At 39.4% G+C, this 144179-nt stretch overlaps 5 protein-coding genes and 1 long non-coding RNA gene across 6 annotated transcripts in view; 4 read left to right on the forward strand and 2 right to left on the reverse strand.

Moving 5' to 3' along the window:
• LOC116247495 (uncharacterized) overlaps positions 1-2437 on the forward strand; it is a 5940-nt gene extending 3503 nt beyond the window's left edge. The window contains exon 3 of the long non-coding RNA XR_007572550.1: positions 1-2437. This exon is cut by the window's left edge and continues 2702 nt beyond it. This is a non-coding gene — a long non-coding RNA (uncharacterized LOC116247495).
• Positions 2438-16713: 14276 nt separating this feature from the next.
• On the reverse strand, positions 16714-18220 carry LOC126409801 (uncharacterized). The gene is made up of 2 exons (XM_050076193.1): positions 17118-18220; positions 16714-16824 (listed from the first exon to the last, which is right to left on the reverse strand). The coding sequence occupies exons 1-2, from the start codon at positions 18124-18126 to the stop codon at positions 16781-16783; spliced, it is 1053 nt and encodes a 350-aa protein (XP_049932150.1). The 5' UTR covers positions 18127-18220; the 3' UTR covers positions 16714-16780.
• Positions 18221-41380: 23160 nt separating this feature from the next.
• On the forward strand, positions 41381-42541 carry LOC126409802 (uncharacterized). The gene is made up of 2 exons (XM_050076194.1): positions 41381-42077; positions 42190-42541. Exons 1-2 carry the CDS (start codon positions 41425-41427, stop codon positions 42338-42340), a joined length of 804 nt encoding a protein of 267 aa, XP_049932151.1. The 5' UTR covers positions 41381-41424; the 3' UTR covers positions 42341-42541.
• Positions 42542-56269: 13728 nt separating this feature from the next.
• LOC116248552 (uncharacterized) lies at positions 56270-97905 on the forward strand. The gene is made up of 18 exons (XM_031621412.2): positions 56270-56615; positions 56719-56871; positions 57612-57771; positions 70171-70489; positions 70615-70749; positions 70903-71095; positions 71207-71337; positions 72359-72568; positions 73310-73479; positions 89712-89790; positions 90806-90974; positions 92931-93193; positions 93273-93637; positions 93732-93854; positions 94866-94934; positions 95019-95243; positions 96419-96535; positions 97502-97905. Exons 1-18 carry the CDS (start codon positions 56531-56533, stop codon positions 97821-97823), a joined length of 3288 nt encoding a protein of 1095 aa, XP_031477272.1. The 5' UTR covers positions 56270-56530; the 3' UTR covers positions 97824-97905.
• Positions 97906-98477: 572 nt separating this feature from the next.
• LOC116248556 (aluminum-activated malate transporter 9-like) lies at positions 98478-104619 on the reverse strand. Its single transcript, XM_031621417.2, has 6 exons — positions 103962-104619; positions 102722-102862; positions 102056-102325; positions 101819-101958; positions 100199-100345; positions 98478-99222 (listed from the first exon to the last, which is right to left on the reverse strand). The coding sequence occupies exons 1-6, from the start codon at positions 104260-104262 to the stop codon at positions 98671-98673; spliced, it is 1551 nt and encodes a 516-aa protein (XP_031477277.1). The 5' UTR covers positions 104263-104619; the 3' UTR covers positions 98478-98670.
• A 28694-nt stretch (positions 104620-133313) lies between these two features.
• On the forward strand, positions 133314-136078 carry LOC116248829 (equilibrative nucleotide transporter 1). Its single transcript, XM_031621819.2, has 2 exons — positions 133314-134261; positions 134997-136078. The coding sequence occupies exons 1-2, from the start codon at positions 133697-133699 to the stop codon at positions 135737-135739; spliced, it is 1308 nt and encodes a 435-aa protein (XP_031477679.1). The 5' UTR covers positions 133314-133696; the 3' UTR covers positions 135740-136078.
• The last annotated feature ends 8101 nt before the right edge of the window (positions 136079-144179 follow it).

The raw sequence follows: 144179 nt of genomic DNA on the forward strand, positions 1-144179 counted from the left end.
AACCACGACCATATCTAAATTCAGCAACTTATGCATCAGATAAGACCACTGATGCAATTTCACTGCCAGTACCAAATCCAACAATTTTGGATCAGATAAGACCACTGATCTACACCAACAACTAGATCTAAATCTAATGATTGTCAGATCAGATAAGACCACTGAATCAAGCTCACAAATAGATCCAAATGCAACAATTTTCGGATCAGATACGACCATTGATGTAGAACGACAACCAGATCCAAATCCAATATTTCCTGGATTAGATATGACCACTGATCCAGATCTACAACTAGATACAAATCCAACAATCTATGAATCAAATATCACCATTAATGCAGACCTACATAGATCAAATAAGACCACTCGTGCAAACCCATAAACAAACCCAAATCCGACAATTTCTAGATTAGATATGCCTGCTGATGTTGACTAACAACCATATCTAAATCTAGTAATTTTTTTATTAGATAAGATGACTGATCCAAAACCATGACCATATCTAAATTCAACAAGCTATGCATCAGATAAGACCACTAATGCAACCCCACAACTAATACCAAATCCAACAATTTTCGATCAGATAAGACCATTGATCAACACTAACAACTAAATCTAAATCTGATGATTGTCAGATCAAATAAGGCCACTGATCCAAGCTCACAAACAGATCCAAATGCAACAATTTTCGGATCAGATACGACCATTGATGTTGAACGACAACTAGATCCCAATCCAATATTGTCTGCATTAGAAATGACCACTGATCCAGATCCACAACTAGATACAAATCCAACAATCTATGAATCAAGTGCAGACCTACAAGCAGTACCAAATCCAACAATTTTTGGATCATGTAAAACCACTGATCCATATCCAAAATTATATCCAAATATGCTGATTTTCGGATTAGATAAAACAACTGATTCAAACTCACAAGCATATTCACATCCAACAATTTATGGATCATAAGACCACTGTTATGAACCCATAGATAGAACCAAATCCAACTATTTCCATATCCAAATACATTCATGTACGGTACAATGGGTACATGAAGGTCATATTATTTGCACAACACGAATTCAAGCTTGAATTGGTTATCTTTTGACTATTTCAAAATTCAAAGTAAAATCTTGACTACTTGTGCATGTCTCTCATCATTTTTTCTGCTAATTCATCATTTTCTGTACAACCAATACCGTTTCTCTAAGTCCAACACAGATCCATTTTCTTGTTCTTCTGAAATTTCTTTTGCTTGTGAAGAGCACATCTAAAATTGAATTTTCTTGACACTTTGATCTAGTTTGAGATGTGTGGAAGTTTGGTTTTAAACTGAATTTTCTTCTTATTTGTCTTCTTTAGGTGTCATCAGATTTTATTTGTAGTGTAGCATAGTAGGGACGTGATTCATAGCCATGAGCACTACTTTGATGCCATGCTTGTTTGAGTCTTAGCTAAAGTAGTTGTAGTTTGACTGTTAATTGTTGTGTTCTCTTCATTGAGCTTGTGATTCTATTTAAAAGCATGTATGTTAGTTGCACGTGTCATCGCTATACCTAGGTATTTCAGGATGCATGTGAATACTGGTATTGTTGTGTGAGTTTGTGGCTCTTCATGTGAATATTGGAGTTATAGAGTCATCTATATCTGTTTCTATATCGGTGTCTTCACCTTCTTTTGTTTCTCACAAGTCTCTTCCTTCTTTATTGAAAAGACTAACCCCTTTCTCTCTTGAGTCTCATTGGAGCTCAAGCCGCTGCCTAGCACACTTGAATATGCTTTTCCGAGAGGGGGAGACTTTGTTTGTCTTCATAACTTTTGATGGTGCAGTAGAACAAGGATGTGAGGTTCTCCACAAGTTTGATGCAAGCAACTCGCATCAAAACACTCTTGTTCCTCCCCATGAACCAAGTATGAACCCACACACCCAGCCTTCATATTCGTTAGAGATAGAGCAGATAAAGAACAGTGAATAAAGCAGAATCATCAAAGACAGAACGAATAAAAGTAGATCGCACTAAGAAAAAGAAGACATCTCAGCCACAGCGAATAAAGAACAGTGCAGAGACAGAACGAATAAAAGCAGATCGCACTAAGAAAAGAAGACATCTCAGCCACACATCTAGATGCTAACGAAAAAAAACTTGAGCCGCAGATCTCCGCCTCAGAGGTCTATATAATGAAAGCAGCATGAATCAGGACATCATCTTTCCTTATGTTCTCTAGATCTTGAGTGTCGTCTGTTCATCTGTGTATTTTGGTATCAGAGCTTGAGAGCTTGAGTGTGTTGTAACTATATAGTCTAGTAAGTAGTCTCATGGAGTTTGTTCCGGAGACAAGCAGTAGTAAGGTATCATCAACCTCGTCAGGGATTGATGAAATAACTGTAAGTATGTTTGCTTTAATTATGAAATAAAAGTGTTAGTTTTCCTTACGAGTATGTGTTAACATTTTGATCTTCATGCATGTGTAGAGTAGTCTTGATTTCTATTAATTGTTTAAGTTGAAGTTCACCTGAGTTCGCTTATATGACTGAATGGTAAAAGAGGAATCTGAATGTGTAACCCAAGAAGGAAAGACCCCAGACGAGTACCCACAAAGGCAGAAGCCGATCGGGGAAAGTGAGATGGTCATGTCATGAGGGAAACACACTAAGGATGAGTCTTGAGCCTATCAGATCATATAAAGGATGAAGGTTATTTCAGTTATTGCAATTCGATAGATCATAGGACACAAAGCACATACATGAGAATGGAAATGTTTGCACTTCTCGAACAGGAAAACCCTTCACAAAATATGGATAAAACAGAATTTGAAAAAATATTGTATGACTTAAAAATAATTTTGGAAAATCAAAAACGTATAAGTAATCAACTCACTGATATCCTAAGAAACATAGACCAAAAGAAACCCGAAATCCAAAAGGTAGAACGAGAACCAGAAAAACTGTATATTTCAGACTAGATAGTTGAAAGAGAGATAAAATATCTAACAGCTATGTATAAGCAAGACCTAATTATTGGAAGAGTCATAACAGAGTCGTTTATATGAACAAATCAGAATATGAAATAGATTCCAAGAAATTTTTTGTATTCGGACAGAAATGCCGAGTAATTGAAACAAACTTAGAACGAAAATTTTTAGAGTTAAATCAGGATGATATGTACCTAATAATAGATGAGGAAGAATGAATACCGAAACAGTACTAGATAGGATAAGAAGACTTAACGAGGAAAATAAGCCTAAGCCTAAATTGAAGACGTAGCAATATGAAGGTTACCCTGCCGATCAAGAACAGTCGGTGCAAGGTTGCCCAGCGCGTCTGGAAGAAAAAATGGATAAAGTTATAGAACTGTTAGAAAAATTAATAGATAAAATAGACCAAAAGTTTGAACAAACAAATAAAAAATTAGATTAAATGTTAGATAATTTGCAAAAACACAGAGAGATAAATATGGTAGAAACAAATAGTATACGAGACTTAGAAACAGAAGACGAGATTGAAACAGAAAACTACGAACCAAGTGTAACTTATACAAAACTGATTAACCAAGGAGAAAATGAATCAATAACAGACATGAAAATAAATATGAACACAACGCCTAAAGAAGAGATAAAAATTAAAGAAGAATATCCAGCAGGTCCAAGAACACATAAAGGAAATCCGAGTAGAAATAGACACTATGATGATTATAGTAAAAATGAAAGATAGAAAAGAATTTGGAAATCTAGGCTAAAAACAAAAATCGAAGAAAAAGAATGGAAACAAAGAATATTAAATTTAGATAACACAAACAACATACTAGTTTTATTACAAATATGGAAAGCAGAAATGAGTAAACGCATTACAGAAAGTAAAATAGAAATTAAACATGTACCAGCGTATATAGAAAATTCATTAGTAGGAAATATATATTTATGGTTCGACCAGTTACCTAATTCTTCAAAAGAATCTCTAAGAGCAGACACAGATAGTAAAGGAGCGATTACTACAAACCCGTTAGACATTTTAGAAAAATACTTAGGATCTATTAAAGCAGAATTCTCGCATTCGAATATTGAAAAAATATATGAAGACCAAATTAAAATAAATGCAAGACAAAATATTTTAAATTTAACGATATGTGACATGTGCTACTTAGAAGAGTATGTAGAACTGTTCAGTAAATATTATTACCAAGCAAATATAACTTTAGAAGAAAAACCTAGATATTTAGATTTGTTCTTTTCAAAATTACCACCGATAGTTTATGGACAAGTAATAAAAGTGTTCCAAGAAAATAAACCTAAAGAAGATATATTAGGATCAAGAATAAAATTTCTAAGAACATGGTTTGTAAAGTCTAAAAAACTAAAACTAATAATAAAATTACCATATAAGTGTTGTGAAGAACATATTACACCTCAATTAGGATGTAAAACTTATTATAAATCAAGAAAATACAATAAAAAATATAGGAAGCTCAAACATTACTATAAAAAATATAAAAACAAGTACCTAAAGAAAAGGTACTATATTAAAAATAAAAATAAATATACCAAAAACCCAACAAGTTGTAAATGTTATAACTATGGAAAAATAGGACATATAGCAAAAAACTGTAGACAACCGATAAAACAAAAATTAGTAAATACAATAGAAGACGATTACATTAATATTGAAGAACTTAGTGAAATAAAAATATCCGATAATGAGGCAATATACGAAACAAATAGTAGTGAAAATGAGTGAAAAAATAAAAAAGCCACAAGATATTAGATACCAAGAGGAGTTGACAGAAGATTACACACTACAACGAGTCATTTTTGATGAAAAAATATTCAAGCAAATAGAGAACCAAGAATTGGACATTAGCACGGAAAAAATATTTGACTTTCCGTTAATAAAGAAAATACCAGTAATAAAAACATTGCATAAGAAAAAAGAAGAAGAATACTATATTATCAACCAACGAGAACACGTAATAGACATAGAACATGCAGGATTATCTGAAGGGACAACTAGAGTACCACTTATTAGTAGACAAGGAATCCAAGAATAACTAAAACAACTAAAAATAAAAAATGCTATAAAATATATATATTTTGGAGGAATAGAAATCTTAGTAAAAGCTTGTTTCAAAGAAGGTATAGATACTCTATTGGAAACCTTATTTATCAGACGATAGAATAATCTACCCAGTAGAGAAAGCTATAATAGCAAAAGTTAAAGGAAACCTAATTTATCAAAAACTAAAGTTTATTGTAAAACCTAACTATACTATAAGTCTAACAGACAAACACATAGATAGAAGTCTAGTATTATACTGGAAACTATCAAGAATAAAACTCGAGAAAGGTTGTAAAGTGATGACTATCAAAGGGAAAAATATGTACATAGTAACAAATAAACATAAAATATCAACAAAACGAAAAACAAATGGCACAGTACAAATTGACAATCCATTCAAACAATTAATAACAATAATAAACGATGATGAATCATATTACGTAGAAGATGGACAAAATGAATTACAAATTATCAAACAAAGACTAAGTGTCAGTACGTCAGGAGAAACTAGTCACCAAAAACAATTCCATGTTAAAGGAACTATAGAAAATATGATAAAGAAAATATTGATAGATACAGGATCAGAAGAAAATTATATCACACCAGACATGATAAATAATGATATAGTATCACCAAGTGAGCATAGATACAAGGATATCCAGGGAAACATCATAAGAAGCATGGGGAAAGTGAGCAAGGAAATTAAGATAGCCGATTATATGTTTGAAGTAGAATTCGAAATACAAGCATTGAGAAATGACAGTTTAACAGGAATCATATTAGGCAACAAGTGGCTAAATAAATACGAAAACTTTAGGATTGAAAAATATACACTAGAAATTGAACATCTAGGAAAACGCATAATAATATTAAGAAGTTTTGGTGATTAGCCAAATAAATACTAAAAATTTCGAACAGGATATGAAAAAGGCATTAGACAGAGCATTAGAGGAAAAGAAAATTAGGAAAGAGAAATTAGCTAACATATTAAAGCTATACATATTAGTAAAACGATTCATTAACAACCTAAAAGACATGGTAGAAGAAGAAGAACAAAGGTTGACCATACTATCAGGCTATGATAATGAGGATTATCATACAGAGGACTATACAGATTACGAAAATGACTACTACGACTATGACGATGACATAATGTGGAGAAATATAATCAATAGAATGGAAGGATAAAATGATTAAATTAGAACCAGGACTAACATATATTGTACCAATCAATGTAAATGATAGACGAAAAGTTATTGCTACCCGAAACAAATGGGTATTACTGTTAAAAAAGATGGTAATAGTTAGACAATTTATTGATCCACTAATACATAAAAAACATGATAGATGGATTAGAGAGATTAGAAACATAGACTCAGATGAATCAATGTCAGATATATCATATGATGAAACATAATGTTTTCAACTACAAGTGTACAAGCATATAATAGAAACACTAAGAACTTTGTACGAAATAGGATAGGAAGATTATTTAGAATTTACATATGGGTACTCAGATTTATAGGAAAATTGGGAAAAATGGTGATTAGAAAGAAATTTAAAGACTACAGGAGGCATTTCTTTACCTATTTACGAGCAAGAGCAGTTGCAAAATGGAAGTTTATGGAATACTGGGAAGAAAAAGAAAAAAGAGTAGAATATCTTACCTATAGAGCATTTGAGAGAAGATACTATGGTGATAAAGAGTCAAGTGACACCGAATGAATATTAGTAAAAACAAGTTTATATATATATATATTAATAAAAGTTATACCTCGAGGATATCATAATATATATTATACAGCATATATAGACACGGGAGCCCAAATAAACTTATGTAAAAAGAATTGCTTACCAGATAATGAATGGGAAAAATTAGATAACCCTTTGGAAGTTAGAGGATTTAATGGAGCCAAAACACTAATAAATTACAAAGCCGAAAATGTAAATATACAAATCTGAAAAAAGGTAATAAAAATTAATAGAATTTATGCTTTTGAATTACATTACAAAGATATCATATTGGGTATGCCTTTCTTAAACAATTACCTACCTATAAACATCATAGAAAAATACTTAATACTAACTACACCTTGTAAAGAAAAAATCAATGCATTTATAGTAAAAAACAATGAGAGAAAACAAACACCCTGGATAAAAGGAGATAGTAAAATAACCCAAAAATATATACCATCACCATAAACGTTTATGAAATAAATGAACTAGCCAATATAGAAAAAAGGTTAGAACAATTGTACTCGGAAAATCCATTACAATATTGGGACAAGCATAAAACAACAGTAAAAATAGAATTGATAAAAGAAGATAGTATAATAACACAACCACCTTTAAAATACATACCTGATGATATAAAAGAATTCGATTTACACATAAATGAACTATTAAAAGAAGGATATATACAAAAGTCAAACTCAAAACATAACAACCCAACATTCATTGTTAATAAGCACAGTGAACAAAAGAGAGGAAAAACTAGAATGGTTATAGATTATAGAAATTTAAACGCAAAAGTTAAAACTTATAATTACCAAATTCCAAATAAAATACTAAAACTTAAACAAATATCAGGATACCAATATTTTAGTAAATTTGATTGCAAAAGTGGATTTTACCATTTAAAACTCGAAGAAGAAAGTAAAAAACTAACAACATTCATAGTTCCAAACGGATTTTATGAATGGAATGTACTACCATTTGGATACAAAAATGCTCATAGAAGATTCCAAAGTTTCATGGACGAACAATTTAAAGGGTTAAGAAATTCTGTAATATATATAGACGATATACTACTTTTCAGTCACACACAGGAAGACCATTATGAGTTGCTAAATGAATTCATAAAATATGCGAACAAGGCAGGAATAGCTTTAAGTAAAAACAAAGCAGTCATTTGGAAAAAACAGATTGACTTCCTAAGAATAGAAATAGACAAAGCAGACATTAAAATGCAAACCCATATTGTTCAAAAAATAGCACAAACAGAAGAACTTGATACTAAAAAGAAGTTACAATCATTCTTAGGACTAGTAAACCAAGTCAGAGAATATATACCACACCTAGCAAAACATTGTAAACCTCTCCAAGAAAAACTGAAAAAAGACAAAGAATATTATTGGACAGAAGAAGACAAACAACATATCAACCAAATCAAGACAGTGTGTAAAAACTTACCTAAACTAGAATTTCCAAATGAACAGAAACCATTTATATGGATTATAGAATCCGATGCTTCAGAATATACTTATGGATCGGTATTAAAATACATGTATGAAAATAATAAGAATGAATATCTATGTAGATATCACTCAGGAAGCTTTAAAGAAAACAAAGCAAAATGGGAAATAAACCGAAAAGAACTTTTAGGATTATACCAGTCACTTAGACATTTTGAAATATATGTAGTCTATACTAAGTTCAAAGTCAGAACTGATAATACACAAGTAAGACATTGGTTAGGTGCAAAGTTAGAAAACTCGATTGTAAAGAAAGAAATAAGAAGGCTGGTCAACAACATAAAATTATTTGATTTTGTCATTGAAGTGATCAGGACTAATGAAAACTGCTATGCAGATTGTCTGTCCAGGAACATGAGATTGTAACTAGGAAGAAAGTACTATTTACATGAACAAATTAAACACAAAAAGCACACACTACTGGATACCAGTTATACTATAACTGCAGAAAGCAGTAACAACGGTAATCGTATTTACCGAAAACCTTATTTGGTTAAGAAAAATACGACTAGTCCAGAGCAAACGGCTACTGGTAAAGACTAATCAAATCCATTTATGGATAGTCACTATCCAAAAGTGATGAATTGCGATACAGATCGCAAAAACAACTGAACCATATATAAGAACCAATTAGCACACTACACACACTACAAACTGAGTTGTGGTCACCATACTGAGCCTCTCAGAAAAATTAATCTCAATAACGCAACTTTTTACTTGTGCAGATAATCAGAATGGAATTAGAAGAACATCAAACCCAGATAGCCCAGTTACAAACCCAAATCAGAGAACTCTTGAAATGGAAAACCGAAATAGAAAATCCCCAGAAAGTCCCAGAAATCATGATGTAGACACCAAAACTAGAAACTAAAATAGAAATCCTAGAACCAAAGCCATTACAAGAAATAACCGAGTCAAAAATCATATTCAAACCAAGGTTCAAAGATACAAACCTAAACCAAAGATTCCAGATACCTATTGTACAAATTAAACCGAGTCTGTTCACACCACCCCAAACCCAAACTTATCTGGAAACTATCCAGAAGGAGAAAACAACACGCCAATCTATGATAATTAATAACTACATAAGAAACTTGAAAAAAGTTTGTGACTACCTAAACAAAAACCCTAGAGAAAAGAATACCTCACCAGGAAAAGGCTATATTACCATACCATACCCATGGAGAAAGAAAATGATAGTCTATCCAAACACAGACCCAAACCTAGTAAAGATGATGCACAGTTATGGATTACTTCACACTGTTTACACCAGCAATGCTAAAGAACTAGAAGAAATTCCAGAATTGTGCAAAGCAGCAAAATGGTACCTAGAAGTGACAAAAGCACCTCTTATCTTTCTAAGAATATATGCTGCCAAGCAGAAATATTGAGAACAGGATACTTCATGCCATATATGCCGTCAAGATAGGACTAACAAAAGAGCTTGTGCAACCAGATTACCAACCACAGGAAGAGATACTATCGCCATAAATGAAAGACTTCTTTATTAGGAAAAGGCCCAGAGATTTACAAGTAATTTTTGAAGAATTGCTACAGCAGTACCAAAAACCCAATGTATGGATGTACGAAGCAAGAAATGGACAAATCACCTATTCATTGTCATTAAAAACGAAAGAAGGAAGTAAAAAGGAGATTTTAAGGTGGCTAGAAACACTGATAATGCCAGATAGACCACCACAGACTAGAGCAATAAAAGGACCATTGATGAGAACGAGAAATCTCAAGGAATATTGCCAGTTCATGCAAAAATACCCAGAGCATAAGTGTGCAGAATGCAGAAAGGGTAAAGAATTGTGCGAAGTAAATCTTTAGGATAATAATTCCAGTGAATACTTCAATCACTACCATTATCATGGAAAAGCTGTGATTGATTGGAATATATTATAAAGAAATACCACGTACAAAAGCAGATTCGTCAGAGACAGAGTGAATAAAGAACAACGAATAAAGCGACGCAGTGGGGAAAATGTAGGACTACGCAGACCGTTGAAAATGGACTTTCCTAAATTTCAGGCGAAGATCCCCTCAGCTGGATTTTTAGGGCAGAACAATACTTTGATTGCCAAGGAATTGCCTTGGAGCAGCGTGTTGGGCATGCCGCAATCCACCTTGAGGGCCTAGCCATACGTTGGTACCGTTGGATCGTCACTCAGCGGGAAAAACCGCACTAGAACCAATTCGTGGAAGCCATTACCGTTTGATTTGGACCTTCTACATATCACGTTCCTCCTCATTTCCAGTTGAGCAACCATCATCCTTGTTGTGCTCTAAAAGGTCTATAAACTGAATCTCTTCTTTTTTGTACTCCAGAAAATCTATAAACAGAATCTCTTGATTTGGAGAATACTCTTCTCTTGTTGTGGACCTCTCTCTTTGAAGAGAATTCTCACCAAAATAAGAAATATGTTCTAGGAAGGTCACATCTTTGGTAACATAAACACGACCAAGGGTCTAGGCACTTATGTCCTTTTTGAGTACAAGATTAACTTAGAAACACACCATTAATCGACCTCAGATCAACTTTTTTAATATTAGGACTGTGATTGTGAATAAAACAGACACAACTAAAGACCTGAGGTGGAAGAGAAAAAGGTTGATGACTCCCTGCTAACATAGAATGAGGCGTTCGCCCATTCAACACATGACTAGGCATACGATTAATCAAATGCGCACTCGTGAACACAACATCCCCTTAATACTTTTTTGAAAGATGCCATTGGAACAAGAGGGCCCTGGGGACATTTAGCAACTGATGATTCTTTCGTTCAACAACCTCATTTTGAGGAGGGGTATAACTATAAGATGTCTCATGAACAATCCCCCTTTGCCGAAAGAAACTATCGACAAACACATATACTCACGTGCATTGCCAGAGTGGAAGGTCTTAACAGATGTTTTAAACTGAGTTTCCACAAGAATGATGAAAGTCTTTATAACATTAGACACTTCACTACGGTCCTTCAGCAAGTACACAAAGGTGTTACAAGAGCAATCATCTATAAAAGTTATACAGTACTGAAAACCATCGCAAGAAGGAATTCCCGAAGACCCCCACACATTTGAATGGATCAAAGCAAAAACTTCATTAAAATGACTTGTAGATATAGGGTACGAAGCCCTAACGTGTCCAGCCAAATGACACACATCACAAGATAACATAGTCATATCGAGACTAAAATATAAATCAGGAAACAACTGTCTAAGTATTCCAAAAGGAAGATGCCCAAGGCGCTCATGCCATCGCAAAACCAGCTGAAGGAAGTCCTCTCTACTCTTCTTTGTTTTGCTAACCGCTGTCATGAAAGTTGTGGCAACACACATGGGTAATCGATATAACCCCTCAGGAACCAAACCAATCTCATTCCTCTTCCTTGTCACCAAGTCCTACAAGACACAATGATTAGCAGAAAAAATAAGTTCGCAATTCGTAATCTTGCTAACTGACAAGAGGTTTAAGGGAAAGTGAGGAACATGTAAGGCATTGTGAACTAGTTTAAAAGTGAAAGACTCCCTTTCCTGGCTGCAAAAATAGAGGAACCATCGGCAAGAGAAACTTGTTCCTTCCCAGATGAGAACTTATATTTATGAAAAAACTTAGGATTGCCGGTCATATAGTGGGTAACACCACTGTCAACAATCCACTCTCCTATACAAGAATTACCTTTTTCGTCAGAGATAACAAAAGCACGATCGACTTTCACATCATCTGATGACTCAGCCTAACTAATTTCAATTCGACTCAGGTATGCACGAAGTTCACGAATCTGATCGGCAGAGATTGTTGTTTTTTCCCCATTTGGATTAGTAACTTCAGAAATAGACTTCTTCCCACTAGAGGCTTTTCCACAACTATTCTTCTTCTCAGGATACAAATCCCAACAGAACTCAATGGGGTGACCGGTTTTCTTGCAGTGAATACATTTTCGAGAGGGTCGGGTAGCCCCCATAGGAGATCGGCTAACAAAGGCAGACCTCTCACTACATGTGGAATGAGCCCCTATTTTCCCTATTATAACATGATGTTGCTGCTCTTCAGTCTCAATGCGAGAATAGACATCTTTAATACTGACCATATCTTTTGAATTAAGAATTTGACCTTTAATGCCTTCAAATTCATCATTCAGTCCAGCCAAGAACAAAACCACTTTGTTCTTCCATTCATTGGCCCAATTACGCAGCTAGTCTTGGGGACAATTCCAAGTATTATCGAAGTAGTAGTCAAGTTTCCTCCCATTTTGATTTCAACGCCACATAAAAGTCTGCCCCAGAAAGTTCTTCTTGTCGTAGGGCATAGACATCTTTCATCAGCTGATACACACGAACATACTTCTTCTTGTGACCCTACATCTGTCCTAAATTAACCCACATATTCCTGGCAGTCTTCTTACGAAGAATGAGGGGTTGAATATCAGAAGACATAGAGTTGACAATCCAGGTTTTGACTTAGTTGTCCTCAAGAAACCACATATCCCATGCTGGGCTAGCCTCAAGTGGTTCAGTCTTCTTCCCATTGACATAAGGAAGTTGCCTCTGATCAACAATCCCCATAGATTGCGGTGGACCATTGAAGATAATTATCCTTGGTGAGACAAATAGTGGTGACCTGAACGGGAATATTTTCAGTTTTGGAGACCCCAATATCTGCCCGGTCAGTACTAACAGTCGATGAATCTTATTCAGCCATCATAGTGCAATGACCTTTTTTTTTAAAAAAAAGAGAAAAAAGTCAAACGGGCACCAAGGATCAAGTCCAAGCACGACGAAGCAGCAATGGCAGCTGCGGCAAAAGCAGTGATAGTAGCTACAGATAGAAGCAGCAACTGTAACTGCACAGGCAGCGACGGTAGAAGTAGGCACATGCGGCAGCAGCGACAAAAGTAAGCGCAGGTGGCAGCGGCAAGTAAGAGAGGCAGCTGCACGCAGGTGATAGCGGCTGAAGCAACAACGGTTCTGTTGCAGACAGAAGCAGCGACGACAGCTGCGTAAGAGAGTAGAACCCTCAGGCGGGATGCAACAGTAGATGATTGGCAGTGGCAATTGTTACACGATGGAGGAAGGAAGGAAAGAGAGAGAGAGAGAGAGAGAAAGGAGATTGTTCTTCATATCGTGCCCTAATCTCTACTTAAAGAGAGATTAGGGCACGGCTGTGGCTGTTACATAAGTAAGACATCTAAAATTGTAAAATGACGAAAGGGGACTCTAACTTTTAAATAGTCATTGTAGAAACAAAATGTGCACGAGAGAAGAAGAAAGCACACGGATGTAACGTGGAAAACCCTCGACTCGAGGGAAGAAAAACCACGGGTGAGGAGGTCTGGTGCCCACTAGCCTCCAGACACTCTCTCTCTTCAACACTTCATTAACTCAAAGATTAGGGTTTACAGAAGTATAAGTAGTCCTAATTAGGACAAACCGGATCGGGTACGGATCCGGACCCGAACAACAAAACCCGTCAACACTCCCCCTCAAGTTGGGCATACATATCAAACATGCCCAACTTGGATACATTTCTCTCAAATGGAGTTACACTTAAGGCCTTGGTTAGGACATCAGCAGTTTGGTCTTCAGACTTCATGTAAGGTAGCGTTAATTCCTTAGCATCAATTCTTTCTCTGATGAAGTGACGGTCGATCTCCACATGCTTTGTTCGATCATGAAGAACCGGGTTGTTAGCCAAGTTAATTGCAGACTTATTATCACAATACATCCTCATAGGCCCTTCAATCTCTATTCCAATATCTGTCAGTAAGATCTTCAGCCATAACAATTCTGATACCCCAGTAGCCACAGCCCTATATTCAGCCTCTGCACTCGAGCGGGAACACACATCTTGTCTCTTGCTTCTCCAAACAACCAAATTTCCCCCCAAGTAGACGCAGTATCCTGAAGTAGATCTTCTGGTGTCAACACAGCCTGCCCAGTCTGCATCAGAATACCCTTCAACTTCAATAGATCTTTGTTGCACATATAGAAGTCCCTTTCCGGGATTCTTCTTCAAGTAGCACAAAATTCTATCTACAGCCTTCAAGTGCATATCTGTAGGTGCATGCATGAACTGGCTCATCACATTTACAGCAAATGTGATATCAGGTCTAGTCAGAGTGAGATAAATCAGTTTGCCAACTAGACGTTGATATCTCCCTTTAGCTTCTTCACCCAACAGTTCTCCATCTTTGCTACCAAGTTTATGCCCAGCATCTATAGGAGTAGAGGCTGGTCTGCATCCCAGTTTTCCTGTCTCCTTTAGTAGATCCAGGGTATACTTCCTTTGACTAAGTACAAGAGTTGTACCTGATCTAGCAATTTCAATACCCAGAAAATACTTCAGCTTACCAAGATCTTTTAGATCGAATTCAGTAGATAGTAAACCCTTTAATCTTGCTATCTCTTCCTTATCATCACCTGTAACAATCATATCATCAACATAAACCAATAGTAGAGTAACTTTACTCTCTCTTCTCTTTACAAACAGGGTATGATCTCCATTTCCTTGTTTGTAGCCATGTTTCTTCATAACAAGTCTGAGCCGTTCAAACCATGCTCGGGGAGACTGTTTCAGCCCATACAAAGCTTTCTTCAATTTACAACATTTTCCAGGCTTCTCAAAACCTGGTGGCATGCACATGTACACTTCCTCTTCGAGATCTCCATTGAGAAAGGCATTTTTTACATCAAGTTGGCACATCTCCCAACCCTTCAGCACCGCCAATGAAATAATAACTCTAACAGTCTTCATCTTTGCAACAGGAGCAAACGTCTCTAAGTAGTCGATCCCATATTTCTGACTGAACCCCTTGGCCACCAATCGTGCTTTGTACCTTTCAATGCTACCATCTGGTTTGTACTTAACAGTGTAGACCCACTTCGACCCAACCAAGTGGGCTGCTTCAGGAATATCAACCACCTCCCATGTCTGATTTCTGTCTAAAGCTTCCATCTCTTCTTTCATTGCATGAGACCACTTAGTGTCACCCTGAGCCTCTGTAGCATTCCTGGGAATCACAACCACAGCCAAGGAGGATACAAAACATTTATAGTCAGTGCTCAATCTAGAGTAAGATACGAAGTTACCAATAGGGTGCTGGGTACATGACCTGACCCCCTTTCTCAAGGCAATAGGAAGATCCTCCTTTTCTTTTCCAACATCTTGCTTCTGAACACGACTTGGATCATCCAAGGAAGAAGTAGGATTGGGATTCGGTGTAACCTCCTCATCATCAATCACCTTGTCAGTACAAGCTCTTCTCCTGGAATACACCTGTCCAAACATACGATTACCCTCTTGTTCTGTCACCAAAGGATGCTCTCCCTCCTTCTCCTGTTCATGTACATCAGTAGTCGTCCCCTCTTCATCTTTGCCATCTTCATCTTTGCCAAGCACCTTGGCAACAGGATTCTCTTCACGCCTGTAATCCATAAAGTCTGTAAACTGAATTTCCTGTGTGGGAGAATACTCTTCCTTAGACATTAATTTCTCCCCCTGAAGAGAATTCTCACCAAAATAGGAGACATGTTCCAAGAATGTGACATCTTTGGTAATGTGAAGACGACCAGTGGTAGGATCTAGACATTTATAACCTTTTTGAGTGGAAGAATACCCAAGAAAGACGCCCTTAATAGATTTGGGATCAAGTTTTTTTACATTGGGGCTGTGGTTATGTATGAAACACACACATCCAAAGACTCGAGGAGGAAGATGAAAAGGTTGACTACTCCCTGGAAGCATAGAGTATGGAGTACGACCCTTTAGCACACGAGTGGGCATGCGATTAATCAAGTAGACACTAGTAAGGATTGCATCACCCCAATAGTATTTTGGGAGATGTCTTTGGAACAGTATGGCTCGGGTGACATTGAGCAACTGACGATTTTTCCTCTCAGCAACCCCATTTTGAGGGGGGTATAACTACAGGATGTCTCATGAACAATCCCCCTCTTTCGAAAGAATTCTTCAACAGTGAGACACAGATATTCACGAGCATTATCAGACCGAAAAGTCTTGACAGAATTTCCATATTGGTTTTCCACTAGGAGGATGAAAGTTTCAATAATGTGAGGCACCTCACTACGATCTTTCAACAAATACACAAAGGTACATCTTGAATAATCATCTATAAAGGTTATAAAGTATTGAAAACCACCACGAGAATGAATGTCCGAAGGCCCCCACACATCAGAATGAACCAAGGAGAAAGCTTTATTAGAACGACTATTTGAAATTGGATAAGAAGCTCTAACATGCTTCGCAAACTGACACACATCACATGATAACATGGAAATGTTTAAACTAGAACATAGTTCAGGGAACAAATGTTTCAAAATCCCAAATGGGAGATGACCAAGGCGTTCATGCCAAAACAAAAATAACTGACGACACTCTTCCTCCTTCTCTGTTCTGCTGACTGCTGACATAAGAGCTGTGACAACGCGTATAGGAAGCCGATACAGCCCATCAGACACCAAACCAATCCCAATCCTCTTCCCTGTCACCAAGTCCTGCAAAACACAACGTTTTTCAGAAAATATAAGCTCACACTTCAGTTCCTTGGTAATCTTACTAACAGATAACAAATTTAAGGGAAGATGAGGAACATGTAAGGCATCATGAACTAAAAAATTATTTAACAAGGAAAGACTCCCTTTCCCTGCCACTGAAGTAAAGGAACCATCGGCAAGGGACACACGTTCCTTTCCCGAGGATAGCTTGTAGTCATGGAAAAGCTTGGGGTTGCCAGTCATGTGATGAGTGGCACCGCTGTCAACAATCCATTCACCCATAGAAGAAGTACCTTCTCCCCCTGAAACAGCCAATGCCTGATTGATCTTCACCTCATCTGGTGTATCTGCCTGACCAACATCAATCTTGCTCAAATATGCTCGTAGCTCACGAATCTGCTCTGCAGAAATAGAACCTTTCCCATCACTCAGACTTGTTGCAGACGATACAGGCTTCTTTCCACTCGAAGACCTCCCCCTACTATCCTTCTTCTCTGGATACAGGTCCCAACAAAAATCCCTAGTATGACCAAGTTTTTTGCAATGAGTACATTTTCGGGAAGAACGAGGAGTTCCAACAGGGGCACGGCTAACATAGGCAGACTGTTCTTCCCCCTTTCGTCCACTAGAGAGCAGCCTTCTCTGTTCTTCAGCTTCAACACGGGAATAGACATCTTCAATACTAAATGATTCGTCAGAGTTAAGAATCTGACCCCTTATATTTTCAAAGTCATCATTCAGTCCGGATAAGAAAAGGAATACCCTGTTTTCCCATTTATCAGTCATGTACTGCATCTGGTCGTGAGGACACCTCCATGGAATATCAGAGTGATAGTCAAGGTCCTCCCACTTAGATTTTAATGCTGCATAAAAGTCTGCAACCGAGAGAGCACCTTGTCGCAGGGAATACACATCCTTCATAAGTTGATACACACGAACTTTCCTTTTCTTTTGGCCATACATCTGCTCCAAAATAATCCACATATCCCTTGCAGTCTTCTTACGAAGAATGAGGGGTTGGATATCCGGGGACACTGAATTGACAATCCAGGTTTTGACCTGGTTGTCTTCAAGAAACCATGTATCCCAAGCCAGACTATCTGCAGCAGGTTCAACCTTTCTCCCATTCACATAGGCAATGCGTCCTCGCCCAGCAATCCCCATGGTAATCGCAGCAGACCATCGGGAATAGTTCTCCTTGGTAAGTTGAATGGTGGTAACCTGAACCGGTACATGATCAGTCCGCGCAGACACAACATCAGGCAGAGTAGTGTTGACTGAAGAAGAAGACGAGTCAGCCATGATCACGAGGTAGAAGTGGCTGCCAAAGAACACACACAGCAGCAGTAACCGAGAGAAGAGGTGAGATGACGCAGTCGGGGATCAACGGCGGAAGTGGCGGGAGCTGCGGAAGCAGCAGGAAGCGGCGGAAGCAGAGGGCCGCGCTTGGCAGCGCGCGCCGAGAAGAGGCGACGGCGTCGGACGTCGGCGTCGGTGGTCGGACGTCGGCGTCGGCAGAGGCGTCAGCAGAGACGTTGGCGTCGGCAGTCACGACACCAGCGACGCAGCAGCGGTCACAGCCACGGCGGGGCAGCGACGGAGGCAGTCACGCGGCCACGGTGCGGCGACAGCGGCGGTGGTCACGGTCACGGCCAGGACAGCGGCGGCGCAGCAAGGGCAGCGGCGGCGGTGGTGGTAGCGACGGCGACGGTGGTAGCGGCGGCGGCAGTCAGGGTTGGAACTTCACAACCATAGAACAAAAAACAGATTTTGTTTTCTCCAAGTCCGACGGCTCTGATACCATGTAGAAACAAAATGTGCACGAGAGAAGAAGAAAGCACACGGATGTAACGTGGAAAACCCTCGACTCGAGGGAAGAAAAACCACGGGTGAGGAGGTCTGGTGCCCACTAGCCTCCAGACACTCTCTCTCTTCAACACTTCATTAACTCAAAGATTAGGGTTTACAGAAGTATAAGTAGTCCTAATTAGGACAAACCGGATCGGGTACGGATCCGGACCCGAACAACAAAACCCGTCAACAGTCATAAAACTACCATACTTAAAAATAAACTTTCTGATTTCAACGCTCCCCCTCAAGCTGGAGCATAGATATCAACCATGCTCAGCTTGTCACAACATCTAGAGAAATCACCAATTGGAAGAGCCTTAGTAAACATATCTGTTGTCTGATCTTCAGAAGCTACATGAACCGTAGACACCACACCTTCTTTTATAAGATCCTGAACATAATGACAATCCACCTCAATGTGCTTAGTTCTTTCATGAAATACTGGTTTGTTTGCAATATAAGTGGCAGCCTTGTTATCACAATACATTTTCATAGGAAGAGGAATATGAATACTCATATTTGTTAGCATAGATTTAACTCACGTCATCTCAGTCGCTGTTTGAGCCATTGCTCTATATTCAGGTTCTGCACTTGATCTTGAGACTACATTTTTGTTTTTTGCTTCTCCATGATATGAGATTGCCCCCAACAAAGATACAGAAGCCAGTTGTGGATTTTCTGTTAAGATGTGTTTATATTCAGTTTTAGGTTTAAGAGGGTACTTTTGTAATAACTTTTCCTTTAGATGGTTCTCTTGTAACTTCTCTCTCTCCTCTAGTCTATATAAAGAGGAGTTAGGGCAGATTTCGAGGTTAATCAAATATTATTCTTTCTAATCTTATCATGGTATCAGAGCAGCAGCCGTCTCCTCCTCGGCGCGCCGATTGAGCGGCGCAACCCGCCGCCTGACCGCGCCCATCGCTGCGCTTCCTCTGCCCGCTCGTGTCCGCCCGACGCCTCCGCCAGCCATTGCTGTCATCTTCGCCGCTGCACGCTGCATCGCCTCTGCTGTCTCCACTCCACCCGTCGCCGCCGCTTGCATCGCTGCCCTCTCCGTCCGTCGCCGCCTGACCACGACCGTCATCGCCCTAGCGTCATCGCCCGCCGCCGCCTGCTCGCGTCTCGCAGCATCTCCGCCCGTCGCTGCTATCTCCGCCCATCTTCGCTCCTAGTTTCTGCCTGCTCTCGCAGCATCTCTGCACCGCCGCTGCTTCGCTGCTGCCCTGCACCGTCGCTGCTCCGCCGCTACCTGCCACCGCTGCTTCGTTGTCGTCTCTGGTATCTCTCTTCATTCTTCTTCGTCGGCTTGTGTCTGATCAGCATTGTCAGTTTCGTTCCAGCCGATCAGACTTATGGATTACTTCGTGTGTTTGACTGCTATTGCTCGATGATCAGCATGCTGTCTTTACATATGTGATTATATTCCTTGTTGCCTGCACTTCTTATTCCGTGGCTCGGTGTCCTCCTTTGTGTTGAAAGATGTCTGAAATTAGCAGTGGAGCTAATACCTCTTCCTTTGCATCGTCGGGAGAGATGAAGTGTTCCCCATTTTCTAGCATTATCACCAAAATGGATGGGGGAAATTACGAGATGTGGGCCATGCAAGTAAAAAGAACCTTGATCGCTCATGAGAAGGAACATCTCATATTGGAGCCCGAGCCCGTACAGAAGGTAGGAAAATATACTACTTGGTTTAAAGATAATTCGTTGGTTATGGTATGGATTGTTGGTACTCTTTCTCAAGACATTGCAAATGAAGTCTTGCATAAGGAAAGTGCAAAGGATATGTGGGATTCCCTTGCAGCCACCTATTCACAAGCAAGGAATGAAACAAGAATTATGCAGCTTCATCATGATATTCATCAGATGCGACAAGATGGTCGACCTCTTCATACTTATTATTCTAGTCTCAAGTCCATGTTTGAGAGACTAAATAGCTACTTTCCTGCATGTAAGTGTGAACAACAAAAGGCATATAGAGATATGCTTATGGTAGGGGTATTTCTCTCTGGATTAGACTCTGTTTATGAATCAGCAAAGAATCAGATGCTCACTAGTCCCTCGATTCCTCCTATTGATGAGGCTTATAGTAGGCTAAGCAGAATTCCAATCCCTGCGTCGACTGTTCTTGATACCACTTCTGCTATGCTTGCTACTCGTGGCAGAGGTGGGTCCCTCTTTGCCAGAGGACGAGGATACCGTGGTCGTGGCAATACCACTTCGCGCCCAGTATGTCAGTTTTGTCATCGCATTGGTCACACTGTGGATAAGTGTTGGCAGAAACATGGTTGTCCAGCTGTTGCAAATCAGACTGTATTTACTGATTCTCCAGAGCAGCCTAAGCCTCAGCATACTGTTTCCTCCAGTGAGTTACGTGCAGATGATATTATCTCTCAGTTGAGAAACTTGATTGGTGATAGAACTCAACAAGCTCCTGATCCGACCACCTCTACTATCACTACTGCTGCCAGTGCGTCTTCATCTGGTATGTATTCTGACTCTGCTACTGACACTACAGATTGGCTCATTGATTCGGGTGCATCGACCCATCTCTGTGGAGACAAGGCCCAGTTTACTTCTTATGTCCCTACTCCACCTGGTCGCTCGGTTATTCTAGCAGATGGCAAATATTCTCCAGTTGTTGGACATGGAGAGGTCCAACTTACTTCATCATTGCCGTTGCAACATGTTCTTCATGCACCAGAATTCCCACATAGCCTACTGTCTATCAGTCAGATTACCAGAGATTTAAACTGTCGTGCGATATTTGACTCCTCTTCTCTTGTGTTTCAGGATATACTGACGGGCAGGGTGATTGGCAGTGGCCGTGAACAGGGAGGTCTTTACAGGCTAGTGCATCCCTTTCCCTTTGCTGGGTCTACCTCTGCCGGGTCGTCCTCATCCTCGGCTTATACTTGGCATTTACGTTTTGGACATCTACCGTTTCAGAAACTGCTGCATGTTCTTCCTCAGCTGTCTCCTAAGTCCTCTTTTCAATGCGAGTCTTGTCAGTTGGGCAAACACCATCGGTCATCCTTTCCTCCGCGGCCCAGTAGAAGTAGCCATTCTGTGTTTGAGTTACTTCATTTTGATGTTTGGGGTCCGAGTCGTACACCTGATCTTCAAGGTCATCGATATTATCTTGTTGCTGTCGATGACCATAGTCGTGTTAGTTGGGTTTTTCTTATGAAGCATAAATCTGAAGTGGGTCATGTAATCAAAAATTTTATCAATGAAATTCTGACTCAGTTTGATACTTGTGTCAAAATTGTGCGCTCTGACAATGCTCTTGAGTTCTGTGCTTCCTCTTTAGAACAATTTTTCAGGGATAAGGGTATCATCCACCAAACCTCTTGTGCCTATACCTCCCAACAAAATGGGGTTGCTGAACGGAAACACCGTCATATTCTTGATGTTGCCAGAACCATTATCATACATAGCCATGTTCCCCATTCTTACTGGGGAGATGCTGTTCTCACAGCATGCTATCTTATTAATCGTATGCCGTCATCTGTGTTGGGAGACCTTATTCCTATCTCTGTCCTCTTTCCTAACAGAGACTTGTTTTCTGTTCCACCTCGTGTTTTTGGATGTGTTGCCTTTGTTCAGTTGCTTGGTCCTGGGCGAGATAAGTTGTCTCCTCGGGCCATCAAAACGATCTTTGTTGGTTATTCCCGCACTCAAAAGGGATATCGATGTTATGATCCTTCTACTCGTCGGTATTATGTGAGTGCTGATGTTACATTTTTTGAATCAACCTCTTTCTTCTCCCCCAATGGAACTCAATTAAGGGCGCCTGAATTGAATGATGAAGTCCATTTTCCTCTACCTCTCATGAGTTGTCCAAAACCAGTAGATCCACGTTTTGGGGCTGTCTACCAACGTCGTACTAAACCTGTTGCGCCTGTTCAATGTGCACCTGTGCCTTCACCCAGCACGCCCAAGGTAATTCCTGACACAAACTCAACTGACGAGTTTTTATGTAATGATGACATAGGAGAATGTCACGAGCATGTTCATGCTCCTAATGAACTTGATATGCCCATTGTTCAAAGGAAAGGCAAACGCAGTTGCACTTTGCATCCTATCTCTGGTCATTTATCCATGGATAGACTCACCCCTATGTACCGACAGTTTGTAAAGGGGCTGTCGGCTATTGCTCTTCCACAGAATCCCATGGATGCTCTCTCTGATCCCAAATGGGCCGCAGCTATGCAAGAAGAGATGGATGCTCTTCAGTCTAGAGGCACCTGGACACTTGTTACTCCTTCAGCTGATGCAGCCATTGTTGGTTGCAGATGGGTCTTTACTATCAAATACAGAGCGGATGGCAGCATTGACAGATATAAGGCTCGTCTGGTTGCAAAAGGCTATACCCAAACTTATGGGGTTGATTATTATGATACCTTCTCTCCTGTGGCACGACATGCTTCTTTACGGATTCTCCTTGCTGTGGCTGTCAGCAAGAATTGGTCCCTATCACAGCTTGATGTCAAAAATGCCTTTCTCTATGGTGACTTACATGAAGAAGTGTATATGCAGCAACCACCAGGGTTTGTTGCTGAGGGGGAGTGTCAGAAAGTGTGCAGATTGCGAAAGGCGATTTATGGTCTGAAACAGAGTCCTCGAGCTTGGTTTCAGAAATTGTCAGAGAATATTGAGAATGAGGGCTTCAGACGCTCTTCGGCCGACCATTCCCTCTTTGTCAAGAAGACTTCTACAGGTACGGTGATAGTTCTTGTCTATGTTGATGATATCATTGTTACAGGGGATGATGATCAGGGGATTTCCAACATCAAGGATGTCCTTGGACAACACTTTGTCACCAAGGACCTTGGTGAACTACGTTATTTCCTCGGTATTGAGTTTGCCAGAAATCAAAAGGGCCTTATCATGTGCCAGAGGAAATACGTTACTGATGTTTTGCAAGAGACAGGGATGCTGGGGTGTCGACCTGCATCCACGCCTATGGATATCAATACCTGCTTGTATGATGATGATACTGAAGATGTTGATGCGAGACAGTATAGAGGGATTGTTGGGAAGCTCCTATACATCACTGTTACTCGACCTGACATTGCCTATGCTGTTAGCAGAGTGAGTCAATTTATGGATAAGCCCAAGAAAGTTCATTGGGATGCTGCTATGATGATTCTTAGGTATCTAAAGAATTCACCAGGAACGGGACTCTTCTTTCAGAATGGTACCTCACTCACTATATCTGTGTATGTTGATGCCAACTATGCAGGATGCCCCTCGGACAGAAAATCCACTACTGGATTTTGTGTGTTTATTGGATCCAACTTGGTTACATGGAAGAGTAAGAAGCAAACTGTGGTTGCCAGATCAAGTGCAGAATCTGAGTATAGAGCTATGGCTCAGGGTACTGCTGAAGTTATGTGGGTTAGATCCCTGATGTTGGATCTTACTGTCGAAGTGCCTCTTCCTATGCATCTGTTATGTGATAACAAAGCTGCACTGTTTATTGCTAATAATCCGGCTTTTCATGAAAGAACCAAGCATGTTGAAGTAGATTGTCACTATACCAGAGACATGATTCAAAAGGGGTTTGTAAGTACCTCACACATTTCAACTACAGGGCAAACGGCTGATATCTTTACTAAGGCTCTTGCAAGGGGACCATTCCAAAGCTGCTGTTCCAAGTTGAGCCTATTTGACATATACGCTCCAACTTGAGGGGGAGTGTTAAGATGTGTTTATATTCAGTTTTAGGTTTAAGAGGGTACTTTTGTAATAACTTTTCCTTTAGATGGTTCTCTTGTAACTTCTCTCTCTCCTCTAGTCTATATAAAGAGGAGTTAGGGCAGATTTCGAGGTTAATCAAATATTATTCTTTCTAATCTTATCATTTTCTATCATCAACAGATCCTGCATAGTCAACGTCACTGTAAGCAACAACTTAGCATGGGGATGACTTTAGGTATTTCAACACCATCAACGCAAAATCCCAGTGGACTTTTCTAGGCTTTTCCATAAACTGGCTTAATTTCCCAACAACAAAGCTAATGTTTGGTCTTGTTATAGTAACATAAAGAAGTTTTCCAATGAGAGACCTGTAAGATCGTGAATCTACTAGTTCTGATTGATTATCATGAAGATGAATACATGGATTCATAGAGAGATTAGCTGGCTTGGTCCCTAGCATTCTTGTATCCTGCAGTAGGTCAAGGACATACTTTCTTTGAGACATTACTATACCTTCTTTGTTCTGCACAACTTCAATCCCAAGGAAATATCTTAAGTGACCAAGATCCTTCGTGACAAAATGCTTTTGAAGGAAAGCCTTTGCAGCAGAGATTTCTTGATGACAATCTCCTGTCAAGATAATGTCATCAACATATACTATGATGACAACTAGACCTTTGGAGGTCTTCTTGATGAATAGAGAATGATCCAAAGGAGATCTTTCAAATCCACATTGTGAAACCACCTCTAGTGGAACCACGCCTTGGGACTTTGTTTGAGTCCATACATAGCCTTCTTCAGTCGACACACTTTACTACACTCCCCCTATCGCTGGAACCCTGGGGGTTGCTGCATATATACAGTCTCCTCAAGATCACCATAAAGGCATTCTTCACATCAAGCTGATACATAGGCCAATCAGAGTGTACCGCAACAAAAATAATGAGGCGAATAGTGCCCAACCTGGCCACAGGAGAGAACGTCTCAAAAAAGTCAACTCCATATGTTTGAGTGTAACCTTTAGCCACTAATCGAGCTTTATATCGCTCTAATGATCCATCTGAATGATACTTGACTGTAAATACCGATTTGGAGCCAACAATGCCATAATTTCAGGTGGATCAACCAATTTCCAGTTACCACGCTGTACAAGAGCATCTATCTCATCTTCCATAGCTTTCCGCCATTCACAGTCTAGTAATGCCTATTGATGACAAGTTGGTACAGTATGAACTGACAAAGCCTTAAGAAACTGTTGTAAATTGTCATCAAGAAGGTCAGTGGAAATAAAGTGAGAGATGGGTTGCATGGTACACTATCTCTTGCCTTTGCGCAAGGCTATAGGCAAGTCCTGTGAAGGATCAACATCAGGTATACTTACTTCAGTGGAGCTCACGTCCTGAGAAGAGTCTGATGGTCGACCATGAGAGGGGTCCAGTCGCCGAGTGTAGACCAACGGATGGTCCTGGAACCTATTCATAGTCGGAGTAGGAGAAGGAAAAGATTGCAATGGGACAGGAGGAATAGGTAGAGGAATAGGACATGGCATCTCAGATGACACAGAAGTAGTACTAAAGTAAGACTGAGACTCGAAAAAAGTGACATCCGCACTAATATACTCTTTTTGAGGTACCGGGTCAAAGCACTTGTACCCTTTTTGGTTTCTAGGATAACCAACAAACATACACTTAATGGCTTGAGCAGAAAGTTTATCATGTTTAGGCTCAAGAATGTGAACAAAACAGGTACACCCAAACACTTTAGGTGCAACAAGAAATAAGCTTCGATTGGGATACACAAGTTTAATAGGTACTTTGTTCTCAATAGAGGATGAAGGTAAACGATTTGTCAGGTAACAAGCCATGAGTATGGCATCACCCCACAAGTATGCAGGTACATGATTATGAAGCATTAGGGTACGAGCAACTGTTAGAAGTTGCCTATGTTTTCGTTTGGCGACTCCATTCTGTTGTGAGGTATGAGGGCATGTAAATTGAGGAGAGATACCATTTTCAGCATAAAAGGACATTAAGATAGATGATTTGAACTCGAGAGCATTATCAGTGCGAATACACTTAACCACAGAACCAAACTGAGTTTTTATTTCAATAATCAAGTTTTTGAGAATACAAATTACTTCAGACCTTTCCTTCAAAAGGAATACCCAACTGACTCGAGAGTAATCATCAACAACGACCAGAAAATACCTAAACTTAGCTCGGCTAGCAATCCTGCTAGGCCCCCACACATCAACATGGAGAAGATCAAATAACCCTTGACTTGAAGGACTAAGACTCGAAGGAAAACTACTACGAGTGTGCTTGCCAAATTGACAAGCTTCACACTGAAAAGACTCTGGGACTGAAAGATTAGGTAGGATAGAACGGAGCTTGGGCGCTAAAGGATGACCAAGCCTGAGATGCCACTGGAAGAATGTAGACTCTGATGTAGAGGAGGTAGCAGCAAGACCCATAGGAGCCGACAGGATGTAGACGCCCCCTTTCTCATAGCCGCCACCAATCGTCTTCCCAGTTTGCAAGTCCTAAAAAGAGTATGAACCAGGGTAAAAAATAATGCGACAATGTAAATCAGTAGTCAACTGTTTGACAGAGAGCAAATGAGATGGAAATTCAGGGGCATATAAAACATGTGGAATAGTGATAGACTGAGAAAGCTTCACATATCCATAACCCAGTATGGGTGACATTCTACCATCTGCAATTTTGACATGACGTGGTTGAGGAAATCTATATAACGTAATGAAAGACCCAGGCCTACTGCAAAAATGTCTCGATGCTCCTGAATCAATAATCCAAGAAATACCTGAATCAAACGTGGATGTACTTGCTAAGAAGGCTCGATCAGTCAAAGCTGTGGAAGCTGAAGCTTGTGAGGCTTTGTGTGCTAAAAATTACTCATACTTGTAGAAACACGAACACAGAGAAAACAAAACGAGGAACATGATGTAACGTGGAAAAAACCCTCAACAAGAGGAAAAAAACCACGGATGAGGAGCTGGTGCCCACTAGCAGCCAGACACTCTCTCTCTTAAGATTTCATTCACACAGAAGATTAGGGTTACAATGGTATAAATATGCCCTAATTAGGACATACTGGATCGGGTCCAGACCTAGACCCGTACACCAATATCCGTCAACACTCCCCCTCAAGTTGAGCATACATATCAAACATGCCCAACTTGAATACATTTCTCTCGAACGAAGTCAAGGATAGAGCCTTCGTCAGAACATCAACGGTTTGGTCTTCAGACTTCATGTAAGGAAGGATCAACTCTTTGACATCAATTCTTTCACGAATAAAGTGACGATCAATCTCAACATGCTTGGTTCTGTCGTGTAGAACAGGGTTGTTGGCTAGATTGATTGCAAACTTGTTATCACAGTACATCTTCATAGGTCCTTCAATCTCTATGCCAATATCAGTCAGCAATATTTTTAACCATAGTAACTCTGACACTCCCATCGCAACGGCTCTATATTCTGCCTCTGCACTAGATCGTGAACATACATCCTGTCTCTTGCTCCTCCATACTACAAGGTTTCCTCCCAGGTAGACACAGTACCCTGTAGTAGATCGTCTGGTGTCAGCACATCCTGCCCAGTCTGCATCAGAATACCCCTCGAACTCTACAGTCTCTTGTTTTACATACAAGAATCTCTTATCAGGATTTCTCTTCAAGTAACATAATACTCTGTCCACAGCCTTCAGATGTGCATCAGTAGGAGCATGCATGAATTGACTCTATACATTTACCGCGAAAGTGATATCAGGTCTCGTGAGGGTAAGGTAAATCAACTTCCCAACCAGACGTTGATATCTTCCCTTAGCTTATTCACAGAGCAGCTCTCCATCCCTAAGACTCAATTTGTGCCCGATGTCAAGTGGGGTAGAAGCAGGCCTACACCCCAACTTACCAGTCTCTTCCAACAGATCTAATGTGTATTTCCTTTGGTTTAGCACAAGACCAGTACTCGATCTAGCAATCTCAATACCAAGAAAATACCTCAGCTTGCCAAGATCCTTGAGATCAAATTCCGTAGCCAGTAACCCTTTTAACTTGATGATCTCCTCCTCATCATTGCCTGTGACAATCATGTCATCCACATAGACAAGTAAAAGAGTGACTCTGCCCTCCTTTTTCTTCACGAATAGAGTGTGGTCTCCATTCCCTTGTTTGTACCCATGATGTTGCATTACTCGTCTCAGTCGTTCGAACCATGCTCTAGGCGACTGCTTGAGGCCATATAAGGCCTTTTTCAGCTTACAATATTTCTCTGGTTCTTCATATCCTGGAGGCATATGCATATATACTTCTTCTTCGAGGTCACCATTGAGGAAGGCATTCCTAACATCTAGTTAGTACATCTTCCACTCCTTCATCACAGCTAGGGATATAACAACTCTGACTGTCTTCATTTTCGCGACAGGTGCAAATGTCTCCAAGTAATCAATCCCATATTTTTGGCTAAACCCCTTGGCCACAAGACGAGCTTTATATCTTTCAACCTCTGTCACACGGGTACTCCTCCTAAGGAGGAGTACCCGTATGGTACGGGTACTCCTCCTACGGGTACGGTACGACACGGGTATGGGTACGGGTACGGCCCTGGGTACGGCAGGGTACTGCATTGACCGTACCGGGTGCAGTCAACGCACCCAATGTCATTTTTGACCTTTTTTAGACTCGGTCAAAGTTGACTGAGCCCAAATTTGTCTGATTTTAATGTTAATGATTTTTACATTTTCACTTTTTAAACCATTTTAACGTTAAAATTTTCGAAACCCTCATTTTAATGTCCCACTTCCCTCTTTTTTCTTCATTCTTGCTTAGTAGTGTTGGGATTTGTTTTTTGCTTCGCTAGCTCCTTTATCTTGTTATGTAAAAGTTTATGTTGTTCCTTTGTTTGTACTTATGCTTCTGTACACGCGTGATTTTCTTCGGCCTCAGTTGAGCAGTAAATTTGCGACTGAGGAGAATGAGAATAAAAAATGGTAAGTTTTGGATTATGATTTATGAATATGTTATTTTGTTTGTACTTTTTTGATATATATGTGCGAATAGGTTATTCTGTTTGAAATTTTTTGACATATATATGTATGTGCATGTGTGTGTACGGCCGTACCCCCGTACCCAAGTTTTTTAAAAATGGTTCGTACCCGTACCCGCACCGGCACCCGTACCCGCACTCGTACCCGTACCTATGTGACATAGCTTTCAACACTCCCAGCTGGTTTGTACTTGATGGTATACACCCATTTGGATCCAACCAAGTGAGCCGCCAGGAATCTTCACAACCTCCCATGTCATGTTTCTTCTCAAGGCTTCCATTTCTTCTTTCATAGCATCATCCCACTTGGAATCACTTTGAGCTTCAGCAACGGTCCTGGGAATCACAGCCAAAGAAAGAGAAGAAACAAAACACTTGTAATCCTTGCCAAGTCTGGAATAAGATACAAAATTACCAATAGGGTGTTGAGTACATGACCTGACACCCTTTCTCAGGACAATGGAAAGATCTTCATTTTCCTTTTCAACCTCATCTTCAGTCTTCAAGGTCGGACTTGGTTCATCCAGGGAAGGAGTGGCATTGGGATTGGAATAAGATTTCGCACCACAAGTCACCTCCTCTATCCGAGCACCTCGTCTAGAATAGACCTGTCCAAACAAACGATGGCCTTCCTTCTCAGTGTCACACCCTTCCTCCTTTTCAGGCACATCAACAACAGTGAGAGATTCTGCTTTCCTGTAGTCCAAGAAATCTGTAAATTGAAGCTCCTGACTCTGAGAATACTCTTCCCTAACCACAGACTTCTCCCCCTGAAGAGGATTCTTACCAAAGTAAGAGGCATGTTCCAAGAAGGTAACATCCCTCATAACATAGACTCGGTCAGTGGTGGGGTCAATACATCTGTATCCTTTCTGAGTAGGAGAATACCCAACAAACACACCTTTGATAGACCTGGGATCAAGTTTCTTAATATTGGGATTGTGATTATGTATAAAACACACACAGCCAAAAACACGAGGGGGGAGTAGAAATGGTTGACGACTGCCGGGAAGTAACGAATGGGGAGTCCGACCATTCAGAACACGACTGGGCATGCGATTGATGAGATACGCACTAGTAAGAACTGCATCACCCCAATAGTGTTTAGGAAGTTTTCTCTGAAACAAAAGAGCCCTGGTGACATTAAGAAGCTGGTGATTTTTCCTTTCAGTCACCCCATTTTGTGGGGGAGTATAACTACAGGATGTCTCATGAACAATCCCTCTTTTTTGAAGAAAATCCTCAACCGACTGACACATATACTCACGGGCATTATCGGACCGAAAGGTTTTAATAGTCCCACCATATTGAGTATACACAAGAGAAATGAAGGTCTCTATGATATGAGGAACCTCACTGCGATCCCTTAACAAGTACACAAAAGTAGCCCGAGAGAAGTCATCAATAAAAGTGATAAAGTATTGAAAACCTTGACGGGTATGAATTCCCGAAGGCCCCCACACATCTGAGTGAACCAAGGAAAAAACTTCATTAACACAGCTAGTAGAAATAGGGTACGAAGCCCTCACATGTTTGGCAAACTGACACACATCACAGGAAATTAAAGACATTCAAGAAGAACACAAATCGGGGAACAACTGTTTCAAAATCCCAAAAGGTAAATGCCCAAAACGTTCATGCCAGTACAAGAAGGACTGAAGACAATATTCTCTTCGTTTCTCTGTCTTGCTGATCGCTGTCACAAGAGCTGTAGCCACATGTATGGGAAGACAATCTAGGCCATAAGAAGACAATCTAGGCCTTCAGACGCCAAACCAATCTCAATCCTCTTTCCTGTCACCAAGTCCTGCAAAACACAACGGTTGGCAGAAAAAATGAGTTCACAGTTCAGCTCTTTAGTAAGTTTACTAACTGACAAGAGATTTAAGGGAAACTGGGGAACATGTAATGCTCCCCGCACATGAAATTTGTCCAACAAGGACAGAGTCCCTTCGCCTGCCAAAACAGTAGAGGACCCATCTGCGAGAGAAACTCGTTCTCTTCCCGAAGATAACTTATATTCCTGAAATAATTTTGGGTTACCTGTCATGTGGTGAGTGGCACCACTATCCACAATCCATTCCCCCATAGAAGAGTTACCTGTATCGCCAATAACTGCAAGAGCATGATTAGCCTTTGTCTCATCTGGTGTCTCGGCCTGGTTGACATCAATCCGACCCAAGTAGTGTAAGAATCTTCACAAAGTACTCGTCCCTCCGTATGCAAAACAGATATATTGAGAGGAGAGGATGAAAGAAGACGATGGAGGAAAGGGAGCAGCCGGCTTAACACAGCCCTGCGTTCCTTAATCTTTAATTAAAAGAATAACCCTAATAGGTTACAACAGATTTGTACATAAAATTATAAAATATTACAAGAGAGCCACCGCCTAGTAACTTTAGGCGTGTGGATATAAGGAGAATGGATCGGGTCTGAACAGACCCGATCCCCATACGCTAACAGCTCCCCTCAAGTTGTGCATGAGATTTGATCATGCACAACTTGTTCTTCAAATCCCAAAAATGCTGCCCTGTGAGACCTTTGGTAAAAAGATCAGCTATCTGTTCATTGGTGGATATATAAGTAGGCAAGATCTCGGCTTCTTCAACCTTCTGACGAATGAAATGTTGATCAATCTCTATATGTTTGGTGCGATTATGCAAAATGGGATTGAAAGCAATTTTTATCGCACTTTGATTGTCACATAGTAATGATGACCGAACAATAGGAAGATTGAGCTCCCCAAGTAAATGACGTAACCATGACGCTTCAGCCGTCCCTGCAGTCATTGCTCTATACTCTGCCTCAGTGCTAGATCGTGCAACAGCACGCTGCTTTTTACTGCTCCAACAAATGAGATTAGAATCAAGAAAGAGACAGAAACCTGAAACTGATCGTCGGTCATCGGGATCGCCTGCCCAGTCGGCATCAGTATATGTATATATGCTATGTCCAAAAGAAACATTGAAACATTTGGTGTAGACTAGTCCATCTCCAAGAGTAGCTTTGAGATACCGTAGGATCCGCTTAGCAGCATCCATATGTCCTTCAGTGGGTGCATGCATGAACTGAGAAATCTGATTTACAGCATATACTATGTCTGGGCGAGTAAAGGTAAGATATTGTAACATACCAACAATGCTGCGATAGAATGTGGGATTGGAATATGCAGCAGTTCCATCAGATGCAGTCAATTTAGTATTCAGAACACTGGGGGTAGTGATGGGTTTGCAATTAGTCATACCTGCCCTGTCCAAAACATCAAGGGTATACTTGTGCTGTGTAAGAGTCAAACTATCATTTGTCCTGTCAAGTTCAACACCCAAAAAATATCGTAATTCTCCCAGATCCTTCATCTTGAATTCTTGCTTCAACATACCTTTAACATAAGATATATGTGAAGAAGAATTCCCAGTTATAACAATATCATCAACATAGATAAGTAACCAGGTGGTAGCTTCTCCAGTGCGATAGATAAACAAAGAGTGATCGAGAGAGCTTCGGAGAAAACCAACTTGTTGTATGTGATGAGAAAAACGATCAAACCATGACCTAGAAGCTTGCTTCAACCCATATAGAGACTTGTGTAATTTGCAAACCCATTTTTGAGAATCATGAGTAGTGTAGCCGGGAGGTTGCTCCATGTATACCTCTTCCTTAAGAATTCCATGAAGAAAAGCATTTTTGACATCTAACTGATAGAGAGGCCATCCATACGAGACTGCAAGAGAAATAATCACACGGATTGTTCCCATCTTGATGACTGGACTGAATGTTTCATCATAATCTTCCCCATATTGCTGAGTGAAACAGCGCGCCACAAGTCATGCTTTATACCGATCAATGCTACCATTTGGTTTATATTTCAGTTTATAAACCCATTTGGATCCCACAACATTCTTATCAACTGGACGAGGGACAATCTGCCAAGTCTGACATTCATGCAAGGTTGCCATTTCCTCATTCATAGCTTCAACCCAACATTTTTCCTTACTCGCATTGTGATAAGATGTTGGTTCCACCTTTTTGCTGACTTCTGTCATAAACAGCTGAAAATCCAAAGAAAAACTGTTATAGCTCACCCATTTATCAATAGGATGTCGCACGCGTTGTGATTGGCGTGGAACTGCAGTAGGAACTGATCGCCTAGAATACACCAGGCCTGAGAACCGATTATGCATAGGTGGCTAGTTGGGCTGAGAAGATGAAGGCATGCTGTCCAAGGAAGTAGTGCTGCTCAAGGAACTACTTACAGATGTCTCGGGCTCATTAACAACTTGCTCATTGTGTTCAGTCAACATTGCTGCCCCTTGTCTTAAGATTTCAGCATGAAGCCAAGTATCATAAACTTCATTTTTGTCCTTGAGTGTCACAGAAGTAGCCTTGGGATCCTGTAACCTGTTCTCATCAAAGACAACATGCCGTGAAATATGTACACGCCCAGTTTTAGGGTTGTAACACCTATAACCCTTGTAATTTTCTGCATATCCTATAAATCTACATAAAACAGCACGATCTTGAAATTTGTTTCGCAAGGAAACATCAACATGCACATAGCACACACATCCAAAAACACGCAACTCCTCATAACGTGGCTGCTCTTGGTGTAAAAGAAAAAATGGTGATTTTCCATCAAGCAAAGCCAATGGCAATCGATTTATAACATGTACAGCCGTATGGAAAGCCTCGGTCCACAATGTCATAGGTAAGTCTGTTTCATGCATCATGCTAAGTGCACTTTCAACAATATGCCTATGTTTCCTTTCAGCAATTCCGTTTTGCTGAGGTGTATGCGGACATGAAATTTGTCTAGTGATCCCATTATCTAGTAAGTACTCAGTAAATTCATTAGAAATAAATTCACCACCACCATCACATTGAAAATGCACAATATTACTGAAGTATTTATTTTGAACCAAGGCATGAAATTGAGTAAATAAGCGAAAAACTTCTGATTTGTGTTTCATGAAATAGATCCAAGTATATCGGGAATATGAATCAACAAAAATGACATAGTATCTACTCCCAGAAGAAGAAGGAACTGGAGCAGGCCCCCAAACATCAGAATATATGGTGTCAAAAACCTTTGGAGCTCTTTTATTTATTAATTGAAAAGGAAGGGCATGGCTCTTACAGATATGACAACTCGAGCACATGCTGGACTTACTGACAGAACTCAGACTGGACTTATCTAAGAGCCCGTCTGCAACAAGATTTCGAACAAAAGATTGACTACAATGAGCTAACCGACCATGCCAAATGGATGGTTTATTATACTCTGTGACATTGACTTCACTAAGACTTGGAAAACATGATTCGGAAAGGTGAGATTTTGACATCTGTGTAGCTCCTTCAAGGACATACATATCTCCTTTGCGAGTGCCCTCAGCGAATGTCTTCTTGGTTCGAGCATCCTTGACATAAATAGAAGAGGGTGTGAATTCAACAGAGGATTGAGTATCATCAATAAGCTTGGACACTGAAATAATATTTTTCTTGACACTTGGAACAACAAGAACATTCTTTAATGGAATCGAAGAAGAGCCCATAGAAATTTGTACATTTCCAATGTGTGATATTGTGTGATGGGAACCATCTCCCGTGACAACTGAGCCTTTATCTAAATAAGGGAGAGCACTAGAGAGATTACCTGCGTCACCAGTAACATGAGCTGCTGCTCCAGAGTCCACATACCATTCTTCTTGCTCGTTTTGTTTCAAATGGAGCTTAGACAGGGCTGTCATGAGGAGTTGCTGTACGTCTGCTGAAATATTAGATCCAGATGATGATGAAGCTGACCCTGCTGCTGCCTTGTTCTCACGTCTAATCTGATTATTTTTGTTCTGCGGGTTGTGCCAACATTCTGACTTTACATGCCCCCTCTTGTTGCAATAGAAACAAGTCGGAACCCTTCTAGATGTGGCAGAAGTAGTGTTCATGCCCTGTGGTGTTGGAAGAATCCCTCTTCCCATTCCTGCCTGAGGAATCCAAGTACGAGTGCGATTCCCTTGCAATGCATGTGTCCCTGTGATCAGTACATTGTGACTGTTGGAAGGAATCAAATTCTGTCGCTGAACACGACTAGCTTCGTGTTAGAATAACTTAGCCTTGAGATCTTCGAAAGATGGAAGAATAGGTAGGACTTCCAAGGCTGTGCAAAAAATATCAAAATCTGTTCCCAGTCCACTCAAGGCTTGTTGCACTTTGTCCTTGTCGCTGACGGGATGTCCAATGGCAGCAAGTTGATCACTTACACTTTTAATTTCATTCAAATATTCCAAAACAGTACGCGTCCCACGCTTGATGTCCTGAAATTGCCTTCTTAACTGCAGAAAACGTGCTTCGGATACTTGAGAATACGTGGTGGCAAGGGTAGACCACAACTCTAGGGCTGTTAAATCATCATCAATACCTCCTAATACTTCCTCTGGCAAAGTAGAAGTAATATAGGCAACAAGGGACTGGTCGTGAGCCAGCCAAGCTTCATACTCAGGATTATTTTCAGTAATGGTTTCATATTCAAATCTGATTTCACTCATAGCCGCAGCCCCAGCAGCTTGATCTCCCACTACGGTCTTCTTCACTTCACGGTCAATATACATAGGAGGTGCTGGAGTGGTCCCATCGATATGCCCGTAGAGTCTATGACTTTTAATAAAAGGGACTATTTGACGTTTCCAAGTCAAATAGTTACCATGGTTCAGCTTTTGAGAAATAAGTTGGGAGAGAAAGCTAGAAGATAGAAGAGAGGGAGTCGGCTGATCCATAATTGATTTAGGGCAACGACAGAAATTAGGGCAAAACGATGAGAAAATTAGGGCACAACGATTAGGGCAAATCAATTAGGGCAAATCACGCAAGATTTAGGGCAGAAACTGAAAAGAGGGATGACCACGCCAGAAAAGAAAGAATTTAGGGCAGATTAGGGCTAATCACATCAAACTGAAATCACTCACCGGAGGACGATGCAACCTGGCTCTGATACCATGTAAGAATCTTCACAAAGTACTCGTCCCTCCGTATGCAAAACAGATATATTGAGAGGAGAGGATGAAAGAAGACGATGGAGGAAAGGGAGCAGCCGGCTTAACACAGCCCTGCGTTCCTTAATCTTTAATTAAAAGAATAACCCTAATAGGTTACAACAGATTTGTACATAAAATTATAAAATATTACAAGAGAGCCACCGCCTAGTAACTTTAGGCGTGTGGATATAAGGAGAATGGATCGGGTCTGAACAGACCCGATCCCCATACGCTAACAAGTAGGCCCTCAGTTCACGAATCTGGTCAGCAGAAATGGAGACTTTTTCTCCACTGGATTTGGGCACCTCAGACACAGGCATCTTCCCAATAGAAGGCCTCCATTTGTTTCCCTTCTTCTCTGGATGAAGATCCCAACAATAATCCATGGTATGACCAGTTTTCTTGCAGTGAGTGCATCTGCGAAGAGATCTAGTCAGGCCTCCAGTACCACGACTCACAAGAGCGGATCTCTCATGATAGGGTACGAGATCCCTCTTGCCCTTATTTGTAACCAGCCTTCTTTGTTCTTCTGCTTCAACACAGGAGTACACATCTTCAATACTGGGCACCTCTCCTGAATTCAGAATCTGACTTCTAACACCTTCAAACTCATCATTTAAACCAGCTAAAAAGAGGAACACCTTGTTTTCCCATACTTGAGCTACATAAAGTGCCTGATCTTGGGGACAATGCCAAGGAATATCAGAATGATAGTCAAGCTCTTTCCATTTGGCTTTCAAAGCCCCATAGTATTCTGCAACAGAAGAGTTCCCTTGTCGAAGGCCATACACAGTCTTCACTATTTGGTAAGTACGAATTGTTGTTTTCTTTTGGCCATACATTTGCTCTAAGACTACCCACATGTCTCTTGCAGTCTTTTTCCGAAGGATAAGGGGCTGAATATCGGCGGAGACGGAGTTGACAATCCAAGTTTTCACTTGATTATCCTCAAGAAACCAAGTGTCCCATACACCACTTGTCTTTGCCGGTTCAGGGTTCCGTCCGTCGATATAGGCAATCCGACCGCGGGCAGCAATGCCCATAGTCATAGCAGCCGACCACGGGAAATAGTTCTCTTTTGTGAGGCGAAGAGTAATGACCTGAGCGGGAACATTCTCAGTTTTGAACACCCCGATTTCAGATTGATTGGTGTTAACGGTAGACGAAGAAGAGGCTGCCATAATCTCAGGCCAGTCCAGCAAAGGGCACGACCGGTGGTAAAACACGGGAGGTACCGGCGACAACAGGAAGCACCAGCGAAAGCAAGGAACAAGGGCGACGTCAGCGGCGGCAGCAAGAGCAACGTCAGGGAGCAAGTCGAGGCAGCAAGGACGACGTCTGGAGGAAGGACGACGGCGGCGGAGCAGAGGCGACGTCGGCAGCAAGGGCGACGTTAGGAAGAAGGACGACGGCGGCAGAGCAGGGGCGACGTCAGGAAGAAGGACGACGGCAGCGGAGCAGGGGCGACGTTGGGGAGCAGGGGCAGCGGGCGACGTCAGGGAGCAAGGAAGACGGCGCACAGGGTGACACAGCCGGTTGGAAACGGCGGCGGCGGTGATGACGACGGCAACAGCAGCAACGGCGGGTGGAGAAAACACCACTATCTACAAAAAAGTCCCAACCTCGCTGGCTCTGATACCATGTAGAAACACGAACACAGAGAAAAGAAAACGAGGAACACGATGTAACGTGGGAAAACCCTCAACAAGAGGAAAAAAACCACGGATGAGGAGGAGCTGGTGCCCACTAGCAGCCAGACACTCTCTCTCTTAAGATTTCATTCACACAGAAGATTAGGGTTACAATAGTACAAGTATGCCCTAATTAGGACATACTGGATCGGGTCCAGACCTGGACCCGTACACCAATATCCGTCAACAATACTCAACTCTGTCAATGCTAACTGTAACTGTCTTTGGTATTATGTTAGACGAAGAACCCTCCACTGTAGGAGTGGCAACTTGTGCAAAGCGCATACGAAGATGAGTAAGGCTCTTGCCTGTTTGGTGACCATACCTCTTCCCTATGACAAAGAGGATGGACGACCATGTTTATCCCAACTGCAATCTTCCAAGTGCCCCATCTTTCCACAATAGGTGCATTGGAACCTCCAACGACCACCAGTTCCCCGACCTATACCTCTTCCTCTGGCACTATAGGTGGTACCCTGACCACGACCACCCCCCACAGCAAGAGCAGAAGCTGGCGTCACACCAGCTGGTTGGGACAAGCTAATAGCCAGACGACTAAGTCTGTTGTATGCATCAGAGATCAAGAATTTCACTTCCAGTGAGCATCTGACCCTTAACAACGGCATATTCAGGAGAGAGACCAGCAAGAAACTTTGCAACCATGGTAGGTTCAAAGTGTGACTTATAACAAGATTTGCACAGAGGGCGCAGGAATTTCAGACGTTCATAGGTAGCTTTAACTGTTGCAAAGTATTGTGATAAATCCTGATTTCCCTGTCGGAGGTTGTGCAATTCTTCTTTAACTTGAAGGATTTTACTTACATTTTTATCTTATGAATATGTCTGCCTAAGGAATTCCCACATCTCCTTCGCAGTAGTATAGTAAGTAATAGTAGAAGCTATGATACACAGGTACGCCTGTGAAGGCGAAGTACCCGTCCGGTACCGGTACGACACCGGTACGGGTACGGGTACGGGTACGGGCTTGGGTAAGCGGAAGTCGTATCTGTCCATTTTTTGACACGATCAACTTTGACCGAGTCTAAATCCATCCTTTTTTATTTTTAACGATTATTTGATTTTAACTTTTAAAACCATTCTAACGTTAAACAAAAATAAACGAAACCCTTAATCCGTCCTTCGTTCGTCTGTTCTTACCTTACCTCTCACTGACCGACGGCAGCGGCGACAGCAGCAGCAGCGGCGACTAGCGATGGCAGTGGCGACTGCGACCGGCGACGGCAGCGGCGACCGCCGATAGCAGACCGCCGATAGCAGACAAAGGCGACTGTGACGGTAATTTTTTTCCTTTTTTCCTTTTTCTTTTTGTTTTCATCGGCTCCACCCCTGCCTTCGCTGTCGGCCGACAGCGACGACGGCCACCCCTTTTCCAAAACCAGCCAGTCTTCCTCTCCTACTGCTCGAAACCCTCACAGTAGTCGCCTCTCTCACCTTTCGATCGACCTTGTCTGTCTCTGTGTCTCCCTGTTTGCTTATGCAATACGTGTCATCAGTCATGCCTCTTTTGTTTTCTCCTGCCAATTTTAGAACTGTAAAGCTCAACCAGAGCCTACTCTTTCGTCTCTGTCATTGCGTGCTTCCTTCTTTTATTATCTTTGTTGTCACTTTTATTATCTCTGTCATTTTTGTGTCTGATGTTCTTCTCTTAACTTGAAGATGACATTATGCAAAATACAACAGAATAATGCTAGTTCTTTAAATTTAATGTTTTCATACAATTTTTGTGTGTGGATTTCTTGTATGCTCTTGAAGGCATAATCTTCAAAGTATGGCAATTGGCAGCATATATGCTCATTCTTTATGTTTGGTTGCTTCTATTGGTTACGTGTTGCAGGCTTGCAGGGCTTGCAGCTCTTTTGCTAGGTTCTTTTCAGACGTAAGTTGTAACTTGTAATGGCTGATAAAGGGAAAGAAATGATGCCTACTGCAAGTGGGAATGTAGAAAGCAGCAGTAGTAGTGTTAATACCGCTGCAGTAGAGAAGGATAATCCATCTCAGCCAATTTGGCGCTATGTGAAGAAAGTAGGAAAAGGACCAGGTGGTGGTGGGAATGAAATGTGTTCTTGCAAATTTTGTGATATGATGTTCACGGGCTCTTATACACGTTGCAAGGCACATTTGTTGCATATTTCAGGCGTAGGAATTAGACCATGCCCAAAAGTTACCAACGAGGAGATTAAGATATTCAAAAAAGAACAGGATGCAGCTGAGACGAAGAAATCTTCATCCAAGTCAAGTGTGTCTGTTCCTCTTTATGCTACTGAAGAAGTTGAAGATGCTTCAAAGAAAAGAAAAACATTAGCACAAGCATTCAATAATATGGGAAGGGCAAAGATGGATAGAAGGATTGGAAGGTTCTTTTTTGCAAGTTCACTTCCTTTTAATGTAGCCAGAAGTTCTTATTGGAAAGATGTTGTTACAGGTTTGGCTAATTGCAGTTTGAGTGGTTATGTACCCCCAAGTTCAGAGAAGTTGAAAACAATAATTCTTGCAGAAGAGAAGGCAAACATTGAAAAATTATTAGAGAAGAAGAAATTTTCATGGAAACAATATGAAGTATCCATTGTTTCTGATGGGTGGACTGATATACAAAGGCGGCCCCTGATAAATTTTATTGCTTATTCGCTTGATGAACCAATCTTCTTGAAATGTGTTGATGCATCTGGGGAGTGTAAAGATGTTGAGTATTTGAAAGGGTTATTTATAGAAGTCATCAAAGAAGTGGGTGAAGATAACGTTGTGCAAATTATTACTGATAATGCTCCAGTTTGCCAACGAGCAGGAATGAATTTGGCAAGTGATCCCGAGTACAGTCACATATTCTGGACTTCTTGTGTGGCACACAGTATAAATCTAGCACTTAAAAGTATTTGCAACCCATCAAAAGATGATCCAAATGTCGGTTTCTTGTGTTCATGGATTGAGGAGCTTGAGCATGATGTCAGAAACATCAGAAATTTTGTTGTAAACCACAACAATGTTCTTTCTATATTTAATAGACATTCTGATTTGAAATTGTTGAAGGCAGCAGAGACTCGTTTTGCATCCATTATTGTAATGATAAAAAGAATAAAGCAGGTGAAACATGCATTAACACTTATAGTGACTGACAATGATTGGGAGTTTTCTCGGAATGATGACATTGTGAAGGCTCAAGAAATTAAAAAATGCATTTTAGAAGATGAATGGTGGGATAAAGTTACATATTTTCTGCAGTTTACAGAGCTTATTTGGAAGATGCTGAGAGAAGTTGATAAAGAAGGACCCATACTTCATAAAGTTTATGATATGTGGGATAACATGATTGAAAAAATTCAAAACATCATTTTTAGACATGAGAAGAAGAATGTTGCACTTGATGATTCTGAGTTTTTCGATCATGTGCATAGAATTTTAGTAAGAAGATGGAACAGAAGCAATAACCCTTTGCATTGTATGGCACACTCCTTAAATCCCAAATATTATGGACAAACATGGTTGGCAGGAGGTACTGGTCGTGTTCCTCCTAATCGAGTTCCAAAAATATCAAAAAATAGGGAGATATGTTTGGGAAGACTATATTCTGATTCTCATCGGTTGAAGATAATAAATAATGAGTTTGCGAGCTTCTCTGGTGGAAGAAATGATTCAATACAAGCTGCAATGGCAAGAGATGAAGAAGATCCTGTTAATTGGTGGTTATGTTTTGGAGCATCAACACCAAATCTCCAACATCTTGCATTGAAGTTATTATCTCAACCTGCAACCTCTTCATGTTGTGAAAGAAATTGGAGCACTTATTCTCAAATTCACAACATCAAGAGAAACAAACTAACTAGTAAGCGAGTAGAAGATTTAGTTTATGTCCACTCCAACCTACGCTTACTTTCACGTACTTCAAATGATTACAGGTATTTCTTTCTTTTTTTTATCTTTGATATATATACATACGTATATTATGTTGGTTGTTTAATTAAAGTTAATATTAACTTAAATCATATTTGATTTTGTTGCAACTTGCAGTTCAGAATCATCCAAGTATTGGGATGTTAATCCAGAGGACATTGACGTAGAACTTGAAGGAGAACATGAATTGCATGCTCTTAATATGGATCTTACAGAACCTGTTGTTCCTTCTAATCTTGATGATGCATCTGAGGAGTGTGGAGAATGAAAATCAACAAAGCTGATGTATTTTGAATGTTAATTTTGAGACTGAGGATAATGAGAATCAAGAGTCAAGACTGATAAATTTTGGATTATGATTTATGAATATGACAATATGTTATTCTGTTTGTGATTTTTGATATATATATGTGCGAATATGTTATTCTTTTTGAAATTTTTTGACATATATATGTGTGTGTACGGCCGTATCCCCGTACCCAAGTTTTTTAAAAATGGTCTGTACCGGTACCCGTACCAGTACCCATGTGACATAGAGTAGAAGCAATTTGTGGTTGAACAATGTTCATAATCCAAGACATAACCATGTTGTCATCCTCTTCCCATGTCATGTACTTCCCTGACTTTCCCATGTCATGTACTTCTCTGACTTGTCAATAGGTTCATCCTCTTCAATTATGTGCCACTTTCGATGTCCTTTGACTGACAGCATAAAGGACCTGGACCACAGTTCATACTTGTGTCCATCTATTTAACAGTAGATCCTTAGGAGAAGGGATTTCCAGCTCCTTTATGGTCATTGCCACCCTCTGATTTGTTGCTCTCAGCTATAATGAACCACAACAGGAATTAAGAACAAGAATACCACGATAAAATTGTGCAGCAACTAGGGCACACAAAAAAAATCATTCTTATTTAAAATCAGTCAGTCATGCAGACGAAGTAGAATCAGCCATATCACGTGCACAACAATAATCCATAGAAAATAACTATGCTTTCCTTCACGCAGACTTCAAGAAACAAAACAGCAGACGTGCACAATCCTCCTTCACGTAGATTTCAACAAACTCAGTTACAGAACAGCAAACATGCACAGACTTCCTTCATGCAGACTACATACCTTCAACTTTATCACCACCACGACATGCCTTCAACTTCATAATTATACCACAGAAATAATTACCAGAGATAGAGAACATCAAACCCTAGTGTCCACAGCATAAGTTTCTAAAGAAGTCACAAGATCAGAGAAAAAAGAAGTCTGCCTTTGGTTGCAACCATCACGAGATCAGGAAAAGAAGTCTGCCTTTGACTGCAACCATCACTCCAACTTTGAAAAATGTGTCTTCATATCTCCAACGATCTTCAGACCTTGCAACGACCAGATCTAGGGCATCTAATCACCACTAATCATGTCATGGCAGTGATTAGATCCCTGATCTCCCATACGATACAGCCCCTTAGGGCAAACTGCTACCCACGGCAGATCAGGGCAGAATAAAGAGATGATGAGGAAGAGGAAGAGGAAGAGAGGAGGGCAGGAGAGGGGAAGGCAACCTGCAGCTGGAGTCAGACAGGTCCAGGGGGAATTCGCTCTGATACCATGTTACACGATGGAGGGAGGAAGGAACGAGAGAGAGAGAGACGAAAAAAGGAGATTGTTCTTCATATCGTGCCTTAATCTCTACTTAAAGAGAGATTAGGGCACGACTTTGGCTGTTACATAAGTAAGACATCTAAAATTGTAAAATGACAAAAGGGGCTCTAACTTTTAAATAGTCATAAAACTACCATACTTAAAAATAAACTTTCTGATTTCAACAGCAACTACATAGGAAATTCAAGCGACAGAGGAAACAGAGACTACAGTGGCAACAAAGGAAGCAGACTGCTCGGGCGACTAAAAACAGGCAACGACAACGGCAGCTGCGCAGTAGGCTCGGGCAAGAGGCTACACAGTTGTGCAAAAGAGGTCTAAGCAGAAAGGTCGGGCCACAGAAGGCTGGGGCTGAGCAGAGGTCGTGACGCTTCGGGTTGTGTCGCAAGCGATGGCAGCAACTGCTGTCCAAACAACGGTGTTCTTAGGTGCTTGCAGGAGGCACCCCAGTCGCTCGAGCGGCTAATGTTCAGACCAGGCAACGACAATGGCAGCTGCGCAGTAGGCACGGGCAAGAGGCTGCACAGTTGCGCAGAAGAGGTCGGGCTACAGAAGGCTGGGGCTGAGCCGAGGTCGCGACGCTTCGGGTTGTGTCGCAAGCGATGGCAGCAACTGCTGTCCAAACGGCGGTGCTCTCAGGTGCTTGCAGGCGACACCCTAGTCGCTCGAGTGGCTAATGTCAGACTAGTGTTGTAGGTATGTATGATACGGGGCCCTATCGTATGAAACGTATTGTCGCGTTTCAAAAATGCGATACGATACACCACCTGTATCGTATAGTTACGATACAGACATCGTATCGTATAATACATTTACGATATGTTACGATACAGTTATGATACGTTACGATACAGTTACGATACGTTAATTTTTACTAATTTTTTATGATTTTTTTCAGAATTTTTTTACTTTTATTTATTTATTTATTTTTAAATACAATACAGTTACAATACATTACGACATTTTATGACACAACGTATCTCAAAGTCAGACCGATATGGCTTACAATACGCTTTTTACAACATTGGTTCAGACAACAACTCAGGTGGAGTCACAGCAGCAGCGGCAAGCACCTCAGGCGATGGTAGCTCAGTCGACAGTTGCGTCAGACAGCTCAAATGCAGAAGTTACAGCGGCAGCGATGGCAGCTGCTCAAACGTAGATCAACGGTGAAGGAGTAGACAAAAGTTGTGCAGCAGACGGCTTTGACGATGGAGGAGCAAACGGTGAAAGGAGGCTACGATGGACGATGCAAGCTGCGACTACAACAGCGACTGCAACCGTATAGAGGGTAACGAACTCAACGCGAAACTTCACGCCATGGAAGTAATAGCAGAAACGAGCGGTGTCGGTAGAGTCGGGCGACTGAAGCAGGCAGCGATCTCAAGAAGCACCCACCTGAGAAGGCAGAGATGGCAAAGTAAGGTGAAGAAGCCGGCTGCACGACGCCAGGAGATGGCAGAGGAACTTTGACGACAACAAGATTCTTCGTCCAAAACAAACAGAAAACTCAGAACCTCATCAGCTCTGATACCATGTTGAAACAATTGAATCGTGAAGAGCAGTAGAATACGAAGACAAATGTAACGTGGAAAAACCCTCGACTCGAAGGAAAAAACCACAATGGAGATCTCGAGTGCCCACTAGCAGCCGGTCTATTTCTCTCTCTTAATTTTCATTCACTAATTGAAATAAAGGTTACAAAGACTTAAATAGAGCTCAACATGAACAACGGGTCGGATAGGGTCCAGACCGGGACCCAAACATACAAACACGTCAACAATCTGTATAAACTTCAAATTGTCTGAGACAAGCCAATGATGCTGATCCAAATTCTGCCCATATCCATGCTTCAGTTTGCACTTTGCACTCTAGGAGTACTACTAGTGTGAACAAAGCAGATTTCCTACTAATGTGAAGAAGAGGATACGTAAGTTCCTGAAATTTTGAAAAAGTCTTCAATGTAGGACTATTTACAAGTCCTATCACACACATGAGGTGATAAAAGCTTCTTAAAGCACATAAGTTCATGCAAATGGGACCCCAAGGACGAGTGTTGATCTAAGTTCAACACTCATACTTGGGGTCTCCATTTGACAGCAATTGTAACAACCTAGCTCAAAACAGATATGACCACCTACTTTATCCCTGGTTCATGACTTTTTTACTCCAAACCAAGGATGAAATAGGTGATTACATCAGTTTTGGGCTAGTTCATTACAATCTAAGTTTAATATTTTTTTTTTCAGGTTTGTTTTATTTTGCTAACTATTTGCATATCATGGATCCTTTGGGAAAATGACTGATTGTTGACTAACACTTCCACTTTTTATTTATGGATATGTTATGTGTGTGTGTGCATTTAAGTTAGACAATCTTCTTTGTCAGTCCTTTTCTTGCATCAAGTATAGGTATTAAGATTCACATCAACTATAGGACCCTGTAAGCACTGTGAATAGTTGTTCTGTTCTTTGAGTTAGTAGATGTGAATCCTAATACCCATAGTTGAGGTTTCATGTTTAGCGTGTAAATTTGCCTACATTAGTTAATAAAGGCCTTCACATATGGATGCAAATTGAAAAACTGCATACAATACATATTGTAAGATTTTTGCATATTGTGAACCATGTTTTGAAAGATATGAAGGATTTGAACAGTGAAACCATACAGAAACCACATGCTCAAGTAAAATGCCAAACTTCTGTTGACTTGATAAACAGGTGTCTGTAGGTAAAGCGGTTTGTGCTAAATTCTGTCATGTGCTCATATAGAACCAAAAAGAGGGTAGACTCTCGTCTTGATTCACATCAAAAGATATGCTTGTGTTTTTTCACTTCCCATATTCAATTTTGTGGAAAACACTTTAAATTGTTGGTGCTGAACTATAGGAAATGTATATATGGGAAATGTATGTGTAGTAAATATATATTGGTTCTTATATTACAAAGAAGTTAAAGGCATTTCAGAAAAGATTGTTCGGACATAATCGCCTCTTCTACCACTTTGCAGATGTGCCATAAGCTCAAAAAGATGAATGAGAAGAAAAAGAATTTCTTGTCTGTGCTGAAGTTGAAGAAGAAGATATCCTTGAAGAATTCTATTTACAATTTTTAGATAGCCATCTACAAACATATTCTGGTCTCACAGATTTCAATATAATCTTACTTTTATGGCGACCAAATGAATCATCCATTCAGTTCAGAGCTTGGAGTCCAGCTTGTTGACAAAATTCTAGTCTAACCTTCCGTCCTGTGTTGCCACAGAAAGGTTGATCTTATATCTTGATGAGGTAACACATGCATTAGAAAATTATGGAGTACTGTTGATAAGATCCGAGGCATGTAATTTCTGTAAAGCTTATCAAATGCCCCGAAAGTGGGTTCCTAATTATCAAATGAAGGAGACTACTACACTTCCAGTTCAGTTCTATGTTCTTGTCAAGGAGGAAAAAGGTATGAACGATAAAAATGTCCACTTTTTTCTCCTTATTTTTCTCTCCATGCGTTATGAGTGAACTGGATGACTCTAGATAACCTTCACCAGTAGTTCCAACCATGACTGGGATTGGTTGGGCGTGTATTATTGGGTGGTCGACAACACATGGCATTAAGTTTATAGGATCTTTGATAGAGTGATTGCAGCTCTTGCCGTTACCCTTGATCACTCTTGCTCTTAGACATTGAAAATTCAGACATGGCTGCAAAATCACACTAGAAGGAAGTTTTCCAAAAGGGCTTTTGGACCAAGAGATATAATTTGGCAATCTATTTATTAAATACATGGTAATGGAGAAAGCATTGGTCCAAAACATAGGTGGTTCTACTGCCATGTCATTTTGTTGTGTGTGTGTGGACTAGAAATTCTGTGAACAATACCACCATTGTTTAAAGCAGACTTGGGAGCCATAAACTCACCTCCACAGTCCGATTGGAAGTACTTAATCTTTCTTCCAAAAAGATTTTTAGCTTTGTTTTTGAAATCTCTGCAAGCACTAATAACATCATATTTATACACTAAGAAATATATCCAAGTAAACTTAGAGAAAGCATCAATGAAATTAACATAATATTTAAATCTATCAATGCTCAAAACAGGTGCAGGCCAGCAAACATTAGAATGAACCAACTCTAAAGGTTATAAACTGAAGTGCAATGATTGAGAAAAAAAAAGTGCATGCGACTTGCCTTATTGACAATGATTGCACACTTTATTTTCTAACTAACTAGAATATGGTAAACCAAGACACTGGATAGCATGCTAGACAATGTGGTAGGTTGTGTGACTTAACCAATTGTGCCACTCATCCATTTATGTCTTCTCTCCAAAGAAAACATCTTTATTCTTGACTTGTCTACTTCCATCATCAAAGGTGAACCAATAGGGTCCATTATGCGTTGGTCCTCGCATGAGTTTCTTCCTTGACACAAGATCCTTCACAACACAATGTCAGGCCAAAATTCCATGAAAACATTATTATCATTAGTAAACTTATGGGCATATATCAAGTCTTTCTAATCTTGAGAACATGTAAGACTTCTTGAAGAGCAAACTTGGGACCGTTATATGTAAAATAAGAATAATTGGAGTTAATAAGAATAATTGGAGTTAAGAATGTGCAAATCTTACTCATTGCCAACACGAATGCTTTCTTTCTCTCATCCAGAATTGTGCACTCTGATAGAGCTGAGATTATCAGGACAACCTCTCCTGGACCGACATCCTAATCAACAAGTTCAAACATATGCCTGGTGAGTACTAGAGAGGTAATAAAACTTTAAAAGAGGAATCATCAGTCAGTGCTTCAGAGAGAGGAACAGAAGAGAAATAAGGGGTAAACTATCAATGAAAGGGATGAATTGGTAATAAACTGACATCAATACCCGAATACCTACCCTTATCATTGAAGTAGACCCTCGAAGTGGAGGTGTGAATCAAGTTTGAAATCTATTTTAAATCCTTCAAGTACACATCCCCTTTTATCAAATTGCTGAAAGAAACACACGGACTATAACATCAAAAAATTTGGGGTGTTATAGTTAGTATTTGACAACTTTTGATCAAATATTGAACCATCTATCTGATACGTTGTTGGAAATCATGTCATAATCAGATTTTTCTAGTGTTCTCTCTCTTTCCTAAAATGAAGAATTGATGAATGGACATACGAACTCATTCGTTGAATTTTATTTTGATGAAATTAAATTTGAAGGTGTCAACACCTGCATCGGCCGAATCATTCGAATCAGCCAAATCATGGTCAAATTGGCCACATTGATCTCCAGTTCGGTTGGAACAGGCCCCAAATCAGTGTCTGAATCAATTGTATCGGCCTCTGATTGGTAGAATAAGTCCCAGAATCGGTCGAACTACTCAGATCAGCTGAATTGGCAGCCAAACTGATTGTTTCGATCTTGAATCGCTCGAATTGGGTATAGAACTGGATGACCACATCTTGATTTCAGTCCATCACATCCGACTTGTGAATCTCGTGTCGGATCTGGGACTCACGTTGAACTCATTGTGTCAGCGACTGATTCAAGATTTGAACCCGACTTGTCGAAGCTCAGTTGACTAGGGCTTGTGCCAAACTCGTCAAATTGTGTCTTGATAGCTGGACTTGTGGCGGACTCGCTAAATCGTGTCTTTTTAGCAAGACTCATGTCAAACTCATTGGATGTTGCGTCTTGCATATCCCATGTTGGACGCAACACAACTCGAGTCTAGTCGAGGCATACGACTTGTTCAGTTCGATTGAACCAATCAATTCAATCCAAATGGAACTTAAGTAGCTAGTTTGGTTGAATTCATACGAAACTGAGTTTGGTTCAGCCCAAGGCTACCTTCGAACCATAGGCTCGATTCTGACTCTGATCTCAAAACACCTTATTTGCCATCCAATTCCCAGGTTCATTCCCAAACCTAGCTGCGTGGAGTTGTCCTATGATGAGGACTAGATTCTCGCTAGTAGCCTATGTAAGGAGCACTTCCAGAAATGCTTGTTCTTGGAAGTCCATTATTTGAATACCTGAGCCCCTATGCCACCCACTCGACCTTAAGTCCATTCACAGAATATGCCGACTACAGGCCATTGTCCATGCCATTTTTCATGTTCAAGTCAAACACTGACGTACCAAATAGTCAAATATCAATCACATCATGCAGATCAATACAACATAAGTTAATAGAATGTAACCATTCATGGCATACATTGTAACCTAGTTCATTATATGATATATATTACAGCCCGACAAATACCTTTGCTATCAGATAAACATGTCTATCATATGCTAAAAAGTAAGCAACAATTTGTCATACATTAGAAGTCCTAATCATACAGAAACCGTCACGCTTTCAAGTCTCTGTTAGGCCCAATGCTAGGTAACAAACATTATTCCCATCAAAGACCATGATTTGACTTTCTCGATTATTCCATGCGTTCCATACCTATAATAAGGAGCCGGTGTGGTCACATTATAAAATACCAAGCATGAGTGAAGTAATGTAGGTTATTACAGTGCAAATGACCCATGTGCAAGGTGGCGCTGATGTTCATAGTGTAGTGCAACCTGAATTTGTTATTCAATTGTCTATTGGCCTACGACCTCATGGTATAGAGGACCATGAATTTCTTCCCACTCACAGTCACAGGTCAGACAACCATGATTTCATAAGTTAACTGCACTTGCCTTCGTGATCAGCAATATTCGTTTCATCTTCTCTATAGATGGCCGCTTCCCTTCCCTTCCCTTTTATCAATAGAAGATCACCAGAGGAAGAACTCATACCCAATGGGTGTATACCGATGATGACCAGTCATGCCTAATGGAGTGGGTGGCAACTTGCAAGGTCCACCTATTTTCTTAAACTTACAAACCTGCAGCTAGGGTGGACAGTGAAAATTCACTAATCCTAGGTATCTGTCACCATCTAAACCTGACTACAATCTCCTCAGTAGAGACCCACATTTCGTTCACTTAAGGCACAGGCAGAAGTGGTTGGTGGCCACACATGGCCAGCCATGGCGGGCCGTAGCCTAACCACAACTGATCAGCCTATGCATCAAGGCCAATCAAGTTAATTGTTCATCAAACATGAATTCTACACATCCTGCTTGGGAAATCTTGATACATATAGACTTAGTGTAGCACCTAGATATTTTTCCTACAACCACAGCTCACCCAATCATACCCTACACTAGGGCATGAATTAGGGTTAAAAGCAATGAGGCTTCTTAATCCAAACATGAATCGTTTACATTCCGGCTTGAAATTAACAATTTAACCATCGGTCTAGGTGAATTCCAAAAACACAACATAAAAAAACTTACAGCCTTTGCAACAATATGTGAAAACCCTAATATATCTAAAAAACCATGAGATCGTACCATGCCTAGAGCTGGACATCAAACCGGTCCTTTTACACACACACACACACACACACATATATATATATATATAATTGTATAATTTTGATAAAATAATATTACAAATAAATTATGAGGCCAACTCAGGCTAACTTGAGCTGGCCCGATACCAAATTCTCGGGCCTGAGTCTGGCCGAGTACCTAGTAAGTGCCCACCCCTTAGCAGTACCCAAGTCTTGATGCCTTTAGCCGTTTCCTGTCAGCCTTTCCCTATGTCTAGCAGTGTGTTCCTACTCTCCTTCTCTTAGCTTATTCTTCTTCCATTCTTTCCCTCAATTCCCTTCTCTTTTCTCTCCTCAAGGGAGGCATGTTTTTTTTTGCATGACCCCACCCCTTTCCTCTATTTAAAAGTAGTTTAAGGAGGTGGATGGGCTGGAGCCCATGTCTCCGCTAAAGGTGGCATCAAATTACACTCAATCAAGATTAATTTGTTTCATCATGGTGCCTAATTAATCAGTCATTAACATGTATTACGTGGCTTATAATCCTGCTTAATGTCTCTAACGCCATCATTAACAAATTACTAATATATCCATGGCTTCATCGCAATTTCATCCATGCCTGTACCTAATTATATCTATTTCCTTGTCCTGTATTCTTTTCCATGTCCCCTGGACGTACTTGGGCTTTCACTGAGCTTACATGACCTGGTTTTCTCCCAAACTGGACCATTAGTTTAACCAAGATCTGCCTCTTCCTACTAGATCTTGTCCCAGGGATGAAAATCATGGTATGAAGAAACGCTACCAAGTTGAAATTAGATATCAAAAATCACTTCGAAAGGCATGATGGAAAAGCAAACTGGGCACACCTAGAATGAGGGGCATTACAAGAATACCCACGAAAGAGAGAGGATGCCCGACAAGCATTGAACATGTGACACATCCTATGATCCTTTGGCAAGAGGTCCATAAATACAAACATGAGAGAGAAACCTCCAATATTTCTTCGCTTAGAAAGCAGGATGAGGAATTAATATAGGAAATATGAAAAATGAAATGGAAAAAATAGAAAGAAGGAGACAAGAAGAGATTCGCAAAGTGATGGGTGAAACAACTTAAGCATGAGATTTAAACATTAAAACTTTGGATAAATGCATGTTTTTAAGATTTAGAATATGATGACTTCACACATCATCACCAGTCCTTGCAATCGAGATGGACTGCCTCTTTGGACTCCTTTTAATTTCTTGATGTGACACATCTGCCTGTCCACTCATCTATGGGTGGTAAGGGTTGCAAATTTTATAGTGCATGGAATACTTCTTCAACAAGGAAGCAACTTGCATGTTCTTAAAGTACTTGTCACTGTCAGTAATGATCACTTGTGGATATTAGAATGGCTGAAAATGTTGTGCTTCAGGAATTTTAACACCAATTTATGGTAGTTTGTCTTGGTTTCCACAGCCTCAACCCACTTAGACGGGTAATCCACCATGACGAAAATGTACAACTTGCCAAATAATGAGAGAAACTATCTGATAAAATCAATACATCAATTGTGGAGGCACCATCTCACACTTCGACACGTTCCCAGTCTGTTGGCACTGTATAAAGTGCAAACAAACTTTGAAACAAATCATTGTTAGTTGTTACCCGATAAAAATCTCATTCAAGAACCTTTGTTGCAGCCTTGTGGCTACTAAAGTAGCCTCCACAAGCTAGGGAATGACAACAACAGCTGGGATCTCTTCCTTTATATCACCTGGTCCTCATAGTATTTAATAGATCTTTTTCATCCCAATGGAAATGCATGCAAGATTGTGGACCTTCTTAGTCTTGATCCAGTGTGTATTCAGCTCCTTCACCATGAGATAGTTGATAACATTATCATACCAAGGTAAACAGCCAAACTATACTACATTGAGCTGCTTATGTGATAAACTGTCTCTGATTAGCATGTTGTGTGATGACTTCACGATTAGGCAAAAAAAATGGTTGTGTTCCCACAGTTTCACCTCCTTTATTGTCTTGAATCTCGATATCAAGCACTTAGAATAGCATGACCTGCCACACTATGGGTTTAGTGAACTTGTTAAATGGAAACTTCAACGTTGCATGGTCAAGGGAGATAACAACTTTTGACCAAAAAATATAGAACCTAAACTTATCAAGAGCAAAAACAACTGCAAGCAATTCCTGTTCAATGGCTATGTAATTCATGTCACATTCAAGGCCTTGCTCCCATAATAAATCATGTAGGTTCCTCGTGTCAATGCTTTGCCTTAGAATTGCTCCCACAACATAGTATGATGCAGTGCTCATTACCTGACATGTTTGTGTCCAAATAACAAAATGTCAAACACGAAGCAATGACTAAGGCATCATTTCGAATGTCGAATGCTGTCAAATTCCTTCCCCAAAATGAAAGGGCTTCTCTTGCGACGATAAGGCAAAAAAATTGTCTATATAATTTGATAAATTCTTTCATGAACCCCCTCTAAAAACTACCATACCTAAGAAAGGAACACACTACTTTAACAAAATGTCTCCTCATACCCTTTTAGAGCTATCTCAACTTTGTGGGGACGGTCACCAAATGATAAGCTATATGTAGAAAAGTTGCCCACAAGGATCTCAAAGACATCATTAATAATGTTTGGGAAGATAGACATCATGCACTTTTGGAACGTAGTTGAGGCATTGCGCAGCCTAAAAGGCATATTATGAAAAGCAATGGTGCCAAATGGGCGGGTGAACTTTGTATTCTCTTATATTCTTTTGGGTGGATCATGACTTGACTATGGCTGGAGTATCCATTGAGGACATACTAGTACATATGCCCATGCAGCTAATTTCTCTAAAATATGGTCAACAAAAGGAAGCGAGATATATCGTGACTTATAAGATTTTTGTGATAAAACACTTTTAACAAAGCATATTTGCATGAAAGCAAATGGAAGTCATGCACCAATTTAATTTTTCAACTTTGACAGTAGTGGCAAATTGGGTTCAACCAGGAAACAAGATCGACTAAAGATCAAGAATTGAATTCAACTCAATTAATACTTAGAATAAGAGTGTTCATGTGAAACCATCAAAACATGCACATAAATCAAACCAACAATTATGAACCAACATAGGGTCCTTTGTAGATATTTGCTACGGATTCTGCTACCAAATCTTTAACATGTGACTCAATTCTCAGCTCCAAGTCTTTGGACAGTAGGGGGTATTTAAGGACACTTAAGAATACAGAAAAACAAAGTTATAAAAAAGAACAAGAAAACAAAATAACTAACCGATCGAAATTGCCCATATACAATGCAGAAATATGGTACAAGGACAGGTTTGTGAATTGTGGGAGTTTTAAGGGCCAAAGCGTGTTCAAGTAGACAAAATTGCATTCATTAGAAAGCTGACATATGTAAAAATCAAACCCAATTAGTAGAACCCAAAATCCTTGACAAATTTCGAGACGTGAATGTTATAAGATCAACCAAGTTTTCCCCACAAGTTCATCAATGCAAAAAAAATAATTTAAAAATATCTCCCAAAACCCTATCAAATTAAGTCCAAATCAAATGAAATTTGATACGGACAAACCCAGTGAAAAAAATTGAAACTGAAAATCAATAAATATCCACTTGATAATTCATCAGCGACTTGACTGAAATTCTATCTAAATCAGGTTTGTAGTAGAATTTGAAAGATGCCATACTTGTCGAACTAAATAGGGGCTTCCAACCTAATTCTAACCCAATCAATTCATCTATATGTAGCGTCCTTTTCTTTCATTCAATGAGTTTGAAGGGAATCCTAAGCTTCAAATCTCATGTATTAGCTGATGTTAGCATTAACTAATCGAGTTATCCCTGAATTGATATGATGAACTAGGGCTGCATGATGAGTTGAGCCAGCTCAATTGTAATGATAAATTAGCTGAACAAATAGAAACTAAACAAGTTAAATGACTTAATGAGTTAAAAGAAATGATACATGCTTAACAAAAACAAGTTAAATGAGTTGAGATCAACATTGTATCGTCGAGTCTAGTTCGAGCTCAACATTGTATCGCCAAGTTGAGCCTGAGCTCAATTTTTCTAAGTTGAGTCGAATTGAGATCGAGCTCACCCAGTTCAAGCTCGACTCGGCTCGTGCGCAGCCCTAATATGAACCCAAACATTTTTCTTTCCTTTTTTTTATTGTTTAATTAACTAATTCATTTTTCAATTATCAAAACAGAAATTAAGCTCATTCACCTTAGAGTCCCAATGCAATTAAAACTTGCTTGTCAAGTATGCATCCCATTCACTTATTTTTTATTCTAACTTTTCATATTCCTTTTGCAAAGAGTAGCATGTAACAAAGTCACCAAACTCTTCCTTCCCCCTACCATCCTCCATCCTTCTAAGTTCTAACTCCCTTATGCATTGTTGAGTACGAGTGAATAATACCATTGCTTAGTAAATCAAACAGTTGGTGGCATTCAACAAAATGGAAGAGAGAGTGAGAGAAGTGTGTGTGAGAGGAGTGAACATAGCGTTATCTCATTATCCCAACAATATTTAATTATCTTATAAATATTATCATACACTTATATTTAGTGTTATCTCATATTATTATCTTATAAATATTTTATTATTTCATAAAGATTATCTCATATTTATATTTAGCATTATCTTAATACATATGTCCGTTATCTTATTATCTCGTAAACATTTTATTATATCTTATAAACATTATCTTATACTCATATTTAACGTTATCTCATATATCCGTTTGTCCGATATTTTATTATTTCATAAATTTTTTGTTATTTTATAAATATTATTTCTTACTTATTTGTTATTTTATATTTATTTATTATATGTAATGTTTGAATATGGAAATAAATATATGTATCTCCATCGTTCATGCCTCTGCACGTGAAACTTTCACTACACACGTGGCCGGAGATATCCCATATTTATTTGATATTTTATATTTACTCAATGTTTGACGATAAATGTAAATATGATAAAAGTAAATAAGTATATTTCAGTTGTTCATGCCTTCGCACGTGAAACTTACACGACACACGTGACGGGAGACGGTAGAGAGAAAAAATGCGCGGGAAAAGGTTTTTGCCTGGAGAACAACAAAACCCTTCAGGTCGACCGTCCCTTCCAGTTTCCTTCCATTTTCCCCTAACTCATTTGTTCGTCCCAAGAAAACCTAATTCCTCTAACACGTCATCGGTTTCCTTTTTACTGTTTGTCTCATTTTGTACAGTTCCTGCTCTGCGGTTCTTCCTAGAGCCAGGGGAAGAGTGGTAGTGGAGCGTCTATCCTTCGTCTGCTGTTGAATTTTTCTGTCCGATCTGAATTCGTGGGTCTGGTGTTTCTGCTGTGCGTTTTCCATCTAGGGATCGGATTTTCGATTTCATAGAGAGACAGAATGGATTTGGACGGCTTGTCGCTCGTTTGCAACGGTCTTGGGTTTGATAGAGATGGCGCGTACCATCTCCATCAATTTTGCTTAGGTACAACGATCCTCTCGCGGCTTGTTTGGATTTTTACTTGATCCTTTTTTGGCAACGGAAGCTCATCTCTTGAGATGTGAATCCTTTCGACGAGAAAACGCAGAGAATATGAAGGACTTGCAAAGATTCCTGAGGAGGGATAATCCGCAGACAAGAGACGTGTTTAAGCAGGTCTGCAGGTTCAACACGGTGGCGGTTGATTTGGTTCCAATCATTGAGCAGCATAACGACGACCGTGATCTGCTGATGACAGCAGGTATTGAATATTTGCTATACTTCCTGAGACAATTTTATGCGATACGGGGTTTGATAGCTTAATGCTACTTGCTGTTGAATTGTAAAACTGCATGTCATCACATACGAATTGTGCCTGAAAGATTGAATTGCCTTGTACGGTCTGTGTTTCTGGGCAGTATAATTAATAAGTCTTGTAAATGAAGCATGTATCTGAACTAGAAGGGAATTTGACAGAACTGGGAAGGGGCCCTGACACGTGGATATTCATGAGATCGCACCTACTCGTAGTCTCTTGCAGGCGGAGCCTGCTGGCACTTGCCAGGATAATGGTTCTTGAGATGCAACAGCGGTTGACATCAGAGGTTTTACATTGTCGGGGAGTTAACCAAGATTGGCGGGTCAAAGTAGAAAGGCCGGTGTCCCCTACTTTGAGAGTGGAGTCCCTGTTTATCAGGTGTTTCGACTTTCAATTAAGAAAATACTGCTACTCCATGCGGTGCCTTAGCTAGTTACGACTGCACAAGCTCTTCAATCTTGTTTCATTTTATGTGCTGTAACAAATTGCAAATGAAAATATCCCAATCCTCCAACTAATGAAAGCCACACTAAAATTATCTTTGACATCTAAAATAGAATTACGAAAATCTTGAAGAAGTGTCATTTCCTGATGGAAGATTGGGTAGTTGATGCCTCGTTTAGACCTTTCAGTGATGTCTTAAGTAGAGGTGTTTATGAGGTAGTCTCTTTTTGGATGTGCAGTGAAGGTTTTGGTGTTCATGACCATGCCTGTCGATCCTATGTCTGATGATATCGCACAACAAATTGAGTATTTGTGGAACTTAAAGGCTTCCTTAACGCGAAAGGATGTAGTGGTTGCGATGGCATCACTTTTAGAGGAACCACTGGAGCACTTGGACAGGTAAGCAATATTTAATATAGGTTTGTTTTCTTATGGTGCTTGATTGATTTCGGAAGCATTTGAGAAATCTTAGTGTGACATGAAAATTGACTTGGTTAGTCCTGTTTGACTGCCACATACATGTAGTCCTTCCTGTAGAAGAAAGAGCTAAACTATTTGTATCCTAATAGTCCACATGAAACTTTGCTGATGTCAACTATGAAATTAAATTTTATCTTCTCATTGATGCATAAATTTCATGACGTTTGCCTTTTCACGTACTTTGCTTACTGCTTTGTAGATATGGTATTCTTCTTGATCTAATCTGTAAATACACGAGTCTACACAAATATGTGTCCACATGTTTGTTTTGGACTAGTTTCCACTTTCCATGTTGCTTGGCCATGTAACAACCATTTGCTTAACAGAATCTATAAACTTCACATATACCTTATTGATTTTTGCAAAAGATCTAAGCACATAAGTGAAACTATGGGATTTGCTACTATCTGCTCATTGTACGCTATGTCATCAATGGCTTGCCTAGGTTCGCAGGCTTAGCTGATCGCCTGTTCCTAGGCAACCTACCACTTGAGAATGCCTAGGACATTACCTATGATGCCTAGGTTCTAAATAGCCTAAGATTTTTTCTTTGAAAACTCAAGTTCTCATTCATTGTTTTTACTTCACATTTTTTTTTCTTCTTTTGGCAACCCTTTTCTTCTTCTGTTGCAGGTTTTTTCTTCACTTTTTTGTTGTTGCTGTGATTTTGCATTAAAAGTATGCGTGTGTACGCATGCATCCTTATATATATATGCAAATTGGAGTTAATATATATATATATATATATATATGCATGTATGATGTATTATGTTAGTATTTTTCTTGTTTACTGAAATTATAATACGAGAAAGTTTTACAGCAATGTTTTACAATAATTCAAATAACTAAGCATAGTCCTGCCTGGTCTGCAAGTTATAGGCTCATGATATCTAATTGCCTAGGCTGTGCAGCCTGTGCCTAATGCTGTATACATATATATCTAAAACTTACTGGGATAGTGTGTATTTATTTAAATAATTAAATGATTTTTCTATTATTTTGACAATCTTTGTGTGACTAGACGTGATTGTATATTTAGTGTTGCATTTTATTAGCTTTTATATTTTTCTTTTTTACTTTTGATACTGCTTAAAGCCTTGAAGCACATAGTCCAGCTTAGGCACACCTAGGCTCTAGATCAATGTTGTAAAACACATATCGTAAGCCGTATCGGTCGGGCTTTAAGATACGCCGTATCGTAACGTATCGTAACCGTATCGTAAATTTTTAAAAAATAATAATAATAAATCAGAAAAAATTAAAAATAAAAAATTTCATTAAAAAATCAGAAAAAATTAAAAATAATAAATTCTTCATAGAAAACATGTTTTAGTCTTTTAGATAATGATAGACTTATTATTTTGCTAAATGCTATAAACTTATGCGTTCACGGTTCATCATTCATACTTCATAGACATCAAAATTCATAACATTATCATTCTTTTTCATCTTCATCTTCATGGTTTAAAAAAACCCCTTTCCTCCCAATGGGAATCAGCCACCCATGCACAAATCCATGGTTTAATAGATGATTTCACGGTGAAAATCGATGATTTCGCAATGGAAATCGATGATTTCCCTCTAAGGCGGTACAATCTATAGATTAGAAATGAATTAGGGGTGGGTTTTTATAAAAAAAACTCGAAAAAATGGGGTTCAAGGTTCCTTTTTAGAAAACAGCCTGTATCGTACGATACGGGCCGTATCGCACCGTATCGTACGATACGGGGGCCTGTATCGCACGTATCATACGATACAGGTACGATACACCCCCATTTACGATACAGGGGGTGTATCGTATCGTATTTTGTAAACGATACGATACGTATCGTACGATACAGCCCCGTATCGTACGATACGTACAACACTGCTCTAGATCTTACATTAACTAAGTTTTTATTCATACTTTGTGCTTGATGCCAGCAGATGGAAATTATAAACTCCATCAAGCATTTGTTTAATTATTTAAGAGCAGTTACAAGAAATTTGTTGCTTTACAGTCAGAGGCTTTTCATTTATTACATCCATCCATATTTTTCGCTTACTGCATTCTAATTATCTAAAAAAGGTAAACTAAAGGTAGTCGTGGTGGTTGATAAAAATTCATGTTTTTCAAAAAGAACATTGCACTTGTTTTATTTAATTGTGCAAATAGAAAGTTTTATGGTGGGCGTGCTTTAAAGAATAGGTGAATATTACATACTTTATAGGGTTTTGTGTAACGAAATTTATATATATATATATATATATATATATATATATATATATATGTATGTATATAAATGATATAGCTTGTATGTTTTTTTCTCTTTAATATGTAATATCAGTATAAAAAAATCATAAAAGTTATTTTTTAAAATAAGAAGATATAAATGTTTATAATGTTTCATTTAAATTATCTATTAGTTTTTTCGTAATTTTTTTTACCATGTATAGCACATATGTAGATGGGCTGTCTCTATCTGTAGCCGGGCCATTTTGTTCCTTGAATCTTTTTACCATGCATATCCTGTCTGTAGCCGGCCATTTTCTTTTGTGTGTGTGTGCATGCATGTCCAAATAGTGCTCTCAAAAGTCATACCTACTATACTCAATGCTCACTTTTCCTTTATAAAGGTGGACTACTCCTATGACCTTTTATTAGGAAAAGGTAAACTATGGGCATGATGGATACTATTTTGAATTCAGTTTTCCTCTCTCTCTCTCTCTCTATATATATATATATATATATATATATATATATATATATATATATATATATATATATATAGTGTCCACCTTTTTAATCTTTGCTGCTAAAATAAACTGTCTACTGCTAATGCTCATGTCAGTTCAGTATCCATGCAACATAACCTTGAGTTATTCCTGATAAGTTTCAGCGTTTTTGTATTTTAGTTTCTCTTACAAGCATATATAGCAGAAGTTATTTTCAAAGTGATTTCCTATGTTTCGAGTTGTTGGCTTTTTCATACATTCTTCATGAGGTTCTACTAATCCAGTTTTTGATCTTAACGTGTTATCATGAAGAATATAGTTCTAACTTGAATATAATATGTGCAAACAACAAGTGATCGATGGGATCAATTGAACCCATCATGTCTTTCCTTTTGTGACTGTTCTTTGGACCATAGCCACAAATATCGTTTGGAGTTTTAAACAACAAGGTTTTTCTCGGGGTATAATACGGTGAGTTTGAAAGGAACTTGAAAAAAAGGAAAAGTATGGGAATTTTTTTAATTTAAAAATACTAAAAATTAGAAAAGAATAAAGCAAATGAGTAATTCCAAGACAACATCAAAAAATAAGTAGATAAACAACGATAAAAAATAGAAGATGTAAACAAGCCGTCTGACCACACAATAGTAACAACAAGTTCACAACTAACAACATTTATAGCTGTCATGGCTTTACAACACAAATCAAGTCATTCTCCACTTCAAAAAGAAATAGATCAATTCTTAATCTTTATCCTATGAAGTAGAGTCATCTTTTTCATTTGTTCTATTTTGTTCACATTCGTCATCGCTTTCTTTTTCTAAAATCTGAAGACAAGTTGTTAGATATCGGGTACAGGATCGCGGGTCGGGTCTATTGGACTGACCCAAAACATCCATAAACAGGGCCAATGGCCAGACTGGAGGGCATCGTAACCTTGAGAGCATCTTACCTCTGGGAGGAAGAAGCCCTAATCTGGAAGTAGGGTGTGTGTGTTATCTTAGGGTTTTCTCTTGTAAAGAGGTGGTGAGTTAGCAAGGGGCTAACAATGGTATTAGAGCCACTATTCAACAGGGTGTTGTAGAGGACGATCATCTAGGGCCTCTTCAACCAGCAGACGAGACTTTAGAAGACTACATGCTTATACAACTTGGATTGTAGGTGTATGGCTTTCCCAGCCCTAAGTCTTGGAACCCCAAACCGCCCAAATATGACATGTACATTCGTAACCTTGCAAGCTTCAGGTTTTGGTTTCAATGGAAACTATTCCTCTTCCTGAGCAGGGAGCAATACCAGAAGTAGTGCATCCTTAAGGGAGTCTCCTTCTGGCCAATCTGGCCCAAAGAGCAGCCCTGAATGATGGAGTTGGAAGAAGAAGTAGAGAGGTTAGATAATGGCTATTGGTGGTCAGGCGTGAAACAAGGAAGTAAGGGAAGTCTTTTGTAGTTTCCAGGGCTGAGTTGGATACCACCTAAGCACAAGCCCACGCTGAAAACCAGACAAGTGATTGACAGGATATTGATGCAATTAGAAGAACATGAGCAAAATTGGCTGAAGGAAGAGCGCGGCAAGAGTCTTGACCAACAGGACCGCAGGTGTGGAGAAGGAGCTGAGGAAGATGAGGCGCAGAATTCAACCCTGTTGGAGAAGGCAGACTAGGAAATGTCGACTGTGGGTTGGCTACCGACATGCAGGAGTTGAGTCTGAGCGAGGAAAAAAAGGGGCAAAATGGGGTGGCAGCCGACCATCGGTTCGTCCCTATTATAGGTTGCAAAGAAGGCGATCGAGGAGAGGGGAACGAGAGGTCACCAAGGCAGCCTGAAAAATCTCCTTGGAATTGAGCCATGACGGCAAGCATCCTCAAGGTTGGGGTTGGGGCAGTTAGCACCGACTCGTGCAGGAATAGAGATTTTGAAAGATCGGCCAATGAGTCCAAAGACAGAAGGCATCACCCTTGATGAAAGAAGTACCAGGGCAGGGCCAGGCGGGAGACAATCTGAGATTCTGAATGAAAAATTAGTAAACTACCTGCCACTGCAATCCACGTACGGGGAAGATGTTTTGAGCGACTGTAAAACCTTGCCACCAACCGAAAAGCTGAGGTACGCTTCTTCCTTCTCTTCTAGATTTGATAGATTTCTATGTGAACCAGTGCACCTGTCCTCAACCAGGTTGGGACATACTGGATGGAGAAGGAGGAGCTAGGGAGATGTTTCATTGTGTGCAATACAGTGGGTGAGGATGAAATAGGGAGAAACAGCCGTAAGTTCTTGAATGGAACTGCTTTAGGAGTCGAGATGGATGAGGGTGCTGGTGAGAAGCTTGAGAGAGAGATGAGGCTGATTCTGGCCGGGAAGACTGGTGTTGGGGTTGCCATAGATCATGCAGGTTCGCTTGTCATCCGGGCTGCCCTAAACCTTGTCCTCAATTTTCAGGTTGACATCTCCAGGGCGTCCCTGATGCACATCGACTGGATGAGGAAGCTGCAGAGGGCTAGGGACTAGCAAGCCAGGGCATTAGACTTCTATTTGGACCACTGATATTTTTCTGTCCAACATTATTTATGTCGGTGAGAGCTGCACTGGGGACATGGGATATCTCGACAGAAAATGGTAACGATGACCACTATCTCACTTGGCAGCTAGAGGGGTTTAGTGCTACACATGTTCTTGCTGCAGCCAAGGACATTTTTTGTAACTATTTTGTAAAAGTGGGTTACTCATGGGATGTCTCACCTAGAGGCTTGATCAATAGAAGGGAATGAGGGATCCTGATGGGTAAAGGAACAAAGCTGAACATTATAAAAAAAAAATTTCAGGCGTTAAAACCCACCAATAGCGTAGCTATATGCCCGTCTGTTGCTCAGATTCATCATGGAATTCATATGTTGTCAAGACATTCAACAAAGGGATATCATGAAGCACAGAAACTCCCATGGATTTTACCTACAGATACTGTTTTCTGCTATTTATGAGAGGTTACTCTTGAAAAGAAACTAATGCTTACACCTTGAGATCCTTCTAAGGATTTTCGGAGGCTCCCTAATTGAAACACCTTTCACTAGTTTTAATAATTCCATCAGCCTGGTGGTATTACCTTCCCTAAGATGCAAGGTTCATGTTGGCTTCATTTTGGAGGAGCTAGGCCCACGTTTGAAGGACATGTTTAGATTGAGAACGTTGAGAGTTATTAATTCTCTGCTGGCAGCAGTTAGATGTTTCCATCCACATGAGCAAGATTACTTTGGGACCCTAGTTGATGCAGTGGCATCTACCGTTGAATCTTCAAGCTACATTATTCCACGAGTTAAGCCCTAATCTGGAATTAGGGTATGTGTGTGCATGTGTCATCTTAGAGTTTTCTCTTGTAAAGGGGTGGTCAATTAGCAAGGGGCTAACACAAGTTGTTCTCTATCCTAGGCTCTACGTTTTCTTCTTCAGAAAGTGGATTCACATGGTCAATGTAGAATGAATTTGCATTTTTCTTCTCTATTTCTGCAGCCGTGCTTTGCAAATGCATATTCATTCTTAGGAATACCAAATCAGTTAATTTGGATGGTAAAAGATTGTTGCTCTTTTTCATGTTAGTAGCTTCAAATGCACTCCAATTTCTTTCACAAACTAAGGTACTATATGACTAACGTAAAACTTTAATTGTTATGCTTTGAAGTGTAGGAAACAAAATCCAAATATCTTCCACCAAATACCTAACATAAATTAAAGAAAGAAGAAGACAAAATTGAGAATTATATAGTTGTAAATTTGTAATCAAAATACTTAACCAATCATCAAAACTTAACAAAAGGGAGACACATGGATGTTATGTGTCAATAACACTCATGGCCAACCCATCACGAAATAATATAGGATTTTGTTGTGATACTTGATCAATTCAAGGCCCGTTGTTGCATGATCCTCATGAGTAAGAAGTGTTTTTGTTACTAAGTCCAAACATTGCCTCTTTATCCATGTTTTACCTTGTTATTGCAAAACAAATGAGAATTTAGATAAGCTGCTCGAGCATATATAACACTATGCAAACTACAATTTCATTTCTTATCAATTATATTCCAATATGGCATATGGTTTTTTTTTTTTTTTTGTCTTTGCTTGCATTCTTGTAGCTTCTTGATCTCTGTCAAGTGCTTCGTATAAATAACCCGTAGTGGCCACTTCCCCATCTACCATCTTTAGTATTTTCACTAATGATTGAATGAACCTGATTATTTTCTTTCCCTTTGTCCAAAAATCTTCATTTTGAATGAGACTTGTAAGTTCTTTTACATCATTCTTTTCATTTTCTTCTACATGCCTCCATTCTTTGGAAGACACCATAAACCTCAAGCTCTCTTTTTGTTTTAAAATAAAATTCAAACAAATAAATTGAGAGGAGTCCTCCTTAACTCATTTCGCTTTGTATAAGTTCTCATTATATCTAATACCTGTTGCTTATTATATATGAACTTACAATTTGTGTTGCTTTGCTCATGATAGTTGCCACATCTCTTCTAAACTAATTTATGTCTTCAAGCATTAAGTTAATGCAATGGGCAATACAAGATGTGGTAAACATGTTTGGATATCTCCCTTCAAGAATATAGTTTGCGCTTCTATAATTGCTTCCATTATCTGTAACAATTTGTACATTGCTTGCAGCTTGCCCCTAGTTCTTTTATAGTTGAAGATAAAAAGTCAATTATAAAGTTTGCATTTTTAGGACATTTTTCTACATGCTTTGCCTTCTAAAATATGGTGCTCATCGGACAGCTTACCAATAAGTTTATATAGGATCTGCTCTTAATTGTGTCTTTCCAGATATCAGGCATTATTGTGCACCCACATCGTGGACATGTTTTCTTCATTTCATCAACATATGATAGACCATTTTTCTTTTTTTTTTTTGTCTAGTAGTTTTTTTTCCCTTACTGTTTCACTGTTATATCCTAGGTCAAAGTTTGTAGCAACAACAACTAGAATTTTTGAAATCCACTAATGAAAGCAAGTTGAAAGGTAAATTGTTTATTACTGTAGAAACAGTAAAAGCGAGAAGAACACAGATTTAACGTGAAAAACCCTCAACGAGAGGGAAAAAACCACGGGTGAGGAGGTCTGGTGCCCACTAGCCGCCAGACTCTCTCTCTCTTAGAACTTCATTCTCTCTAGAAATTAGGGTTACACGTCTTTAAGTAAGGCCCAACAAGGGCTACAAGCTGGATCGAGTCTAGATCCAGACCCGGTCCCAAGACCCATCTTTACATGCTTCAACACTTCCCCTCAAGTTGGGATACATATCAAACATGCTCAACTTGGATACATTCCTCTCAAAAGAAGTTAAAGATAGAGCTTTAGTCAGAACATCAGCGGTTTGGTCTTGAGACTTCATGTAAGGTAAGATTAACTCTTTAGCATCAATCCTCTCACTGATAAAGTGGCGATCAATCTCAACATGCTTTGTTCTGTCATGTAGTACAGGGTTATTGGCTAGGTTGATTGCAGATTTGTTGTCACAGTACATTTTCATAGGTCCTCCAATCTCTATCCCGATATCAGCTAGCAATATTTTTAGCCATAGTAACTCTGACACTCCCATAGCAATAACACTATACTCAGCCTCTGTACTAGATCGAGAACACACATCTTGCCTCTTGCTTCTCGAGATAACAAGGTTTCCTCCCAAGTAGACACAGTACCCTGAGGTAGGCCTTCTAGTATCAACACAACTTGCCCAGTCAACATCGGAATACCCTTCTATCTCAACAGGCTATTGTTTCACATATAAGAGCCCCTTGCCAGGATTCCTCTTCAAATAGCACAATATTCTGTCCACAGCCTTCAAGTGTGCATCAGTAGGGACATGCATGAATTGACTCAGTATATTCACAGCAAAAGTGATATCTGGTTGAGTGAGGGTAAGATAAATCAACTTCGCAACAAGACGTTGATATCTTCCTTTGGCTTCTTCACAGAGCAACTCCCCATCCCTAAGGCTCAACTTGTGCCCAGCATCAAGAGGAATAGAAGCTGGTCTACACCCCAGCTTACCGGTCTCTTCCAATAGATTTAGTGTGTATTTCCGTTGATTTAACACAAGGCCGGTATTGGACCTAGCAATCTCTATACCAAGAAAGTACCTCAGTTTACCAAGATCCTTGAGATCAAATTTGGCAGCAGTAACACTTTTAGCTTTGTGATTTCATCCTCATCATCACTTATAACAATCATGTCATCCACATAAACAAGTAATAGAGTGACTTTCCCTTCTTTCCTCTTCACAAACGGAGTATGGTCTGCATTCCGTTGATTGTAGCTATAATGTTGCATTACTCATCTAAGTCATTCGAACCATGCTCTGGGCGATTATTTGAGGCCATATAATGCCTTTTTTAGTTTACAGCATTTTTCTGGTTCTTTATATCCTGGGGGCATACGCATATACACCTCCTCTTCGAGATCGCCATTGAGAAATGCATTCTTAACATCCAGTTGGTACATCCTCCACTCCTTCATCACAGCTAGGAATATAACAACTCTAACTATCTTCATTTTCGCAACTGGAGCAAAGGTCTCCAAGTAATCAATTCCATATTTCTGACTAAACCCCTTGGCCATAAGACTAGCTTTGTATCTTTCAACACTTCCATTTGGTTTGTATTTGATGGTGTAGACCCACTTGGATCCAACCAAGTGAGCTGCCTCAGGGATCTTTACAACTTCCCATGTCATGTTTCTACCCTTTCTGAGTAGAAGAATACCCAACAAACACACCCTTGATAGACCGAGGATCAAGTTTCTTAACATTGGGACTGTGATCATGAATAAAACACACAGTAAAAAACACGAGGGGGGAGGAGAAAAGGTTGACGACTTCCCAGAAGTAAAGAATGAGGAGTCCGACCATTCAGCACACGACTGGGCATGCGGTTGATGAGATACGCACTAGTAAGAACTGCATCACTCCAATAGTGCTTGGGAAGATTCCTCTGAAACAAAGGGCTCTGGTGGCATTAAGGAGCTGACGATTCATCCTCTCAGCCACCCCGTTTTGTGGGGGAGTATAACTACAAGACGTCTCGTGAACAATCCCCCTTTTTCGAAGGAAATCCTCAACTGACTGACACATATACTCACGGGCATTATCCGATTGAAAGGTTTTAACAGTTCCACCATATTGAGTTTGCACAAGTAGAATGAAGGTCTCTATGATATGAGGTACCTCATTGCGATCCTTTAACAAGTACACAAAGGTGGTCCTAGAGAAATCATCAATAAAAGTAATAAAAATATTGAAAACCTTGACTGGTATGAATTCCCGAAGGCCCCCACACATCCGAGTGAACCAAGGAAAAAACTTCACACAACTAGTAGAAATAGGGTACGAAACCCTCACATGTTTGGCAACCAGCCTCCTCTGTTCTTCAACTTCAACACAAGAATACACATCTTCAATACTCGACACTTCTCCTGAATTCAGAATCTGGCTTCTAACACCTTCAAACTCATCATTTAAACCATCTAAAAAGAGGAACACTCTATTTTCCCACTCTTTAGGAACATAAAGTGCCTGATCTTGAGGACAGTGCCAACAGATAAGTTCCCTTGCCGAAGTCCATAGACAGTCTTCATTAGTTGGTAAGTCCGGATAGCTGTTTTTTTCTGGCCATACATTTGCTCCAAAATTAACCACATGTCTCTAGCAGTTTTCTTCCGAAGAATAAGGGTCAAGAAACCAAGTGTCCCACACACAACTTGTCTTTACCGGTTCAGGTTTCCTTCCATTGATATATGCAATCTGACCGCGGCCAGCAATCCCCATAGTCATAGCAGCCGACCTCAGGAGATAGTTCTCCTTGGTAAGGCGAATAGTAGTGACTTGAACGAGAACATTCTCAGTTCTATAAGCTCCGATTTCAGGTTGATCAGTGTTGACGGTGGACGAGGAAGACATTGCCATAATTACAGACCAGCCCTACAAAGAGAGCAAAAAAAAAAAAACAGCAGCAGCGGCAGAACATCGACGGCAGATGGGAACATACACTGGTGACAACTCTGGACAGCAACGGCAGAACTAGTGGTGACTAAGAGCAGGGCAGCGATCCAGCAGCGGAAGGACACTAGAACTCACGACAGCAGGCAAGGCAGGGTCGGGCTGCCTAGGCAGAGCAGACGGAGAAGGGGGAAGACGACGGGAGACCAGCAGGGGGCGACACGGGAGTCGATGTTGTTGGACGACACACGGGAACAATCGGGCCAAAAACAGGAACTCCACCACAGCAGAAATTGGGGCTAAACAGAAACAACTCGCTGGGCGAGTTGTTGGACGACGCACGGGAATAATCGGGCCAAAAACAGGAACTCCACCACAGCAGAAATTGGGGCTGAATAGAAACAACTCGCTGGGCGATGGAGTAACGTCGTGCGACGCAGAGAATCTCGGGCAACGCAGCTGGTGGCGGCGGCGGCAGCAGCAGCGTTCTCAGGCGATGCAGCCAGAAGGTGCACCGTCGGGCACAACAGCCTTCATCGGGGTCCACAGAAACTTCACAGCGGCAAGCATGGCAAAAACAGAGAGTCGCCGGAACTCCAGATGGCATCGAGCGCGTCGCTGAAAGAGACGCCGGAACTCCAGCGGCGTCGGGTGATGACCAATATCGCGCAACGAACAGTAACGACACGTGATTGGAACCGTCGGGCGATGGGCAATGAACAGTACCGGCACGAGTCCTCCTCTCACACAGCCACAACAGAAACAAAACGCGAATCAGTCACACCGGAATTCCACGGCTCTGATACCATGTAGAAACACGAAGATCAAGAACAAAGGAATACGATGAACAAGATGTAACGTGGAAAAACCCTCAGCAAGAGGAAAAAAACCACGGATGAGGAGGAACTGGCGCCCACTAACCACCATACTCTCTCTCTTTTAAGATTTCATTAACACACTCAAGATTAGGGTTACAATCATTAAGTAAGGCCCAACAAGGGCTACACGATGGATCAGGTAAGGATCCAGACCCGGTCCCGAGACCCATCTAACATGCTTCAACAATGTCATTAACTTAAAAAAGGAGCAATGAAAAAAGTGAAAAAAATGTGATCTTTTGCTTTTTTTTTAAAAAGTCATGCTTTATTTGAGATTTTTTTTAGGTTTCATCATTTTTCTGGTTAGTATCGTGATATGTTTGGAAACATCACAATGCTTGTGGCTATGATGCAAACTTAAGGAGCACATGACTTTAGCAGACCATGGGTATTGGAGGCCTTTTGTTGCATACTTTTGGTATCCATGTTCATATAGGATGGTGACTTTGCAGGAATGGTTTTGCCTTCTGGTGATGGGCATATAAGGGATTATCGTTCATGGATTTCTTAGCTAGAGCAACCATTGAAAACAAAGGAAAATTAGTTTTCCTGATTGGACAACAAAAAGTAAAAACATTATTTGTTTGAATTTCCAAACAAGAAAAACAATGGAAAAAATAAACTCATCTCAATCATTTTTTACACGAACTATTTCCTGTTGCTGTGGTTCTGTTATTGATGCCAATACAATTGAGGTTTATCTCGTCCCTCTGTACTAATTACAAACGGCATGAATGCACAGTGATGCTTTCACCGAGGATGATTTTAACTTGGTTCAGCTGGTGTTCACTTTATTTCGGAATCTTCTTGCTGTTCAAGGCCTGTCACCTTTGCAGAAGGCATCTGGAACTTCTACTCAATTTTTGTACTTGGCTGAGAGATTCCTTGAAATTCTCTTCAGTGAACATGTCATGGAGCTAATCCTAGTAGTGACACAATATCTCTCTGGATCTGATGGTTATCTTTGCCAGGACAACCTGCTTTTACTGGATATCTTTCACTATATTTTCCTTGCCCAGAAACCGGAATTGGTTGCTTGTCCATCTCAAGAGGAATTAATGGTATGTCCTTAATGATATCAACTATCTTTGTGTATCTAATTACAGTTGTGAATTAACTGCCTTATTTAGCATCAGATGCCAAGCTATGTCTAAGGAGTAAGGTCTAATATTGGCCTTTCATGCAGGGAAATGTGAATGCTGCAGCTTCCCTAAGTTCTCTTAGGTCAATGCTGGAGGAGGAAGATGAAAAGAGAAGAGTCATGAGGCTGAAACATCTAGACAGTTTGCATTTTGCAGGGACTTTTGTGCGTTATAATGTGGTAAAAGTTCAGCAAAAATTTTAACTGCAAAACTCTGCACACAGATGCAGTTCAGAAAGAACATTAGAAAGCTTTAGGTGTTAATTTCAATAAGAAAATCTTTCTTTGCTACTTAATTGTAACTCCTTTTTGTTCCTCTATTGCATATGGCAGGATGGTTCTAAAACACTACTGAAGGGTAAACCTTCTGTGGTCCATGCAGATAGCCTGCTAAAAAGCCATAAGGTTCATCGTGGTCCTTTGAAACGAATTATGTGGGAACATGAAAGCTTGACTCCACCTAACAGACGTATGTTGGAACTACTTCATGGTTTTGCAGAACAGTTCCTATCAGGAGGATATAATGGTAAGTCATCAATTTTTATGTATTATAGTCAGTCTGCTGCAACAATTTCCTAGCTTGGAACTTTATAATGTTATAATGATTGTGCATGCATGGTCTTACCATGCACCACAGTCCTCATGCAGTCTATCCGCAATGATATTCAAAAAGATCATCACACGGTTCAGAATGGTGATGTCATGCATTTTTTCCAAGTAGCTCGCTTCTTCACAGCATATCAATTTTATAGGTATCCAGTTCCAAAGGTCAGTATTTCCTGGCTTGTCCAAAAATTGTTGTTTGGAATTAGTAAATTCAGAAAGGCTATTGATCCTTTTCTGTCAAAATTATGATTGTTTTTGTCTGTGTAACATGGTAACGCTTCTAGCATACATGTGTCGTATGCCAATTTTGAGACACATGTATCCTGTGTCAAGTGAGTATGTTTTGGATTTGTCTGGGTCAAAATCAATCTAAAACATAAACCGATGGTACAGATCATTTTTTACTGTAACTAATTAATGACATATTTTAAGTTGTGTTTATGCCTGTGGTTGACAATGACATAACTGACATTATGTAAATGCCATAAGCATTTTACATAGGTAGGCATTTTTGCATATTTTAAGTTTTAATATAAATGCCATAAATATCATAACCGTTTAACATGAATAAGCACAAATTCTTATGGATTAATAGTTGATGTTATTTAACAATAGGCATTTATTTATGCATATTGACGGTACACAGTAACTGGTGTGTCTATTATAAAAGCCTGTTAAAAAACAAAGCAATTGGGCTTTTTAAAAACTCTAGGGCTATGGCATCATCATCTTATACCAGGTTCATCGCGAGCTCAAGGAGCAAATGAAGTAGACTGGTTATCTTTTTCAATGCAAGATCCACACCTTGAAACAAAACATGGTTATATGTGTGCGTCTGTGTGTGCATGTGTGTGTATACCCTGCTGCCTTACTGCAGCATCTGCATTTCTTAAAATTGCTGTCTGAACCTTTACCACCTTACCTGTGTCCATGTGACGTAAAAGGGTGTTTGGTAATATGAATACTGCATTCTTTGGGATACAGTGTTCCATTCAAAGCACAGTGTTCAATAAATGTACCAAACATTTGGACACATCCATGGAACACTCTGATAAAAAAATGCATTTTGATTACCATAGGTTTCTATTTTATTTTATCTACTATTTTCCTTTTGCCTCCAGTATGTTAGGGTTTGTCATGTCAAGGGGATTATTTCATTCCTTCTTTTATGATACCGTTGAAGGTGGATGCTGGTGCACCAGAAACAAGTTCTATGGACCAAGGTGCCAACGATGGGCTCTTCCGTGGAGCTGTTTGTGGGCCAATTGCTGAAACAATGAATGAAGCAATGTTCACTTTAGTCTTGTCTAAATGGCACTATGCTTTTGATAGCTTGAAAGAGACACATGACTACAAGTTCCTGTCGTCCTCAGGGTCCCTCATGAAAGAAATGGTAAACATTAATCTTTTACTTGATCTGCTATTACGGGGTTCCAAAAATTGCTGGATGTTTAGCTCAAGATATTCCTATTTTTCTGAGTTTTCATAAAAGTCTTTCTTTTCGTATTTTTAAGAATGGATATTTTTTTAGTTTTGTTTCTTGTGTGTGTTCAAAACTTCAAAATGTTTTTTAACTTCTTGTTTTTTTATTTTCTTTGCAAGAAAGATATTAGAAAACCTATTATCTCATAAATTTGTTTTTTGCATTTTTTAAGTTTTAAAAATTTTCAAGTTCGTCCTGATATTTTCCTGTGAAAATCTACATTTTGAAAAGAACTCTTGAAGAAGACTTTCCTGAGAATGATATTGGTGACTGTGTTCTGACTATTAGATATAATAAATTGTGAAATCATATCTAATGAGATTATCTTCCGATCACCGTAACCGTATCAAAAGGTGAAGGATTATCTGGTATCATTATGTTCTTTCTTGAAATTCTTTTCAATATGCCTGTCATCTGCAGGAGACATTGGCTGCCTTCCTTTCCTTATTCTGTTGTTTGTGAGCACCTCATTTTGTGGTGTTTATTCCACTGGCAAATTGCTGAAGCTGTTATCCCTTTTTTTCAGTAAAATGCTCTACCCTGTAGTTCTTCTCAGTGATTTGATCAACCCTTGATGTCTAAAGCTTTTCACAAAATGCAGTTATTTTGCATTCTATTTTTATTGATCCATCAAGTTAAATTACTTTGCAGATCCGCTTGCTAGATCTGGTGCAGAAGCTATTCAGCAAAGAGCCTGCAGGAGAGGCTTATGTTGCCCATGTTTTACTTCATAAGATCTTTTATGATCAAACAGAAGAAGGAATCATCCATTTCCTGTTTAATTTGCTCAAGTCTTTTGACTCTCATAAGCAACCTCGAAGGTGTGCACATTTTTTCTTTTCATGTCTAGATTCATCTAGATTCAGCTATGTAGTTTGTTAATAGTTATTGTTTTCTCTAGTTACATTTTATGTGTCTAAAGTTCCGGTAGCATCTTCATATGACCTATTATAATGGTTCTTGTTCATTCCTTAAGGATGTCTGGATTGAATCTGCTGCTAATTCCATGTTCTTGGCTGGCTGGATATGGGTCGTAAAAGGCTATTTTTTATCTCGTTCTTTTAGGACAGCAGAGGGTGTTTGCAACAATTGGATACATAATAAATTATATTTTTACAAAAATGCGTGCACTTCATTTTTCTATTTCTATCTTGTCTCACAAAATGAAGCTGGTGACTTTTTATTTGAAGGTTGAAACGGCATGCAGTTAGATGAGGTTCGCATGCATGATACAAGTAATTAAACAAGAGGATGGACTTTTCTGAGAAGTTGTGAAGCTGCAGCTTGGAATCATACCTGCCTAAAATTGCTCATACATATTAGCTTTGAGATGTTGTGGAATTTTAACAAAGTAAAAGATAATGATTTTGAAGAAAAAGTTCAAAACCGAAAAAACAAATGGGTGAGAGTATCAAAAATACCAAAAAAGTTTATATCATGGGGGAAACAAGTGTAACAACTTGTAAAATTCGTTCAACTTAAGTGTTGCCCTATGAATTGATGCCTACATCGTCAGATATGAGTTATCATAAGGGAAGAAGGTGTCAGAAAAATACAAACAGCCTGCCGGAAGAAAACATGTTACCTATTTGCTGATAAGTACAACTGTTCACTGACAAATTCCAAAATTATGATTTACGAAGCTTCCTCTCTATTTTGGTTCTAGAAGAAACAGAAGATGATCTGGAAGGTCGAGTTTTCTATTCAGTGCCTTATCTTGTCCTCAATACATATTCTGCTTCTTTCCTTCATAAGTTCATTTTCTTCCTGTGACGACCTAGCCTAAAGTTGATCCAAACATTTGGTTTCATGAACATAGATCTGCTACATAATCTGTTTCAGTTCAATACCCAAGGAAGGGCTATGCACTAGGTCCAAGGGTGAGAGACCCAGATATATATGAGACTATTCTGAAGCCACTCTCACACTTTGGATGTTACCACAATCTATCTTCTGTAAGATTTCAGGTTTGGGCACCGAACATGACTCAGATCTGTAATAACTTGATCCAAAGCTTTCCAGTCTCTAGTTTGGCAAATCCCAACCTGCACTATAACTTTGCTTTGTCAATGGATTTTTCAAAAGATTGAATAGGAGCTCTTTCTAAGCCACTCCGCAATGTTACACCTCCTCTATTGTTGAGTTGAATTTATGGGGCCAATATCAGTTGGACCTGCAATAACCAACTTTATATATAAACGACATTTTTTGTGTGAAGAGTTCAAATATTCTCTTAGCATCTTCATTGTATTGGAAAATTTTGCAGTTTGATAATATTTTGGAGAAGCAAGTCAGTCTTGCGCCAGTTTATGATGCATTAAATAAATTAGACAACATAACCAATAATTCTGACATGTATCCAGTTGTCTATGACTGGACCACTGTTTGTTAGACTTGAATAACATCGCAAGGCCTATTGGTCCTTGTTTTCAGCCCATGCTGTGACTAGGCGGCTGGCTAATTGACTAGTTCCCTTAGATGGTAGTCAGTGAGTCCATCGCTTTCCATTATATAATCAATTTCATTCATACAAAAAAAACATATCTATGAGTATGACAAAAATGTTCCAAACCATATAATTGATGCCTAACAAAAACAAGACATCAATATAACCAAAACAAGACGCGCCGGCACTACAACAAACTCAAAACCTCCCCAGTAGGATGTGAGTGAAGCTATTTGATCAACTTGCTGCCCCGGGTCCGCCAAAGCCTGAAAAAGGAAACAACTGAAGGCTTAGCCTTCGCAGTATGACAACAAGCTAGGAAAATTTCTAACCCTCTTAGGTAGGGCTCAAATATGAGATAATCACAATCATAAAAACAAATCATCATCATATCGTGACAGGGCATAGTCATATCATTTGCCAAGAAGACCCTCTCATAGACCACGACATGTAAAGGCCACTCAATGGCCACGATAACACAATTTCAATACACATGCAAGACATGCATAAACATATCATTTTCATTCGTTTCATTCACATACATTTCATTCACTTTCATTTACATACATTTCATTTTCATTAGCTTCAGTGAATTGACAGTTCCTGTGGGTGCAAACACAGGCACGTGCACACCGCAGACGGCCTACAACCGGGAGACAACTCCCATGGTGGCCCATAACAGTATGGATCCATTCCCACTTCAGTGGTAGAGCACTCATCCATGGGTGTGTGAATTCCAAGGAGAGATACTCAACTTTCTCTAGGACACCCAAGTTGGGAAGGCGGGAGCTCAACGCTCCAAGCACATCACACAACAGTACCCTAGGGCCTTGCACCGCCTGCGCTTCGAACAGGCGAGACCAGTGGCGAAGACGGGACAACTCCCAAATACAATGCCACAACCCACTGACCTCTCATCTCTTATTCTTTCATTCTTATCATTATGATTACACATTCATAAATGACCAGCTAGCTCATGAGGTTGGTTCACTCCACGAGTGCATCCATACCTCCAATTTCCTCCACACGAGGGCTACACATATCATTCACATTTTTAGCTAGCCCGTCATGACAATACGAGTATAACTACCTTTCAATTTCATTCAATTGCATTATTGTCCACGGCAACACATATGCAACAAAGCACCACATTCACAATAATTCAAATTCACATTCATCAAAGACATCAATCACATCTTTCAAAACTTAGCCAAATCCCTGAGAGTAATTTCGATCTGTGATTGGCTCGAAGCTGTCCTATGCAGTTATTATTTTAGGATGCTTTCTAATGCACAATCGGGGTCGAGGAGACAATCGACTCGATACCCTACCTCATCTGTCCTAAACAGTTATCATTGCTAGCATGCACAAAGTGCGTAGTAATTTTCAAAACAAAACTTATCGTACTATTCAAAACAAAACTCACTTCATATAATTCCATCACATACATTCACTCAATCACATCATAATCAGTCAATCACATCACAATCATAGGATCCATCAATCCTGAAACACACATTCCAAAGGTTGGCCCCAGGTAGGGATTTGCCTGAAATGCCGCCATACCTATCGCGCGTCCACAAAACACTCCAAAACGCCTCGAACATCACGTGTAGTTGCTCAAGGTCTACTGGGCGTGCCCGGTGTACCTGCAAACACAATCAAGCAATAGGATTTCGTCTCACTTCGCTTTACAATTTATACAAGTGTAAAATATAATCATTAAGGCATGTCATCGCCTCAAGAAAGTGTCGACAGTTAGTACCGACCCACAAAACCCTCCAATACGCTTCTTCCCAACTCTTTGAGGTTGTGACCAAACGTCTAAACTCAACGCTTTAATCAATCTATCACTAGGTAGTTTTATGGAATTTTTAAGAAGTTACATGTCTTATTTGTTATTTATGTAATTCTTGTTTTGGCCGCCCTTCCCTAATCTCTTTTAATAAGAGATTATGGTTAGCAAGGATGGTTTTTCTCTCTCTTTCTCGACCTCGTCTCTCCGGTGACTGTTAGATTTCTTCTTCCTCCTCTCTCGTCTCCCCCTTTCCTTTCTCATCTCCTTCTTTTTCTTCTTCTCTCTACTGCTCATTGGTGGGTGGAATTTGATCACGCCTATGTGGAACGCATGATCAGATCCACTAGTAGAACATGGCGTGGCTGCTGGGATCCTGTCGTTGTTGCTGATCAAAGATTGCATGTTATTGACATGGTGTGCCTGCTGGGATCTTGTCGTTGTGTTGCTGATCAGAGATTGCTTGTTGCTGCTGCTGATCGTGAAGATGGCTTGCTAACGTTGCTGATTGTGGAACAACAAGATGTGGACTTGCTGTTTGAAAGTTGAGGTTGGGAACAAAAAAAGCAGCGACAATCTTCGTCTGTAAGTTTGTTGCTCAGCAGTAATTATCGGCAAAGTTTTCTGCTGTTTAGGGTCGTGAAGGAGGTGTGACTGCTACCTGCTTTGAATGCTTGTTAACAACATCTAGACGTTAAAATCTGTGATTGGATTTTTTTGCCTGTTGAAATTGGCTTATCACATGCATGGCATGAGCAATGTCAGGTCTGGCGATGGAGAGATAAGAGAGAGCACCAATTATTTGCCGAAAAGGAGTGAGATTTTCTAATATCTCTCCATCATCAATCTTCATTTTTACTTCCAGTGATTCTGGAGTTTCCACAACTTTGTCATTTGAGATACTTGATCTGTCAACTAATTCACTAGCAAACTTCATTCGAGAAAGAAGATAACCCTGTTTGCTATAAGCAACTTCAATTCCAAGAAAATATGTTAGTCTTCCCAAATCAGTCATTTGAAAACATTACTTAAGAAAATGTTTTACCTTTATAATCCCTTTATCATCACTCCTAGTAATAACCATATCATCAACATACAATAATAAAACAATTACACCTACGGAGGTGGTTTTAACAAACATGGTAGTATCAGAGTAGCAAGATTGAAAACCTTGATTAAACATGACACCACTAAACTTGTCAAACTAGGCCTTGGGAGCTTGTTTTAAATCATAAAGGGCTTTCTTAAGATGTAAAACTTTGTTTTGAGGTAGGTCAAAACCAGCAGGAGCACTCATGAAAACTTCTTCCTGTAGGTGACCATTTAAGAACACATTTTTAATATCCATTTGAAAAATAGTCCAATGTTTAATAGAAACAATGACAATAAGAGATCTAACAGAAGTCATGCGAGTAACAGGAGCAAATGTTTCTTCATAATCAATCCCATATTCTTGAGCATATCCTTTGGCAACAAGTCTGGCCTTATATCCTTATAAGGTTCTATTACTTCTAGGTTTGATTTTATAGATCCATCTACAGCCAATAGTCTTTTTTCCTGCTGGTAGAGACACAATATCCCAAGTCTCATTGCCTTCAATAGCTTTAAGCTCAAGATTCATGGCTTCAATCCAATTGGGATCTTCCTTAGCTTCAAGGTAAGAAGATGGCTCATAAAAAGAATGATGTGCCATAAGACAAGCTCGAAATTTTGGAGAAAAAGACTCATAAGAGATAAATCTTTGAGGAGACCTAATGTGCCTTTGGGATCTCCTAGGAAGATATTGATTAGTTTTTTGATTTTGGGGATCTCTTCTTCTATAAACTAAAATCTCTTTTGGAGGAATGATATGAGTAGGATTATCATTGTTGACTTCTTCAATTGGCACTTCTTCAACTTTATCGGGTTCATCATCATCAATATCATTATTCCAAAGAAAAGTATAATCTTCTAGTTTCTTGGGTTCATTTTTGAAACCATTTTCATTTTTTAAAAAGATCACATTTCTAGAAACATAAACTTTATCTCTTTCAATATCACAACATCTATAACCCTTTTGAGTTTGGGAATACCCAATAAAAACACAACCAATGGCTTTGGAAGAAAGCTTATCGTCTTTGTCACTTAACATAAGACATTTGCAACCAAAGAATTTAAGTCTGTTGTAATTAGGTTTAACATGGTGAAGGTTTTCAAAAGGAGAAATATGTTTCAAAAGTTTGGTAGACATTCTATTAATTAAATAGGTTGAAGTCAAAACAGCCTCAGCCCAAAAGTTTTTGGGAACATTTTTAGATAAAAGAAGAGCTTTAGTAGTTTCAAGAATGTGCCTATGTTTACGCTTGGCCACTCCGTTTTGTTGTGGAGTGTTAGGACAAGTTTTTTGATGAACAATGCCTTTTTCTTTTAGAAATTGTTGAAATTCATTTGACATAAATTCTCTTTCCGAATCACTTCTAAAGATTTTGATATTTGAGCCAAATTGGGTATAGATTATGTTGTAAAAATTCTTAAAGTTTGTAAATACCTCCGATTTGTGTTTGAGAAAGTAAACCCAAGTATGCCTAGAATAATCATCAATAAAGATCACATAGTACAATAATCCTCCTTTTGACATAATAGGAGCGGGTCCCCACACATCTGAATGCACCAAATCAAAAGATTTTTGGGCAATAAAATTTCTATTATCAAAAGGTAAGACTTTCATTTTTGCCTTAATACAATCATTACAATAAAAGTTCTTTTAACAAAAATTCTCCATGAAGGGAAGATGAGACATTTTTACTATATTGGAATGTCCAAGTCTTTGTTGCCAAGTTTGAATGTCACATTCTTTGGAGATATTGCAAGATGGTCTTGAAAGGTCCAAAAATTTTATGTAGTAGAGATCATTTGTTCTAAAACCTTCCCCAATCGTTCTTGGATACACGGTCCTGTATCAAACATTTGTATTGTGAGAAGATTATATCAAAACCAAGGTCGACTATTTGAGAAACGGACAATAAATTTAAGTTTAATTTAGGAATGTATCTTACTTGAGGTACTTTTAAAGTTTTGGATCCAAAAGCTAGGTCAAGATTTTCAATAAAATCAATTTTAAGAGAAGTACCATCCGCCGTTTTCACAAAAGAATAACAATCATTTTTAGTGTATTCGGTGAGAAGGGATCAATAAGGAGTCATATGAAAAGATGCACCCGAATCAATAATCCAAGAAGACTTATTTGAAGAAGTAGATGTCACGGTAGCGCCCAAAGTTGAAGGTGTGCCTCCTCCCTTTAGTAAATGTTGAATAGCTTCAATGAGCTTGGGTTGAAGAGCACTTACGAGTTGATCAAGTTGAAATGAGCTTGCTTCTTTCCTTTCTTCTTGAATTGGAGCCGCAACATTGCTTCTTTTGTCAAAAATTCTAAGTTTTGGACATCTAGGCTTGGTATGTCCTTCTTCTTGACAATGATAGCAAATAATTTTTCTTCTTGCTCCTTTATTTGTACGATTGAAGTTAGGAGGTCTATAAGGTCTCAAATGGGCCCTTGGCCTAGATGTGGCAAGCACATTGTTGACTTTCTCTTTATCAAGACAAAGTCGATTTTCTTTCATTTGAAGCTTTGCAATAGCCTCATTCATAGATGGTGTTTTAGAACGATGGAGTAAAGCGGTTTTAACACCATCAAATTCGGGTCTAAGACCTATGATAAACTTGTAAAACTTGTCACGTTGTATTTGCTTTTCTTTAAAAATAAGATCTTGTGTCCAATGTGGTTCAAAAATACTCAATTCATCATACAATTGATCCATTTCAGCCACATAATCTTTAATGGATCTATCTCCTTGTTGGAGATTGTGAATTTTGAGTTGAACATGATGCATATAAGCAACATGTCTCATGGTATTAGTTTTCTTTAGATATTCCCAAGCTTCTAGGGCAGAATTTAATTTAGAGATTTGCGCGCTAGTAGCATTGTCAACACAAGTCAAGATCCAAGTAATAATTTTGTGATGACCAACATTCCATTCTTCCCATTTCTTGTTGTATTCAGCCGCTACTTTTTCTTTTTCTGTTCCGTCCAATTCCATAGCTCTTCCATCAACAACTTTAGTAAGGACTAGTTGTGGTTCAAGTTTTGTCCCATCAACTAGTCCCCAAAGGCTTTTACTACGAATAAAATGTTCCATAGTTCTAGCCCATTGCATATAATTTGTTGATGAGAGTTTGGGAAATGGAAGAGATGAGACTTTTGTCATCCATAAGCATAATCAACAAGGTAGATCCTGTTACAAGTTGTGACGAAGCTAGCTCCCACGTGAAAAGAAGTCCACGACAATAAAAGAAACCAGTCACCCTTTTTCTTGTGTAAAACTTGTATGTTTGAGATGACGAAAAAATGAAGAAACAGCCACAATCTTCACCACCAATAGAGGCCAGCAAAACAGCGCCTTCTTGTGTCAAATCTCAGCCAGCAATAACGTCGAACACTTGGAGTGCTTCACGGCTCCAAGGAATGAATAAGAGCTGAAACTTCAAACTGAAGGACAACAAGATGAATAGCCAAAACGTGGCTCTGATACCATGTAAATCAGGCCCAAACAAGGCAAATACTTCAAGAATATCACTCTTGAATCTCCCACCAACTTAACAAGGCAATACACAAGAGACCTCTAACAAGAGGATAAAGAAATATGTATTGATCTTCAACAATAATACAAGAAGTGGCTTAAAAAGCCATAACTAGACACTAAAAGATGTACACTATTTATAAGGAAGAGAACAAGAGAGAGGAGAGAGCTAGCCGTTGGAGACTAGTTCCAACGGCTAGAACTCTAGCCGTTGGAACTAGTCTCCCCTTGGGTCCCCTTTGGATAAAAACAGAAAGAAGCAGGGGTAAAAAAGAAAAAATACAGAAAAGAGAAAGACATAAAGAAGGAGAAAAATTACATAAATATCCTAAGTACCCAAACCTACAAAAAATATATATATATATATATAAGACACATATTAGATGACTAATATATGTAATGTATATACATATATGTATGTATAGAAGGGATACATACATTTTCACACACCATTCATCCCATTTCACAATTTGTGACGTCTGAATATGTAAGTGACAAGGTGCGCAATTCATTCATGCTCTGTCTACTCATACTACTCCGACATGTCATCAACAAACATTACTAGACCCCAATTGGCGCCAAGCTATGGAAGAGCAAATACATACTTTATAGGAACGCCACACGTGGGACCTTGTTGCTCCTCCTTTCGGTTGTGATATTGTTGGATCCAAATGGGTATTCACTATCAAATACCATGCAGATGACACCCTTGAATGCTATAAAGCTCGGCTGGTCGCAAAAGGATATACTCGGACCTATGGTATTGATTTCTTTGACACCTTCTCACTAGTGGCTCAGCTAGGTACCATTCGTCTCTTTATTTTCTCTTGCAGTTCAGTATGACTGGCAGATGCATCAATTGGATGTCAAAAAAGCATTCTTGTATGGCGATCTTGAGGAGACAGTTTATATGCAACAACCACCTGGCTTCGATGTTCAGGGGGAGTGGGGGAAGGTGTGCAAATTGCGGAAGGCCATATGTGGACTGAAACAAAGTCTCCGTGCATGGTTTCATAAACTATCTGATATTGTCTCACAGAGTGGATTCCAGTGGTCACCTTTTGATCATTCAGTGTTTGTTAAGAAGAGAAAGTTGGGTATTGTTATCTTGGTAGTATATGTTGATGATATCATATTGACCGGCAACTATAAACAAGGTATATCTGAGACCAAAGAATTTCTTCAAAAGCATTTTGTCACAAAAGATCTTGGACACTTGAGGTATTTTCTTGGAATAGAAGTGGCTCGTGGTAAGGAAGGAATAGTTCTCTCTCAAAGAAAGTACATTTTAGACTTATTGCAAGAAACTAGAATGTTGGGGGCCAAACCTGAGGAAGATTCATGAGTAAGGATTTTTTTTTCGTGGATTAGTAGTTGTGAGAGTTCTTTCCACGAAGATATACTGGATTTGTTCATGATTTCAGTAAATTTACCAGATTAAGTATTGTGATTCAGCAGAAGTTTAGTCTATCGTGAAGAGTTTTCCCTTTCTACAATCTGTTATGTGTTGACAGTCTACACAATATTTTTTACTTCTGCCTTGTGGTGATAGTCGATGGTTTATTTCTGATTAGCTTTATTCTGCTATCTCTTTTGGCTGAATTCTTGTGGACAGATTTACGATGGCTGAAAAGCCCAAACTTGATTCTTCTCATGAGTTTGAAATTGGGAGCAATCCATTCTCTTATGGTTCTACAGTTAAGTAGTTAAGTCGGTCACTGGACATCCAAAAAAAATATTTACTTGAGGAAGATGAATCAGTAATCAAGACTGGAAAGTATGCTTCTTGGAAAGAGGATAATGCCATGGTTATGTCTTGGATAATGAATAGTGTGGACTCTTCTATTGCTTCTACCATTGCATATTACACCACTACTAAGGAGATGTGAGACTTTTTATGTCAGACTTATTCACATGATAAGAATATGAGAAAGGTATTCCAAGTAGAGGAAGAATTATACAAACTACAACAATGTGATATGAGTTTGCCCCAATATTTTGCAGCTGTCAAGGCCCCTTTTGAGTGACTCAAATCCCTTTGGCCCCATGTAAGTCGTGCTATAAGGCTGATTATGAGTAAAGTATGGTTTCCAAGCAGAACATTCAGTGGTTAAGGCACATATGCTCACTGGGAGTGATATCCCTGGTTTGGCAGAGGCATATAACAGGTTGAGTCGTCTAGCTGTCGCCCTACCTCAGCCTGTCAGTGACACACTCACATCAGCATTGGTGGCATCCAATGGACGTGGGTCAAGTTCTTTCTCTATCTCTAGAGAAAGAGGTACAGGTCGGGGGATTGGAGGACGTGGCCGATTTCAATGTACCCATTGTGGCAAAATGGGTCATCTTGTGGACAAGTGCTGGGATATCTATGGTAGATCATCTGGAGGCTCATAGGGAAGGGGGTCTAAGAGTCCCATAAGTAGAGGTGCTTCATCATTAGCCCCTACAGGAGTGGCTCAGGTAGCAGCCATTGGAGAGAATGCAACTGCATCTGAGTCTTTCTCTCTTAGTTTGAGCAAGGCAAAGTATGAGTATATATTATCCCAAAGACCTGCTTTATCTTCTTCACCAGTCTCTGTCTCGTTTGGAGTAGTTGGTTCTGCTCTCTCCATAGTTTCACATGACCCAGGTACATTTTGGATAATTGATTAAGGTGCCTCAAGACATTTTTGTAGCCGGCCATATTTGTTTTCTTCCTTGACCAAGTTTGATCAGCCACAGTTTGTTAAATTATCCGATGGTAGACTCTCTCCCATTTTGGGAAGTGGTGATGTTAAAATCTCTCATTCCTTGAGTTTATCACATGTTTTTATATACTTCAAAGTTTCCTACCAACCTGTTGTTAGTGCAGCAACTAACCTCTTGTTTGTAATGTAAAGTATGTTTGACCTTAATTCTTGTGTAGTTTAGGACTTACAAACTGGGAAGATGATTGGTGGAGGCCATGAGCAAGGGGGAGTCTACCTATTGTTGACATCTGTGGATTCTGCAACTATTTCTGTGTCTCAAAAACCCACTCTGTACCAGTGGCACCTGCGGTTGGGTCATCCTTCTCCATTAAACCTGCATGATATTCTTCCTAATATTTATGTGTTTGGGTACTTCGAATGTGAAGCTTGCCAGCTTGGCAAACACACTCGAAGTAGTTTTCCTTCTAGTTTGAGTCCATCTAGTCAGAGTCCTTTTGATCTTCTTCATGTTGACGTGTGAGGTCTCAGTTGGGTTGCTAGTAGGTCTAACTTTCGTTACTATCTGGTTATTGTTGATGATTATTCTAGAATCAGTTGATGTTTTTGTTGAAAGAGAGATCTGATGTCATATGTTTTCTTAAAAATTTCATTCTAGAAATAAAGACTCAATTTTCTTCTAATGTCAAATGCATTCGCACTGATAATGCTTTAGCATTCAAAGCCTCCAATTTAATACAGTTTTACAACAATCATGGTATTCGACAACAGTTTACATGTCCCCACACGTCTCAACAAAATGGGGTTGCTGAGAGAAAACATTGCCAACTTCTAGACATGGCTCATACCCTTATGTTGCACACTTACCTCCCTGTAGGTTTTTGGGGAGATTCCATACGTACAACTTGTTACCGGATCAATCGTTTACCATCATCAGCTATTCAAAATGAAATCCCCATCCAACGAATGCTTCCAAATCAACCTCTATTTCAAATTCCTCCAAAGGTATTTGGTTGTACCTATTTTGTTCATGTTCTTGGCCCAAACAGGGATAAACATGTTGCTCAATCTATCAAATGTGTTTTCATTGGTTATCCTTCCCATAAAAAAGGCTACAAGTGTTTTGATCCCTTAACTCATAAGGAATTTATCAGTGCGGATGTTACATTCTTTGAGTCTCAACCTTACTACATCTCCACTTGTCCTCTTGAAAAGGTGTCACCCTCCGTTCCTCTTTTTATTCCTCCCTTTCCATTGGAATAAATTCCTTCCCACTTTGAATCTATTTTTCCATACAATAGTCGCTTTAAGGATCCTCCATAGACTTATATCCGTGGACATAAGGTTCCCATTGCCACTCCACCAATGCCTCCTTAGGAGGTAAGCTCTCATGAAAACTTGGATTATGGCACTCATGGCTCTGATGGGGTTGATGACCTTCCCATAGCTCTTCACAAAGGAAAACGACAATGTACATTTCATTCTATTTCACATGTTGTGTGTATTGACCATGTGAGTGTTAGCCTCGATCAATTCATTCATTGTATGGCTGTTCATTCTATTCCTCCAAGTTATCAAGAGGCTCTTATGGACCCAAAGTGGAAACAAGCGATACAAGAAGAGATGAATGCATTAATGTCTAGAGCCACATGGGGTTTAGTGGATCTACCACCTAATTGTGATGTTGTCGGGTCCAAGTGGGTATCCACTATCAAGCATCATTCAAACAGGACTGTTGAGCAGTATAAGGCATGCTTAGTTGACTCAAACATATGGAGTTGATTTCCTTGAAACCTTTTCCCTTGTGGCATTAGACTTATCATCTCTATTGTCGTGCAGCACGACTGGACTATGTATCAACTCGATGTGAAAAGTGTATTTCTTTATGGTGATCTATCTGATACGGTTTACCTGGCTTTGAAAGTCTAGGGAGTGTTCGAAGGTATGCCACCTTACAAAGGCTATATATGGACTCAAACCAAGGCCTTTTGCTTGGTTTCATAAACTGTTTGAGGTGATTTCAAACGTCTCCATTGGATCATTCCCTTTTTATCAAAAAAGAGGCTTCAAATATGGTTATTCTAGTTGTGTATATGGATGATATTATTCTTACAAGAGATAATGATTAGATATTTCTGCTACAAAGAAGTTTCTTCAACAATACTTCGTAACAAAAGATCTTGGTCAGTTGAGATACTTCCTAGGCATTGAGGTTGGCAGAAGTGATAAAGGAGTAATTCTATGTCAAAGGAAGTATGTGTTGGACTGATGCTTGGAGCAAAAGCTGCTAATCTGCCTACGAATCCTCATCTACATCTGCATGAAGATCAATACGAAGCTGTTGACTCATGATCATATGATGGTTCTTAGGTATTTAAAGTCGTCTCTAGGAAAAGGGTTTGTGGTTTAAAAAGGGTTCAACTTTTGAAGTTGAAGCCTTCACTGATGCTGACTATGCCGGATCAGTAGAAGATAAAAAATCTACTACAAGATTTTGTGTTTTGTGGGAGACAATCTTATATCTTGGAGAAGCAAAAAGTGGAATGTGGTGGGTAAGTCTAGTGCTGAATCCGAATATAGGGCTATCATCCAAACTGTTGCAGAAATGACTTGGGTTCGGTCTATGCTTATAAATTTGGGGATCTCTGTCACACTTTCAATGAAAATGTATTGTGATAACAAGGCTGCCACATACATAGCTAACAATCCAGTATTTCACGAAAAGGCAAAACATATCGAGGTTGATTGTCACTTCATTAGGGATTTGGTTATATCTACAGTGCATGTTTCATCAGAGAACTAGGCAGCAGACTTACTCACTAAGGCACTACTTATTGGCGAGTTTACGAGAGGTTGTGACAAGCTGAGCATGATTGACATCTATGCTCCAGCTTGAGGGGGAGTGTTAGAATATTAGTTAACGGGGTAGGTAATTTTATGGATTTTTTAAGAAGTTACATGTCTTATTTGTTACCTTTTATATTTCTTGAGGGCCCATATGTAATTTTTGTTTTTGACACCCCTCCCTAATCTTTTTTAATCAGAGATTAGGGTTAATAGCAAAGATGGTTTTTCTCTCTCTCTCTCTTTCTTGACCTTGTCTCTTCTCCCTTGGTCTCACGCAACGTAAGAAATGTGCTTTAACACGTGTATATGAACCAGTGAATCGTCCATTGCAGAGCTTACATTCGAATTGTACCTTGCTTCCACCACTAGGAGTTTTTTCTACTTTTGATTGAAGTCTCCAAAGTGGTTGAGAGTCTTGAGACTGATCTCTGGTTTCAGATGAGTCAATATTGACACTATTGCTAGAACTTGCTCATATAGAAGCACTTGAAATCGCCTTTCCCTTGTCAGCCGTTACATTTGGGAAGCGAGAAACAAAAAGAAACATGAATCTGAGCATGTATCGTGGGTGGACGGTAGCAAAGAGTAGGAGCCATGGATTACTTGCCGCTGGAAGTAGCAACAGCAGTAGCAGTTGGCGGCGGGGGAGGTAATGGCTGGGCTGAATGGAACAGTGGAGCTGCTCAATGGAATAGTGGAGCGTAAGGAGCAGGTAGGTTTAGAAGGTAGTAAGAAGTTTGAGGGTTTACCTGATGCCGGAAGAAGCTACAGCACCTGCCGCTGGGATGGTGGATGACGACTGCCACTGGGATGGGAATGAAGCTCCTCCAGGCACGGGGAGACGAGGGTATGCCACAGAGGATGAGGGGTAAACAGGCGGGCAAAGGGACTCGATAAGGCTGAGAGTAGGGCGTTGGGTTGGTGGCAGGGGGGGGGTGTGGGGGGGAGAGGGGGAAAATTTTGGGAGGGCGGAGGTAGAGAGTAGGGCGTTGGGAAGAAAGGGAAAAAATTTCGAGAAGGTGGAGGCAGAGAGTAGGGACCGCATCCGACGGACGGACAGCCATGGGCCCGACATGCTCCAAGATTTGGATGCGGCGGGCTAACGTGTCCGTACCATGTCAACAGCGTGTCCACACCCAAATCTGTGTCGGGATGAGTCGACATAGACACGTCAGTCTACCATATCGTCATATGTTTCCTATTGAACAGCCGACCATGCTTATTTCTTACGAACCAAAAAAAAGAAAAAGGAAACAGAAAAACGAGCATATGCTGAATTGCTCAATGAACAAAAACAAAACAATTTACTCCCAACTATGCTTACGAACAGAATGTAAAATCGTAACCATGCTTACAAATAGAATATAAGAAACAAAAACAAAGCATAGAAAAACCAAAGAACAATGTCTGTCGAGATTTGAGAATGCTACAAACAGAAACAAAAATTAAAAAGATCATATGCTGACAAAAAAAGAGGAAACTTTGTCGCCAACCATGCTTATGAACAATCGTTGGGGCTAGGGATTTACGTATGACTTTGGGTTGCAGGGTACAACAAGAGGGAAGGTTGAATGGCTGTCTAGTGGTGCCCATCACCAGAAATTGGCTGGAGTTGCTGGAATTGTTGAAAAGAGGGAATCAGATGTAATTGGGGAAAATGGGTAAATCAGCAAGGATCTTTTCAATTGAAGGCTGGGAATGTGGAGTTGGGGCATGGGGATGGGAAACCTGTTGTCCAACCAGTTCGTTGGTTAAAAATGGCGTGAAATCCGTTGAAAATTGAGTGTGAACTGTGAAAGGCATCTGTTGATGAGGAGGGAGTTGAGTGGACCTACGAGGAAGTCATATGGCATAGGGGCAATCGAGTCAATCGACCAGTCAGTTGGGCATCCAAAAATTGACCAAGGAGGAAGAATGCTGCTGAGCTGTCAGTGTGCGTGTTGAGAGTGTTCGCTAGTGAGTTTGAGGAAGCTGCTATACTGCACTGCTTGCTTGGACGCAAAAAATGTAGAAAGAACCATGATTCATCAGAAATCTTCGTTGGAGAACGCAGGAGCCGGCTGTGAGTGAGTCAGCCGTCGAGCAGTCGAAGCGCTTGAATGAAGCCCTAATACCCTGCACTACAACCCTCTTTGAAAGGGTTTACGATTTTAAAATTAAAAAAAAAAAAAGATAAAAGAGGACAGATTTGTTCTCTAGTGTTTTAATCACACTCGACTCTCCGTTGACCCGAGTCAGGTGTGCCTCTGATGCATCAAAAAATGTAGCAGGTGCGGCAGGATGCATACGTCCGGTGCCATGTTGGGCTGCTCCCCTTCACGCACCTGCACCCGCATCGGTGTGGGTGCGTGCGTCTATTTGACGAGTCTTTGTGACACAGCTCTCAAGCACCTGGTTTTTTACTGTTTTTGCGCTTGGGGCTTTCATCTTGTTGATGTTGTTTGAGTTTCCTCCATGCAAGCCCTCCTTGGTTGTAGTGAACCAAAGCAAGACTATTTGCATAAGTTCTTCTGCTTTGTGCAACATGATGTTTTGATGTCGATGAAAATTAACATGGCCTGTATAGGACTTCAGTTCAGGACCTTCTACTCTGATCCAGTTCGATGCTCTTTCATATTTTATGATGTTCTTTTTCTTATGTTTCTTTTTTTGGTGTCAGTGATCTTGCTGATCTAGTGGAAATGGTTCACATAATTTTACAACTTATGGAGTCCTTTCAATCACATGGTGCTTTACGGGTATCCCCTCCTTCCTCTCCATGGTGCTTGCTTTCTGAGTGGTTTTAAATTGTCCTTATTTGAATGACAGTTTGTGGAAAATTCCATCAAGAAAGACGTTTGAAGTAATGGACCTTTTCATACTGTGTTTTTGTTAGTTTTGGTTAAGAGGTCGTGGTATCCAACAATAGGTTTGTGCAATACTTGGGGGATTTTGTATTAAAGTATAGCATGATATGGTAAAATATCAATACGTTAGGTTACTGAAAGATTATATATCTATTATTGTGTGAATAGTTTTTCGATATTATTTTAGTTACTCATTGATTTCAATGTTCTTGGGGACAAAAGCTTGCTTTTAAGACCATGTTTACCTTAATTGAAGGTGAAAACAGTTTGTCTTATTTTCATGTCGGAAAGCACATACCAGGAAATCATTTCAGCAAAAAAGTTATAGTTTCTATATATTGTGCTGTGAGGATGTTACTGAGATAACTTCTAAAGCCCTTTTCTCCTTTCTGTTTTTAGTTCTTTGCTGCTTCAATATTGTCAAGATATTCAAGCTGAAAGTACTGGAAAAATAATTTTGAGAGGCATTTTATTCTTTTTACTTTTGAGATTTAACTTTGAAAATTATTTATCTGTTTTCTTGGTTTTCCTAAGAATCCTTGCCAAAATTTTGTGCAGCTCTTATTGGTGCCAACTTGTATCATATGATCATTCTATAATGTACCTTGTGAACTTGGTTTCATCAAGCAATAGAATTTTCACATCATATCTCTGAGTAGCATTCTAGCAATTCTGGGATTTAGTCAGTCTTCAAGTTGAGGTAAATTAGGTTAATTAATGCATTGCATTTTAAGAAGGTTATCCTAGGGAATCTTGTCTTCAATGTTAATTATATTACAGGAATTGCCATTTTGTCCTGAAACTTGTAGACTCTCTTGCATGCATCAACATTTCACACATGGACCAAGATAAACATATTCACTAATTGCATATTGTTCATTATGAAGATTACTATCACTCCATGCAGGTCTCAAAAAAATCAAGACGGAGGAGTAAGAAAAGGTTAGGCAGTGTCCAAGAAAAACAGGTCAGAGAAGTAGGTGAGGATGTGCAGATAGATGCTGTTGCTGAAATGAACGGTGATGCTATGCACTCTGCCCTGGATCCATTGGTTGATTTGGAAAATGCAGGGAAAGGTGCCTCCTAATTCTTGACTACAGAGTACAGAGAGCTCTGTCACAGACACACATAGCTCCTAGAAGGGCACTGTACTCATGTTGACATGGCTGAACATGGGTGCAGGTATGGGGCATGGCGTGGACAAGGCTAACTCACTTTTTTGTATTTTTTTCAGTATATTTTAATATTTTCTTATGCTAATCTATATTTTATAAATATAAACAATAAATATATGAATTTATTTGCTTACAATCTTATCGTTATGTATGTGTATGTGTGTCTGTAGCTCTGTCCCACACCCAAGCTCTTTGAAAATGCTTCATGTAGGTCTGTGCACCTTCACTATGTCCGCACCTATACCTGCACGCTTGTCGCATAGGTAGGGAGGCTGTTTCTTTCCACCTATGGCACTTGCACTTGTCAAAAAGGTCAAGGTACTGGTGTCGATGCTATCCTATGCATATATGGGTGCAAGAAACCAAAAGTTTAGGTTGGACATAGTCAACTGCACGTGGCCCTTTTGTCCACATCTGAATGGAGTTGAAAGCTACTTGGTCATGGATTAGGCTTTCCATTTAAATTTTATGTTTTGGTATTAATAACTTGAAAAGAGAAACCAAATGGTTAGAACATGTCCCCTCTTAAGCTAATCTTGTTCTTTTGATCTTTCAGACTATATATATGATCTTGATTGTGACTACTCAGACAATTTTCTTATGAATGTTCATTGTTGAGCATTTAATGAGGATAAACACACATGCACACATTATTATCTGGGGTTGTCTAGCTTTTTCATTAATTTTCACCCATCTACTTTATTCTGCAAGTTTTTTTGATGAATCCAACCATATATATGAATTATGTATCTCAAAGAGAAAATATTGAAAATCTGATATTTCTGCTATATAGAGTGGGTTTTACAAGGTTCTTAGGTCAGTCTTCCTTGTCTCTTAAAATTGTTTACAAAATCTTTTTGAGTTTTATACATTAAATTTTCATAATTTTCTTTATTCTAGCATTGTTGGACACTCAAAGTCTACTTGTGCAATTAAATTTCTCAAAATAAACTTGGAAACACCAGGTTCCGTACTGGACGTCGTATTTGCAGAGGAGAGAATCTAAGGACCTGTTCAAGCTATAAGATTCTTATACTATATGTACATACGGTCTTGTGATTTTCCCCTTGAAAATTTAATGCAGATGGATACAGTATGCCCAAACGTAGGAATAAGAAATTCAGCTATGTTTATATGAGCTGAGAATGCTAAGACTGACTTTAAAATCCCTATAAAATTTTATCTTCACTGCTGTTTTAAAATTCTACATTTTGGGCATTTCACATTCATCCATACAATTGGTTTTGTTAAAAGCAACTAAAAATGGTAGAAACTGCCAGACCTTAAAAATGACCAGACAAATGTAGTTGCCATAATCTAAAACCCATGTACAATACATATGTAGTGTGTGTATCCTCCCATTTGTTTGCATGTGTATCCTCCCATTTGCACCCAAGTTTTCTAAGAAAATGCTGCACCTCATCAACACCTACAACCACACATGCATTTTGAACCTGCACTCATGTGACATAGTTTGAACATTGAACCACTGTCACAGATGTCGTGAGATTTTCAAAAATTTTGTGACATTTACAAGAAAAAACATGTAAAGCGAAAAAATGGGCAAATCTCGGAATGAAAATCTTACTGTTTTTTTTTTTTTTGCAATATTTCACTTTTTTGATGATTTTTTTGCTTTTCTTTTTGTGTAATTATTACTTTTACATTTATTTTATTTTAGATAATTTTTAAGTTTTTATTTTTTTTAAATTTTCAAGATTTTTTGCTGAAATTTTCCCAGGAAAAACAACTTCCCCAAAAAAATACCCAAGAAAAACCTCGTCGATATAGTCCTGAGGACGATGGTTAAAGAAGTTTGAATTACTCAATAATCTGTTATGTGAATTTGTTCAACAGGAGTTGGTACCAAAGATGGCAATTGTGACTACAGCCATGAATGTGGAAACGAGTCATCTGAAAACGATGAACAGGCAGGTGTAGTTGAAGTTGACTTGGATGTTACTCGTATAATGTCCATGTTTGCAAATGGCAAGATTGTCCAAAATTTATGCTGGCTCCTGAGGTTTTATAAAAGTAACCACACAAATACCAATCATTACATTATATCTTTGCTTCAAAGGATCTCAGATGATTTAGAGATGTCTCCCATGCTCTTTCAGGTTTAGATCTTGTTCTTAGCACTCCATTATGATAAGTGGGTTGGCTTCTAAATTGATTTGTCATTATCTAATCTTGCAGCTATCTATCCTTTGCATATTCTTCGAAATTCTGCATGATCAGAAAAAAGCTAGTACTAAGGAATACAAAATAATAACTTCATTTATCACAAAATTGGTGGGTAAACTGATGAACAACTTGAAGAGCCATCCTCTTCTTTTTGTCGACATCCTTTTCTGGAAGACAAACCGAGATTGCCACTATATCAATTCAGAGTTCTTGTTACATGAGATTGGCAGCTTAAGGAGCAAGGCTAGAAAATTGTTACATAGTTCAACTGGTGTTCAAAGTGGAGAAGCTAATAAAACAAGGCCTCCTATCAACATAGCAGATGCATTAGGTGATGATGAAGCTGATCTTCTGCCTTCACATGAACTTGATAATATGTAAGGCCATCATGCCTCTACTTGTCTGCATAGTAATTTCAGTGGCATATGCTTGGACTGTGCTTAGTTTGTTTTGTTGTTGTCTGCCAATTAGTGATGAACACGAAAAAAGTTCTCAGAGTGGTTCAGAAGATGGAAATGGTGAAGTTGGTTTGTTGAACATCAGAACTTCCCTTTCAGCTGAAGGAAGTGGCATGGACAAAGATCTTTCTTTATTGTAAGGATTACCTTCTTAGTATTGGATTTTTTTTCCAGTGATGTTTATGAATAGTCTGTTTTGTGAAAACCTTTCAAGGGCTGTCTGCATGATTTTGATCCGTAAAACATGTATGCAATTAACCTATCTTGTAGAAAGCTGTCAGTTTTCTCCCTGTGATGTACTAAGAAGCTTTGTTTGCCACAAGATCTTCAAAGGGTTCCTAGAATCGGAAGATGCTGGCTTTCACTTCAGAGAAAGAGCATAGCATTAACGGACTTTATGAAATGTATGCTTTTTGATATGTTAATTCTACACCGCTCAAAGATTTTATGACCAGAGGTGGAGGTATGAATGATCTATTTAATTCCATATGAACAAGAAAAAAATAGTTCAAAGCTGTGTGTATATACGGAATAGCATTCTTGGAGTTTCTTTCAAAGGTTTATGCCAATCAACTCCATTGGGCATCATATGGATAGAATCTCTGACTATGGTGAAAATTTTAATGTTTTGAATGCATTTTTTAATATAGAGTAGTTTTCTGATAGTAAAATTTTTTAGCTGTACGGGAAAGAGAATTTGTGCACTACTTATTTCAAATCCCTTTGTCCTGATGGAAACATATCTGCAACTCAGTTTCTAACAAGCTCACCAGCTCAGTCCTCATTAATCTGGGCCTGATGGTTGTTTTCATGACCCAAGCGTTGTCCATTATGGGCCCTGCTGAGCCTTGTGGCAGGCATCATCTGTTTTGGAGCAGGACTGAAGATGATATTGCTACTAAAAAATGACTTGATTGGACATGTTCCATACTAATGTTCCATCATATGTTTCATCTGCTAAATTTCTTTCTCTTTCTTATGCATGCACTTTCATTGCTTTATTTGTTTACTTCTGTCATGTAGCGAAATAATCAACGATTATAACTTCAGTGAGTTTTTATGCGCCCAAAAGCTAAATTTTATCGTACAAATGAGGATCCTTTCTTGAAAAAAGATTCTTATGATCTATTTTATTTTCTTTTATCAGCCACTCTGGGAAGAGAGCAAGAGTCTTCAGCAAGGAGGAAGAGACAATGATCAGGGAGCTGTTTGAACAGTGGGTTTCTGACCGCCAATTTTATGTCAATTATGTAAACATTTGTTAATGTTACCCCTGCATTTGTGTTTCTGTCACTTGAAGGTTCAAGACACAAAAAAGGTGCAGTCATCTAATTGCCAATGCATTGGACTCGAATAAAAAGTATTCAGCTGCTCAAGTATCTCGAAAACTTAAGCAACTTGGACTTCAGAGGCCATGCTTAGATATCGTGGAGAACAATAGGGAGTCCAATGAGATTGATGCTGATTTTGCTACAACAGAAAGGAAAGAATCCGATGATGAAACACTGTCAGCATATAAGGAACGGTGTGTATTTAAATTCCAGATCTTGAGTGGTGGTCCTCGATTCTAAGGGGCATGATGTTAAGAGGCTCATATTAATCTTTTGGTTGCCTGTTTTTTTGATCCAACATGCTTTTCTGATAGTTAATTGGAAAAATTGTCACATGGAAGCAGCACAGAATTTGCTGCACCTGGGTGGATTGGTTGTGGCTGTTTGCATTTGTCATTTAATTCTTCACACCCTAGTTCAGGCTCATCTTTTCTATAGGTATATCTAAGTTTATTTAACACACAAATACACCCCTTTGACAGAGTTTCCTACTACAACGGTACTTGCACTTATGTGACACGAAAAACAGACTTGTTAATACCAATTGATTTCCTTTTGTACTGCTTATTTAGGTTGCCTGATTACTGTTCCTCTTTTCGACCTTAGATTTTTGCGATCCCAAGTTCACTTGGTTGCATCTCCATGATCTGTTTTTCTATGACTTCCTTGGTTTCTGACCATTGAAAGCCTTGTTAGCTAAGTGTTTATGTTGGTCTATAGATCTTTGTTGCAATTACGAGTTGAAGAATAAACCTGAGCATTTGAAATTGCGTATGCATGATCCAACTTTGATGGTTTATAGATCAACTGGTCAAGTCTACTTAGCTGCATAATCTCTCTACAAATAAAGTTTTGAATTACCAGAGGTGCCACTTCTGATTTCTCCTACTTATGCTCCATTCTACTGAACTGCTACCTTTGTGCACCAGCTTATACGGAACTCACGCGTTTTGTAAGATGCCCATAAATAATACCCACTTGCTGCATGACATTGCAAAAGCCAGCATGAGATAGCTCAGAAAATCAGTCTAACCTCTGGGTCTTTCAAGAACATTATCTCAACTAGTGCAAGTAGATCAAGGGAAGTTGACCTTGTTAGGACACATGCATCGCAGAACCTTTTTTTTTTTTTTTTGGGGTACCTTTTTTTATTACTGGAGTAGTGGGTCTTTGTAGTATCGTTTGAGGATACTTACAAATACCTTTCATCTTCATAATTTATCTAACAGGGTCATTAGACTTCTTATTGTTTCATATTCCATATATTTGTGCAGAAGTTTTTTAGTGTGAACTATTGGGACAATTCTCCGATACTCCTTTAAGTGTGAACTATTTGGAACTCCTTTACTAACATTTTTGTTGATCTCAGGCTGAAAACACATACTAATAGCTGTCTGGAACATGAACAAACGACCATGACTAATCACCAAAGAACAGAAGTACAAGATGATGCTTCTGATGATGAGCCACTGGGAGTGATCTTTAAGTAAGTTCCTTTCCTAGAAATAATGAGATGTTTATATTCAATTTGCCTCATCTGTGAGATGTTTCCAAAACATTCTGGGAATTGCTGTAATTGACAATATTAGATCCTTCCAAAAGATTTTGGCAGTAGGTTGTAGTCCCTTTAGCTGCAAGCACAAGAACCTGCAGAGTCATGGACACCCTCATCTCTCTCTCTCTCTCTCTCTCTCTCTTCGTGTGTGTGTGTGTGTGTGGGGTATGACTAGTTCCATCCATTTTGGGGCTGGTTATTCCAATCCCTCTTCTCTCTCACTTTCTCACCTACTTTTTCTCCCTTCCCTTCCCTTTCTTTTTCATTTTTCTTTTCCTCAACAGACATTTCTTTCGGCACTGTTACAAAATGACAAATGCATTAAATTTAATGGGGCATCAACTAATTTGTACAATGGGGCTTCAATGGGCTAGCTGTTGAGCAGGTCCAAGTGCTTAAAAACTAGCTGATGACTAGCTCAACAGGTTACAGGCCAAAAAGAAGATAAAATATAGAAAAAGTAAATACACAAAAAGTAAAAAATACAGAATAAAAAGTGAAAAAATACATGTATGTACTCATGTGTATGTGTGTGTGTATACAGAAATATGCACAATCAATCATCCCTTCCACTTTTACATTTGCTTCATGGCTCTCAAACACTGGGACTGCTGCTTTTCACAAATCTAACCATATAAATAGATGCACTATGTCTATAGGGTTCTGGAAAACAAAATGTTAATTTTTTAAAATTAATGATCTTATTTGTGTTGATTCATGCCCATGTTTCATGTTTGAAGGGTGCATTTTCTTTCTCCTTCAAGATGACAAATGCACTAACATATTTGTTTAGGCATGTTAGAAGCATGGGTTAATTGTTGTCATTTTGGAATTACATATTGCTGGTTAGGAGGACTGTTGTAGAGAATCTAACGATGGAGGCATTTTTCTTTACAGGAATGCAGTTGTTCAAGGCGATAAAGAAGGCAACTTGCCTAGTCCTTCGGCGCCTAATGCAAACAGTGATGGCTCGTCTTATGAGCACAAAAACATGGACAGCCACAAAGGTCATGGTGATTATTTGGCGCTGAAAGAAATTGAAAATGGTGCTGACAGCCAGGCCAACAGAAAGAAGGTGAGGAGACTGTTGCATAAATCAGTGGAAACGGATTTCACTCATACGGATGACGTGGCTAACTTGGAAGATGATGTCGAAGGCACACCAAGAAATGTATTCCGAAAGAGGCAGAAAGTGGTTTTTGACTTGGAAGATGAGTAGGGCCAATTTGTTGTTGCATGGGACAGTGTAGACAGTTTGTAGTTTGTACATATAATATAAAGAATCGTATGCTTTCCAAACACATGCATGGCGAGCAATAGTTAGATGGTTCAATTCTCCTAGTTACCATGAATGCCATTTCAGACAATGTCAGGCCTTTTTCAACAACTTACAAAAACTGCCTTTTGAGACAGCCGGTGTAAAAAACCCCATTATAGTTCATTCGATAAAATCCAGCTGTTGCATTCGTTTATGGGCGTCCGGGGGCTTTAAGTTCATGACTTGCATTTAGCCGTAATGACATATATTAGTCTACTATGCAGACCCTGCAGTAATTGCAAACCGAGGTGAGAGACTTTGTGGCTTGTCTGGTGGCCGAAAACTCGGTGCTAGCGCCCCAGGGCCTATGCGCAACAGCTATGACTAAAATGCTAGAAGTCCGCTCTCCCGGGATTCCGGTACTTCATAACCCGCTAGAGAAACTGAATGCCATCTATAACTTAATCGCCATTTAGGCAAATTTTCAGACTCTTTAGCTTGGCTTGGATGTCGGTTCCAACTAAAGTCCCCATCCGGTTCAGAGAATTTAATTCTAAAGATAGAGTAGATGCAGTAATTAAATTAATACACTTAATTAACTGTTTTCTTCGCCAGTTTACCTGTGAAATCATCTTATTTATCCGAGGATTTTTTGTGTCAAACTCCCTTTAGGCCCATGGGTATGCTGTCACAAAAGCTGGTTACAAACTGTATAAATAGCTAGTTCAGAGATAGAGGTTTCCACGGAACCCAAATCGCATCCCGACATTAGGCTCTTATGCTCTGGACTTTCCCCTGATCTGCACCCTCAGTTCTTGAAGTTGGCCAACTTGCCCAACTTGTTGACGGCATCGACCAAGTGATCAAGACGGGCCACAAATTCGATGAGCAGAGATGTGAACGTTGCGAGCGACAGAGAGGTTGTGCTCTCAAGCATCTTCATCCTCGGTAGCAGTGACACCATGGCAGCATCTTCCTCAAATTCGTCTACCTCCCTGGATGGCCATGAGTGAAGCTTCCTGTGCTGTTTCTTCATCAGCTCATAGCATGTCTCTGAACCATTTGGTGTGTTTACACTCAAGTCCCTGGGGGCCTCCGCTAGATGCTTGCAGGTATCGGGAGCTGCCAAGGTAGGTCCAGATGCCTCCACAGATCCATGGCCTGCAATGAGGAGGTAGGAGTGGGTGTAGATGCTTCGCTGGAGCTTCTCCGTTGAGCAATGAACCTTCTCTAAGAGGCTGGCTTGCAGACTGAGCTTCATGCTGCCGATGTCCTTGCCGAGGCTCCTTACAAGTTCAGCTGCATGCGAAGCTGCATCTTGGATCTCTGATTGGAACGCAATCCGGAGATTGTAGGGTGCCTGCTCAAGTCAACGAATCAAAGGGCTGGACTTAGAACTGGAACCTATTCTAAGAATTGGGTATAGCAAACTATTTGGATCAGCAAAGTTGATCCACAACATATATGTATACGAAATGAACTAGTCACTAAATATTGTCGAATGACAAAAAATTGAATACAAAATGCCATGGCTAAAAATACCATGCAATGGGAGTACTATCAACTGTTTCTGATATAGACAGTTTATGGTATTTTTAGTTTGTGGTACATTGAACCATGGTTTTGAAATAACATCCCGCAGCCAGAATATTTCAATTCAAACATAAAAAAAAAAAATTGTTGTCTTATATGTAGATGAGATCTTGAGAGTGATTTGGTAGGAACCATATCACATGTGAGAACTCGAGAGTGGTTTGGTAGGAAACGTGCATTAAAAATGATTACAAGAAACGGTTGTGTACCCTAGTTTTCCAATGCTTTCAAGGAAAAAAAAAACGATGCACGCATGTGTACTTTACAAATGGTCTAATCTCAAGGATGACATCTTCCTGACTTTAAGTTTTGCTATTTTGCCGCAGCATGAGCAAACCATGCCTGGGCTTCAAAACTTGTAGCCTGAAATGGCAATCGATGCACTCTTAGATTATGTGAATTTACTGTAAATCATTTGCTCAGCTTGGATTAGAGTTCATACGGCACGCAATATGTAGGATTATTTTTCAAACTCAAATATTAGTTGTCATCCAATTTTGAAATAATAACTTTATACAAAATATGCATAACAGCTGTCAGTGGCAGAGCCAAAAAAGAAATTTTGCGACAAAGGGCACGAATTCGAACAATTTTAGATTCTTAAGTGCACTGTTGTATGCAAAGTAAGGAGTAATTTGGTCATTGTACGCCCTTGTACTTGTGGGTTCACTGCTGCGTGATAGCAAATCATCAATCAAGTTGATCGGATAGCCAAGAATAGGAGAGAGGAAGTAGGAATTAACCTGTATTTCGGAGTGAAGGCAACCGTGAAGAGCCATGACCTCATAGGCACAGTGTCGAAGAATGGCACCAACCTTGACGTATTCGGCCCACGGATAGAAGAAATGGCTGAATTTGCCGTGAGGTGGCTCCCACTTGGCTGAATTTGCCTGCAATTAGAAGAACACCAGCCTTTCGGGTGAACAAACGGCATACAATTGAGAACAGTAGCTTCATTTTTCATTTCTTGTCTTCTTAGCCACTGGTTGGACAATGTGGTTCTTATACGTGCACGCAAAATTGAAAAACAAATTATAGTAACTAAAATATCATCAGATTTATTTCCTCACTTTTACTAAAGAACTTGGCCGAAAGAAAAAAAAAAAAAACCTTTTGACTTAGAATTTGAATTTGCCAAGGGTGAATAGCGAAATCTTTGGGCCATTCTCTGCTGTTGACGGCCACGGCTTATCGATCGATGCTTATAATTGTTACGTATATGCCCATATACATGGCTCTATTTTGACTATCTTTTAATTAAACAATTAATTTAAAATATTTTAACTTAATTTAAAATATAAAAATATGATAATAGCAGCCCTTCATTGTATATATATCAGCTGGTACAAAAAAAAATTGTGTACCCAGATGACCATAATACTTCTGACCAATCACTAGGGGAGCCATAAAAGGACAAAAAGGAAGTAGTGAAAAAATTAAAAGTCTAAAAAAAATATTATTGTTAAAAAATCGTCAAAATACTCCAACTTTCCCTCCCCCTTTCTTTTAGTGCACTACCGTGTGATACACCCAACTCACTCTCCAGCTTCCTTGCGCATAAATTCTTATACGATCACCATTAATTCTCGTGCAAGTGACAGCAAAGGGCATCGGCGGACCTCCATCCCAACCAACGGTCATAAAAGGTTTTGAGATAAAGATTCTAAAACGACTTCTCTCATTGCTGGCTTTATCATAAGGCAAGTTTCTGGTTCTCTTGCAGGCCAGCTGCCAGCAGGCCTTACTCGAGGTGGGTTTTCCTCTTAGCTACGTAACAGACACATTAAGTGGAGCAGCTTACTAGTAAGGGTTGGAACATATTCTCATCCTCAAACACCTCCCTACATATGGCTCTGTCAGTTGGCATGTAACTGCATGCAAGTGGAGGAGAGGTTTAAGCCCCTTCTTCTTCCTCCTTATTTTCAAGACACGTTCACAACTTAGGTGAACTTATATGGTTGCTCCCATCAACTTGAGAATAGCGCTTGCTTTTGTTTGCAATCCAAAGAAATAATACTCATGAGAATATAATTAATGACTGCACTTTCACCGGCCAAACAACCTTACCAGCTAAGCTATACCCATCTGACGAAGTGAGTTATAAATATATTATAACTTTTATGGGAAATTCATGCTTGGTCTGGGGCCAACACTAAGCTAGTTCCGTTACACAGGGCGCCCTACTTGAAAAAGATGAGAATACCAATTAGTTTGCAGACGAAGTATGAGCAACCTGGATCTGAATCAGGAAATCAAACGTGGAACAGATCAAGTTCGAGACCCTGTTATTAACGGATGCAGCTCGATCCTACGTGCTTGAGAAAGCTGAACAAACTGAAGGGTGGACTTTGATGAGGTCATACCAGTGAGTCCAGCTTTGATGCAGAGTTGAGGGTGGATCGACACCGTTGAAATGCAGGTTCATCTACCAACTCATCCTTCACTGCCTTCTCGAATTCCGGTACCTCCGACCCCTCTTCAGACAGATACTTCTTCACGCACTCTGGAAGCAAGAACCAAATTAATTAAGCTAAGCAAACCGACGTCCACCGAAGAAGAAGCGGAAGACAAAGAGGTCGGATTTAGTGCGGCTAGCTCACCCTCGAGGGAGTCCGCGACGGCGTCGAAGCTCCTGATGAGCTCCCGGTGCAGCTGCTCGCCAGCCCATATTGGAAAGACGAGGACGTTGACGAGGAGGGTGACGACGGCGCCGATGACAATGGAGGAGAGGCGGTCCATGGCCGTCCTCGTGGGGTTACCCATCCTGTAACCGGACACTATTATCAAGCAGAAGGTGAAGAGAACCACGCGGAACCCGTACTCGTAGGGCGTCATGGACGGCCACTGCTTCAAGAACGACGTCACCGCCCCTGCCATGCACGGCCCCCCATCCATCCACAAGTATTCTTAATTAGTTAATTGATTGTAGAGAAAAAGTTTTGATGAGATAAATTAAATCAATTAATTACTCTACGTACTCAATGATATCATGATTAAAGAAAGAAGCAAAATCACAACTCGATGATTTTACTGTCAGCATCTGATATAAGGAATGAATTTCACAAAAGTATACAGGCCATCATGTGCCTTGGTGTGTCTGAATCAGCCATATATATATATATATTATCAGCTCCATTTATAATTTTTTTAAAAAACTTAATTAGTTTCAAACAGCAATTAAAAGAAGATTTTAAATCCTTCGATAGGTATCCATGCATACTGACGGCAACGAGGAAGTGGATCAATAGCGTGATGTAAATCGATACCAATGAAGAAGATGCTGATGCCGATGATGAGCGGCTCGCCCACCCGGCCGGAGTGTAGGGCGATCTGGGCGATTGTAATGGCCAGTACTCCAGCAAGCAGACTTCCCAGCGCCCGATTGAAACCCTTGTTGAATGTCGCACCTGCATTTCCAATACAGAAACCCCGCTATTACTACCTGCACCTCCAAATTCTTTTAGGTGCTTACCATGCCTCTCTCTCTCTCTCTCTCTATATATATATATATATATATATATATATATATATATATATATATATATATATATATATATGAAAATTTAGCAATAATTTTAGCTATCAATAGCAGTCAACACACTCCTGAGAGGTCATCTAATCCATCATGACAAATGATTGAGAAAACATAAGGACAAAAAGGTAATGGATATTTTTTGTCATGTAGGATAATTATGGCACAGATTTTTTTCCTTGTTTTTGTTTATTAAAGGTCTACTTGATGAAATGGCACAGCGAAGCATGCATGGATTGCACAAGCTACTGATCCACTTCCTCTTTGCCGTTAGTATGCATGAATATGAATCCTTATCAAAGGATTTAAAATCTTCTTTTAATTTCTATTTAAAACTAATTAAGTTTTTTTTTTTTAATTTTATAAATGGAGCAGACATATGTATATAACCACGTATAGTGGAGATTGCCCCCACCAGTACATTGGATGGCTGTTAGTACAAGTGGCCCAATGATTCAGCTGGAGATTGCCCCCACCAGTACATTGCCAAGGTATATATCCAAGGGTTGTTTTCTAAAATACCTTTTTTTTTTATCAACAAAAAACTAAATCACACGATCCCTACATACATAACTTTTCTAATGTCCAGTATGATCATCAACCTTTTACCGAAATGAGATTGTATTTGACTTATCCAAATCTATTTATATATATGGCTTCTTTCAATATATTTAAAACATATAGATTGTTTATAAGGTTTAATTTACACAGGCATGAGTCAAAATTGTAAGATTTTTCATTTTAACCTTGCCAGGAAAAGTTATTGACTTCATAATTTGCAAGTAGGGCGTGCGCAAACTGATTATGCTAGTAGGAAACGCATGCACCTCAAAATTGAACTCTAGCTTGTCCTACATGAACCTGAATAACTACTAAATATATGTAGAAAAGCGAAGTCATTGATGATTGGATACTAGTAGGTAGGTCCACATGAATTAATATGTGAACAAGCATGCAGAACGAGTTGTACGTACCAACAGTGTATTCGAACATGATGGCGACAGTGAGAATAGCCCATATGATGCTGGAGCCAAAAACCTCATAGGGTGCCCTGACGAGTATTAATAGGGAAACAAGGAGAACTGCGAGACCAACTTTAAGCGAGAAGATCAATCTGTTGACATCTTCCTTGCAAAAATCATACACATTTCGAGCCAAATCCAGGCATGACGTTGCACCATCACCAAAACTCTTGCCGGCTGAATCCGGCAACGCGACCTTAGTAGGACCAACATGCAGGATATCAATTTCGACGCTCCCCTTCTTTCCGTTCATTTTCCGGCCAAAAGGAAGTCAAAATTAAGTGTTCAGAACAGGGAAGGAGTTGAGTGTTAGCCTGCTAAATGGCTAGGACGGTATCGCGCCCTGGCCACCAGTCAGGCCACTGCGGGTTCCAAACCGACGCACAGATGTAATCGAACTCCCTGTAGATCTTGGAGAGTGAGTGTAGAGGAACGAACAACTGTACCATAAGAGAGCACCTGTTTGATGCCAATGAAATTGGGTTCTGATGAATAGGCAACTGCCCCTTAGGGGATATATATCTATATGGCAAAGGGTGTTTGAAAGGGCTAAAATTAGAGAATCACTAGTTGAACCTCATTGGTTGGGGGATGGACGATTGGTGTTAGATGGTGGGGGAGAAACGACAAATTATTTAGAGAGGGAGAGAAGGACGCTATAAATGCATGGTGCAAGTAGGATCGAGCGATGTTGAGAAGGAATTTATCTCTAGTGATGGATTTATGTTGGGAAGAGAATAAGTACCATTACGAATAATGCAAGAAAATAATATGGAGCGAAATCTTTCTTTCATTCCCACCAGGAGATGCCATAGGAGAGAGAGAGAGAGAGAGAGACGTGTCCATGGCCATTTGATTGATGCAGCATTGCATCAGATAATTAGATGATTGCATGTGCTTGTACACGTAAGGGCGAGAATATGCGCAACAGATTGAATGATTGACCTTGAGCATGGAAGTTGATGCTCGAGCATAAGACTCCATTCGGTGGGTCTCACGAGGCCCCAATGAATAAACGAGCCCTACCCCCCTCTCTGGATTGCCACTTGGATGAATTTTGGTGCTTGCCCGTTTGGCCTACATCTTCCCTCGTATGCCATTTGGATGAATGGGCATGCTTGGCCTTCATCTGCCCTCATATGGCTGTTAGTTCCCAGGGGCAACCAAGGTAGAGCCTACTTGGGCTCTACCTCACTCACCTGAAATTTTTGTTTTAAACAATTAACATTTAAATTTTTAAAAAATTCACTTTTTTATATAAATTTTGAAAAATGATATTTCGGCTTTAGTTAAAATTTAAAAACTTTAATTTATAAAAAATTTCTAGTTCCACTCCTGTTGGTTCTCCAACTAAATTGGATTTCATGGTCCAGTTGCTATTGGCTGGAGAAAATAAAAGTTTGTGAGATTTTGCACCGTTTGCTCCTCCGTGATTTCCCTCCCTTTTCATGGTTGACATATTAGAGGCAGCACCCCCCACATTGATGTGATGTGGGTGTGGGTGCAAACACGGGAGACACACCCCAACTGCACCATCTCTTTATTTACTTCCTTTTTTTTTCTCCTTTTTTTTTTCCTTTCATCAGTTCATTTTTTTCTAACCTTTTTGTTTTCTTTTTCTCCAACTTTTCCCTCTTCTCGCTCCCTCCTCCCACAACTTTTTTTTGTCTAAGTTACGAGTGTTTTTCAAACACGAGATTTAAGCATGTGGAAAGGGTAGGATTTCGAACCTTTATCTATAAAAATTAGTTGTATGCACCTTACAAAAAGAATCAAAATGAACACTCAACTAGGCCACATCACTGTCAAACATAGTAGCAGTGCCAACCATGATCAAGGAGACATGTTTAACGGTAATAAAATTTGTTGAGCAAGATTACAGCTCCTCGCATCAATGTAAGACTTTCTCCATAATATAGACAGGCGCTGTTTTCATCTAGCAGAACCAATGCGGAAGCCAAAGAGACAAGATAGGAAAGTGATTGAGAGCATTGCTTCTGCCTTCTAACACTCTCCTAACAATTCTCTTCCACCCATCAATGTTGTAGAGAACAACTAGTCGCACATCAACATAGTTTACCTTTGGAATGATGTCACCAATGATTTTTATCTCCAACATCAGTTGATCTTTCAGATTACAGACAAGACTTCCACCTGGTCAATTTCCTTTCACCTTGACTGAGCAAGCCACCTATCTTCACATGCTACCCATACTTGATGGTGAACAAATAGATGAGTGGACTATAGTTATAAACAGGTAGGCAAGAAGTTGTTATGATTCCATGCCTTAACTAGAGTTATACTTCCTTGAGCTAATCTCTCTTGTCAATCGCCAGGATAACCTCAGTACAAGCAGACCATATGGAATATATGAATTGCTGATTTGAGTAGTGACAGAAACTGCAATTTCTCGAGGTATAGAGAAGAAAATTTTAGGCAAAAATGTTTAACGTGGTTCGATTCTTTGTAGAGTCTACATCCATGGTCTAAGGCAATACTCTCTCAATCTCTCATCCATTACCATGAGATTGAGAGGTTCTATTTATGGAGATTCATGGTTTACAAGATCTTTATCTGATAACTTTTTATATGCAGATTTTGTAGGGATTGATTTTCCCTTGTGCTGATCCATCTGACAGTTGCTTCCTTGGATAGTGGCTTGATCCGTATCTCCTTGATTTTCTCGAGTGATAGACCTATCCACATCTCCTTGATCTTCTCGTGTGATAGGCATAACATTAACATCCACCCTCAAATTAAGCATGGGAGACCGAATGCTTAATTTGCTGCAAAGTGCTTCAAAACGGATGGTGAAGAGAGGCTTAGTAAACAGGTCGGCAATTTGGTCCATACTGGAAATATAGCGAACTTGCAAATGACCCTTGGCGATGTGATCACGGATGAAATGAACATCAATTTCGATATGCTTAGAGCGGCGAGGAAAGACCGGATCTTTCGAGAGATATATAGCACTGACATTGTCACAAAAGATAGTGGGTACTTGCTAGGAAGAAATGTTCAGTTCTTGAAGAATGTATATAAGGGAAAGAACTTCTGTAGCGGTGGAGGTGAGCGCCTGATATTCAACCTCACTGCTGAACTGAGCAATGGTCGCTTGCTTCCGAGCAGACCAAGAGACAAGGGAGTCACCAAAAAAGACTGCATATCCCCAATAGATTTGCGATCATCAATATTTCCAGCCTAATCAGCATCAGTGTAGGCAATTAAGTGAAGATGAGTGGACGGAGGAAGGAGAAGACCATATCCAACAGTATGTTTGACATAGCGAAGTATGCGTTTGACCGCAGCCCAATGCATATCATGAGGAGCATGCATATATTGATAAACTTTATTCACCACATAAGAAAGTTCAGGCCGAGTAATAGTAAGATATTGAAGCGCGCCAACAGCTTGACGATAAGGCATAGGATCAGACAGAGGTATTCCATCATGAGCTGAGAGATGAGTGTTGGATGCCATAGGAGTGGATACCGGCTTGGCTCCGAGCATGTCATGACGCATAAGAAGATCAAGCATATACTTATGTTGAGAGAAAACAGTCCCTTAGGTGTGTGATGAACTTCTATGCCCAAGTAATAGTGCGACAGACCCATATCTTTGAGAGGGAAGCGAGCAACCAACTTAGAGATAAGACATTCGACCAGAGAGATGGAGCTACTTGTGATGATGATGTCATCAACATAAACAAGAAGGTAAATAAGAGTACCTTGTCAATCATAAACAAACAATGACGTGTCAATCTTGGAGCCGGTGAACCCAATCTGCTGAAGGAACACATTTAGTTGATTAAACCACGGCCTAGGAGCTTGCCTAAGACCATAAATGGCCTTACGAAGTCGACATACATAATCAGGAAATTGAGGGTCGACATAGCCTGTAGGTTGGGTCATGTACACAGCTTCAAACAAGTCCCCTTGTAGAAAGACATTGTTGATGTCCACCTGCCTAATGGGCCAATGACGACTGGGAGCAATAGTGAGTACAAGGCGAATGGAAGTATGCATGACAACCTAGCTCTGATACCATGACAGAAACTGTAAATTCTCGAGGTATAGAGATGAAAATTTTAGGCAAAAATGTTTAACGTGGTTCGACTCTTTGTAGAGTCTACATCCACAGTCTAAGGCAATACTCTCTCAATCTCTCATCCATTACTGTGAGATTGAGAGGTTCTATTTATAGAGATTTCATGGTTTACAAGATCTTTATCTGATAACTTTTCATATGCAGATTTTGTAGGGATTGATTTTCCCTTGTGCTGGTCCATCCGACAGTTGCTTCCTTGGATAGTGGCTTGATCCGTATCTCCTTGATTTTCTTGAGTGATAGACCTATCCACATCTCCTTGATCTTCTCGTGTGATAGGCATATCCTTAACAAGTAGAAACCCATTGTGCACAACCTCATTCCTTAATGTCCATACCTTCCAAAGAACCGTAGGAAATATGACCCTCCAACCCTTTGTTTACCATCCACCCTTAAAGGAGGTCGAATGCCACTTCTTGAACTCTTGGATGACAGTCGCATGCGGAAGCCTCATTCTCTTCAACTTCCTAGCAGTCATCCGTCACACATTTGTTGAGTTGCTTACAATGGAAAAAATGGTGGAGAAGGTAAAACCCAAGTTTCCTTCGTGTTTCATGAGTGGGAAGTCTATCTTCACAAGCCAAATAAAAGGCACCACAACTTCTGGGGTGATAGGGGATTTGCCAAATCCACTCTCTCCATTTTTGCTATTGGGAGGCAAGCCGAACAAAGATCCCACACGTCCCTTCTCCTCATTGTAGTGACATCCTTTGCATCCCATGTCAACTGTTGTCTCAGGAAGAATCATCAAGGTTGGACTACCGAAGCTTCCTTGCAATCTATCTGGTGATGCTCTCATTCCAGCCAATAGAATTATAAATGAAACATATTTGGTGGAGACTCAATCTAATATATGGGTAGATTTGGCTAGGTAATCTGGATGAAATTATTTAATCATAATAAGGGTAGTTGTGATATTCCTTTGTGGCTTGATGTGTTTGATCGAAATGGTTCAGACTCCCTTGATGTTGGCTGCAATGCATGGAAGATTTCCTGCATTAAGAAGCTAGTAGAAGCGGGCGTAAATTTATGTGTATTTGCTTCAAGTTTTTTCTCTTAGATATTACCATTATGAAACTGTTTGTTCAATTGTCAGCGTCTTTTTATCTAGTCTCGGTGACGAAGGAATGGAGATTGAGATGGAATGTTTTCTTTTTTGTTGCAGATTTTCTTTTCTAGATCTTGAAGTTTGACTCCTCACATGGCAGAAGATGCCTGCACCCCGCTGCATATTGTGGCCATTTGGACTGCCTACAAGCCATTCTCTTTGCTGCCCATTCCACTGATAAGAGTAAATCAGCAAGACGAGAATTTAAGGATATCCAAAATACGAATCTGCTGAAAATCAGGGAGATCGCTGAAGATACTAAGGATGAGAACAAATTCAATGAAAAGGTAAAAATCGAGGAAGACGTTGAGGATGAAACGCAAGATAAACAAAATAATGGAAAGACAAAAATCAAGGAAGAGGTTGAGGACGAAAACAGACTCAATGGAAAGGAAAATTAAGGGAGATGTTGAGGAAACTGAAATTACAAGATCATGGCAGATTCTGTTTCTTGATGACCTTCCTTCATCCACTCCAAAAATCGTGGATATTGTAAATCTTTTCTGTATATATATGTTTGTAACAACTAGTCAAAAATAGAACGTGAGAAATATCCTTTTCTTAATGCTCTCAATTTCTCATGGTATCAAAGCTATACAATTTTATGGCCTCACAAAGCTCACAAACTACCTCTATCAAATATTCATATCCTTTTAACCTGAACATCGCCAATTTTGTGTCCATCAAATTGACCCAGTCCAATGTTCTCCTATGGAAGAATATGAGTCCTTTAGAACGACTTATATGTGTCCACTGACTCCACCATACTTGGAAGTCATCGCCTTGCTTGAAAGTCATGAGACGAAAAAAAATATGTATGGAGATATTTCAGGTACTCAGGTTGCATTTGTGAATCAGTGTGTTCAAAATCAGAGGTATAAGGGATATAAAAATCATACGCTCAACTCTAAGGGACGCGAATTTCGTCAAGCCAACCAATGTACTCCTTTCAACAGCGACAAAAGAGAAAATAATAATCAGCCCAATGCCCCTCAGAAGGGAGTCGTGTGCCAAATCTGCAACAAAAGAAACTATTATGCACTTAATTGTTGGCATCGTTTTAATCAAACATTCCAGCCCAAACAAGTTCCTCAGGCGTTAGCTGCAATGAAGATTGCGGATGGACAAGATCAACAATGGTTTCCAGATATTTGAGTGTCTGCTCACATCACATTGGAAGTAGGTAATCTCAATATCTCAACTAAATATTATGGTTCAGAAAAGATAATGGTAGGCAATGGCCAGAAACTTGACATCACGTATGTGGGAAATGTCATTGTTAATGATGGACAAAATGGTATTCCTCTCAAAAATGTTTTGGTGGTTCCAGAAATTAAAAAGAATTTAATTTTAGTCAGTCAATTAACAGCACACATGCCATATATTTTTGAATTTTCGGCTAATGGTTTTCTTATAAAGGACAAGAGGAATCTACAGATTGTGGCATCCAGAACCATACATGATGGTTTTTACATGCTAAAAATGTAGGAGCAGCGTCAAAACTTCAAGGAGATCACAAGGCGTTTTTCTCAATTAGATTTTGAGGAGCAAATAAAGAAGTGTGCCATCATCGCCTTGGCCAGATCAATCAGCAGGTAGTAGAGTTTTTAGTAAATAAAAAGGCCATTAGAATCCTTGGCCCATCTAGTAGCAGAATTTTATGCTCCAGCTGTCAATTGGCTAAGTCATATCATCTTCCACATCTCCCTATGGGAGAACATTGTGATGAATTTCTTCGTCGTGTGCATGTGATTTATGGAGGCCTGCTCCGATCATTGAACCTCAACAATATAAGTATTATGCAATCTTTGTTGATGAATCTACACGTTTCATTTGGTTTTATCCAATGCGATTCAAGTCAGACTTTTATGAGATTTTTAAAATTTTTCACAAACTTGTGGCAAATCAGTTTGGGAAAAGAAAAAAAAATTTGCAAACTAATGAAGGAGGAGAATTTAATAGTAACACCCTTGCTTCAGACTTGCGTGAATATGGTACCCAACACCTAAAAGCATGTCCTAAAACCCCTCCTCAAAATGGCACGGTTGAACGCATACATCGAACTATAGTTGAACTCAGACTTGCTATGATGTTTCACGCTAGTATGCCAACAAAATTTTGGGTGGAAGCCTTCTCTACAATTGTGTGGTTAATCAATCGACTGCCCACACCGACTCTTAATATGAATAATCCATTCCAGCTCGTCTTCAAAAAGGGGCCATTTTATCTATGCATGAGAGCTTTTAGAAGCTGATGTTTCCCTTATCTTCAAGATTATGCTAAGAACAAGTTGGAGCCTAGATCCTTACCCTACGTTTTCATAGGGTATAACTCAACACATAAAGGATATAAATGCTTATACCCACCAACAGGTCAGATTTTTATATCCAGAAATGTTATTTTGATGAAAATGTATTTCCTTTTGGACAACCTGAGAATTTATTTTCATCAATATCTCATTCTCAAGAAGTCGTCACCTACAAGGCATGGCTTGACGACAACCAGTCAGTTGAAGAAGGAACTTAGTCTGGCTCTAATGATGAACTTGCAAATGATTCCATTAGAACTCTTTGTCACAATGACAATCATGATTTGACTACAAATGGTGGCGATTTTTCCTTTGCTACGGGTGCTAACAATTCTCATGTTACAGATGCTAGCTTTCCTCAAGAGGCCATCGAGCTCTCTCTCACTGATTCCGTATCACACACTCCCACATTCCATGGTCACAAGGGCAAAAGATGGCATAGTTAAGCCCAATTCCAAGTATTTCATTGCTTTTCTGGTTCCCTTGAAACCTAAAACAGTCAAAGAGGCGTTCAAACATCCAGGATGGGTGAAAGCAATGAAGGAAGAAATAGCAGCATTGAATCTGTGCAAAACATGGACTCTAATACCCCAAACCACTGATATGAATGTCATCTCCACAAGATGGGTCTTCCAAACCAAGCAAAAAAGCGATGGACCTTTGAATTGCCTAAAAGCTCGATTAATAGCTCGTGGGTTCAACCAAATTTCTGGAATTGACTTCATGGAAACTTTTTCACCAGTCATCAAACCAGCCACAATTTGCATTGTCCTGACTATCGCTCTATCTCAGAATTGGGATATTAGGCAACTTGATGTCCAAAATGCCTTTTTACATGGAGAGCTCTAAGAAACCGTTTATGCCGACTGCATGAAGCTCTCTACGGACTTCGGCAAGCTCCAAGGGCATGGTATGACAGGTTCAGATTTTTTCTACTCTCCAAAGGTTTCTTTTGCAGCATCTCTGATTCTTCTCTCAATATATGCCATCATAAAAAAGGCACCATCATTCTATTGTTATACGTGGATGACATCATATTGACCGGCAGCAATAATTTTTTCATTCAAGAATTTATCACTGGACTTAATCATGAGTTTTTGATGAATGATTTAGAAAGTTTACATCACTTCCTTGGTATTGAAGTTCTCAAAATGCCTCAAGGTCTTTTCCTTAATCAAAAGAGGTATGCATACAGTCTCTTGGAACATACCAATCTAACAACATGTAAACCTGCTGTAACCCCTCTTGTTCAGCATTTTCGATCGCCTTATGAAGATCCACTATTTGTCAATCCTACACTCTATCGCAACTTGGTAGGTGGACTTCAATATCTCACGTTCACACGTCTTGACATCACCTATAGTGTGAACTATGTTAGCCAATATATGCAGCAGCCTACTCAAAGTCAATTTATGATTGTTAAATGAATACTTCGATATATTCATGGGACCATTGAACTAGGTTGTATACTTTCACCACAGTCAGCTTTTCACTTGCACACCTATTCTGATTCCGATTGGGCTGGGTGTCAAGGAACACAGTGATCCACAATAGGTTTTTGTACACTCATTGGCACAACTGCTGTCTCCTGGACAGCTAAAAAATAGCCAACAATGGCTTGTTCTACAACTTGAAGCTGAATATAGATCGATGGCCTCTGCAGCAACTTAGCTAACATGGCTTTCCTACATACTCAAAGATATCAATATTCATATCATCGACCCCCCACAACTATACTGTGACAATATGTCTGCTTTGCAAGTCATCATTAAACCAGTGTTTCATTCACGAATGAAACATGTTGCCATTGAGTATCATTTTTTATGAGAGAAAGTCATGTTGGGGACCTTAGTTACTCAATATGTCCCTTTATCTCAACAGGTTGTCGATATTTTTACAAAAGCCTTGTCCAGATCCACCATTGAACATCTCAGAGGCAAACTGGGTGTCGTTTACCCATCACCCAATTTGAGGGGGCATGATAAGAGTAAATCAACAAGACAAGAATTTAGGGATATCTAAAATAAGAATCTGCTGAAAATTAGGGAGATCGCTGAAGATACTAAGGATGAGAACGTATTCAATGAAAAGGCAAAAATCAAGAAAGATGTTAAGGAAGATATTGAGGATGAAACACATGATAAACAAAATAATGGAAAGACAAAAGTCAAGGAAGATGTTGAGGAAGACGTTGAGGATGAAAACACACTCAATGGAAAGGAAAATTAAGGGAGACGTTGAGGAAACTGAAATTATAAAATCATGGCAGATTCTGCTTCGTTATGACCTTTCTTCATCCACTCTAAAAATCGTGGATATTCTAAATATTTTCTGTATATATATGCTTGTAACAGCTAGTGAAAAATACAATGTGAGAAATATTCTTTTCTTAGTGCTCCCAATCTCTCATCCACACCCATCACTGATTCTTGGTAGGGTCTTAGAAGTTCTTTATTTTTGGTCATGCTTTGAATGGTCAAAATCAGTTTGAAATGGAAACAGAATACCGATTTAAAATTTTGATCCATGTTTTGGCTTCGGTCAACAAATATTTCTCTGTTATGCAGGGGATTTGCAACATTGCTCCTCTTCAGCTTAAAGGTCTTTGACAAAGTTTCTTTGTAGAGGCCTTGGATGGGATTTCCTTCACCGCCTTCATTGTTAAGGTTGGTCAACTCCAGTGCTTTGTCTTCATAGGAATTTGTAATTTATAACATGTAGAGGTTGACATGTATGTTGATGGATATTGAAAAGAGACATGAAGACAGAGACTGGGATTGGTTGATGACAGATTATTGCTTCAAGCAAGCATGCATGAGGCTCTGCCTCAGAAGGGGCTAGTCAGAACATTCTGAGGAGACTTGAATCTATTGTTTATGTAGAAGGAAGTGGTCGTGACAAAACCTATTTAGCCAAAGTACATTACGGTCTGTTTACTTTTTAAGTTTTAACTGATCTTAAAGGTTTGATTTTCTACCTCTCTAGCTAGCATGCATTAACAAGTAAACATGTCCCCATGCCTAATACCTTATTTCAAAGTTGCTCTTAAAATTTTGGTTTTCTTCTCTCTAAACAAACTAGTTCTATTTTTTGAAGATAGTGAGAAAGAGGGAAGGTATGCTACTACTTTAATTGCATCCAGGAAATTGTAGAACCCAGATGAACACTTGGCAAGAAGCACAGACTATTATTTTCAGTACGCAACAGATAGACAAAGAAATTGTGCATCAAACTGGATCACCAAATCACGTAATAAACATGGACATGTAGCGCAGGAGCAACTGACAAAGACTCCAGCCATGGAAGATCCCATTTTCTAGACCACATGTGATAAGTGTGGTATGAGATGCCAATGCTAAGTGATTCTAATGGACAAGCACATCCGCTGCTACCATTGCAAGTGAAGAAAAGCCATTCCAATTACCATCAATAACGGAGGACGTCATTCAAGTGTCATCATATCAACTACACAACCTGGAAGTATTTCTACAACTATATAGGTTTCACCAATGCACACAATATGGAAGCATTTTTGCACTCAGATATCAGCAACAAGATGGATTCTCTCACATGCCAGTCTTTATTGCCAAAAAACAGAGAATCAGGAAGTTGAGAAACGGAATGAGACTGAAAGTGACCACAACATCACATGGATAGCATTAGCCAGCAAAGGCTTGGTTGATTAGTTGTTTAACCAAAGAACTCTGGATGGGAACTAAAGAAAATATGAATTTGGAAAATTATGGTGTATGAATTTGTACTTGTATATGATTTTGTATTATATTGTACATTTCGATGTATCAAAATTTTATTTTTATGAGAACAGTTTCTATATTACCTGTGAATTTTGTCATTTTTATGTTTCTAGCTTTTTTTAATAATAATAATTTGAATGCTACTGGGGACATTTTTAACTTACCATAGAGATCTTTAGTGGCTTTCTTAAATTACCACAAAATAGCAACCTTGACATCTAAAGTGAGTGTCAGTGGCAACTGACAATGGCATTTTTTATTTGCCATATAAAGAAACTTCAATGGCGCTCCTAGGAAGATACAAAAAAGATGTTCAATGGCACTTGTTACATGCCATGGTAGACTAATCAATGGCTTTTAAAGAATGTCACCAATAGTCCTTGAAAATCTTTCCTTGGCACTAATCTAGCGCCATGAAAACATCAACCATGGCATTAGAAGAGCATCATTGAAAAAGTTTCAGTGGCACCATTCCAGTTCCAAAGTAGGTGCTGATGTATGGTATTTAAAATTTTGTCACTGAATGTAATCGCCGTCCATATATTCTCTGACGACGTTTTTTGTGGCATTGTGTTTTCCCCACTGAAAGCCTTCTGTGGTGCATTTTAAATGCTACTAAAGCTCATATATCTTGTAGTGTTGGGTCCCAGACACATGCAACTTGTGGTTGAACTTGCATTTCTCAATCAACTGTCATACTAATGGACCTGCTATTAGCAAGTCTAAGCAGAAAAATATTGATATCAAGAAGCCACAAATAATTGCAAGCTCATTTGTATGAAAAATAATATCATGTTAGGAACTGCATTTTAATGTGAAGCCACCTTTTCTAAAACCATCCTTGATGCTAAAACAGGTTTCCAACATACATATTAATAAAAAATTGGAGATGTAAAAACAAATGTTTATACAACATACAAGACTAAATTACAGAGATCACTCCATTGAACTGAGAGATATTACATGAGCTAACAAATAATCAAAATCTCTCTCGAAAGGCCACTAAACTAACTCAGGAAGGTGATGGTCATTCTTGTCAACATCTCAAAGGTGTAGCTGATTTCCAAATAAACCTTGCGATCATCATCAACAAACTGCCAAGACAAAGGAGTTGAAATGTTTTATGTTAAAGAACAACAATATGAATAATAATAATAATAATAACAACAACAAACTCAGGTGACAAACTATAAACCTCAACAAACTTAAGAAATGCATACTTTAGTTTTGGCTGAATAGGAGCCCTTGGTAAAAATTCCAGATGGTGTGGTTTCTTCCTCTAGTTCATAAGTGTAAGGTTCTTGCTTGAGAACTGAAAGTTCCTAGCATCACGTGTAAGGTTCTTGCTTGAGAACTGAAAGTTCCTAGCGTCACTCTTGTACTATCCACTATAAGAATTGAATTCTGACTTTAGACTATTCTCTAATGATAAAAAGCAATTAGAGCAGATGCATTAGAAGTTCAAAGGAAATTGTTTAGTTGAAAGATAGAAAAGCATTGATGGTGTGGTTTCCTCATACCTCATAGCATGTCAACTGCAGAACTTGAATCCTTTGCAATTATGTCATAATGTTAGCTAGAAGATGAGGCAACCACATGAGTCCAATAGGTAGAAAAATCACTTCCGACTTATACACCACCCATAGTTGGCCACATCATGGTTAATTTGGATCCAAGCACATAGAAAATATGGCAATAGCTGAACCTAAAGATTTAACAAAACTTACACTAGCCAGCCTGAATGGGCAAAACATAGGTCTTCCCTCTCTAACCATACTAAAGCAAGTAAACTTTTCTCATGATGAGTGGGGTGAGACCAAGTGAATCAATGAATAATAATAATTACAGGCCAACATTGAGGAAGAAGCAAAACAAATATGAATGGTAAGCATGTTCCTAATAGATCCATGGCCAAAATAACTCAGTGATTAAAAAAAAAAAAGGTCCAAACACCATGCAAATAAAGTTCTTGCTTCTACCAACTTCTATGTTGTTAAGACAAAGGTGCACTTCTACATCACGCACATGCAACTAGACCTCTGCCCCTTTAATCCTTACTGTCGGCTTACCGTTACATCCTTGAGAACTCTATTGGGCACCAAGATGAAACTAAAACTTAATTCCATCATCCTCAACATCACAATCTCGCACGATCGCACATGTACATGACCACAAGTTGTCAAGGATATGTTGGTAGTGCAAGACAAAAAAGGCTCCCATGAAAATTTGAACTATACCAGGAAGAGGAGATGGTCTATCCCTCTATTGACAACAATATATCCCAATTAACAGCCCCAGGAAAAGAACTTAGGCTTCTTAGTGTAGCACTGTTACAGTTGCTAAGATGCAAGAAGAATCATGGAAGTGCACCTTAATTCCACTTAGGTCAATGTCAAAAACAAGTTGGTCAGCATTATTGAGCTACCAACAGCACTTGTAGCATAAGTTTGTGACTTGATTTCTTTCTTAATGATTTCACTATGAAATTCTTTGCATAAACAAACTTATCATGACAAATAGGACTAGATTTGCAGTCCTTCAGACTAAAGGTCTTCCTTCAATCATCAATCTGAAGAGGAAGTGAGCTCTTTGCAGGCCCCAACTTCAGATAAGTGAAATGGAAACTGATCAAGAGGAATACATTCAGTTCCATAGGTGCCATTCATAGAGAAATTAGAAAACCCAAACCTCTAACGTCCAAATCCACATCTTAAGTTTGATTTTGGCAAACCCATTTGTGAAGAATGTACATTCTCGATAGAATAAGTTGCTAACTGTCCATCTTGCTCATAAAATCCTTTATAAAGTTTCAGCAACAATCGACATATTCTAGGATAACAATGAATGCGAACTTCTGAATAATCATTTCACAAACATAACTGCAAATTCAATTAGTTTACAAGAAAAATCAAAGACAGTTCATTTACAAATTAGCAACAAAATAAGAATATATTATGAAGATGTGAACTGGAACGTATAGGAAGTCTAGACCTCATCAGGTTGAGAGTTGAACGATGATAAGCTCAAGAGCAAGAGATGATGCAGCAACCTTATATGGTTGTCATCTTTCTTGGTGAAGAAGAAACAACAAATGCAGCACAACAAAAGAAGAACGAGCCCCAAAAAATTGGGGGAAAAACAAACAGAACAAAAGGGCATGAATCTCGTTTACCATGATTAGTAACAACAACCCCCAAGAGAAAATTTAATGAAAAAAACAGCAAAGCCCTGGGTTGAACAAAAGAGGCTCCAGCAAAACCCTAGGTCATTTGATTGCAACCAAAGGGACATACAGGAGGGAAGGGGGGAGAGAGAGAACACAAGAGAAAGATATTGAATTGATAATAGGACCTCACCTAAATAAGAGCCCCTCAAACTAACAGTGTGTATGATCTAGCAGCAATAAAGATCCTAGCAGCAATGTAGATGATTACAGAATAGGCACCAGAATGGGCGTCAGTGAGCAAAGGGAGAAGAGTGTGGAGAGCAATGGGGGGGGGGGGGAGAGAGAGAGAGAGAGAGAGTCAAAATGAGAGATGAAGGCCTCGAAATAGCACAGAACATGCGGCAATTTATACCTCTTGTAACATTGTCCGACCTGTCTGCCCTATTTAGTGGAAAGCTTTGATAGAAAATTAAAAAAATGGAATGTGTGTGTTCTATTGTGCACGTTCCACTGCATTCAAATGACCTCTAAGTGAATTGAGGAAGCTTTGTTAATGCCAATAATAAAGTGGATATCAACTTTCCCTCTAGGTAGGGAATACATAGTTGTTTCCAAGCTATGTAATGTGGATTCAGTTCTCCTGGTTATCATTCCACAAGAATCTTACCATAAACTATTTCTTAGACTAAAGGATCTTATGAGCAACAAGCATGACTACGATCTAGTATTCCACCATAAAAGAGAGAACGTCTTTGATAAGGTAGGGCTTGTCAGAGGATGATGTACAATGCTTTACTCTTTCACATTGTGAAATGTTTAGAGAGTTTGAATAAAAAAGGTTCACATAAGCTCTCTATCAACCTGCTAATGAACAGGGGAAGATCCATATAGGTTGCTGAGAGGGTATCACAATTCCATTCCAACTTTCTACTAAGTCTATTTAGTCTTTCACTGTCTACTGGAACCAAAAAAGATAGCATTTGAAGTTATTAACCACTAAACTGGTTGCTTTTAAAAAAATCTTTGCATCTTGGGAGAAAATTATCCAAAACAATGGAAAAGAGGATATTTTAACTCAAGAGAAATGCGGAAAAAGAGAGACAGAGCGAAAGAGATTTTAAAATCACAAAATAAAAGAAAAAAGAGAGAGACTTACGTATCATTATACATATTTATGTATATATATATACATATATGAGAGCATGTAAAAAGGATGCATTAACTCAAATGGAGAGGGGAAAAAAGATTTTATAAAAAGAGAGAAAGAAAGATTTTTAAATAAAATGAGACTCTAGAGAGAGAGAGAGATACATGTATATATATTCATATGTTGTATATGAGAATTTGTAAAAGAATATGTTAAATCATAAAGAGAAAAAGAGAAAGAGAAAGAGAGATAATTATGTGTACATATACATATATAACATATATATACGCATATGCTTTCATGAGAGTCAAAATCAAGAAACAACTTCAAAATATCCAACTTCAATTATTCTATGTATGCCGGAGAGGAACTTGGGCTCATGTAAGAGCCTAGGCTATGTCTCTGAGGCCTCATTAAAGAGAGTTTTTGCATTTGAAAATCTTTTGAAAAACATGATTCCAATATTTTTATATGTGAACGTAAAATATTATTATATTATTTATTACAAGAAAATCTAGTTCTCCCACCATTGGGTATGAAAGAAAACCAAATATTTATGAAATGAAGAATAACGTGACAAAGCACTCATTAGGGTTCCTAATCAGGTGATTGAAAGAAATTAAACATAAGAAAGAAGCTAAACATGAGAATGAAATGGGGATGTATTTAAATATGTACATATTCGTGAAGGGCTTTCCCGGGTTAAAAAAATTTCAACCTCAAAATCAACATAATAATGAAGAAAAATCCTCAAATCAGACCTTCATTCTCACCGTGCATTTGCTCATTAAATATGAAAAATTAGTCTTTCACACATGGACATTATCTCAAGCATAAATGATGAATAAAACAACATAACAAGCATAGTTTTAGAAATAAATGAAGAAATGAAATTTATTTCACCTTGCTCATACTCCTGGTGCACTCAAGAGTAGGTCTCTATTCTGGATAGAAAATCTTTAAAGCTTTCTTACACGGCCATGGGTCGGTGGCAAGGGAAAATAAAAATGAAAATGAAAGCAAGAGAATGACTATCTACCTCTAATATGGATGATTTTATGAATTGGTCTCTTTCTTCATATGATCCTAATGTTGCTTTGGGTGAAACTCCAAGATGATGAAAATATTCCTCTAAGAGATTTTATTCTGCTCCTATGAAGAGTTGAAACTAAAGAAGCTAGCCTCCAAGGTTGGAGAAGAAGAAGAAGAGAGAAAATGAAGAGAGAGAGCTAAGGAAAAACTCTAAATCTTCAAGTGAAAAAGCATTAGAGATTGTTCAAGGGTTAGCTCATGTCCAAGAAGGAAGATTGTGAGGGTACTTATAGGAAATTTTAGAGCCAAAACTAAAAAATTGATTTTTTTTTTAATTTAACAACACTTTTATGCAAATTCCAAGTATTTTTGGATGATTTTCAATTTTTTTTAATAGATTTTGACTAAGTGGGATTGAACATTAGCACTTCAAATACCCCTTTAGGGTGTTAGTAGGGCTAATGCCCAACTCACAGGGCCAAAACCACCACCCAAGCGCAGCACAGTGTGTGCAGTTGTGAGGCGCACAGCACTTCGTTTGCAGTTGAGACCCGTGCAGTGCTGCGTGCACAATTGCGACGCGGGCAAGCACGCGTAGTGTAGCGCGTGTGGCTGGATTCTGTTTTTTTAAAATAAAATAAAATGGAATAAATAACAAAAAAGGATGTTTTAATAAGAAAACATAAAACCAATTTTTTTAATGTGTATAAAAATTGATTTTGTTACAAATGGAGAGGTTGATTCTGTTTTAAGTGACTCTAGGATCGTTTTAAATCCAGATTGAGTCCAATTGGTCGCCGATGCATTTTACTGAGTGGTTTAAGCTCAAAAACACATTGTGGCGCGAGAACAAAACATAAAACAAATGGAAGGTCTATGAATGCACAAGGTGCTCATAGCATCGATTTTTGTTGTTTGGGTTTGAGTAATGGATTTTGAATTTCAATCTCGCGTTTGAATTTGAATCTTACGTTTGGACTCAGACATGGGTCCAGAGTTTCATTTTGGATTGAATAGTAATGAATTGGAATTAGGTAAGTATATGGAAGTTTGTTTTGGGTTTAGGTCAGGCTTAAGGCCCAAGAATTAAATCCAGATGAAATAATTGAGATTTGAGTGAAAATGAAATACACCCCTTTTTGAAAAATTTTGGGGTGATAACAGAAACATAAGATATCATCTGCATAAATATACTAACTGGGGCCTTCACTCTATAGCAGATAAATGATATGATTGTTGGAAATAAGATTGTCAATCCTGCTCTTCTGCTATTCATACTAAATTTGTTATACATGCAAAATCAGTTTAAATTTTTAGATCATGTCAAATCTAGAGGATATATTGTTGAAATTTAAACAAGAAGAAAGCAAGAAATTATCCAACACATGGATATAGAATGAGTGCAAAATGGAAAGAAATTTAAATTTGTAATAATCAAGATCCCAAAATATCAAATCTTGATAAACCAGCCTGAAAATACCTATTTAGCATTCTTTTCTCTTCTCTCATTTGTGCATGAGTAATGAGGGAGAACTTTTTCCAAAAATGTGAGGTTGAGTAAAGAGGATATCATTCATGGATGTGGATTGAGTTTGGCCAAAACACGTATTTGCTTCTCTTTCTCTCTCTCTCTCTCTCTCTCTCTCTCTCTCTCTCTATATATATATATATATATATATATATATATATATATATATATATATATATATATATATTACATGGTATCAGGATGGGTGCCTAGACCACCAAAGATCGACTTGTGGTTATGTTACAAAAATTGGACACAATGTCATACCTTAAAAGTCCATCTAACACAGTTGATAATGGCAAAATCTAGCACAAAGGCTGAGTACAAGGTTATTGCAAGAGCCCTTTCAGAAGTGATGTGGCTAGAAAACTTAATGAAAGATTTGAGAATACAACCTGAGAAAAAACTAATTATGTTGTGTGGTAATATTTGAACAATGTATTTGGTGGCAAAATCTAATTATCCATGCACACGCTAAATATATAGAAATTGACTATCGTTTCGTCAACAAAAAAGGTAGTAGACAATAAGATTGAAATTGAATATGTTCAATAAAAAAATAATTAGTTGATATTTTCACTAAACTATTGCCATGACCAAGATTCAATCGTCTTAAGGAATTGCTAAATGTTGTTAAATGAAGATTGGAGTGAAGAGGCATGTTGGCGATAATATGGTCGATCATGCTCATCTGTTATTCATATCAATTTTACTATCCATGCAAAATCATTTTAATTTTTTGGATCATGTCAAATCTAGAAGAAATATTGTTGAAGCTCAAAAAAAGGAAGCAATAAATTATCTGACACATGAAGAAACAAGAATCAATGCAAAATGGAAAGAAATTCAAATTTGTAATAATCAAGATTCCATAATATATGATCTTGATAAACCAGTCTAAAAGTGCCTATTTAGCATTCTTTCCTCATCTCTCATTTGTCTGTGAATATTAAGAGATAATTTTCTCCAAAGAAGTGAGGTTGAGTAAAGAGATATCATTCATGGAAGTATATTGAATTTGACCGAACCACATTTGCTTGGGGGTCTCTCTCTCTCTCTCTCTCTCTCTCTCTCTCTCTCAAGGATTACCATAGACAATTGACGAAATTTGGAGAGCCATCTTTGACAAAATTATATGACCACAATAAAAGATAAGGGAGATTCGCTCTGCCTGTCAGATGACCCTAGAAGCCTTGATGTAGTCTTCTCTAGAACCATTAACCAATACCACGAAAGGAACAATAGATACATTATCATAATCTTTCGGACCGATTAGAGGTGAAATCCAAGAAAAAGAAGAACATGATAGAGAAACCACCAATTGAGCCTATCATAGGTCTTAAGTGAATCTACTTTCATACCGATGGAGGGTCGTTGAAAGTGCTGAAGACATTGGACTGTCCCGTGAGCAATAATGATATAAACTTTAATATAATGATATTATCTTTATTTGTTCTGCTTTTAAAAAATTCATACTTTCCTGGGGAAATATTACAAGAGAGTATCAGTTTCATCCAATTGTCCAAAATCCTTGAAATGAATTTATAAGGACAATTACACAAGGCAATAGACCTAAAATTTTCCATTCTATTGGCACCCTCATTCATAGCTATTAGAGCAAACAAGGTCCAATTGAGATTCTTCACTAATTTTCCTGTGTTACAGAAATCTCTAACAGCATATCAAACCCTACAAAGTGCCAAAAAATGTTGATAAAAACCTGTAGAGAAACCATCAAGACCAGGAACATTGAATTTGTCCATGGAAAACACCGTATAATCTCTACATTTGATGTCAGGGATAAGAGCCTGGTATTTTTTGCTTCATTGACAATCTCCCCATCCTGAATGTCTGGAAGAAGACCAATTGAGGAGTTACCTTCCATGAACAAGGAAGCGAAATAGAAGTCACATTAGAACCCTTCATCTCAATAATGTGATTAGCATGCCCTCGCCCTTTCACCATCTCATGGAAGTAATTTTGTATTATGGTCACACTCCTTAATACTTTGGCTTTGAATTTTTTGCTTCCAAATGAGTTCCTCATCATCTAAATCCTCTAAAAGTTCCCTGTATAGAAACAATTCATATTTCATGGGTTGACAAGATCACCACTCATAGCAGTTCTTGTAGGAGGTTCCATACATTTATGGATTTGTTAACACAATAAATTCTATTACACTCTGATAGACTTCTTCGTACAACTCCAATTTGCAGAGGACCTTAATCATCACGCAACCCTGCACCTGACTACTCCAATGTTGTGCAACAATAGTGTGACAACCCTCTTTCTAGCTCCAAAAGAGCATGTACTTTAAAAGCTTCTTCCAAAATAGCAATAGTGAGGATCATTAATAGACACAACAAGCATACTACGACCCAATATTTGTCCTGAGATGCACACAAAGCTAGGACGTACAATAAAAAATAACTAGTCACTCAGGGTTAACAAGGGCCCAACCTAGTCTACACTAGATGTTCCTCCCACCTTCCTTGTTGTTAGGCCAAGTGTAGTGTCTTACTATCTTCCAAAATGGAAAGGTTACAACCAAAGATGAATGAGTGGAATACAACACAACAATACTAATTTAATGGCCCTCCAGTTTTCTCACATTGGTTTCTCATAGCATTAAAGTCATCTATGATGACACAAGGTAGAGAAATAGGAGAAACAATCTGGCAGGGTTCATTGAATTGAGTTGCTTTGGTTGAAGGATTGTGACTCATATAAAACCTATCACAACAAATGTAAGATTGTCCTCTTTGCGTGTGAGACCTCAAACTGAAAAAAATTCAAACTGGACAATGTACCAACAAGAAAGATTGATTGGGCACCGTGCCTCAGCTACTCTACCACGAGAACTATTTATCAGGATCATTAATAAACCAAGCATAATGAGCATAATGTCTAGATTGATGCTCAAAATTGGCCCATTACAACAGTATGTCAAATAGCAAAAGCATGTTAGGCAGCTTATTAGATATGAAATAAGGAAACCACGCCTGGCTTCATTTTGGGCAAGGCCTCTTACGTTCCAAGCTACAAATTTCATCCAATATAATGAAGGGAGTCCGATTCAACCGCAGCGGTGGACTTCCTTTAAGTGAAGCTCTCTTGGCTTGCTCCACAGGAAGCCCAAGGGCCCGGTTTTCCTTCTCAGACGATGGTTGGTTGATAGCTCATTGTGAATCTCCACCAAGGATTTGTGTTCGAATGCTTATTGTGGCTTATTCATGGACTTTGAAATGTGGTTGCTTTTTATGACCAGTTTTCTTCAGAGGAGGTGTGAAGGCTGCTGGTTCATCAACAGAAGCGACACGAGCTATGCTAGTTTTGGTGCTTCAAAAGTGAAACTTGGGGAATCGTTAGACATATTACTCGGCACTCTAGAGGCAAAGGAATTCAGCCTTGTTTTGGATGTAGACATAGGTTGGGCTGACTGGAACCCTCAGGTCTCTGTGCATCCCCTGTATAGAATTTTCAGCAATGGTCGACATTGATGAGTATGACCCTTAGTTGTTTGAAGTGTGAATACTTCTTTTCAACTGAGGACTTCCCCACACAGGGGGAATATGAAGCTTTTGAGAAGAGGGTTTGGATTGTGTGAAAGTAGAGTAGATTAGTTTTTCATTAGACACAAGAGGTTTGGAGGCAATGCTATTCCCCTCCTCCTCCTCAAGGTCCTCCAAGTGGCCAACTCAATTAGGATGGGCACCGCTCTTGGCTACAGCCTGGTCACCTTTAGTCTGTGGACTTCTTCTTTTGGAAAGAAGGAAGATGATCATCTTCTTCTTTCTTGGACTTACCATGATCTTTGTGAGCCAAAGAACATTTCTCAAGAAAATGAGAGTTAGACTTACATCTATGGCAGAACTTGATCCTGCCTTCATAGTGGAATTTTGCATCAGGGTAATGTTAGAGATAAGGTTGCTGATCCAACATCCTTACCAATCTTGCAAGGTAAATCAAATCTTGAATTTTAAGCCAAATATAGAAGAAATGCAATTGACTCTGAAAAGAGGAAAGCAACAAATGCTCCAACACATGAAGATGTCAAAATCTATTCCAAAGGGAAAGAAATTCAAATTTGTAATCAAGATCCAAGATTTTTTGATCTTAACAGACCAGCCTGAAATTTCTATTTAGTATTCTTGATTTAGTGGTTGTAAGAGAGTATTCCCTTTTCCAGAATTGTAGAGAAGGAAAGGCTTCGTGGACGTAGGTCGAGTTTGACCGAACCACGTAATTTATTATGTGCTCTCTCTCTCTCTCTCTCTCTCTTCCTCTTTGTCTCTCTCGTTCTAACTTTTACATGGTATTGGAGGTTGGGAGCAGAGGGAGAAGCCGGCATTTTAGAAGTGCCGCAAAAAAAAACGCTGGCATTTCAGAAGTATAGCCACTCCGCAGTGCCATGTATAGCCAGGACTTATTGAGGTATGTTGACGGCTCTTCTACTACTCCACCGGAAAAACTGAATGCTAATTCCACAGAAATTAATCCGGAGTACATCAAATGGAAACGCTCTGACCAGCTTGCGTTAAGTTGGATATTGTCTACTGTTAGTGAGTCTATACTCACTCAAATGATTTCTTATGACACGGCTCGGGAAGCCTGGGTGGCCCTGGCTAATGCCCATGCATCTCATTCAAATATTTGTATTCTTCAGTTAAAGAGGGGTTTGCAAAATGCCAAAAAGAATGACAAAAGTATGGTAGAATATCTCAACCACGTGAGGTTTCTGGTTGATTCTCTTCGAGCTGTGAATGAAATTCTTTCTGATTCAGATCTGATTTTGCATACTCTCAATGGTCTTTCAAGTGAGTATGAAAGTTTTATTACTACGGTCACCATGTCCAAAATACTACCCACCTTTTTTGAGTTACATGATCTCTTACTCAATCAAGAGCGTCGACTTCAATTGCTTGCTCCTAAAATCCCTGCCCAAGTTGAGTCTTTAGCAACAGTCTTTTTTACTCAACGAGGAGGTTATGGTGGTCGAGGAAACTATGGCAGTCGTGGGGCTAACAGTGGCCGAAATGGTCGTGGTGGTCGTAGCCGCGGAAGAAACTCTTACCCTACTGGACGAAGCACTTCAAGGCAAAAGACTTCTGAAAATCAGCAAGTTATATGTCAATTTTGTGGGTATCGAAATCATACTGCACAGACATGTTATGACATACCAAAAGCTTTTATAGCCATGGCCTTGAATGGTGGTCGCGACAATGCTTGGTACCCTGATAGCGGTGCAACCCATCATGTGACTCATAGTGATGATTCCATGGAAGACAAAGTCGATTACCAAGGAAGGGAAGGTGTTCTTGTAGGCAATGGCGCTAAGGCTCCGATTTCTCATATTGGTAACATATTTCTCAATTCAATCTCTCGTTCTTTTCGGTTAAAGAATGCTATGCATGTGCCAACAACCAGTCAAAATCTTATATCTATCTCTCGTTTTACAAAAGACAACAATTGCTCGGTAGAGTTTGATGCTAATGGGTTTGTTGTTAGAGACTTGCAGACAGGGGCAGCTCTTCACAAAAGGAAAACTAAGGATGGTCTATACGTATGGGCTGATGAAGACAACAAGGAATCCAAACGTACTCTTATTGCGCAACATTCTAGAAGTCTTCCAACCAATCTTTGGCACCAAGGGTTGGGTCATTCTCACTTGAAGACATTGAAGTTGCTTAAGAAAAATAATTATGTGCCTTTGGATGATAGTAAATTTGATTTCTGCTCTAGTTGTGTTTTGGCTAAGATGCATCGACTGCCATTTGATTTCAGTTTAAGTAATAGCACTCATCCTCTTCAGTTACTTCATGCGGATCTTTGGGGGCCTGCCCCAACGTGTTCTAGAGAATGCTACAAATATTATCTCTTGATTGTTGATGATTTCTCTCGTTTTAGTTGGATTTTTCCTCTTGTTAGAAAATCTGACACGTTATCATGCTTCCAAAATTTCAAGATGCATGTGGAAAAACAATGAGGATATGAGATAAAAAATTTTCATAGCGATTCTGGTAGGGAGTTTCTAAGCAATGATTTCTCAAATTTTCTCACTACAAATGGGATAAAAAGATGGCTTTCTTGCCCCCACACGCCTCAACAAAATGACATTGTGGAAAGAAAACATCGCCATGTTGTTGAAACATGGTTAAGTATGATGATCCATGCCTCTCTCCCTCAACGTTTTTGGGTTGATTCATTTAGGACAGCTGTTCACGTCATCAACCGATTGTCTAGTCCAGAACTCAGAAATAAATCTTCATTTGAAATTGTTTTCAACGCTGCCCCGCAATATGATTATTTTCGAGTTCTTGGATGTACATGCTATCCTTTTCTTGTGCCATATAGAGAGTCCAAACTCTCTCCAAAATCTAAAGCATGTGTCTTCCTTGGATATGGGACATGTCATAAAGGATATATATGTTTAGATCCAATCACTAACATCGTCTTTATTAGCAGACATGTTGTGTTCAACGAGACAAGTTTCTTATTTCAAGGATTTGGTTCTCCAACCACTGAATGGGACGTTGGAAAATGGATTTCCAATCATCTTGACGCACTTCCAGCTGAGACACAAAAAAAAAACAACTCCAAGCAAACCAGATCTGGTTCAAATTGATCTCAATATGTATTATTACCCAGTCCTCATTCATGGGAAGAAGATCCAACTCCAAACAATCATTCGTTCAATTCAGTTGATGCAAGTCTTAATCGTAGGGTTCAAGAAAATGTTATTGATCAATCTCCTCCTTCTCTCACCATTGAAACTTCAAACAGGACTCATCCCATGATCACGAGGTCTCAAGATGGAACTAGGCGACCCAAGACTTATATGGCTGCTACATCTTTGGAAGAAAGAGAACCAAAAAATCTTGAAGAGGCTTTAAAAGACCCACGATGGATCAAGGTCATGCAAAGTGAAATGGATGCACTTTACAACAACCAAACGTGGGACTTTGTCACACCACCTAAGGGAGTTAATCAAGTCGGATGTAAGTGGGTTTTCAAAATCAAACGATGCTCAGATGAGACTATCGCTCGCTATAAGGCCAGACTTGTGGCCAAAGGTTATAGCCAGAGGGAAGGAATTGATTATTCTGACACATATAGTCCAGTGATAAAACCCATCACTATACGAGCAGTCCTGGCTATCGTTGTGTCCAAGGGTTGGAGTATTCACCAATTGTATGTCAACAATGTCTTTCTTCATGGAATTCTAAAGGATGAAGTTTTCATGACACAACCACCTGCTTTTTAGAATACAGTAAAACCTCACCAAGTGTGTCATCTCAAGAAAACACTTTATGTCTTAAAGCAAGTGCCGCGGGCCTGGTTTGAAAGACTCAAAGGATATCTTCTCCAAAATGGGTTCATGGAGTCATTAGTTGACACCTCACTCTTTGTTAGAAAAACCCAAGATACAATCATCTTTCTACTTATATATGTAGATGATATAATTATTACAGGCAATAATCCTCAGGAGATTCAAAAGATTATACACAACTTTGGACAAGCGTTCTCCATAAAAGATCTTGGAAAATTACACTTCTTCCTAGGCATTGAAGTGTCACTTCAAAAAGACAAAATTGTTCTCTCGCAAGGAAAATATATCAGAGATATTTTGAGGCGAGCAAACATGGAGAATGCAAAATCTTGTGTCATGCCTGCTGCTCCAAATGTCCCTCTATTCAAATTCGATGGGAAAAAATTGAAAAATGAAACTCAGTATCGTCAGATTGTAGGAGCACTTAAGTATGTCACTTTAACATGCCCAGATATTACTTATGCAGTAAATAAAGGTTGTCAGTTCATGCACCAGCCGACTTCAACTCACTGGACTCATGTTAAAAGAATTTTACGATATCTCAAAGGCACCATACAACATGGCTTTGAGATATCAAAATCTAATTCTTTTACATTATCTGCTTACTCTGATGCCGATTGGGCTGGGTGCCCGGATGATCGAAGATCCAGTAGTGGCTATGTTACAAAAATTGGTTACAATATCATATCTTGGAAATCCACCAAACAACAAACAGTGGCAAAATCTAGCACAGAAGCAGAGCATAAGGCCATTGCAGGAGCTCTCTTAGAAGTCATATGGTTAAATAACTTGATGAAAGATCTGGGAATTCAGACTGAACAAAAACCAATTTTGTGGTGCGACAACATTGGAGCAACATATTTGGCGGCAAATCCAGTTTTTCATGCATGAACAAAACATATAGAAATTGACTATCATTTCGTCAGAGAGAAGGTGGCAGACAATACGATTGAGATTAAATGTGTTCAATCAGAAAAGCAATTAGCTGATATTTTCACTAAGTTGTTACCAAGGCCAAGATTTCATTATCTCAAAGAACTGTTAAACGTCCTTGAAATGGAGGTTGGATCGAAGGGGCATGTTAGAGATAAGGTAGCCGATCCAACGTCCTTACCAATCTTGCAAGGTAAATCAAATCTTGAATTTCAAGCCAAATATAGAAGAAATGCAATTGATGCTGAAAAGAGGAAAGCAACAAATACTCCAACACATGAAGATGCCAAAATCTATTCCAAAGGGAAAGAAATTCAAATTTGTAATCAAGATCCAAGATTTTTGGATCTTGACAGACCAGCCTGAAATTTTTATTTAGTATTCTTTCCTCTTTGAAGATTTAGTGGTTGTAAGAGAGTATTCCCTTTTCTAGAATTGTAGAGAAGGAAAGGCTTCGTGGACGTAGGTCGAGTTTGACCGAACCACGTAATTTATTGTGTGCTCTCTCTCTCTCTCTCTCTCTCTCTTCCTCTTTGTCTCTCTCATTCTAACTTTTACAGGTAACACCGTCCTCAATAAAGATTTTGCACATGTTCCACTTACCATGATAGGGTCAACTGTTACAAGATGGTTGTTTAGGGTTCTAGCAATTTTTTGAAAATCACTTCATTCCAGAGGATGGAGATGCCATATTTGGGAACTGGATCCATACTAGCACTAGCACTCTAAAGTTGGTTTCGATCTCTATATCTAGACAAGTCCACTGATTGACAACAACGCTTTGTCCATTACAACTCCAAAGTTTCTACCGTAGGAGGAGCCTCATGTCATCAGCTTCTGCAAATCTAACTAGTAAACCCCCCTTTGCTAAGAGCGGTTAACTGACGTGGGAGAGATGGTTTCCATACTCTCTTTAGGACATTCCATGCGTACTTTGAGTCAACATTGACTCTCAATTCCATAGAAGAGAACCCCAGAACATTATTATAAATAATATATATATACATATATATATATATACCTCATCGCACTCCGCGCTCAAGCTGTTTGATATGTGCGGCACTGGTACCTACATCCACTCTGCACTGACAGTACACCCATGTGATATAGGTCAACAATAGTTGGAGATAATGCAAGTGCAACATGAACTTGGTGAGATTTTTCTTGTGTTTGCTTGCCCATGGTAATGCTGCTCATCCCACTATGCTAACATGTCATGGTTTTGCAAGGGTTTGGTTATGGTTTTAGACTGACCACCCAAACTAGTTGGTAAGGTTGTTTAATTGCCTTTTTGTTGATTTCGCAAGTTGTGAAAACCTCAAATCTCACTTAGACAAAAAAATTCGTTTGCCATATAGCTCAAACCATAAATAACTATCTTGCTACTAACCCAAATCATGAATTCAAGTCAAGCCTCCAATTCAAAATATCAATCCAGTCTAAATTTTGCCCTCGATCCTAGTGCCAAGCACGACTTAAGCATCACAAAACCTGATCTAGATCGGAATCAAATCCAAAACTTACTTTTCTACCCAAATGATGAAAACCCGAGGCACGTGCTGGCCTCGCGTGTACCGGGCTAGGTCCGACCATCTTCGCGTGTGGCCAATCACTTGACTGGCCAGGTCCAAATACTCAAAAGCTGATCTTTGAGTCGGTCGATCTAGATTTTTAAGTCAACATAATGATGAAAAATACCCTTTATATGACAATTATATATTTTTTTAAGGTAACTATGACCTATCTTAATTTTTCCAAGTTTGAGAAGGAGGGAATCTACCACTTCCCTCACTTGGACATCAAACCCTTCCCCTCTCTTCTTCACTTTTATCCTCTCTTGTCTTTCATTTTCTTCTCTTCTTTTATTAGAGTCCATCTCTCTTTCTTCTTGTCCTCCACAAAAGACTTTCTTAGGTGAACTTTTTCTTTCCTATCTCTTCTTCATTTCATTTGTCACTTTGCTTTTCATAATTATGATATTATCTTAGTTAATTTTTATTTTTTCTTCATGATTATGATATTACCTTAGTTGATTTTTATTTTTCTTCATTATGTTTAGATTAGGTTAGAATTTAATTTCCTTGTTAACTAGGTCTCAAGGGGTTAAGTAATGCCCTTCTCTCTTACGCTTATATTTTTTTTCTTGTTTTTAATTAGTTTGCATAAATGAGATGTAAGAGTAATTAATTCTCTAACCATTAGTAATATTGATCTGAGGAAATAAGACAACCGTCCCTTAAAATCTCGAATAAGCATACTAGTTCACTTTAATGTACTTGTTAAATTATGGGTGTATACCCCTCTCCCTTGAACCTAGTTTTTAATATTACTTAGTCTTCAAGTTGCATAAAACTTTACGCACGCTAGGTTTGGTTGAGATTTAAGAGTGATCAATACCCCAATTGTGGTACTAATCTTGGTTTAGAGAATAAACAACCGTTTCTTAAAACCTCAAATGAGCCCACATAAAGTTACTTGTCTTATCAATAAGAAAAAAATTCTGTCCCTTCTCTCTCTCTCTCTCTCTACTTTTTCACTTTCTCTCCTCCTATTTCTCTCTCTTTCTTTATGCCTTCCTCTTCATTTCACCCGGTATTCGATCGATCTGATTGGGTCCATGAAGAAAGAGATCCGATTAACAACCTTGGTTGAGGGTCTGGCGTGGTTTCCGATTAGAATCAACAGGGTTACTGTGCTTGGAGGAGGCTCATTCTGATAGAAGAGCCCAAAGCTGAGAGAGCATTAGAAGACAGTTAGACAGTTTCAGAGCCAGCCCTGTATATGGATTCCGAAGTATTCGAAATATTGCCGACGAAGAAATGAATATTTAGCTCGTTTTTGTCCTTGTAAGGCGCTTCTCCATTCGTGTATCATTTCACATCCCAGGGTCTAAAAAGATCGTCGACGGCAGCGTTGCTTATTACCCACTTCACTTTTTTCACATTTAACAAGAATGTTCTTGGATTCTTGGGCGCGCCGCGCCATGGTGGACCGAAGGAGGATGAAGTTGGTCCAATTGGGTTACTTCTCGCTCCGTAGGCGCCTACTTTCTTTCACCAAACGCGTTCCACGTGACGCACAGTGAGCCCGGAGACGGATGGACAGGGCGACGCTCTTAGCGGATTGGGGCCAAAGGTTGGGGAAGAAGAGTTGGTGATAGAGATTCTCCGGTGACGGACGGCGAGATCGGTGAGCCTTGGGTCCGGCGCCATCTTCTGCGACACAGAGAAAGAGAAGAGAAAAGGCAAGAGGGTGGGCTCGAGATCTCAAGAAATGGGTTTCTCCGACAACAGCAATATCAACAGCGCTTATGCCTACCATCCCGGGGCGGTGGACGGAGATGCGGAGACGGAGAGGCTGCCGCTCAACCGGGTCACCTCACGGGTACCCGAGGATTCTTTCCACCTTGCGTACATCTCCTACTTCGTTCTCGGCGCAGGGTTCCTCCTCCCTTGGAACGCCTTCATCACCGCCGTTGACTACTTCACCTACCTCTATCCGGAGGTTAGCATCGACCGCGTTTTCGCCGTCACCTACATGCTGGTTTGCCTCGCCTTCCTCCTCCTCATTATCGCGTTCTTCACCCAGAGGTCCACAGCCTCCTTCAGGATCAACGCCGGCCTCCTCTTCTTCTTGGTCTCCCTTCTTGTGATCCCCCTCATGGACGCCTTCTATCTCAAGGGCAGGTCCGGCCTCTACGACGGCTACTACGTCACGGTTGCGGCCATCGCCCTTTCCGGGGTGGGCGACGCCCTCGTCCAGGGCAGCCTCATTGGTTCTGCCGGCGAGCTGCCGCCTAGATACATGCAGGCCCTTGTAGCTGGTACAGCCGCTTCAGGTTCTCTCTCTCTCTCTCTCTCTCTCTCTCTCTCTCCCTCTAGCCTAGATCTGGACTCAATGGAAATTATGAGCAAGAGGAACCTAGAAACTGTGAAGGCATTGACAAGGACGAATGTCTTTTACATGTTCAATTTATCTGATTTTAGCTTTCATTATTCTCTAATTGTTTTAGCTTTAAAAGGAGGATTGGATGCTAAGGAGAAAGTGCCACTACTTTGGTGGTAGATCTGTTTAGTTTGCCCTTAACTCTGCAACAGAGAATTGAGGGTCGAGCGCATCTGTCTCTTCTTTGTATATGACCACTCTCCCGTTTTTACTGACATGACAAGAGGCTTGATGCAGGAACCTGGCCCAAATCTCACCTCAACCTGCAAATATCCATTTGAATCCTTATTCGAATCTTGAATTATATTATCTTTTACATTTGGAGTTATTTGGATTAAGAACTAAGAAGGATCTTTTAGACTTATGCTAATTATTTGTGATAGTAAGAATTGCCATTCTAGAAAGACTAACTTGTTTAGTTTGAACTTAACTTCATTTTCTGTCCTTTAGATTTACCTTTTTGTTTCATGTCTTATCTGCTGATGGAAGATCGTCGTAGTTGTGCAATTTTGATCTCTGTCAAGTCACACATCAAATTGCCACCTGCCACTTGCTGACGACTTGTTCCTCTGAAGGAAAAAGTTCGTAAGCCTGCTCATTCCTAAAGCTTTCAAACTTTTGGTTGCAGCGGTGCTCGTCTCAGCTATGAGGATAATAACCAAAGCCGTATATCCCCAAGACGCACGCGGTCTAAGGAAAAGCGCTAATTTGTACTTCGGTCTCAGCATTGCCATGATGTTCATATGCTTAGTTTGCTTCAACCTGGTAGACAGGCTTCCGGTTATTCAGTACTACAAGGATCTTAAACTGCAGGCAGTTCAGTCAGAAGAAGATGAGGAAAAAAATGAAAAAGACACTCATTGCATGAGTTCCTGGGGCTCAAATCTGTATTACATTGTGGGAAGAGTCAAGTGGTATGGGATCGGTATCCTGCTAATCTATGTTGTGACTCTGTCCATATTCCCTGGATATATTACGGAAGATGTGCACTCCGAGTTGCTCAAGGACTGGTACTCCATCCTCCTGATTGCCGCATACAATGTGTTTGATCTGGTTGGCAAGTCTTTGACTGCGGTTTATGTAATCCAGAACGCCAGGATTGCTGTGGGTGCTTCAGTGGCAAGACTGCTCTTCTATCCCCTGTTCTTGGCGTGCTTGCATGGCCCTAAGTTCTTTCGGACGGAGATTCCAGTGACACTGTTAACATGCTTGCTCGGATTAACGAACGGTTACTTCACAAGTGTGTTGATGATCCTTGCACCAAAGGTCGTCCACATACAGCAGGCCGAGGCAGCAGGCATTGTGCTGGTCTTGTTCCTGGTGATTGGGTTAGCAGTTGGTTCAGTAGTGGCGTGGTTCTGGGTCATCTAAAAATGGCTTGCCTGCCACAGTTTCCTCCAAATGTGTAGCATAGTTCTCTCTCTCTCCATATATTTATATGCTAGTCAGTAGTCACTGGTGGCGACAAAAGGGGCCTCGGCCGACTCACTGGATGACCTGCGCATGCCTGTCGGCGTGAGTAGTTGGTGCTTCGTCAACCTAAGGCATGAATGAATCCACATGTCTCTTCAGCACACAACTTCTCCTGTAATTTTTTTCTTTTTGGTTTTCATCGCTGTCCCCTGCTATGGGGAATCCTTCAGTGGGTTCTGTTTTATGAAAATAAAATGTCAGTAAGAATTGATATGGAAGCTTCTTTTTAGGCCTCAAGTCTGCTGCCTATGACTGGTGCATTCTTCAAACAGAGGGGAATATCTAAAATCATGCCAATCGATGCCGATGAGGGAACCGTTTGATTTAGAGAAATCGGACGGACGGACGGACTTCTCTCTGTTGATGTTCACCATTTCTCCCTCACATAAGCATAGCCCGACCCTCCCATTTCTCCTTTCGGCCGCTTTCCGTCCCTTTTCTGATCTCTCTTTCTCACCTCCCTCCTCCTGTTGGTCGTCCCCATTTCATCTGTGGAAGAGAGAGAGGTTAAGAAGAGAAAATTACGTATGAGACAGATGGCTCCGACAGCTCCTCTGGTGCCTGCGATGATGGCTCAGGTCACACCGGTCACAGATATGAAGGATCTGGACAGACACAGAGGGGCAGAAAGAAAGAAGAAAGAGAGAGAATGCACTGGGGAGAGGCATTGATAGAGGTCGAGAATGTGAGAGACGGAGGGGGATGGGTTGCAATTAGGGCTGGCATCGGGCCGGAGCCAGACAACCCCTGAAAAGGGCCGCCTGGCTGACCTTCTGAGTCACGCCGGGTGGTTGCAGCCCAAGGCTGGGCTCGGAACCTAAAAAAAAAAAACCCAAAGAAACCGAGTCGCTCGGAAACCACCGGCGTACCAGGCGTCGGGGGTTTGGGGGAAGGAGACTGAGAGAGAGAAGAGAGGAAGGAGGATGAGAGAGAGGCAGGATAAAAACAAAGTGGGGAGTTGGGGAGGGAAAGAAAGAGAGGGAGAAGACGGAGGAGGAGACGCAGAAGGAAGGAAAGAAGTGGATGGGGCTGGGTTGAGCCCCTGGTACCCGGTTCGGAAAGCGTCAACTCGACACGTATTCAGGTCGAGCCGGCCTGTGGACCAAAATGGTGGCCCTAACCCAGCCCAGTGCTAGTCTTAGTTGCAATGAGGTAGACGGAGGTAGAGTGTTGGGGAACGAGGGAGAGAGGTCGATAGGGAATGGGATAGAACAAGAGAGTAGGCTAAACAAGTCTTAAACTGTGAGAAACGGCACAAGGTAACACCACCAAATTGGTTAGTCTAACCTATGACGTATGGGGGATGTGGATAGGACCCAGACTCCAACTTGGAAAAATATAGAGAATAGAGCAAACAATAAATCAATATATAAAGGTGTGTTTGATAAGGCCGGAATTGTTGAATTGTATAATTAAAGTTGATATTTTTGATGTGATGAGAATTGTGTGATCAATCAAAGAACTTTGACTTTGGAACTATAGGATTATTCTTACATCAACAAAAACTTCTTTGGAACTATAGGATTATTCTTACATCAACAAAAACTTCTGAGAAAATGAGCTTTGTCGAGCTTATCTAAGCTAGGTTGCACTGAAATGAGCTAAGCTAGGTACCGGTGAGCTAGAAATGACCACTTTCTATGTCTACGGTAAACACAAAATGATGCTAATTGAGGCTAAATTGTAGTTAATGGGTTGGTTTTTAAGGTTTTCTTAGAAAGAAAGGCAAAAAAGATTTCTCAATCTAGTGGGTTCACATTTTAACATATCCCGGTTGACACTAACCTAGAGAGAATTGGGATAGGCTAGTTTGGGCTCATTCTCTGGGAAAGTGCCAACATGGATTCCAAACAATTAGAAAATTCTTGCAAACATAATTTGAAATGGTTATACAATGGGTGGAGTGGGGGTAAAACCAGAAAATAGAAATTTTGGATTACTTATATGCAGTTTCTCCACCAAGGCAGAACAAGTTGATCATAAATATAGTTGACTACTTCACATGAAAGCAAGCATATGATTTTAGAGGGCAATCAATATGTGACTAGTTAAAATGTTTGTGAAGGATTAGTATATAAACAGGCGATTTTTATGGGTTTGTATGGGGCCACACAGGCAACATGTACCTTACGCCATCGGCAGTTAGGGACAATTGTTTTGTTGCAACCCACTCTTTTTGGAAGGAAATCATGAAAGCTTGTGATAAATGTTTTTTCCGTTTTTAGAAAGTAAAAGCACTAAAAAGGCATTCAAGTAAAAGCAAAAGTACATGCAGTTGATCCTTTTTTTGTTAAAAAAAATGAAATGAAAAGAGATATTTTATAAGCCCCATAGCCCTCTACTATATACTATTTTTTTGTACATAAGGGTGGTGCACAAAACTTGGTCTCATTAGTCTTTGGGTATTGCACCCCATGGCCATCATCCTGATCTCTCTCTCTCTCTCTCATCCCCTTCTTCATCCAGATGAAGAAAATGGTAAAGGTAACCACAGCAAGCCAACTATAGTGGTGTCTAAGGTTGGCAACAATCTTGATCATACCGGGCCATGACACAACAAAGTAGAGCTCAGGCTGGTCCGAAGCCTTTGTTGGCATCCCATGTCACACCCTATAATCTGTTTTTGTTACAACGTAAAATATGAAAGTGCGACCACACAACGATTTGAAATGAGCTATGTATATCAAAATACAATGGGGTAAACTTTTTATTATGTAGTAAATTTCAATTCATACAAAATCACTCCTCAGTGATATACATGACAAAAAATGCCCAAAACAACAACATTCATGTCTAATAAAACAAGACATCAATGAGACCCAAAACATGACGCGCCGGTGCTACAATTGATCCAAAATTTTCTTCTCCGCAGGATGTGAGTTGAGTCATCTGATCAACTTGCTACTCTAAGTCCGTGAAAACTTGAAAAAATAAACAATAGAAGACTTAACTTTCGCAGTATTGTAACAAACAGATAAATCCCTAACCCTCCAATGTAAGGGTTCAAATATAAGATATAACATATACGAAAAACATAAACACTACCGCATCATGATAGTAGCCTCAAGTCACATACTTGTCATGGCAGCCCTTCACATATTCACAACATGTACCGCTCATTGACCACAATTAATACTCTTGATTATCACATGCACTTCATGCATATTCACATCATTTTCATTCACTTCATTCGCAGTCTTTTTATTTATAATTATTTGAATTGACAATTTCTGTGGGTGCAAACATAGGCATGTGCACACCATGGGTGACTTATAGTTGGGAGACATTCCTCGTGGTGGCCCCAAACGATACAGATCCGTTCACGCTACAGTGGTAGAGCAATCATCCATGGATATGTGAATTCTAAGGAGATTTGCTCAGCCAGCCTTCCTTAGAACACTCAGGTTGGAAAACCGGGAGCCTAACGTTCTGCGCACATTACACAACGATATCCTAAGGTCTTGTATCGTCTCGCTTTTAGCAGGCGAGACATATTCCAAACACATTGCCATCATCACTGGCATCACCTCAATTATTTTTTTCTTACTTATTATTATGAGAACACATTCACAAAATGACCAGCTAGCACATGAGTTTGGTTCACTTCACGCCTGCACCCAAACATCCAAATGCCTCCACAAGAGGGCTACACATATAGTCAATATTCTTACCTAGCCATCATAACTTTACGGGTACATCTACCCTTTAAATTCATTCAATTGCATCATGCCTACGACAATGCACACGAATAATATTACAATATTCACATCAATCAAACATATCAATCACATTTTACAAAACTTAACCGAACCACGGAGAGTAGTCTTGATCTATGATTAGCTTGTAGTTGTCTTATGCAATTATCTTTCTATGAAGTTTTCTAATGTACAATTAGCATCAAGGAGATACTCGACTTGATACTCAGCCTAATCTGTCCTAAACAGTTAAAATTGCTAGCATACACATGTAATTGCATAGTAATTTTAAAAACAAAACCAATCTCGATCACACACATACATTCATTCAACACAACACAATCATAGGATCTCACGATCCTGAAAAAGCATGTATTCTAACTTTAGCCCCATGCAAGAATTTGTCAGGAATACCGCCATACCTATCGTGTGTCGCGAAAATTACCCAAAATTACATTGAGCTTCAATTCTTGTCGTGCAAGGCCTATTCGACGTACCCAGTGTACCTACAAACATAATGAAGCGATAAGTTTTCTACTTGTTTCACTTTAAAATCTATACGAGCATGAAGTATGATCATTGAGGCATAGGTCACCGCCTCAAGAAGGTGCTGACAAGTAGTATCGGCCCATAACACCTCCAATAAGTTTTTTCCCAACTCTTTGAAGTTGTGACCAAACGATTAAACTCAAAACTTCGATTCAAGCTAATCACCAATACGTTTCTCACTTGTTTCTTGGTTGAGGTGTCTTCCCAATAATTACGCTTATCAACTTACATACTCTTTTCCAACCAACAGTGCAATACGCACATTGACAATAACATGCGCCGCGAGTTTGTTGTGGTTTTACATCTTCATAACATTAAAATCTCTACCATGCTTCTTAACCCCTTCAAAAATTAACCCATCATGCTAAAAGTATAATTATATACAAAGATTCTAGTCCCTCCAAAAGAGTCCTACACTTTCCTCAATGTAGTAAAGTCTCGAACGTGCATTATAAATAATCAAATCTTGAATCTATCATGCTCAAATAATAATTATACATGCACTAACAGAAAACATTAGACAATTTAGACTTGATTAGGCCTCACTCACCCCACTCTTAGAGTCTTAATTGTTGTAGTGCTCCGGGCAGCCACATCAACTGCTCGACTAAGCAACACGAAAAATTGTTTGTTGTTGTTGCCTCCAACGCTTTCAATTCACTGGTATGAGGGGAAAGACGCGTCCCCAAGCTGCAATTCGGTTAAACAACACTAAATAAAGTGAGAATTAGTGAAAGAGAGGTCTGCCTCTGGACCCTAATCCAGCCCGACCTACCCAAAAACGCTGAATGTTATAACCCAAGCCGAGCCCACTTAGTTATCGGATCAAACTTGTTCGTCAATTGCATGCCTATCGGGTATCTGACGCTATATTCACTCTTATTTGAGACTCTCAACATTTCTCTTCCTAATACCTTACGAACTCTCTCAACCTATTGAGAGTATTTGTTTCCACAAGGAGAGAGAGAGAGAGAGAGAGAGAGAGAAGTTTTCAACGAGGAACAACAGTTGAGAAAGAGCTTTGCAAGTGTGTACTTTGTGCTTTGTCATATGCTTTGCGAAGTTCCCTTAAGCTTCACTTTGCAAGTGCTTTACTGAGGTATTTTCTCCTCTTATGCTCTTATTTCCCTTTCCGTATGTGATTGTTCTTCTTGTATGGATAGGGAGAGTGGACAGTGCATGTAGTCAGCAAGCATAAGGGGGAGTCTGACGTTGGCCTAGGGTCTAAGCATTTTGCATAGGATGTCTAGATCCAACGTGTTCCATGAGGTGGTTCCCTAGCTAATATGAACCAAGTAATGAAGAGGTTGGGCTTTAGGCAATGCACTCCTCCAGCTCCTTAATCTTCATCCAAATGCTAGTGATTATGGCCCATCCTTCCTTGATGAAGTGCCCCACGATTGTATGTGGCCTGCCCCATACAATCAGCAGATCCCAGTTCGCTCTATTGATGATCAACCACCCTTCAGCCATGGATCAAACCATAAGTTGTACAACACCCAAACTCGGCAAGCCGACCCAGGAATCGCTCGAGTCAGCTCAGGATCGACATCTCATTGGGCCACGAGTCAATGCCCAGGGGCTACAACACCCAAACTCGGGTGACTCAGATAAGAATCATCTGATTCATTGGCCGTCCAAGTCAGGCACATGATGATTTATATGTAAAGTGTAAACCAGTTCTTTACATTTTACAATAAAAAAGAATGCTTGGTGAACTTCACCTCCTCCTCTCTCTCTCGCTTCTTGCTGGGTACACTCCAAACAATTTTTTGTGAAAGAGTAAGGTTATTTTTTTTTAATAAAGGACATTTTGAGAAAGCCAAGGGCATTTCATTTTTAGAAAATCAAAGATATTTTGGGAATCCTTAATTAGAAATTAATTGTATGCGGAAAATGATCATAATGTCTCAATACTTGGACTGGAAATGATCCGTGACTTGTTTCAAATCTGAAAATGGATCTAGCTCTCAGACTTGAAACTAGATCTTGATCAAAAGCATAGAATGAAAAAAAAAATTTATACAGTTGGATATATATATCAAAATTTGGATCTAAACTCATATTTGGTTCTGAATCTCATATTCAGATTTTGATTGAGGCAAAAACATGGAATTGGATCTAAACTTGGATTGAGATTAAGAATTTGGAACCAAACAAAGATATGGATATAGACTTTAGATCATGGATTTAGATCAGGTTTGAATTGATATGAAGGCACAAATTGGGATCAAAAGAGGCAAGAATTGAGATATGGAGCAAGATCTAAAGTTCAGTTGTGGATCCAGTTTTAGAATTTGGATTTGGGTATGGATCTATTTTGGATCCAGTTTAGATTTAAAGATCTGTTTTGGATCTAGAGCTGACATTTGGGTCTGGATTTGGATCTAAGACTGGGTTTTGGATCTAAGGATTTCTTTTAGGCTTCTATATGAGTTTTTGAACCGGATCCCAATTTGAATTATAGAATAAGTCTAAATTGAGATTGAGCTTTGTGCTCAAAGTCTGAAATTAGATCTCAATAAGACTTAAATATCATTGATAATCAAATAAAAGAAAAAATTGACCATAATTAAGAGAAATTGAAGTGTTTGAAGCTTAAATTCGTTAAAGGTTGTCACAAAGTTATCACGAAATGTTCGAAAAAAAAGCTACATATAGAATTTTGAAAATTTTGGGGTGATTACACTTTGACTTTTTATGACATTCAAGTAATGGTACTGCGAATATGAGCAAGCGAGTGTCTACTATAATCAAATTAAATTACTTGAAAACACCACACCTTATACATATCGGACACTTTTGCAAGCACTCGATGAATGCCGGAGAGCAAATATGGTGGTCTCTGTCACACTGATACGTGGGTTAATCCACGTATCCATATTCGATATGCGGACACGCGTATCAAGATACGAGACACAGGTGGGACACGCTAAAAAATAAACTATTAATTTAATATTTTTATTTTATTATTTTTTTGTGATGCATCCAATTATTTTCATAAACAATCTTTTCAAATACTCAGCACTTTTTTGATAAAACAAACTTTCTTATAAGAGTGAACTATTTTAATTTAATGTTTTTTTTATTTTATTATTTTTGAGAATATAAAGTTTGTCTTATCACATATCTAAAATTTTTAAAATTAATGTGTCCATACCCATATCACTGTACATGTACCCGTATCATACCTGTACCCAGGTGATCCTTTTTTGACACTTGATTAGGTTTGTATGAGTCCAGTCATGGACCAAGTGTATGACTACTATTCTATCATCTAACTGTTGCAATAAAGGCTATCAAATTACGACCCTGACGTACTTATTTGTCAAATGGAAAAAGGGATATTTTCTCTTGTCAAAGAACTCGCAACTTTGTATCAAGAATGTTACGTCACATCATGCCATGAGCAAAGCCCCGACGATTTGCTTGTAAAGCCCCAGCGATTTGCTTCGCAAGTATGTGTTTTGTGCTTTGCTCTATGCTTCACATGCGTGCATTTTTTGTGCAAAGCTCCCATGATGTTGCTCTATGCTTCACATGCGTGCATTTTTTGTGCAATCACTCACAAAGCATGTAGAGCTGCACAACAACCAGTCGAGTCAACTCAGGCTCGACTCAAACTCGCTTGAGTAAACTCGATTTGTGTTTTATACGAGTCAAGCTCGAGCTTAAATATAAACTCGAGTATGTTAATGAGTCGAGTTCGCGTTAGTCGAACTCGACTTGATTAAACTTGACTCGACTCGAGTTTAATCTCGTTTTTTATTTTGGATTTTTAATTTTCTCTCATTTTTTCCCTTTCACCCACACAGCAGTCTTTTTTTTTTGTTTTAAATTTTCTAATTTCTCTTCTTTTTTTCTCTCTCTTCACCCACTCAACCACGTGTTGTAGCAGAATCAAACCCAATAAGGTTCCAATCCTAATTCATTTGGTTCAATCAGTAGGGGTCTCGTGTTGCAATGCTTCGTCCTCCTTTCTCTGCATTCTCCTTGAAGAAGGAAGATGGGCTTGAACTTGAAAAGATTGCAAGATTGCTTTATGTGGTTGCTCGATAGCCGATCCTGAATAGCCCGATCTTGATTTTAACCGA

This window comes from Nymphaea colorata, chromosome 2 (assembly GCF_008831285.2).
Source record: "Nymphaea colorata isolate Beijing-Zhang1983 chromosome 2, ASM883128v2, whole genome shotgun sequence".
Lineage (NCBI taxonomy): Eukaryota > Viridiplantae > Streptophyta > Magnoliopsida > Nymphaeales > Nymphaeaceae > Nymphaea > Nymphaea colorata.

What these genes read in the sequence shown, in the direction of transcription:
- LOC126409801 (XM_050076193.1), bottom strand. Translation starts at nt 18,126, where the DNA reads ATGGCTGACTCGTCTTCTTCTTCAGTCAACACTACTCTGCCTGATGTT. An exon ending in GGCTGTTTCAGGGGGAGAAG is followed by an intron (nt 16,825 to 17,117) that starts GTACTTCTTCTA and finishes TGTGTTTTGCAG; the next exon opens with GACTTGGTGACAGGGAAGAG.
- LOC126409802 (XM_050076194.1), top strand. Translation starts at nt 41,425, where the DNA reads ATGCTGAGAGAAGTTGATAAAGAAGGACCCATACTTCATAAAGTTTAT. An exon ending in CGTACTTCAAATGATTACAG is followed by an intron (nt 42,078 to 42,189) that starts GTATTTCTTTCT and finishes TGCAACTTGCAG; the next exon opens with TTCAGAATCATCCAAGTATT.
- LOC116248552 (XM_031621412.2), top strand. Translation starts at nt 56,531, where the DNA reads ATGGATTTGGACGGCTTGTCGCTCGTTTGCAACGGTCTTGGGTTTGAT. An exon ending in TCACATGAACTTGATAATAT is followed by an intron (nt 93,638 to 93,731) that starts GTAAGGCCATCA and finishes TCTGCCAATTAG; the next exon opens with TGATGAACACGAAAAAAGTT. An exon ending in GACAAAGATCTTTCTTTATT is followed by an intron (nt 93,855 to 94,865) that starts GTAAGGATTACC and finishes TTCTTTTATCAG; the next exon opens with CCACTCTGGGAAGAGAGCAA.
- LOC116248556 (XM_031621417.2), bottom strand. Translation starts at nt 104,262, where the DNA reads ATGAACGGAAAGAAGGGGAGCGTCGAAATTGATATCCTGCATGTTGGT. An exon ending in CATGTTCGAATACACTGTTG is followed by an intron (nt 102,863 to 103,961) that starts GTACGTACAACT and finishes TTGGAAATGCAG; the next exon opens with GTGCGACATTCAACAAGGGT. An exon ending in CGTCGCGGACTCCCTCGAGG is followed by an intron (nt 101,959 to 102,055) that starts GTGAGCTAGCCG and finishes TCTTGCTTCCAG; the next exon opens with AGTGCGTGAAGAAGTATCTG.
- LOC116248829 (XM_031621819.2), top strand. Translation starts at nt 133,697, where the DNA reads ATGGGTTTCTCCGACAACAGCAATATCAACAGCGCTTATGCCTACCAT. An exon ending in AGCTGGTACAGCCGCTTCAG is followed by an intron (nt 134,262 to 134,996) that starts GTTCTCTCTCTC and finishes TTTTGGTTGCAG; the next exon opens with CGGTGCTCGTCTCAGCTATG.